The sequence below is a fragment of the Astyanax mexicanus genome, chromosome 3 (genome assembly GCF_023375975.1).
Source record: "Astyanax mexicanus isolate ESR-SI-001 chromosome 3, AstMex3_surface, whole genome shotgun sequence".
In the NCBI taxonomy this organism is placed as follows: Eukaryota; Metazoa; Chordata; class Actinopteri; order Characiformes; family Acestrorhamphidae; genus Astyanax; species Astyanax mexicanus.
The window spans coordinates 9570913-9711790 of NC_064410.1; the positions used below are offsets into that span (position 1 = coordinate 9570913).

Sequence of the window (140878 nt, forward strand, 5' to 3'; positions counted from 1 at the left end):
GAGCACAATTTTAAAAACTTTAGAAACATTTAATTCAATGGAAAAGTCTCTAAATCCAGAAGATCAGACATCAGTACGGGAGCTGATTTCTAAAGTCATCCAACACACAACAGAAAAAGTGGAATCATTTCCAGTCTCAGTGCAGGGATACAGCTCAGTCTACATCCAGGAGATTGTACGTGATGTTAAACAACTAGTGCAGGAGTTTAAACCAAGAGATGACTGCTTTGAGTTTAAGAAAGAGTTCTTTGTTGATCTCTCTCTTTATGTGTGTGAACAAGCTGAGAAACGCTTTGAGGAACTTCACAGGAAATACAGAGAAGCAAATGATCCAATTCTTCACTTCAAAAAGAAAAAAGCTGAGTACTTTAAAGTCTTCATGAACTACTATCGGGGAGCAACATCTGCAGCAGTGCTTGGAGACCAAATCTGTGTTAAACTGAAAGAAACAATCCTGCAGAGTGTGTACAACATGACCGCTATCTTCATATGTGTTCAGTTGGTAGGAAAACCTCCATTTAATGGGAACAGAGGAGATCTGGAGAAGCACATTCTGAAATATCTGGCGGAGCAGGAGGGAGATAAGGAGGAGAAGTTTAAAAACTTCTTAACATACATTTACCAGCCCAAGACATACTTTGAAAATTTCATCAGAGACAGAGTTAGACAGTACATGGCAGCAGAAAATCCTCAGACAGTTTCTGTAATAAAAGAACACATCGACCACAAACAGAGAATTATCATCAGTGCAGCAGAAATGGCCAGAGATGAAGTCAAACTCATCAGTGGAGATATCAACAAGTGGCTGGAGATTTTCTCTAACAGCCTTGTAGATGAGTTAGGAGAAACCAGAGTTTACCTGAGTGATAAAGTCACTAAGGATGTCACTGATTATGATGTTCTTGCAGATGTTATTAAAAAAGAGCTCTTGGTTGCTGTTGAAGAGCTGAAAAGAAGCTTCTGTACGTTTTCAGATCTGAGAAAGGAGATGTTCAGAGAAAAGCCTGAGGAGATTCTCATTAAACACTTCTGCAGGGGCTGCTGGAAGCAGTGTCCCTTCTGTGGAGCCATCTGTGCCAACAGTCTAGAAGATCATCTTGGAGATCACCACACTGAATTTCATCGCTCAGGTTGTATGACTGGAAAGAGTCGTATGTATACAGCTGAGTTTGATATAGGATTTTGTACAATATCAGTAGACAGTGACAGATCTTTTTACTCACAGCATAATGCTAGTGTGTCTGTCCCGTGCAGGCAGTACAGATCAGCAGGAGGAGATTATGCTGAATGGAGCATCTATCCTGATTTTTCTGAGCTGGTGTACTGGAAATGGTTTATTTGTGAATTTCAGAAAAACCTTGAAAAATACCACAACAAAACTTTCAGTGGAAGAGGAACAATTCCTACTGCATGGAGAAAATACACTCTGTCTAACGCTGTTGCAAGTTTAGGAATAATATAATAAATCTGAAGGATTCTGACACTGGGAAAATTGTTTTTTAGCAGATAGGATTATATACAATATCAAACAAGGACAAGACTAATCAGAGATGCAGCCAAGAGGCCCATGATCACTCTGGGTGAACTGCAGAGATAAAAGTTTAAAGATTGCCACAAGCCACCTGGGAGACTAAACATGTAAAACAAGGTGCTTGTCATCACGGTTTGGGCCTACTTTTCTTTAGCAGGGACAGGGAAGATGGTTAAAAATGATGGGAAGTTGGATGGAGCCAAATATAGGACTATTCTGTGAAGACAATCTGTAGGAGTCTGCAAAAGACCTGAGACTGGGATGGAGATTTATTTTCCAACAAGAAAATGATCCAAAACATAAATAAGTTAATAAGTAATAAACATAATAAACATAAATAAGTTCAAGAATACTTTTGCAAGGCACTGTGTGTGTGTGTGTATATATATATATATATATATATATATATATATATAGCTCTGGAAAAAAATAAGAGATCACTTATAAATATAATGAGTTTCTTTTATTTTATGAAATTGAAAACTTCTGGAATATAATCAAGTTATACAAAAGCACTGTGTAAGACTGGTGGAGGAGGACATGCCAACACGAAAAAAAAAACAGGGTTATTCTACCAAATATTGATTTCTGAACTTTTAATTTTACACTGAAAATCTATGAATATGAAGTGGTTTTCTTTGCATTATTTGTTCTGCATCTTTTTTTGTTATTTCAGCCATTTCTCATTGTCTGCAAATAAATGGTCTAAATGACAATACTTTTATTTGGTATTTGGGAGAAATGCCCGTAGTTTGTAGAATAAAACAACAGTGTTGATTTTACGCAAACATGAAGTGCTTTCTTATTTTTTCCAGAACCTTTGTTCCAAGGTATATCCCCAATATAGTTATTCTTGATTAAATAAATAATCAGTATTTAAACCTAATCAATATTTAGCATGATCAATATGTTATACAGTTTTACCAGACTCTGTATGTGTCTCTATATGTGTCTCTATGTAAACATGGGTAAACTTTATATGTGCTGTGTTTTACTTTTATCTGAGATAGGCTTCAAAGCTTCTTCTGGGATTATAAAAACTGCATTTAATCAGTATTTAGTGGACTATCTGAGATATGAGTGAGTTTTATCAGTGTTGTCTTTGTATGTATGGGAGGCTGAGATATACTGTCTGAGAGCTTCAGAGCACTTAGATCAGAATGAATCCTGTAACTGAATAGAAGGGCGGATAGCTTTCTGACCAAAATCAAGTCAGGAAGTTCAGTCTGGTTATCTTGCACAGTCAGAACTCAGAAGCTTGACTGTTTGGGTTTTGATTCATTTTTCTTTATTTTTCATTATACATTGCATTCCAATAAAAATCTGTATTGTCTGGAAGATTCTTTAAATAAACTGGAAAAGCTATTTTTGGTCTGGAACTGTTTTGTTTGCTTGTGTTGTATCACACCAGATACAACATAAATCAGGATCTCATTTGACTAAATCTTTCAATCCATGACATGTTTTAAACGAACATAGCTGTTCTGTGTGCATTAAACCACAGAAAGGTAATCTAGTTACAGCAAAATATTAATAACAAAAAAATATTTTGACATTCTTTTGATAGTTATCAAAGTTGAGGAAATATGAAAGACAAGATGCTGAACAGAATCTAAAGTGGAAACAGTTGAAAAAGAAGAGCTGATGAGAGAAGTAGATAAGGCCAAAAGAAAACTGGATGAGAACATCAAACAAAAAAAACATTCAGAAAATCTGAATGAGGAACTGAAAAATCATGAGAAAACCCCTTGTTGAAAAGAGTTAAGAACTCGCTCTGAAGCTTAAAGAAAACAGGAGCAACAACAGAGATTCAAAGGCAGAATTTGATTCAGTGTGGGGAAGGTTGGTCTCTGAATTAACTAAAGATGTTCCAGAAATCATATATATAAACATCTCAAATTATATTATTAACATTCTAGGAAAGTTTTATGAATATAGTCTTGCTCTTGATCAAAAGAAAAAAAAGTGCTGCTTACAGGATGATTGACACTGATAGTTACCAAAACTATGTCTCTATTAAAAAGAACATATTTGTAAAAGCTTTACATTTAATGGTCAAAAGGAGAGTGCAGAGCACTGAAAGATTCACATTGTTGCTGATAACAACGTATCTATGAAAAGGGTCAATTTGGGACCTTTAGGGGGAAAGTCATCCAACAAACAACGGAAAAAGTGAATTCATTTCCAGTCTCAGTGCAGGGAAACAGCTCACCCTACATCCAGGAGTTTTTACGTGATATTAAACAACTACTGCAGGAGTTTAAACCAAGTCGTGACTCCTTTAAGTTTAAAGTTGAGGGTCGCATGGATTCCAGTCCATATCAGCAGATTCTTGGGAACAATGTTCACACAATCTACTAAAGCATTCATGCAGAGGAACAAGTACAACGATCTGGAATGATCATCTCAGTCCCCAGAATATTATTGAAAATCTGTGGTGTGATTTAAAGCTGGCTGTTCATGCTCAGAAACCATCTAAACTGGAGATGCTTTGTAAGAATAGTGGTCCAAGAGACCAGACTCTAATTGGAAGCTATAGGAAGCGGTTAGAGGCTGTTATTTTTGCAAAATGAGGATCTACTAAGTATCAATGTTTTTCTGTATGGGTGTTCAAATGTATGCACCTGCCTAATTTTGTTTAAAGACTTATTGCTAATTATTACACTTCCTGTAAATCCTATTAACTTAATTTCATTTCTCAAATATCACTGTGTTTGTCTGCTATATTATATATTTAACTGAAACTGCTGATTCCAACAACCAATGATTTACAAAGAAAAATCATGAAAATTGTCAGGGGTTCCCACACTTTTTCATACCACTATATATGCTCTTAAACTGGTTCATTTTTCTAGAAACTGCTACTGTCACAAACATAATGCCAGTCCTTAGCCCTTATTTGTAGTGTTTGCTCCTTTTTTGGTCCTTTCTCTTCCTATCCTGTGTTTGACTTTTTTGTGTTCTTGTTTGTGTTCCTAGCCATGTGCTGTATTTACGTTTATGCTCTCATCCATCAATGTCTGTGACACATAACATGTCAACACTGTTAAATTTAAATAGATTAGATTATGATATAAATGTATGTAAATTTTAAGATGTCTGAATTAGATGCAGATCATGTAAAAGAAGAGGTTTCTATCACCAGCATCAGGGTTTTCTGTCTGAACCTCCAAATGCTCGTCAGCAGAGGCTAGAACACAATTACTGATCCCATTAAATACCAATAAGAACTATAACCTCTTTTATATTTGTATTTAAAGTATCCTATTATATTACATATTAGATGCACTACATCATTTGGGATGGTACTACAACCACCATGTTTTACAGATGGGTTTACATTAGTTTCTTATGCTGGAATGGAGTGTTCTTTGTGGAAAGCAGTGACTTTCTCCTTGAAACCCTGCCATGCACACCATTGTTGTTCAGTTTTCTCAGTGGACTCATGAACATCAACTGTAGCCAATGTGAGAGACCTGAAACAATGGTTTTGTACCTAATCTGTCTGATTTTGGATTAGTCCCATTAGAGATGGATTTGCATCAGCGACTCTTTTTCTGAGGTTTTGTGTAATATCCTTTGTTCACAAACGTGTTGTGAAGAGCAGTGATACACCCCTGTTCTTTAAATAAACCAGTAGCGTAAGTCTACAGAAGACCGGTACTCATTTTATTTCTTATATATTTATAAACAACTCTGAAATAAGAGACCACTTAAAAATTATGAGTTTTTTTGATTTTATGAAATTGAAAACCTCTGGAATATAATCAGGAGGAAGATGAATGATCACAAGCCATTCAACCAAACTATACTGCTTGAATTTTTGCACCAGGAGTGGCATAAATTTATCCAAAAGCAGTGGGTAAGACTGGGGGAGATGCCAAGATGGTCATTAAGTCATGACCCACTTTTATAGAATACAAACCAAACAAATTTATTTTTGAAAAAAAATTTCCTCAAAAACCCATTTAAACATACATATGCATGCAAAGTGAATTTAAGAGCTGTTAACCAATTAATAAGGATTATTAAAGATTAAGAAAAAAAACTAATAATAAAAAAACTCCACTTCCCAGCATGTACCCACAACGGCCAATCCCTGACTCCGCTGATCATGTGACATTATGGTGTTCCGCTCTCTAAGCTTCTGATTGTTCCCACCTGACCTCCTGTATATATACCCCTCTGTTTGCTCTACTTTCCGAGTATTGAATCTAGTTTATTGGCTCTTCTACAACAAGTGTTTTTTGTATTTCTGCCTTTTTGTTACCGACCTTTTTGTGTCTCAGACTATTGTGTTTTTGCCTTGCCCAGTTTATTGCATGTTTATTTGCCGACCTACTGCTTTATTACTCCTCGTTTGCCTTCCCCTTTGCTGCTTTAGATTTCGTAGTGTATCTGCATGTGTCTATCTTGCATCTAGCCTGCGTGACACTACCACAATACTTCAATCAATCACAGTCACCAAAACAGCTGATGAAATAATGTCAACATAAAAATATACACATAGAAATGCATATAAATAAATGCAATGTTAAAAAGAAAGCATTAGGCGGTTTGGGGGATTTTAATGTATAACAATGATCTGGGCTTTAACAGGGGTCCGCTGGAATTATTTAACCAGCAGGTTGGTGTAGAAATGATGTAGAAATTTCCTTAATGCCATTTTGCATTTTTATATTCACTTTCCTGTTTTTCTGTTTAAAAGCTTCACTCTGAAGATTATCTGCCAAACTGAATCATGGCAACAAAGAGAGCTCGACATGACACTTCTGTCAGTGATGACAGCATGGATGGAACACGTCCCACCTTCTCTACTGAGAAAAGAAAGATGACCTAGAGATTATTTTTTAGCAGGCACATCGAAATTTTCGAAACACAGAATACCTAAATTATTCTCGTGGAGGTTTGCTCTGCCTCTTGAGTTTAATCATTGTTTTTTTTTCTGAAAATTACAAAATATTGAGAGACTTTGATGACTTGAAAGATCACTCCAGAGTGCAGGGCAGTAATTTAAGAACAGAAGCAGGAAAAGTAGTCTTAGAGATTAGAGGAACACTTAAACATTTACTAAAGACCTTAAACGAAGTAATAGATTCAAAACCTGGCCTCATTCCCAAACTCAAACAGTACATTGAAAAAAGGAATGTGTGATTTTATGGACAGAAAGAACCTTTCAAATCTTTCTGTAGTGTGTAGAATCAAAAGAACCCTCCCTTTCCAGACCCTCTCCCAGACCAAACACCAGTAAACTGGATGGAATGGACTATACCAATTTCTATCAGAACAACATTATACTTAACAAGACTGTACATCTATTCTCCAACAACTAATCCTGGATTACTTTAGACATTAAGGCTCTCCTTAAGAGGAAAAGAGGGGTATTTATTTCTGGTAATCAGGTGGAGAATGTGCAGAGAGAAATGTGGAGGAGGATTAGGAAGAGGAGCTACAGACCAGTAGCACTGACATCGCACCTGAAGAAGAACCTGGACTGACTGCTGACCGGATTGTTTAACTCCTCTGCTCCCTGGTGTCAAGCAATCTGACATCCCCCTTATGCACAGATCTCTTTCTCATATGGAGAATTATGTGTTTTTTTCTGCAGTGCTTTAAATACCATCCAACCCATGTTCCCGAGAGAAACTGGAGCGCATGGGCTTGGAAAACTTAAACAACAAGCTGGACAGGACTGACAACACAGCTGCACTCTACAGGAAAAGGCAGGACAGGTTACATCTCCTGAGGAGACTCGGGTCCTTTGGTGCTTTTTGATTCCCCCCCCCTGGTGGTGAGAGACAGAAAAATGAGGACTAAGTTTAAACAAATGTTGGAAAACCTGCCCCACCCCCACCTCTCTGACAGCACTGGGCAGCTCCTGTAGTGCCCGACTGCTGCTGCTGTGCCCACGATGTGTGAAGGTGTGCAGGTCTATTCTTCCAGCTGCCGTAAACCACGCCCACTATAATCTGATAACTACACTCTTACAGGGCAATTATTTACAGTGGTCTACACCATATGTGCAGCAATTACTGCTTTACTGCTCTGTATGATATATGCCTGTTATTCGTATTTCACATCAACCTGCTTGGTAAATTTAAATGTATTATTAACTACAGTATATTGTGTTATATGTTATATTGTTACAACTGTGGGAAAAAGCTAAAAGCTCCTTTGTGTAAAGCTTAGAAGACATTAGTGTAGCTTTGTTTGTCTTTTTACTGTCATTTTACATTTTACACTAATTTTACATTTTACATTACTGTGATGTTCACACTGTCAGATTTTATATCTACTTAAACATGTAATTACATTGTACATAAATGATTACGTTTTATTTCATTACTGTTTAATGTAAGTATATTGTACTCATTTTAGAACAAGCATAATAATTGAAGAGTATACTTTGCTTATGTGAATTAATAAATATTATCTAATTGTGAGTTCAATACCCCACCTTGGTTAAATTAAAATTGTACTGATAGAACAACTCTGTTATGTAAAAAAAGATAAATCTAAACTGGCTGTGATGGCGAGGAATCGTTTAAGCCCTAAGACGCTTCAGTTTGTGTGCGGCTACCACTGGTGGAGTGTGACCTGATGTGAAGAATCTGTGTATCATTCGTTTATGTGATATTCAGTTAAAAACATTAGTTTTTTGTTTTTAAATATTTTACCAAGAAACAAATAACTGTTTTCCATTGAAAGCAAGAAAAAGTCCCTTTGTATCACAAACTTTTGCGCTGTAATGTATATATATATACGTATATATAAGCCACCATTAACCAAAAAAACAGCTGACCTTCAGTGGAAAGTCCTGCATTGTATTTTGTCTGTAAACTCATTTGTTTCTGTTGTCTCACATGAGTGTCCCTTTTGCATGCAGAGAGAAACGGTGTTTCATGCTTTTATGAGATGTTTTAGATTGCATCCACTGTTTGGAGTTTTACAGACTGTTTTTACACTTTTAAACCTTAGTTTTACAGCACAGAGTTTCATCCTTGGTTTTAAATACAGTCGATACCAGCGGTTTAAGTGCCAGTTGATAAATTTTATCCTTGGCCAAGCAAAACTGGCCATATACACCAGCAGAAAGAACAAGATAGTATCCAGCACAGATTATCATGCTGTGCAGATCTTCACTAGGCAGGTCAGGGCGAGGGTGAAGGTGAATTTTACTTGGACTCTTTTAAGCTGGTGTGGTGTTATGGGGATGTGGTTTGCTCTGTGGAAGAGGACGAGCTTTTCTTTGCTCCAGTGTTTATTTGAGTGTGTTTTTTCTAACTTTGTCTTGTTTTTATTTGTCTGGCTTTTTACACATATCTTTATTATTTAAACCTTGTAACATATTTATGATATTTGTTACTGTACAGTGTTAAACAAGAGATGAGTTTATAATAAAGGAGTGTTAAAAGTCAAAAAAGTATCTCTCTCTCGCTCTCTCTCTCTCTCTCTCTCTCTCTCTCTCTCTCTCTCTCTCTCTCTCTCTCTCTCCTCCTCTCTCTCTCTCTTTCTGGCTTGCTCTCTCTCATATTCTCCTTTTTACACTGTCCTCCCTTATTTTGTTGAGTTCCTAGGAGATTAATTTTAGTGTCAACTTGTACACATTTGCCCGCTGTGTTGATGTAACATCCAAGGCAACACCAACTTTTTTTATCTTTTTTGCTTCTTGGCGACCGCTGTAATTTTTAAAAGTAGCTCCCCAAAAAACACACCCAACCACTCCTGAATTTTCACCTGCAACTGGATTTTCAAACAAGCCAAATTTGGTGGGAAAATCGCAAACCTGGCACCTCTGGTGTGTATGTATTGGACATGTATAGAAATATGGAACAAATGGTTCAATTGGTTTCAAACTGATTCAATACAGGACACAACATTTAATTGCCAAATAAAGGATGCTTCTGGATTTTACCTGCCAGTTTATATGAAAACACACAGCTTTTCTAACTAATCTCTTTGCACACATACTTTTCAGGATCAGAAAGTAAAATCTTGTCCACATGGTTTGCCAGTTTGGATGTTGAGAGGGGGGGTGGGGACTTTGTGTAGTTTGTATAGGTTGTCTGGGTCGAGTGTGAACGGCAGTGATAGGCAGAGGGATGTGTGTGTGCGTGTGTGTGATAGTTGCAGGTTCTCACAGCTGGAGACGAGAGTTTGGAGTGTGTGTGAATTCTGCAGGAGAGAGAGAGGGAGATGGAGGTAAGACTGTTTATTCCACTTTTTATTTAAAAAGCACAGTTTACACTCTATTCAGAGTTTAAGTGGACGCTGATCTGGTCAGTGTGTGACTTCAGTTTCACACTGCTGTTACTGAATGCTGATCAACTGGTGTACAACAGTCTGGAGTGTTAACTAAGTTTTGTAGAAGTATAATCAATACAAAATATAACATTGTAAGTAGTTGAGTTGGAATGTAATGAATCTTTATATGTGTGAATGTAAGGATGATATACAGCTCTTGAAAAAAATAACTTAAAAACAAAAGCTTAAAAGCCATCAAACCAAGCTGAACTGCTTGAATTTTTGCACCAGGAGTAGCATAAAGATATCCAAAAGCAGTGTGTAAGACTGGTGGAGGAGAACATGATGCCAAGATGAATGAAAACTGTGATTAAAATCCAGCATGATTCCACCAAATATTGATTTCTGAACTCTTAAAACTTAAAAAAGTATATGAACTTGTTTTCTTTGCATTATTTAAGATCTGAGCTCTGCATCTTAAAGCTGGGTCTGTAGATCCTGTACACTTGTAGGTTGCCTCTGTTGCTCACTTGGGGTTTTATATTGTTTGTCCAAAGTTTTTAATTAAATTAAATTGAAAATCAATTAAATTGCTCTTTATTGCCGTGCAGCAGATGATGAGTCGCTGGCAATCTGTCATTAAACAAATCAGTACAAACAATATATAGGGCTTTTTTTTCTTGGTTCACAACCAGGTCAAAAGCTTTCAGACAATTTGAAATATATATATACAGATAACTGAATATATATATATATATATATATATATATATATATATATATATATTTCAGTCCTCAAATAATGCAAAAAAAACAAGTTCATATTTATAAATTAATATTTGGTGGAATAACCCTGGTTTTTAATCATGCATCTCCAGTCTTACACACTGCTTTTGGATAACTTTATGACACTCCTGTCATATACTCAGTTCAGTTTGGTTTGATGGCTTGTGATCATCCATCTTCCTCTTGATTACATTTCAGAGGTTTTCAATTTGGTAAAATCAAAGAAACTCATAATTTTTAAGGAACTCATTGTTTTCCAGAGCTGTAGCTACATGTAAATTTACTCAGAAACTGCTAATGTTTAACAAAAAGGAGTCGACTTGTAAAAATAAGATTAAACTATGGAACTGAATAAAAAGATTATTGAGAGAGATTGTGCTGGATGTTTGTGTGCCTTGCTGGCGGTGAACTCTGCCATGAAGTAAAGGGACCAAATCTTCCTACTTTATGATTGGTGGTCACTGTTCATTGATTGTGTCACTGAATTCGCTCATTTTGCCTCGTTCATGGTTGCGTCGCTGAACGTCGCTGGGTGTTGCTGCCTCTCATTGATAATGACTGACTTTTAGCCACTGTGTTGTTTTCATTGTGTGTGGTGTTCACGCAAGGTATCTCCTTCACTCCATAGTTAAAGCTCCACTAGGTAGGATTGAGATTTTGTGCTCGTGGGCTCACTCTACAGTTGTAGAGTGTAATAAATGTATGCAGCACTGTCGATATTTATATATAATTTTTTTAACATATATACAGTAGAATGTTATGTACTACATAAATAGTGGAAAATCCCCCTGCATGTAAGCTACGTTTTCCATCAGGAAGTAAAAAGCACACGAAAATAATTACTGCCATCTTCAATTTGTCTCTTTTAGCATGAATCGTTTACTTTATTGTAATCACGACTGAAACAAGACATTTCTTCTGTGTCTACTACTGATAAAACAGCGTATTTACAGAGTAGCACTGTTAGCCCTCACCACCAAAACTACAGTATCAGTAAAAGCTAAAATGTATATTTCAGTTTGGGGCAATTTACTGCAGGCTAAGCTTACATTTTTTACACTTAACATGATATATTTACACATTTAACACAATGGCTAATGCTAATCTCAAATGCTAATCGCAGCTAGCTTCCGTCTGCTAGCAAACACTTTAACTCAACTTATACATCACCAGTGTTGGGAGTAACGGCGTTAAAACTAACGGCGTTACTAACGCCGTTACTTTTTTCAGTAACGAGTAATCTAACTAATTACTCTGACTGTAACTATAACGCCGTTACCATTTCCGACACCCCGTTACTGCACGTTACTTTAGCCTTTATGAACTTTTTTTTTGTTGTAACTTTGGTTTGCCCTGGTTAACCCCTCTTCTTTTCGGTAAACTTGAGCTTCTGGCCGCTGTGCCTGTGGTTTGGCGTGGTGAAGTGAGGCACAATTGTGACGATTTGCTGCTCTAATCAATTCAGTGATTGCCCTGGACAGGCCAAGTTCCGAATTAAGGATGCTAAGCTCTTTTTAGCTGCTCCGGGTTTTTGTGGTGCTGCTGCTTTCTCTTTTAGAGCTTAGATTCTCTGCCCGAACCCGACCTGACCCAAAGACCGTCCCAAAATCGGGCTCCTATTTTTATTTTATATAAAGCTCTGGTGTGATAATCACAATGTTGCTAAGTAACCAATTATTATTGTTCACTAAAGCGAATGAAATAGCGAAAATTGAAAGTGAAAAAACATTTGTGTTAACTGAATCTAATAAAAACGGTAATTAAAAGGAAAAAACAGAACTATCTCGAACTGTATTTTGTGTTTATAAAACTAACTAAAATGAACTAAAATTACTGAATTTTCGTGTTTAATTTATTTATAAGAGCTGTTGTACAGCGGGCGGTGTAGCCGCAAAATACGACAGAAAACACTGAAAAACTGCAGAACTATGTATGGGATTACAATATGAGCGCAAGGCAGATGAAAGAGAAACAGGAGATTCAGTATGTGAGAACATTTACCTGTGAGTAACTCATACCAGAACAAGCAAATATCTCTCTCTCTCTCTCTCTCTCTCTCTCTCTCTCTCTCTCTCTCTCTCTCTCTCTTTCTCTCTCTCTCTTTCTCTCTCATGTTTATTAGATTGATCTCTCTGATGAGATGTGTGAAAACTAATAAAAACTAGCAAGCCCACTCTAAAAACAAATTAAAACTTACTGAATCAAACTATAATAATAATGAAAAATGTAATCACGTAGCTCTGGGGGCACGTGAACGCCTCCGCGTTTGACTTGCAGCGCTGTGTGTAGCTGTTCTTAAAAATCATTTTAATTAAATAATAGTTCTATGCTTCTATGTTTCAGTGTTAATTAACATAATTCTGGTTATATTTAACTCATTCAATCAGCCCGAAAACAGACAGTTTATGGTTTGGGTTGGCTCGGGCTGATAATGACAGTTCATGATTCGGGCTCGGGCAGAACGTGCACGGGCTCCGGCTGGGTCGGGTCGGATTTTTTGGGCCGATCTAAGCTCTATTCTCTTTTGGTGAAACTGTTATATTAATACCATTTTAACAGTCATTAGATTGTTGTTTTTGCCCATTATTTTGTTTTGTTTATATATACATATTTCCTTTGAGTGTGGCTTGGTTTGTTTAACTCCATCCCCAGACTCGTTTTTCCGTTTTTTTCAGTATTATATGTTTTAGTAATTTTCTTTGGTTCTGTGAAGAATTTCGTTTTTATTTTTTGTAATTCGTTAGATTATATTTTTGTCAACATTTTGGGTTTAATATCGTTTGGTATTTTTCTAATAATAGTAAATACATAATTCATTTCCTTTTTTTTGACGGGCGAATAATAAAAAGTAACGCTATAGTTACTTTTACTGGTAACTAGTTACTTTTATAGTGGAGTAACTCCGTTAGTAACTCAGTTACTTTTTTGGAGAAGTAACTAGTAACTATAACTAATTACTTTTTCAAAGTAACGTGCCCAACACTGTACATCACATATTTAAACTCTGGATGTTTTAATAAACTTTTAACTCTCTTATTAACATTTTAAGTCTTCACCTGGTACTATTTGATCCCACCGGACAGCACAGACGAACAGCACAAAAGATTCGTTCAAATGAACGAATCTTTTGAACGAATCTTTTTAGTGAACTGATTCTAACGATTCAGTTCATCTAAAAGAGCTGCTGTGCCCATCACTACTAGTTAGCTTCTGTAAAGAATTAACCAACTCCATATAGCGGGTTTTCGTAGTCCTTGTAGAACTGTTAGAACTACATACAGGTTGGAAAGCAGGTTGCAGTTTTCAAAAGAAGCGCAGTTGTCGCGAACATTGGTCGCGGCCGCCTAGGAAAACTTACAGAGTCTTGTTTGAGCTCAGAGGAGCTCCGGCACAGACACGAGAGCAGTATCCAGTAATCCAGTAATCCAGTAAATCCTGCCTAGTGTGCCTTGTCTCCAGTAATACTCCTGGGGTCATACTGTTTATTTATGTAATGTTTAATTTCTGTAAAAAAAACAGGTGAGTTATTGTTCTTATAGTTTTGGCATATTTCTTATAGTTATTTTAATGCTGGAAAAGCATTATACTGCAAAATATGAGTGTATATTCCTGTGGACATCATGGATTTTAGCTTGCTAATTGCATGTTTAAGTACTTGCTGACTTCATAGTGCAACATTTCGGATGAGGTGGCTAAGCACCATAAAAAAGAGATAATGAGTGTGAGAAACATCTCTCTCTCTCTTTCTCTCTCTCTCTTTCTCTGTGTAAGCATATTTAGAGATTAAGTTTCTCAGCACACACTCAGACGAGTGTGTACAGTGTGGGAATCAGGGTGTGTAATGTGTTGGTTTTATAGAGGACACGACTAAACCCCTGCTTTAAAAAAAACACACACAAACCGCTTCATTCAGGAGATATGGAACACACTCAAACTACACTACAGTAGCTCACAAAAGTGAGTACAGCACTCACATTTCCATAAATTATTATATCTTTTATATTATATATTATCAAGTCAAAGTCAAGTCAAAGTGGTTTTTATTGTCATTTCAGCTATATACAGAGTACACAGTGAAACGAAACAACGTTCCTCCAAGGACCATGGTGCACATAAACACAGTGTAGACAGAACAATAGTGCAACAGTACAAAAGTGCAGACAGACAATACAACACCATACAGACAAAGAATAATAAATAACAAGACAGTGTGCAAATTTTGCAGTGTGCAAAAAGGACCAGGTGAGGTAGTAATTACTCTATTACACAGTGTGCAATAGAGTCCAGTGAGGTAGTAGGGTTTTTAGTGCTTTCCATTTTCTGGGGTAAGTGGGGTAAGAGTGTGTGTGCATGTACAGAAAAACCATCAGTTCAGTCTCTGCAGTTAAGGAGTCTGATGGCTTGGGGGTAGAAGCTGTTGCAGAATCTGGTCGTGCTGGACCGGATGCTGCGGTACCTTCTTCCCGAAGGCAGGAGGGAGAACAGTTCGTGTGAGGGATGAGTGGGGTCATATATATATATATATATATATATATATATATATATATATATATATTATATATTTTAATGGAACAACACTGAAGATATGACACTTTGATACAATGTAAAGTATGCAGTGTACAGCTTGTAAAACAGTCTACATTTGCTGTGCCCTTAAAATAACTTAACACACAGCCATTAAGTTTCAATATTTTGTGTGACCACCATTATTATCTAGCACTGCCTTAACTCTCTTGGGCATGAAGTTCATTCGAGCTTCACAGGATGTCACTGGAATCCTTTTCCACTCCTCCGCAATAACGTTTTAGAGATGAGGAGGAGGTTAGAGACCTTTTCCTCTTCCACGTTCTGCTTGAGAATGCATTAGAGAATGAGTTTATGTCTGCAGTCATACTTGCCCAGTCCATCACTTTCAGCTTTAGCTTTCTCTGCAAGGCAGTTGTGTATTTGGGGTTGGTATTATGGTATTATGCAACTGCTATGCAGCCCAGTTCCTGTTCTCCAGTCTTGGAGTGGAGCAGAGCTACAGACCAGGACGAGGAGGAAGATGCAGATGATCCAGTTCTAAATTTAATGTGTGAATCAGATTGATTGTGATTTGTGTTTTGTATTGACAGGTTTGAGCTTCATCTTCAGCCTACATAGTGAGGTCAGGTCTCTAAAGGTCAGAAGTCATTGTCCTCTCTTTGTTTGACCCCGTGACCTCTTCTCTCATCTCTAAAATGTCCCTGTCAGTGAGGGATCCTCCCCAGAGGAGGCGCTCTCTCGGCCCTGTGTCCCCAAAACGGATTTACAGGAACCTGTCTGTCAGACTGAGAGGCAAAGACACGCCCACTGAGGGGGAGGGACCTGAGAGCACCAGTTACCACAACAAAGTTGCAGACAATGTAAGAACAATCTTAACACACTACACACACACACACACTACCATAATGATGTACATATACAGTACATCAATATCATTAGTACGTACATTTGTGTTGCAGCATAGTTTCAAGATTAAATTTTAATTATGATTTTTTTTTAAGAATGAGCACATTATTACACATATAAAAGAATGTTAATAGGCCAGCCTTTTTGTCAGGTTTCTGCCAGATATTACTCACATATATCTTGAGGATTTTTATTCAAGCATTTTAATATAAAGGTTTCTTTTGTAGAAGACAGTATTTAGGAAGTAAATCTGTCAAAAATGTCAAAATCTAATGAATAAAAATCCGAAAATTGGCACTTTAATTAACTTCTTTTTAAAATGGGAAAACAACAACAAAAAATCCCCATAAACATTTCTTTTGTCAAGTTTTTATGTCTATTTTCCAACGTGCAAAATTTGGGGTTGATTGTTGTTACTAAACTGAACCTATTAAAGCGGCAGTCCGTAGTATTTTGTTTCTAAACTGAAAGCAGATGTATTTCTGAGTAGAGAAGTCGCTGCGTGTCGGGTTGCTTTTCGCGGGTGTTCTTCTGCTCTCATCTCATGAAAGAGGGTCCGGCTCAGTTTTAAGGTACACTCAGACTGCAGCGATCCCACTGTTTTCTATGCAGAGCAGAGGCAGCGGCGCACAGAGGGCTCTTAAGGAGCGGTAGTGGCGCGAATGTGGTGAAGCGAGCAGCAAAAAGTTGAGAAATTTTCAACTTAATGCAAATGAGAAGCAAGCCGGTAGCCAATCAGCATCACGCAAACAGGGCTCTGTCACTACACAAACCACAGGCTGAACTACAGAGTGAGAAAACAATGAGAAACTAAGTACAGCTTTTTCACACTGTGCTTTACGTTATCTCCCTGTTTAATTATAGAGACGGAGGACCAGCTGGTACTGAGCTGGATATTTCAGCACGGTTTACCGTGTGATAAAAGTATAACAGCGTCTCTTTCGAACACAGCACTGAACTACAACTCTACACATTTTTGCTGGTGGCAGATAAACTTGCTTGAATGGTGGAGAAAGCGATTAGCAGCGATGCCGCGTCGCTGCAGTGTTCACGTACCGTTACTGAACGCGAGCGGCTGGTGGAGAAATGGAGATTTAAGTTGTGGAAACTCAGAACTCAGTAGCTCATTCACCCACAGTGAAAACAAAGAAGAGTCTGCGCTAAAACCTGGATTAATATTGGACCGGGGTTCTGTCGAGCTGTCCTACCTTGTCAAACCGTGCTGCCCTAATGTATATTTAACTGTAAAAATACAAAAGAAGCCTTATTTTAGGGCATGTACCCAGTGAAATTCCAGTAGATGTACGTTATTAGGTTTGAATTGCATAATTTTTTTTTTATTTTTGTGTTTATTTATGAAAATAATTGTAATTTTTGTTTCCATTTACACTTTTGTGCAATGACAGTGCGTCCAGGTTGTTTAATGCACATAACCCCCCTTAAACAGATTAATTATATATAAAAAACCCGAGAAATAATTAAATTATTATCATGTATCGATGGGTAGAACAATTCGACAGAACCGGCGCTTGAACGGTGGAGAGAGGTCTGTGACCAGAAAGGGTTTAAAAGGCAAGAGCTATTTCAGTTATTTGGCTTTTACTACTAGCTTGCATAACGCTGTGGATTTTGTTGCCTGTAGTAACATAGTGTAGCTGCCATACACTTAATGCTAGTGTTTAATCAGCTGCTTAGTAAAGGTGACTGTTTATTATTCTCACATGATTGCTCATCAAAGAATGCCTTCAAACTGCATTTCGACATATTTAGTTTTCGAGCTAACTGTTGGATGTAACTCCACTCTACTATACTGTGACAGTGATTCATCTAAAATGTACAAAATATGCTTTACAAGATAAAATAATATTTCACACTGCAATTTATTTACATTAACCTGCATTATAAACGCTTTTACCCTAAACTAAAAATCACAATGTCTCTGAATTAAAAATATTTTAAACTAATATGCAGTATTTGCACGGACAAAACTGAGAACCGTATATAATCACTCTCTTACATCCTCTGAGGACATTTCCCTCAGCTCAGTTTCTGACTGAGCGCGCTCTCTCTCTCTCTCTCTCTCTGACTGAACATAACCTGGAATCGGATTCATCCGCTCTGAAAAAAGACTGCATCACACTCGCCCATTTTAAAATATGTATCATATTGTCTCCATAATTAGCTGTTCACCCTGTCATAGTAAAATATCAGGGTAATTAAAATAAAAAAAATCTAAATGTATCTTTAAAACAGAACAGAACCATGTCACCATGAACAATTCAACAATTTCTCTCTCTCTCTCTTTCTGTCTCTCTCTCTCTCTCTCTCTCTCTCTCTTTTTCTCTCTGCAGTGCTGGTCTGTATGGGATGCAGTGGAGGATGGGGATGCTCTGGCGGTGCAGGCGTTGCTGTGTAGGGAGCGAGTGAGTGAGGGAGGAGGGCAGAGAGAGAGGGATGTAGTAAAGGAGAGAGAGCGAGTGGTGAACAGTATGAATGATCAGGGACTGGTTCCTCTGGATGTTGCCATCCTTACCCACAATTCCACACTGCTACAGGTGCTCGTTAAGGCTGGAGCAAGACCCAACCCCGTCTGTGAGTGACTAATTAAAAAAACAGTATTGCAAAACTATTTTTATACAACTCTAGGAGTGTGGGTCAGGCATTAGTTGTGCTATGCTACTTTACAACGTTGGTGATATACTGTTGTATTGGCACACTCTAGTTTACCACTGTACTACTTTTGTACATTGAGTAGTGCCAGAACTAACAGAGAATGTTATAAGAATGTTTATCCTTTAGCTTTTCATCTGTATGCTTCTGTTATATTAATGTGCTGCTACTGTACTGTGTATTATTACTATACTACACAGTATTCTGACTGTATCATACTATTTCCAACATATTTTAACCCCTCCCCCAGTGAAAAGGCCATCTGATTGGTCAGAGAAGTTGGACACACTTGTGTCCCTTGCTGGACAGAGGGTGGAGGAGAAAAGGACGGAGCTAAAGGCACAAAGGGCGGAGCTATCTACCCAGGTAGCTGATGCTCACAGAGAGCTGCGTCAGTGGAGTCTACGGCATGATCTGTACACACTCATGAGAGAAAAATTTCACCTGACAGGTATATACACACACACACACAAACACACACAAATCAATTTCAAGGGAGTACCCCTGGACCTGGACTTGCCCCCCCAATCCCCATGTTTTGTACTTTTTCCAGACATGGATATATTTGAGTAGTCAGCGTTTAAAATTAGTTTTGATGGGAGCCATGATGCTCTTGAACGCATGCCGTCCAGGAGAGAAAAAAACACTGCCGCCCACACTAAAAACTGACTGGCTGACTCGCAGACTCTGTTCAGAAAACAGGCCAATCAGAACCCTCTCTGTTTTGAATGCGCTTCATAATTATGCACAGAAAGGAGCACCTTTCTCTCCGTCTCTTTCACATGCACGATTGGGATAAAACATCTGTGTCCCCTGCGTGCGTGTGACAGATTTCGGGAGATTTTATCTGACTTGCGGGCATTAGGAAGCCGTTATTGAGATGCGGTAGACACCCGCGTCTTCCAGGAGACTTGGGACATCTGCACACACACAAAAATATTGTCAAAATGTTAACTAAACTTAAACCCTATAAATGATCATTTATATTTATTTATTCAATTTAATCTCTGTCCTTCAGAACCCCCAGATCCTCCCAGTGCTGCCGCCCTGCTGGTGCTGAGTGAAACTGCACTCAGCGTGTCCATCACCTCACAGAGAGAATACACAACTGGGCTCATCACCACCTACAGGGGTCAGTGTGTGTGTGCGTGTTTTCAGTGTCACTGCCAGGTTCTTGATAGGTAAGGTAAAACTGGCATTTTGATGAGGTCCAGAGGAGGCAGCACTTTTCACTTGTACTTCATTCATAAGTATAACCTTTACCTTATTTGTTTTTTACTGTAGCATGCTCAGCTAATCTGTGCGGCTGGAGGGGAGTGGGGTGGTATCATTGTTATTTTTAGGGCTTAGTTTTGGCAACGTATTATGATAAAGGGGTTACAATTCAATAAATCATATTATACTGCAATACTGTAAGTGAAGAGATACAGTGTGATTTTTTAAATACATTTTTAGAGAAACTGTCATAATACAAAACAGTGCTGTCAACATTAACCCAACATTACCGGATGCAATTAATCTGGAACCATTAATGCATGAATCTTTTTTGGGGGTGAATTAATCACGTGACGAAAATTACAGGACATGGTGATGAATGATCCCTTTTTTTTTACAATATAAAACAGGGTCTGTTACTGCTGAGTTCAGAAGGTAAATTTTTATTTATTCTAAAATTAGGCTCTCTTTCTTTCCCTTTCTCTCTCATAAACTCACTCACTCACACACACACACACAAAAGTGGACTAGGAGCTACAATAGTGTTTATTTCCTCAATTAAAGCTCTCCATTAAACCTTGTCACTGCAAATTCAAATATTCTAATAGAAACTACAGAAAAAGGCATACCAGACCTCTCTTTAAAAATATATATTGTTTTTTTAAGCATAACTATATATGATTATTTTTTAAGCAAATTACAAGCCGTCAACATGCAGCTTGATTTAGGGAATGTCAGTGAGTCTTTGCTATCGTAACAACAGGACAAGTACACCTTATGTGGCTTGAAACACACCAAAGGCATTTACTTATTCTCTTAAATTAATCATAGGTGTGTTTTGGATGTAACATGAAATAAGTCAGTCAGTATGTAACTTACCATTCCTTTTAAGAGCCAGGTGCACTGGTATGTGTCCAACACTACTCAACAGAGGAAACTGACCTGCTTGTTCATGCTGTGAAGGTGTGCCGGCAGATCATTTAACACTAACAAAAGTAATATGACAATGACCTATATTTTGTGTTGATGTGAAGTAATGTTATTTTATTTTCTATTTTATTTTGGCACACATATGGGTCTATTTATGCTGCGTCTGCACTGTTGCTATCAATGAGCATTAACATGTCTTTTGTAAGAGGGCCTTGTAAACATAACACTGATACTTTTATGTACATTTAAATACTCATTATTAAAAGCTTAGTTTTAAGGAAAAGAAAATATGTGATTAATCATGAGCAAAAATATGCTTTATCCAATCAGAACAGCAGGATTTGAAGACAAAATACAACATAACTGTCTAGCTAGTGGGGTTTAAACACGAAACATGAAATGATCCCCTTTCTCACACCAATGATTACCTTGTAAACAATTCATTAAAAATCCAATTTTTTATCATCGATAAAAACTTTGAAATATTTATATTCTCCTACACCCCTAGTATGTTCCAGCAGGGGTGGCGACAGATTTTATGTGGGCGGGGCCTTGCTGCGAGGCGATGCATCAAAACACTTTGGCATTCACACTAAAATAATAACGTGATCATATGTGTCTCTGATCACCTCTGAATGATAGTATTACCACTCATCCTCAAGACAAACTGTATCCTGTTCACACCTGTATGTTAAATCTGAATCTCTCTCTCTCTCTTTCTCTCGCTCTCTGTAGTGGAGTGGAGTTCCAGTGCGGATTTTACTCCTCTGACTGGATGTGGATTTGTTACTGATATTAAAATTCCTGTGTTCCACATCACTGGACTCAACACTGTAATAATAATAATAATAATAATAATAATAATAATAATAATAATATTAATAATAATAACAATTTAGTTGATGAGGATTTTGGAAGTGTGTTGTGAGAGTGTGTTTGTGTGTTGGTGGGTGTGCTGGTTGGGTGTGTAGGGAGAGCGGTATTACGTAAGAGTGAGCGCCTACAATGTAAAAGGATGGGGTCCACCACAGAACTGCAGCCCCCCCAGCGCCACCCCCTCCAGTAAGTACACAGAACAATATATATGATTTTTTATGCTATAGTACTAAGATTCAGAAAGCCTTTAATCCTTTAATAAAATGAAACATAAAAGAGTGATGTGCAAAAGCCCCCCATATCAACACTGTCCTGTGGACAGATTCTATTACCTGAGCTGTGGATTTCTGTAGCTCCTCTAGAGTGATCATGAGCCTCTTAATCAGCGTTCTCCTTGCAGTTGTAGAATACTTTTTTCCATTTTTGGAATATGGATTAAATATTTCTCCTAACCTAACCCTGCTTGAAACTTCTCCCCAACTTTATGTCTGCATGTCTGGTGAGTGCCTTGGTCTTCACGATGCTGTTTGTTTACTGGTGTTTTGTAAAAAACAGGACAGAAAAGGTGTATTTATTCTGAGACTAAATTACACACATCTTAACTAATTACGTGACCTCTGAAGGCAATTAATTTCACTGGATTTTATTCAGGGGTTTCAGAATAAAGTGGGCTGAATACTTTTTAACGTCACACTTCGATAAAAAGTTTTAAAGTGACAAAATGTAAGAAAGGTTAAGGGGTATGAATACTTGTGCAAGCCACTGTAGCTACCTTTAGTAAAACCCGAAAAAGTCTTCTGTGCTCTCTTGCCACCTACAGGCTGGAGGCAGTGCAGCGGCGTAAAAATCAGAGGGAGCAGTCAGGAGGCAGCATTAAGGAAATTACTGGATCAGATCAGAGAGCCCACCTACAGAGGATACTGCACAGGTAGCACACACACACACAGAATGACACAATTCAAATATTACATTACATTACAGTACATTTGTTGGATGCTTTTATCCAAAGCGACCTACAAATAACAGTGTCCTCTATTTGCAAAAGAGGACATGGAAGTTCAAGACAAGAACTTTTTTAGCAGGACCTAAAGAAGGCCAAAGGGGAAGAAGGAATTGAGGTTAGGAGTAGTTAGTTTGTTAGAGGTGTTAGGAGAGTAAGGGCTTTGAATTTAATATGAGCAGCAACCGGTAGCCAGAGGAGCTCAGTGAGCAGTGGGGTGACATGTGCCCATTTTGGTTTGGACCATCTGAAGTGGCTTACTAAACAGGCTGGGAGACCTGTTAGCATTGCATTGCAGTAGTTGAGGTGTGAGATAACCACTGCTTGTTTCAGGAGTTGGGTGGCCTGTTGCGTTAGGAATGGTTAAATCTGTCTGATATTGTACAGGGCAAAGTGACAGAATTAAGTAACTGATGCAACATGTTGTGTAAATGGGAAACATTGTGTTTGTGTGTGTGCGTGTGTGTGTGTGTGTGTGTGCTTGTAGAAAGCTTGAGGCAGCTGAGATCTGCTAAGCGTGTTTCCATGTCCCGGGGACTCAAACACTTCTTCCACTCTGCCAACAAGTTTGTGCGTCTGCTGCAGAGGTAAGCCCACATCATTTAAATATTTAGCTCCCCCACACTGTTTGACGTTATGTACATTAAAGCTCCACTAGGTAGGATTATGATTTTGTGCTCGTGGGCTCCCCCTACAGTTGTATAGTGTAATAAATGTTTCAGGCGGATTAGTTTCTCTTCCTCATTTTCTGGCTTTCACAGACATATTCGGTCTCTTTCCAGCTTCTGTCAGAGTGTCTGTATGTTAGTTTGTAAAGAATGAACCAGTTGTCCTTGTAGAACTGTTAGAACTAAACGTCGGAAAGCAGGTCGCAGTTCTTGCGAGTGTTGGTCGCGGCCGCCTCGTAAAACGTACAGAGTCTGGTTTGAGCTCAGAGGAGCTCCGGCACAGACACGAGAGCACCTCTATTCCTCCTATTACACATCAATGGAGCGCTGCAGTGAGTTTCAAGCTGTAATTTTACTTCTTTAAAAAGATCAAAAACCAAGGAAATCCTACCTAGTGCTGCTTTAAATTACGAATTAAAATTATTACATTAAAAAACGAATGCAGCATGAAGTTCATATTTGTAATGTAAAAAAGCTTTACATGTCTGAATGTAATTATGATATGTGTGCTAAAAGTTATAACAGCATTAAAGTGACAGTATAATTGTATTGGGGAAAACTGTACTGTAATTAAAAGGAGATCCTGTATTACGGTTGGGCATGATCCCAGCTGTTCCCAATAATGATTGATTGGTCATAAATCTGATAACTGGCAGGCCAAGGAAGTGTTTCAATTTGGCGGAGACGTTCTTGGGAAACCCCTGCTGTGTGTGGGTGTATGCAACTAATGACTATTTTATTCTGATGATTATTCGTTTGTTTAGTCGATTAGTCGCAATTATTTTTTGTGATACCCTCCATTTGTTCTTCCTAATGGTGAGGGCAGCTAAACATTTAGACCTCAAGACCATTTGTGCAGGACATTGGGATAGTTTGACATACCTAAATTAAACTAAAAATGGCAAAGTATATTATAGGAAACATTAACAGAGATTTCTAAGATACTTGTATCTATTTTTTTTTTCCTTTTTTCCTTACTTTTTTCAAAGAATATGCCTTCCTGAAATTATTGTTAGTCTGAGAAAATAAATAAAATTTAAATTAAAGTCTGTAGTTACTATGACATATAACTTAATTTTAATGGAGTGGACAAAGTACAGTATCTCCCTAACGCTTTGCCTGCTAAGGTTAGATTAACTAAAGTTATTAAAGGAGTGAAGCCTGTTTAACCCTTAGAACCGTCACCTTGTGTTCTCAGCCTAATTACTCAGGAATCCCTTCACACATAAACATAATCCATATATGGTTAGAAAATGGTATGGCACTACTTTATATAGTTTTCATTTTACTTGCACATTTTTACTAAGTAGTTATTTTGCAAATAACATTTTTATTTTGAGCAGCCATATGGCTTCTGGAGTAAAATAGATCAGGGCATGTGACTGTCTGATATAATTACTGTGTTATAAGACCTTAAAAGAGGAACTGACAAAAACGAAGAAAATACACACCAAAACAGCCTAAAGTTCAAAGGGTTAAACCCACCTCAGCAGCTCTCTGCAATAATTTAACTCACCACGGGTAATATAGTAGATATAGAAGTCATTGTTTAACCTGTATAGAACTAGCAAAGACAGACTGTAAAGTATTGTGAGTTAAATGTGTGTGTTTGTGTTTGTGTTTAATGGACACAGCGCTGCTCTCTCTCTTTCCTGCTCTCTCATGTGCTGCAAGTCCCACCCACACTGAAACCTAATTGGCTAAGTAAGCATAAGAATAGGCCAGTCAGATTGTTCATGAATTTTGTATGTATCTTTCTCTCTCATCCTTTTTTTTCCTCTTGCATGCTCTCTCTTTCTCTCACTCCATCATGTATTAGAAACGCGTTGACAATGAAATTGTCTATAGTCAAATCAAATTCCTATAGCTCACGTTGTTGATTACTCCGATTAATCGTTGCAGCCCTGTGTGGGTGAGCGTTATCTTACTGAACGTGGTCATATAATGTTTTGCACATATTGCTGAGCTGTTAGTGTCCCTCACACAGGGGTGGCTTTTTTATGGGGGAACTCCACGGAAGCACCTGTACACCCTCTTGTGGTGGTGCAGCAGTTCTGCATTATTCATTTGACATTGAGTGTAATTGTCAAATTGCCCACCATAGACCACTGAAGTCATGCGTCATTCTGTAGTCCTCATACGGCTTCCGTGTCTAAGCAGTTTTTCCTATGAGGAAAGTGAATGAGCTTTTTTTAAAAACACGTCTCTGTCACATTCTGTGGTAAATAAATCTGTTTAGACCCCTGTACGTTTTATTCTGTGTATATTTTACACCTGAACATCACTGGATCCTCTGAATCACGAGATCATTTAAGGGTCGTAATGAGAAAAATGCTAACTTAATTTTAAGCTAATGCTACAGCGCCGCTGCAGAGATTAGCAGGAGACTATTTTCGGCGCAACACCAGAGATCTCCGACCGTAAATTAGGAGCATTTTACACACAGCTAGGGTTGCAACGGTATGAGATTTTCACGGTATGATAACCGTCTCGGAAAATACCGCGGTATCACGGTTATCACGGTATCACAGTTTGTTACATATATTATTAAACTGACCCTTAAATAAATTACAACAAAGGTTTTTTGTTCAATTAACTATTTATTGTAGAAATTACATCATCAGGTGAAGGAAACCATGTTTTTCCACTACTCTTAAGGGCATTAAGAGTGTATATATATAAAAAAGTTGGTATATAACCAGATACTGCAGAAAGAGGGGATTTATTTCTGACATGATCCTCACAATAGAGATTTCTATTTTAAGGCTTTCACTACTTAAAACCTTCAACATATGAAAAACAGGCACGTCAGAATTAGAAAATGAACGCATGTAAATGAATGGCGTCTTTCACATCCAGTCCGGCCAGGACCTTTACACGGACACGTGAATCCATCGTAGCACGTAGCACCTGTACCTGCGTGCCCAAATTTCGGATAACTCAGCGCTTTTGCGGGCGCTTACCGCATGGGTTGTGCACGACTACAAAGAGGTTTTTATTTATGTTCAGATTAAAATTATAAACTGAACACATACTTTGCGCTGCACAGCGGGGTGGTGTTCTCGGAGATGGGAGAACAGGTTTGATGTATTTCCTCCTTTAGCTGTGACTTTACGGCCACATTGATTACAAGCTTGTTGATTACAAGATTACAAGTCTGTTTTCAGGCTGTTTGAATGAGCGAAATATGATCAGAATTATGTTAATTAACACTAACATAGAAGCATAGAACTATTATTTAAGAACAGCTAAACACAGTGCGGAGAAGTTCACGTGCGAGAGAGAGAGACAGAGAGAGAGAGAGATTTGCGTGTTCTGATGTGAGCTACTCACAGGTAAAGGTTCTCTTTTATCTCCTCGTGCTCATTTTAGTCCAATACATAATTCTGCAGTTTCTCAGTGTTTTCTGTCGTATTTTGCGGCTAGCGCGAGCGCTTACAACTAACACCGCGGGCCGCGAGGTGCTGCCGCGCTGCCGCTGTTGTGCCGAATCCGACTCCCTGCTCAATCCGACTCCCGCTTCGCGGACAGAATCAGCACAACACCTCCCGCTGTAGAACTGCGGGAGTGAAAACAGCGCTTATAAATAAGTTAGTTAAGTTTCACTTTCAGTTTTCGTTATTTGGTTCGTTTTCATTAACAATAATAATTGTTAATGAAGCTCTAGTCTGATGCACTTTCTGCCATTCTCACCGCTGTGTGCTGAGTAGCTGAAGCGGAGCAGAGTTGCGCATGCGCGGGTGACTTTCTCCGCTGGCTTGCGTTTTACCGGTAATAAGCAAACACACACGGTATGATAACCGTGCATTTTAATACCACGGTATACCGTGAAACCGGTTACCGCTGCAACCCTACACACAGCTGAGCCTAATAATGAACTAACTGCCCTCACTGAGGAGAGCTGAGAGTGATACAGCATAAAATCACTAAAAAAGGTCAGTGATACTCCAGAACCAGCTGTAACATGTTTTAACATTTATCGTCTTTATTATGCAGTGAAATAAATGGGTGTTTCTGGTTCGTTGTCGCCTCAGTGAGGGCAGGTAGTTAGTTGATTAGTTAGTTGTTAGTTGATTATTTGGGTCAGGTGTTGTAATTAGTATAAACTAATGAGCGTAATTAAATACTAAACCTTAAATACTAAGCGCTGCTGAACTGAGAGACACTTTCTCTTGTTATCTGCCTTTTAAAGCTCTAACACAGACTACACTGCTCAACATCACACTGCTCAACATTACTGAAAGAGTTTTTACCTATTTAAATGCTTTAATGATCCTCTGTGAAGAAGCATAATAATCCAAAACGTGATGATGTGAATGGAGTTCGCTGTTGTTATGCAGAATCCAATCCAGTTAAGCATTAGCTTAAAGTTAGCATTTTTCTGATTACTCCCCTTAAACGATCTCATAATTCTAAGGATCCAGTGATATTAAAGAGGTAAATGTACACAGAATTAAACGTACAGGGTTCTGAACATATTTATTTACCACAGAATGTGACAGAGGCCAGTTTTTGAAAAGCCCATTCAAATCCCGTATTGACTTAAACTGCTTAGACACGGAACCCCAAAGGAGCCCCAAATATGGGCATAAACAACATGGCGCCGACTACAAAATGACGACACGATTTCAGTGGTCTATTAGTATAAAAGCTGTGTGGTTCTGCTGGTTGTAGATATTTGCTCTTGTGTTTCAGAGGTGCATATTTGGCCACTGTGTTCTACCACAAAGACAACATCCTGGTTACAGCTGAAGATCAGCTCCCACTGGTGGAGATCCAGTGCTGCTCCACCTCCATCACTCAAGACTTTCTGTGGTTTGCCAAGGTCAGCTGTCAATCAAACATTAAAGCATTTATTATGATGCTGTTTTAATACTTTATAACACTTGTTGGGGGGAATACTGTTAATGATTTTGGAAAAGAGATGTTACTCTTCTCTTTGTCATTTATGTTGTCCAGTCAGGTGTTTCATTATTAGTATTTATCCCTGGCTAGGGGCAGAATTCTCAGTAAGCTTATTTGTCTCAATCAATGACTGTATTCCCTGGTGAAAGAAAAATATACTTAATTGAACTTAAAACATATTGAGAAAAATTGTATGTATGCTGTAAATATACTAACAGATTTATGTACTTGCTTAAAATGCTTTCATCTATTGTTTAAAAGTGAAATTTGATCATACTTTTTAAAAAGTACAATATAGTGTATAAAAAATAGACTAAAATAAAGTACTCTTTTAGTTTAATTGAATTCAATATATTTATTTACAAATATACTTTTGTTCATTTTTAGCAAAGTGTGTTCAAAACAACTGTTACAGTAGTTTAATTACAGTACAAAGCATCATGTAACTTTTTAGAAAGTAAATTAAATTTACTACATTTATAAAAGAAATGTATATTTATTACTTTATAAATAAAGTAAATTTTTAACATGCTAAAAATTGTAGTACAATATATTAAAATATATTTTTATACCCAACGAAGTATACTAGAAGTATACTACTTACAAGTATACTACTTACAAAAGACAAACATATAAGAAGCATACTTGTACTCTAATGTAAATATTTCTAACATCAATTCTTAGTACATTTCTAATATACCTGGTGTATAATAGTGATACAGTTGCAATACTTAAATGTATTATAATTTTACTGTAGGGGGGATAAATACATAAAGTAGTATGTTTAAATGTTACTTAAGTATTTTTAAAATAGTTCCATTTTAGTACAGTAAATACACTTTAAGCACAATTTAAGAAAGTATTGTACTTTTTGTAACTTTTGTACTATTTTACACAATTAAAGTATAATAAGTAAAAAAAAAATGTTTCATTTTTTTTTTTGAGAAGGCGGAGCTATGCTCAGGAAAGATGTTATTGACAGACAGCCATAGCTGAAACAGACATATCATCTGCAGTGCATAGAGAGTCTGAGATGTAGTTGAGCTGTCAGAAAACTAGCTAGTTTATTTATAATATTGTTGTTAACAGAAACTCTCTACAAGGTTTTTTTACAGTCTGATGTTAGCATAAAATGATCAGTGTGATCATAACTAGTTTTTATTATGTTAGCTAACTTTATCTGTGCCTTCTTGGTTTAGCGCTTTTGTCATATTTATTTTCTGGTCTGGAATGAGTCCAAATAGTGTTTAAAACATATTTTTTTCTTCTTATAACATTTACTGTTGAGACACTACATTTACTGGAAAAAACCTACTCTACATGTCACATGTCTGAGACATGTGCTTGGTCTGGGTAGAGGGTGTGGGTCTGCCAAATGAGTAGAAAAGTCTGGCTCCAACTCTGTTCTATACAGAGTGAACTTTGTTGCAAATATGTTTCATTTATATAAAAAAAGATAAAAGTTAATTGTGATATATTGTTGTATTGTTTTTTTGTATAGAGGGTTTGTTTTTTTGTGTTTTTTCTCCAGCTGTCGTGTGCATGGCAGCAAGTGCCGTGGCTGCAGCAGTCCATGTCTTCATCACTCTCCTCCTCATCCTCACTTTTACAGAACAGACACTGCATTCTCAGAGCCATCAGCCAGATACAGGTAGAGAGAGAGAGAGAGAGAAAGAAATACATAGAGAGATATAAAAAAGAGAAAACATTAGACAATAGTAGAAATTTTCATTTTTTCTCTTTATCTTTATGTCCCTCTCTTTGTCTCTCTCTCCAGGCCTCTCTGGGTTCTGTGGATTTGGGACAGGTGTATTTTGAGCCTCTGAAGGATCGTCATGGTAACGTGCTGCTGGTCACTCTAAAGGAGGTTGTGACCCCGCTGACTCCTGCTGACCCCCAACTGCACTGGAGTCCACTCAAACACCTGGAGACCCGATGGAGCAGAGCCCACTTACTGCCAGAACCAACGGCCATGGATACATTTACACAGCAGCTTAGGGTACACACATGCAAACACACAGACTCAATAGGGTCATTTGTTCCTCAGAATCAGTAGGGTCATTATTTTTTAAGGCTCGATAAGGTTAGTGGTTTCTCAGATGCAGTACAGTGAGTGTCTCCTAGTTCCTTAGACTTAGAAGGGTCATTTGTTTCTCAGACTCAGTAATGTCATTGGTTCCTTAGGCTTGGTAAGGTCAGTGGTTCTCAGACTAAGTTTGATAAATGTTTGGTTTCTCAGTTGCAGTATGGTAAGTGGCTCCTCAGATTCAGTAGTCATTCGTTTTCTCAGAATCAGTACAATCAGTGTTTCCTCAGATTCATTAGAGTAATTTGTTCCTCAGATTCAGAAGAGTCATTTGTCCCCCAGATTCCTCAGATTTAATAGAGTCAGTACTTCCTCAGATTAGAGTAATTGGTTACTCAGGTCACTGGGTCCTGACCTCTGTAAGGTCAGTAGTTTATGTGGAGTGGAGTCATTTGTTCCTCAGGCTCAGAGTTTTCTCAGATCATGTAGAGTCAGTGGTTCCTCAGATTCAGTAGAGTAATTTCTCCCCCATATTTCTTAGATTCAGTAGTTGTTCAGATTCAGTAATTGGTTACTCAGATTAAGTTGAGTCAGTGGTTCCTCAGATTCAGCAGTGTCGTTGGTTCCTTATGCTTGGTGAGGTCAGTAGTTTCTCAGATGCAGTACAGTAAGTGGCTCCTCAGACTCAGTAGAGTCATTTGTTTCTTCAGATTCAGAAGAGTCATTTGTCCCCCAGATTCCTCAGATTTAATAGAGTCAGTACTTCCTCAGATTTGAGTAATTGGTTACTCAGGTCATTGGGTCCTGACCACTGTAAGGTCAGTAGTTTATGTGGAGTGGAGTCATTTGTTCCTCAGGCTCAGAGTTTTCTCAGATCATGTAGAGTCAGTGGTTCCTCAGATTCAGTAGAGTAATTTCTCCCCCATATTTCTTAGATTCAGTAGTTGTTCAGATTCAGTAATTGGTTACTCAGATTAAGTTGAGTCAGTGGTTCCTCAGATTCAGCAGTGTCGTTGGTTCCTTATGCTTGGTGAGGTCAGTAGTTTCTCAGATGCAGTACAGTAAGTGGCTCCTCAGACTCAGTATAGTCATTTGTTTCTCAGATTCCTCAGATTTAACAGAGTCAGTACTTCCTCAGATTAGAGTAATTGGTTACTCAGGTCACTGGGTCCTGACCTCTGTAAGGTCAGTAGTTTATGTGGAGGGAAGTCATTTGTTCCTCAGGTTTAGAGTTGTTTCAGATCATGTAGAGTCAGTGGTTCCTCAGATTCAGTAGAGTAATTTCTTCCCCATATTTCTTAGATTCAGTAGTTGCTCAGATTCAGTACAGTAATTTCTCCCCCATATTTCTTAGATTCAGTAGTTACTCAGATTCAGTAGAGTAATTGGTTACTCAGGTTAAGTTGAGTCAGTGATTCCTCAGATTTAGTAGGGTCATTTGTTCCTCAGTTTCAGCAGTGTCATTGGTTCCTTATGCTTGGTGAGGTCAGTAGTTTCTCAGATGCAGTACAGTAAGTGGCTCCTCAGACTCAGTAAAGTCAGTGGTTCCTCAGATTCAGCAGCTTCATTTGTGCCTGAGATGTGCCTTCTGACCCATGTTTGTAATAATTTACACCAAATCTCTCTCTCTCTCTCTAAATAGAAGAAGCTTGAGTATCACAGGAACAGTGGGCAGAGAGCTCAGCCGGGTCTGTATGTTGGCATTGTGAAGCTGTGCAGTTCTGTGGAGCAGCTCAGGGTGGCAGTGCCCCAGCATCTACCCAACCTGCTGCTGCACAGTCGAATCCGCAACAACAATCATGTCTCACAGTAACAAAGCTTCTTATAACACACTATTTCACTCTCTTATAAATATGAAACGTATGGGCGTCAGTCTGAAAAAAATAAGTATATGGACAAAAATGTTGGGATACACCCCTCAGTCATTACATTCAGGGCTTTTATTCAGTCCTGATGCCACAGATGTATAAAATCCAGACTCTAGCCATGCAGTCTTCCTGTACAGACATTAGTGAAAAAATGGGTGGAGTTAAAGAGCTGACAGAACTCCAGCACGGATTACGGATTATTTATAAAGTGTTTAGGAACTAAAGCAACACAGCCTCAAAGTGTCCGACTATATAAAGTTACAAAATGGAGTGTCTGAGGGCTGAGGAGCATAGTGCAATTTGTAGGTGCAATTTGTAGGTGCAATGTGTAGGTGTCCCAATACTTTTGTCCTGTAAAGGTGCATATAAAAAAAATTAAATATCATTGAAAAGTTACTGAATTTCAGAAATTCAGTTCAAAATGTGAAATTCATATATTATATAAATGTATTACACACAGAGTGATCTATTTTAAGCGTTTATTATTTTTATTGTTTATGATTATGTCTTACAGCCAATCCAAACCCAAAAATCAGTATCTCAGGAAATTGAAATATCATATAAGACGAATTGGTACTTTTGGCAGTGTAGGCAGTGTGCCAAGTCCTGCTGGAAAATGAAATCCACATCTCCAGATTTTCCGGGAAACCATTGCACTGACTTGATAGACTTAATATAACACAGTGGACCAACACCAGCAGATGACATGAATCTCCAAACCATCATCGACCATTAGTAAATTTTGCATTTCATTTGTAAATCAAGCAGTCTGGAGGAAGAGTGGAGAGACTCTTCCAGCAGGACTTGGCACACTGCCCACAGTGCCAAAAGTACCAATTGGTTTTATCTAATATTCTATTTTTTTTTTTGAAATACTGACATTTGGGTGTTTATTAGCTGTTAGCCATAATCATCAACAATTAAAGAAATAAACGCTTAAAATAGATCACTCTGTGTGTAATACATCTATATAATATATAAGTTCCACAATTTGAACTAAATTACTGAAATAAAGTAACGTTTCATTTATATCATTTTTTGAGAGGCACCTGTGTATGAATAATATATGATATTGGTTGGAGTATGAAAGCCTGTTCCTTATACTGACTTGCTGTTTCTGAGCGCAGGGAGGAGTGGAGCTGGATACAGAAGCACTCAGTAGGCGGAGTCAGTGGGAGTGGCCAACTTGTGACTGATGGTGGGGCTGATTGTTTGATTGACAGTTCTGGAGTGGAGGAGTTTGTAAGAGATCTGAGGACTGCAGTTACACACCTGCTGACCAAACTCAACATTCCATTATTCAGGGTAAATGCACACACACACACACAAACAATTCTATTGGTCGCACTTCACTACAGGAACTATCATTATCATATCATTATATAACCTTACTGTTACTCCATCCCTGGGTTTATACCTAGAGCAAAGGGGAGATCTGAACCAATTGAGGTACACAATACAGGTTGCTTTGTTAGAAAAAATAGAAATTTCCTTTATTAATGTTTAGACTGACATACACTAATATATCATTTCCACGCTTGACTGACAATTAGACATTAAGAGTTTTATAATAATATAATCTAATTACAGAAATTATGAAAACAACAAAAAAATTCTTATAAAATAAATGATCAGAACCTGAGTAATCAGCAGCCAGAGTCAGAGAGAGGACAGTTGGCCATGCTCTCTCTGGGTGGGCGTACTGGCGGAGTCTGGTTTCCAGTGATGGTAGTAACGGCGTTGAAATAAACGGCGTTACTAACGCCGTTACTTTTTTCAGTAACGAGTAATCTAACTAATTACTGCACGTTACTTTAGCAGCTGAATGAGCGCATACAGACAAAGGGCCCTATCGTACACCCCGCGCAGGGCGTGTAGCGTGGCGCGTTGCCATCGTACACCCCGTCAACAGTCTATTTTTAAGCCTTGCGCACGCCTCCTTAAAATAGCACTAGACTTTTGGATTTTTTCTATTCTTATTTTTTTTTTATTCGTTTGATTATATTTAAGTCAACATTTTGGGTTTATTTTTGTTTGTTATTTTTCTAATAATAATACATTTTTACATACATAATTTATTTTCTTTTGTTCATTTTTTTTATGGGGCGTATAACAAAAGTAAGGCAATAGTTACTTTTACTGGTAACTAGTTACTTTTATAGTGGAGTAACTCAGTTAGTAACTCTTTTTTGGAGAAGTAACTAGTAACTATAACTAATTACTATTATCAGTTACTAGTCTAATAAGTGAATGGGGTAATTGGCCTTCAAAATTGGGGAGACAATATAAAATAAATTATTTAAATCAATCAATAATTCTGAACGGCGAATGAGCTAATGCTTAGAGCAGTTAGCCTCTAATTCTGCTCCAGCAGTGCTACCCGGGGTTAGCAGCAGACTACATGCCAATAATACTCAACTCTGAACAACGACAGAGCTAGCGCTTAGAGCGGTTTGCGGCTAATGCTAATACTACCAAAGAAACTTGTATAATGCTGTACTTCAGTGGAGTGGCTTTACTGCTTCTTACAACCTGACTGGTAAAATTCATACATAAGGCACACCGAATTATAAGGCACACTTATGTTAACTGCACCTGATAGTGAGAAAAATATGGTGCAAAAAATACTTTGTGTTGTACCATTAAATTTTCTCCCATTGTCCTGGCACTTATAGAGCTCCACATCACATTTAATCCACTAGTGGACAATTCTCCATTAAAGGGGCGTCTAACCGACCACTTTATCATGTTCTCTCACCTGTAAGAGAATTAGAAAAGAATAGAAAAGATAATCGTTTGTTAGATAATTTGACTCAACTTTTTTTTTTTTGCATTTTGATTGTGTCTTTTTAACACACTCTAGATCTCTAGAATTGTACCATCTCTCTCTCTCTCTCTCTCTCTCTCTCTCTCTCTGCAGGCGTATCAGTATCGTTTGTACACTCAGGAGTTGATACAGGTGGGTGATGAGGTGTCTTTCCTCCTGCTGCTTCCCCCCAGTGAGGAGTTCAGTTCCAGTTTATGGCCATTAGAGGGCGCTCAGGACGCCAGACTCACCATGCCGCTTCACATCTTTGAGCTGGGTGAGAGCAGCCGGGGTCAGAACCATAGAGAACAACCACACAGGGTTTCTTTCAGGAGTGCTTCCTGTTTATTTCTCATTTTCTAATCTGTGTTTTACAACGTTTTACAGTGTTTCTTGTGTTGCAGTATTTTACTTTAATTCAGTATTTTACAGTAGTTCAGTATTTTACAGTAGTTCAGTGTGTTACAGTGTGTTACAGTGTGTTACAGTGTTTTACAGTGTTTTACAGTAATTCAGTATTTTACAGTAGTTCAGTGTTACAGCGTTTCATAATGTTTCTTTGTTGCAGTGTTTTACAGTAGTTCAGTGTTACAGCGTTTTATAATGTTTCTGTGTTGCAGTGTTTTACAGTAATTCAGTGTTACAGCGTTTTATAATGTTTCTGTGTTGCAGTGTTTTACAGTAGTTCAGTATTTTACAGTAGTTCAGTGTGTTACAGTAGTTCAGTGTTACAGCATTTTACAATGTTTTTGTGTTACAGTGTTTTACAGTAGTTCAGTATTTTACAGTAGTTCAGTGTGTTACAGCATTTTACAATGTTTCTGTGTTGCAGTGTTTTACAGTAGTTCAGTATTTTACAGTAGTTCAGTGTGTTACAGTAGTTCAGTGTTACAGCGTTTTATAATGTTTCTGTGTTGCAGTGTTTTACAGTAATTCAGTATTTTACAGTAGTTCAGTGTTACAATGTTTTACAATGTTTCTGTGTTACAGTGTTTTACAGTAATTCAGTATTTTAGAGTAGTTCAGTGTTACAGCGTTTTACAATGTTTCTGTGTTGCAGTGTTTTACAGTAATTCAGTATTTTACAGTAGTTCAGTGTTACAATGTTTTACAATGTTTCTGTGTTACAGTGTTTTACAGTAATTCAGTATTTTACAGTAGTTCAGTGTAACAGCGTTTTATAATGTTTCTTTGTTGCAGTGTTTTACAGTAATTCAGTATTTTACAGTAGCTCAGTGTGTTACAGTGTTTTATAATGCTTCTGTGTTGCAGTGTTTTACAGTAATTCAGTATTTAACAGTAGTTCAGTGTGTTACAGCGTTTTACTGAGTTTGTGTTGCGGTGTTTTACAGTAACGTTAATTCAGTATTTAACAGTAGTTCAGTGTGTTGCAGTGTGTTACAGTGTTTCTGTGTTATATTGTGTTAGTGTGTTACAGTGTTTCTGTGTTATATTGTGTTAGTGTGTTACAGTGTTTCTGTGTTATATTGTGTTAGTGTGTTACAGTGTTTCTGTGTTGCAGTGAGTTACAGTATTTTACAGTGTGTTACAGTAGTTCAGTGTGTTAATGTGTTACAGTGTATTACAGTATTTTTGTGTCACATTGTACTACAGTGTGTTACAGTGTTTTACACTATTTTACAGTAGGTCAGTGTTTTATAGTAATTCAGTATTTTACAGTAGTTCAGTGTTTTATAGTAATTCAGTATTTTACAGTAGTTCAGTGTGTTACAGCATTTTACAGTGTTCCTGTGTTGCAGTATTTTAAAGTAATTCAGTATTTTACAGTGTTCTGTGTTACAATGTGTTACTGTGTTTTACAGAATTGTTAATATAATTAATTGTTTTACAGTAGTTCAGTGTTTTACAGTTATTCAGTATTTTATAGTAGTTGAGTGTGTTACAGGGTGTTGAAGTGTTTCTGTGAGTTACAGTGTTTGTGTGTGTTTGTGTGTTTCAGTGCATTTTTGGGTGTACAGTCGGGAGTTGCTGTGTCTGCACTGTGAGGCGTGGGTTAAGCTGGAGCTGGATGTGTATCTTTGCCAGCAGGCTTTACGAGAGGCACTGGACAGCAAGGAGGTCTCAGAGGCCAGAGACAGACTAGCACACATCACACAGCTCTCTCAGGTGAGTTTACCTGCTCACACACACACATCACACAGCTCTCTCAGGTGCGTTTACCTGCTCACACACACACATCACACAGCTCTCTCAGGTGAGTTTACCTGCTCACACACACACATCACACAGCTCTCTCAGGTGAGTTTACCTGCTCACACACACACATCACACAACTCTCTCAGGTGCGTTTACCTGCTCACACACACATCACACAGCTCTCTCAGGTGTGTTTACCTGCTCACACACACACATCACACAACTCTCTCAGGTGCGTTTACCTGCTCACACACACACATCACACAACTCTCTCAGGTGCGTTTACCTGCTCACACACACACATCACACAACTCTCTCAGGTGCGTTTACCTGCTCACACACACACATCACACAACTCTCTCAGGTGCGTTTACCTGCTCACACACACACATTACACAGCTCTCTCAGGTGCGTTTACCTGCTCACATATACACATCACACAGCTGCTCACATACAGTTATGCTCAAAAGTTTACATACCCCGGCAGAATTTTTGCCTTCTTGCCTTTTTTCAGAGAATATGAATAATAACACAAAAACTTTTTTTCTACATATGGTTAGTGGTTGGGTGAAGCCATTTACTGTCAAACGACAGTAAAGTTTTCTGTATTTAAATCATAATGACAACCCAAAATATCCAGATGACCCTGATAAAAAGCTCACATGCCCTGGTGATTTTGGCCTGACAGCATGCACAGAATTTGACACAAATGGGTTTGAATGGCTACTAAAGGTAACATTCTCACCTGTGACCTGTTTGCTTGTAATCAGTGTGTGGGAATAAAATCTGAGTGAGTTTCTGAGATCCAGACAGACTTTTGCATCTTTTATCCAGCCACTGAGGTTTCTGGATTGTGAGTAATGGGAAAAGCAAAAGAATTTTCAATGGATGTACAGGAAAAGTTATTTGAAATGTATAAAACAGGAAAAAGATACACAAGGGATATCCAAGGAATTGATATTGCCAGTCAGTGGTGTTTAAACAGTAATTAACAAATGGAAAATCAGGGGCTCTGTAAAAACCAACAAACATTCTGTCCACAACTGCCAAAAAGATTGTTTGGGATGCAAAAAATACAGGACTTGTAAATTGTGGTGTTGCTGTTTAAAAATGCCCAATAAGGTTGAGTCTCCAGACGAAAGCCATTACTGTGCAAATGCCACAAAGTATCTTGCCTACAATATGCCAAAAACAGCACAGAGGCAAGCGTCAAAACTTCTGGAACAGGGTCATTTGGAGTGAGGAGGCCAAAATCTGACTTTTTGGCCACAACCATAAATTTTACATTTGAAGAGGTGTTAACAAGACCTAGAATGAAAGGAACACCATTCCTACTGTAAAGCACAGAGGTGGATACTGATGTTTTGGGGATGTGTAAGCTACAAAGACACAGGATACTTGGTCAAAGTTATCATTAAATACTGGAGGTAAATCTTCCCCTCATCAGCCCAGAAGCTGCACATGGGACGTACTTGGACGTTTCAACATGACAACGATCCAAATCACAAGGCCAATCAACCTGTCATTGGATACAGCAGAACAAATTGAACAAAGGTTCTGGAGTGGCCATCTCAGTCTCCTGACCTCAATATTATTGAGCCAATCTGGAAAACAGCCCAGAAATTTACAGGAACCGAAGGCTTTGGGCAGCTTTACCTTTTGAGACAATAAAGAGCCTCATCAGCAACTACCACAAAAGATTCAAGCTGCCATTAATGTTAGAGGGGGTAATACACGATATTAAGAACTGGGGTATGTGAGCTTTTAATCAGGGTCATCTGGATTTTTTGGTTGTCATTATGATTTTAAAACACAGTCGTTTAAAAAAATGGCTTTACCTAACCACTAACCATGAGTGGAAAAAAGTTTTTGTGTTATTATTCATATTCTCTAAAAATATTCTCTTCTCACAGACACAACTCTCTTTAAGCAGTTTTCCTGCTTAAAATGTATTACCAGCTTAGAAGTGGGAGGGATATTTTGATTATTCATATTTTTATTGTGGATTAAGGCCATTTTAGATTAATAGGAAGCATTGCACTGTTTTCATAGTCCACAAGGTGGCACTAAAAGTGTTCTTATGTTGATCCCAATGCTTCCGACACTGATGAAAATAGATGAATAGTGTAGAGCAACACCTTATTCCTTTACTAACACTGGAAAGAGGTTTAATTCTCTGTTCAGACAGGAATTAGAACTCAGACAAGCGCAGATGTAAAATCTAAACTTTAATAACAAAAGGAGCAATACAAAGAGTAGTCAGAATAAACATGGTCAAGACCAGTGGATAGGAGCCAACAAGAAAACACATACCAGGGTCATAAAACCAGAGGCAAAGAGCAACGCGTTGTAATGCTGTACGAACCAAAACAATACTCAGCTCTGAAGTTGTGTTCTGAGCAGTCAGGTGTAGGGCTGTCCCTAACGATTATTTTTTAAACGATTATTCTAACGATTATTTTTTTCGATTAGTCGACTAATCTATTCATTGAGAAACATATTTAAATAATAATTATTTTACGTTTTAAAGCAAACGATAAATTACTATATTTATATATAATAACAACAACAACAACAACACAAGCCTACTAAACCAAACCCCACACTTATAATCACTTACATGTACAGCACGTTGTTTAGATCTATAACGCTAAAAATGATAAGCTCCCATACACCACAACCGTGTGTTGCACTGTTTTCTGTGACCGCTAGATTTTGTGACCACTGGCAAGTAGTTCTCAGCAGACCGGTGCACTGGCCGATTCGAAACGTGTTCGTTTCTAATGTTTACCCCGACTGGCCAAAACGGTTCAGTTTAGGGCTGAGGGTAAGGTGTAGGTATAGAAAGCTTCCGTTTTGCCAATGAACGCTCATAACCGTGAGCACTGGTCACAAAATTCCGACGGTGACAGAAAACGGTGTGACACCGCAGCGCCGACGGCGCTAGCTAAAATAACTTAAGGCAGCTAGCTTAGCTAAACACCTCAACTTATGAATAATGCTACTGTTTCTGGAAACTGCGAAATGCCATGCACAAATATAAACCAAAAATGTATAATTTCTGCCTGTGGCAGGTTTAAAACCTTTGGTAGACAGCCTTAAGTCTTTTTAAGGACACCCGCGGAGACCCTGATGTAAACGGTAACTTACTGTGTGACCCTGTTGACATAGTGCTCCTGGATGTTTGCGCTTCAAGTGCTCCTTTTGCACGTATGGCAGAGGACCACATTGTTGCCCTTTTGCGTGAAATGCTCCCAAACTTTAGATGCCCGCTGGCGTTTTTTTGTAGCTGGAGATTGCTCTCCGGAGTCCAAGCTCTCTAGAGCTTAGATTCTCTGCCCGAACCCGACATGACCCGAGGCCCGCCCGTAAATCCGACCCGGGCTCCAGAAAATAGTCCGAGATGTAGGCGTCTGTTTTTTAATTATATTTTTATTTAAAAAAAAAATAACGAAAACTGAAAGTGAAACTAAACTAATTTATTTATAAGCGCTGTTTTCACTACCGCAGTTCTACAGCGCAAACGCGGCGGCACCTCGCGGTCCGCGGTGTCAGTTGTAAGCGCTCGCGCTAGCCGCAAAATACGGCAGAAAACACTGAGGGAGCTGCAGAATTATGAATGGGACTAGAATATGAGCACGAGGAGATCAAAGAGAACCTTCACCTGTGAGTAGCTCACATCAGAACACGCAAATCTCTCTCTCTCTCACTCTCTCTCTCTCTGTGTCTCTCTCTCTCTCTCTCTCTCTCTGTGTCTCTCGCACGTGAACTCCTCCGCGTTTGACTTGCAGAACTGTGTTTAGCTGTTCTTAAAAATCATTTTAATTAAATAATAGTTCTATGCTTCTATGTTACCGTGTTAATTAACATAATTCTGATCATATTTCGCTCATTAAAACAGCCCGAAAACAGCCAGTTGGAATTTTTGGGCCCGATCTAACCTCTAATGCTCTCCACAGGCGCCGCCATGTTTACGACGTGCCGACGCACGTTATGCAAATCGATGTATTTTTGTAATCGATGACGTCGATTATGTCGACGCGTCGCCCCAGCCCTAGTCAGGTGTAAGTACTCAGGCGATTTTCCTCCTGAAGGTGTCACATACCATGTAACGTGATCGTGAGAGTCACTAAATGGTGCATTCTGGGTAGTGTGACTGGAAATCGAAGGTAGAGCTGAGTGTGGGGGAGACAGGTGCGTTTTTAGCAACAGGCGTGACATTTTCCTCTTCCTCTTATAAGTTTAATGTTTTTTCTCTTGTGTCTTTGTTTATATACATTTTATACATTTTATATATTTCTTTCCTAACACTATTCTATTCTGTCCTTTGTGCTGCTGCTGTAACTGTGCATATGATAAAAGATTTTTATCGTTTTGATGTGCAGGACTGAACATTTTAACTAGTAAATTCTGACATCCAAGTTCAAATATAACACAGCATTACTTTTTATATGCTGCTTTTTTTTAAAGTCTTGTTTATGTGTGTGTGTGTGTATGTCTGTGTGTTTGTATGTAAAGAGTGTGGAGGCTGTGTGGCGTGAGCGGAGGTGGATAATGGACGTGATGCAGTGTGTCCGCTCACGACAGCGTTTGGGGGCGGTGCCTCTACACCTCATCATGGGCTCACAGCCAATCAAAAAAGAAGAGGATGGAAGATTACCCATCTTCTTACAAACACATACTCACACACTTGGCACAGGTGAGAATACACTTACACCTACACACACACACACACACACACACACACACACATATGGATAAAACATATTGTTCTAGATAACAGTGAGTCACACAGTGTCAGAATCAGCATAGTAAAATCTGTTAGAGATTACTGAGCATCTCTACCTGGTCTGAAGAGACGCGTGTTTAAGTTAAACATTCTAACTGTGTGGCTATAAGCTTCCATTAGCATCCATTAGCTGCATTAGCCTTGTAGCTAAATCAAATCTATTATTTCTTCAAATCCAACATAAATACTGAAATAAACCAAATTTACCTCAGCACAGTGATGAACAAAATACCCACATTCTGTACTTGAGTTATAGTAGAAATAAAAGGTCAAATTCTACTCTAGTAAAAGTAAAGGTCCTCCTTTATGATTTCCTGTTGAGTAAAAGTACAAAAAGTATCAATGTATTCAAATTCAAGTGTTTTTTACTAGTAGCAGAAGTAGCCTAATTTATTATGGCTCTAATATCTTATTATAATTTTTAGACTCTGATTAATCAGCTAATTTAGGGGAAAATACTTTAGTGTTACTCCCACTTCACCAATCTTTAATAGAATGCAATTAATTATTCTGACACTGGTGTCTATTAAAATCTCTGTAAATAACTAGATTTGTTTTAATTTAATCAGTAAGATTTATTTGAAACCTATTTACGAGTTTGATTTTAATAAAAAGGTGCTTTAAACACAGGTTCACTACAGTTCACCAATCAAGCATTACAATATGACCATTTTTAATGTCACAAACATTTCTAATTCTACTGTCACAAACTGTAGTCCTGTATCTGTTTTTCTGTATTATATATTACTATCCTCTTTTTCACCCTGTTCTTCATTGCTCAGTACCCCACAGGATCAGCTATTATTATTTGGGCGGTGGGTCATTATCAGTGCTGTAGTGAGTAACACTGATTAGCATGGTGGTGGTGTATGAGGTGTTAATGTGTGTTGTGCTGGTACAGTGAGTGGATCAGATACTGCAGCAGTGCTGCTGGAGTTTTAAACACTGTGTTCTTCACTCAATGTTCTCCACTCTATTACACACTCCTACCTACAGCTGCTCCACCTTGTAGATAAACTAAAGTCAGAGACAGAAGCTCTGAATCTGTTGCTGCACAGTTTACAGTGTTGGTTATTCTCTTGTCCAACATCATTGGTCATAGGACGCCGCCCAAAGGACGCTATTGGTGAACTATTCTCAGTCCAGCAGAGATACTGGTGTGTCTGATCCACTTGCACCACAATGACCCACCACCCAAATAATAAAACATGCAGGAAAAAAGGAGGACTACAGTCTGTAATTCTAGAATTACAAATGTGTCCTGTATGATCAGTGGAGCTGATTATATAATGGCTGCTTTGTGCAATTTTTGTCAGCAGGGGGCACTGTTTGCTCTTCAGAGGCCTTTTCTCACACAGCCACGCCACCAGTGGACATCCCAGGGATCACTGCAAGGGAACAGTCACACCAGTGCCTGCCCCCTCTATCCTACTCAGACTGCACTGCCACCAGCCACAGCATCCCCGACACCCGGCACCAAGAAAACCAACCCTGCAGCCACAGCAGCACCACCTTCCACCACAGCGGCATCGGCATCCACCACATCCACTCCTGTCCAGAATTCCCCACTTTTCCCTCGTCCTCCCTGTCCATTTCAGTGGAGGAGGAGGAGGAGGAAAAGTGTGATGAAGAACAGAATCATGGAGACAGAGCTGGGGAGTTATTACAGGATCTGGACCTTCAGGAGGAACATATTGAGATAATGTATGATCTGGATTCAGCTGTAGTGAAAACAGACCACACCGAAACGTTTTAACAAACTTAGAAACGCACTTCTAGAGTTAGAGGCACTGATCTAGAGTGACTTTATAATTGTAAAACATGAAGAGACATTAATCTAGAGTCAGTTCACAATTCTAATCTAGTCAGACACTGATCTATTGTAATTTCTCCGTTATGATACAGTCAGAGACACTGATCTAGAGTCAGTTCACAGTTCTAATATAGTCAGAGAAACTGATCTAGAGTAGGTTTTTAGTTTTAATATATTAAGGGACACTGAACTAGCCTTTTATAGGGCAGCAGGGGAAGCATTTTTACAAGACCCAATGCCTGCATGTAGATAAAAAAGGAAAATACACAAAACATAAAACAACACAGCAAACACAATAAATACATTACATGTGTAAATATACAGCTGTACTGTGGATTAGAATGCAGAGGTGGGATTTCTGATTGCAGTCTATTTATTATAATTATAAATAAATAAACGATCCAGCTAAACACCTAAAACCTTATTCAGCTCTATTCAAAAAAGTTGTGGTTATTGTAAAAGGGCTGGTTATGGGCGGGACCAATAACAGACCGTCAGCTCCACTCCACTCCGCTCTGCAGCCCTCAGGGGCAGGGTTATTTAAATGGGTGGGCTGCCTCTCCACAGTCTTTTTCCTTCCTCTGGTCTCTACTGCGCAGACTCAGGTTTCAGGATCGCCAACATGGCGGAAGATTTTGGCTTCATTTTCACTGAATGAATGGAAACGGCAACACGGCGTCCATCTTTTTTTTACAGTCTCTGATTGTAAATAATCACAGCAGATTGTGTGATTAATTAGGTAATGTGTTAAACGGTGGACAGCCTTCCTGTATGTTACACTCTTTCTAGTATCTCTTTACATATTTAATATTGCATTCTACTTCTTGTTTTTTGATTAATAGTGTGCTTGTGTGTATCTGTATGTTAGCTGCTGGATCACTAATTTGTGTTCAGTAGTATAAAGCCTTAAAAATCTTAAGCTTTCGGCTCAACCAGAATTTAGTCATGTTTGGTAATATTGGTCATGCAGGTTAAACAAATAGGTCTTGCCGCTGATGTTGGTCAACCAAGTAAGTCATGAACATTTGAGTATATTCACCTTTCCTCTCGTACGTCTTCTCATTGAATGTGTTTTTTTTCTGTAAATTTAATACTGAAGACTATATTAAAGCTATACAGGAACACATGGGGTATGATTTTGTAAATAAAAAGTGTTAAACAAACCAGTATGTATTTTATACTTTAGATTCTTCTAAGCAGCACATTTATCTTTGAGGACAGATCTTCACACTCTTGGAATTTTAATCTCTTGGAACCTCTTGGAATTTCCTGGAGGTGCTGAACAATAGTTGCAGCTTTTTCTTTACACTGAGGCTCCGTTGATCTCAGTTGATCAGGTTTAAATCATGGAATTGTGGAGGATAAACACTTTTTTTTACTATTTACTACATAATAACATATGTCCCTTAATTATTTTCATATTTTCTTTCTTTTTCTATATTAATCTACAATGTAGATTATATGACAGAGAACAATGTTTAACCAGCTTAAGCACTGAGTCATGCAGTAATTGTATAGTAGTATACAGTGTGTGGAGGTACAGTATGGTAAGGTAAATATGTCTGTTGTGCAGATTAGTTGATCATTTATATTTATTAACAGTACACGTGGTGCAGGTACACCAGTTAAATGTTCAGTATTGGGTTGGTAAAAATAATAATTATGCAATGTAAATATATTTCTCTATAATAATCATATTTATTTACCACATTTTATGGTATTTATGTCATCTCAGTACATGTTTTATTGTACGTCTGTTGTTGTTATGAGGATTATTGTAAATATTATCATTGTTATTATTATGGGTGACTCCAAACGACGCGATGACGTCACTGTCTCGTGCATGGCTCGGGTGGGTGGTTGGAAAACATGGCGTCAGAGGAGCGCGCAGGTGAGCGAAGTCCTTCACTCTTCATCTTTGCATCCAGCATCATCATCACCGTTATTAAAGTCAGATTTAATGCGGTATGAATGTAAACCCGCTCTGACATAGACCACTGCAGAACACGCACACACACATACTGACACGTGCGCGAGCGCTCTGACTGTCCCATCTGCAGCACCAGGGAGCATCTCCTTTATCTCTTCACAGCACGCGCATCTCTAAAATATAAGTCCTTATATGCTGTATTTATAACATCTCTGTCTGAACGAGGTCTCTGCAGACCACGTAGGTCTATTCTCATTATATAACATACACGTAATATTATAATATATAATACATATATTTGTCTGTCACTGGAGTTATATGTTGATAGTGTTGTATTAGAGTGTGTTATCATTATAATCATTATTATTATGATGATTAAGAATAAAATATATGTGGCTAGCCAAACAGGAAATATTTAATAAACTTTAATACACTAGTATTAAAGTACAAATAAGCTTTAATATACATTACAAATTTTAGAACACCCCATTTTTTTTCTTTTATTTTTGCCATTTAAGCTCTTCAGGTACAAAATCCACGAAAAATTATCTGCAACCTGAACAAGTATAATGTAAACAAAAATATGTATTGTACAAATATATGTTTAAAAAAACCCTAAAAATTCATATATTGTTTAAAAAAAAGAGGACATTATTTTTTTCAGCAAGAAGTTTATAAGTTAACAGCTTACAGCTGGTCAATAGCAATAGACATAGATGAGCTTTGGAAATGGATTTAAACAATGCCAATTTTTAAAGCTTTTGTCTGTAGAAAAGCAGTGCTGGAACAGATAGTGTTACTGCACTCTCTACTGCAGCATTTACACACACACAGCACACTCACACTTTCATCATGATAACTAGAAATAGATACAGAGAACTCTGTAACTATTAAAACTAATAAGACTTTTCTTGGAGCCGTGAGTACTGTTTCCTATACCTTTAAAATACTGTTGAAAACTGGAGAAAACTGCTACAGGAAGAAGTCTGGCTGACCCACATGGCAACAACAGCTTTAGCTCAGTTTCAGCTGTGAGAAGAAGAATTAGAGGTCTGATAAGCTTGTCTGGGTCATTCAGCACTGCTACTGGACTAGTAAACAATAGGGGTGTTCTAAAATCTTATTGAGTGAACAGTTATATAAGTCCATTACATATATATAAATCAGCATTCATTCAACTTATACCAAAGTTTATTAAATCATTTCTGTTTGGCTTGCAATAATCAGTACATTAGAGTTTTATATAGATAAAATAAAAGAATAAATAGAAGCAGACAGGATTAAAAGCATCCTGATTACAGTAAAAAAAAAGAATCAGTTTGTATGATATTTTCTGCACTAACTAATAATATTAGATGGATGCATGATCATATATCAGATATTATAAAACATGCTTAGTTTAAAATTCAGGCATCTCCTGACAGCATCTGATCTTAAGTCAGTAATTCTTCTTTGAATTGTTTATTATGGTGTGGAAATCTCTTTGTGTTTTCCACCCACTGCACCGCCTGTTCCCTAATCCTTTTTCTAAATTCTGAGTTGCCAGGTATGGAGCGAGTAAAACAGCATGCTGCATCCTCAACATCCCTCTTAAAAGCTCCAAGTAAAATAGTATATCGTGGCAACGTGTTTAATAGGTAGAGACAGCTAATGTAAACTGTTATCATCACAGGATTGGACAGGCTACAGCTGTTTGCTACCTTGGCAGAGACCAGTGTGACATAAATATACTCCAGAAACCAAAAGTTTGTCTCGGTTTTCACTCAGTTTAGCAACCCTCAACCTGGCAACCCTCACTACCTTTGCATTTGGGGAGGAGGATGCGCACTAGAATACTCTCTCCAGTGTTTTAGGCACGATGCCAATGGATTTCTGTTTTTTTATCTGCTCTAAATGTGGTATTTTGTGTGAAAGTCATATGGAACAGTGTGCTTGTGTTGTGTTGTGTGGTGGTGTGTTCTCCTCAGCAGAGAGTGTGTGTGCTGCAGACTTGCGGGTGGTCCTGCTCGGCCGGACGGGTTGTGGTAAAAGCTCCACTGGGAACACTATCCTGGGGGTCTCTGCGTTTCAGACAGATGTCTCTCCACTATCGGTCACTCAGCAGTGTGAGACCGCCTGTGCCACAGTGGAGGGACGGACAGTGCAGGTACTGACCTAGAGAACCATGACCCAAGTATACCAGTCATTTCCTGTCTGAGCACAGGAGGACTTAAGGGGGGCAGGGGTGGCAACCGCCCTCCCTGGTGCCTCAGAGAATGCGACACTAAAGTGCCCTCTATAGTGGAAAAAAGAGACAAAGTGTCCTATTGGCTGCAAACTTTTGTACAAGTGCCTACTAGATCAAGAGTGCCTTCAACACCACTCCTACTAGACAGTAGTAGGAGTCCCAAAGGTGACCTTGCCAGCATTTTTCTCAATTTTCTACCTGATTTTACACACCTAAATCTTGAAGATTTCTATTCAAGCATTACATAAAAAGGTTTCATATTTGATAATAAATGTTACTACAAATTCTAATTGTGATTGTAATAGAATAAAATCTGCAACTTTAAAAATATAATGAACAAATAGTAACAATCATAAAATTGGTACTTTCCTATTTCCTATTTATTTTAAAATCAGTATTTTCCTGAATACAAATTAAACATTTCATGTCCTCCAAACCTTTTTTGTTTTCTTACAGTTGTCTAGTATTTATGTCTATTTCAAACCTGCAGAATTTGGGTTTAATTCCTGTTATTGATTGATCTGGAATTATTAAGTGGAATAGAGAGTGAACAGGCAGCGTCTTAAAGTAAGTCTCCCAAACCCTCAAAGATTCCAGAATGTTAATAACCTATTTTACAACAAAGAAAACAGGATTTGTATCATCTGTAGCCTGTATATGGGATAAGGCATTTTAAGGCGTTAGAGACAATTTGGTGGGATACAGCGCAGTTCATTGATTTGGATGGATGAGCGAATACTTTTGGCAATATTGTGTAAAAAATGACAATTTGAAGAAAAAAATAATGTGGAATGTGGTTGCTCCTTTTTGAAAACATTGTGACATATATTGTGTCTGATTTAGATAGCAATCCACGCTGAAATGCTCCTTGTAGCAGCATGAATAGGCAGGGCTAAACTTCTGCTAAACAGGAGAAAAGATATAAATGTTTTTTGTGACATCTTTAAACCACATGTGGAACTTTTCATAAATAAATACATTTTCAAATTAAATAAAACTTGGTATTCTATGGTAATGAACCCTATTAGCATGTTATGAACGGTACTCCTGTCATTAACAATTAGTTAAAGATAACCATAATGATTTTGTGCAGGTGATCGACACCCCAGGCTTCTTCGACACCAGTCTGTCTGCGCAGGAGGTGTGTGTGGAGGTGGGCCGCTGTGTGATTCTCTCCGCTCCCGGTCCTCACGCCTTCCTGTTGGTCCTGCAGCCAGGCAGGCTGACCTCAGAGCAGCGGGACGCTCTGGACTGGCTCAGCGCTGTGTTCGGCCCCCGGGCTCTAAAACACACACTCCTCATCCTCACCTGGGCCGACCAGCTGGGAGGAAAACCTGCCGAGACCTTCCTGCGCGAGAGCGAGGAACTCTGGGAGTTTACCATGAAGTGTGAGGGCGGCTTTCACGCACTGGACAACACCAAGAGCAGCCAGGAGCGCGAGCAGGTGAACACTAATCACCCTTATCCTAACAAGATACTGTTATATCAGTGTATACCACAATAAATACATTTAGAGTTGTATTAATATATATTCACCCTAATGAGATACTGTAGCTCCACCTCCTCAGTGTACAGGGCCATCTCAAAAAATAAGAATATCTTTGAAAAGTTACATTATTTCAGTAATTCAGTTCAAAATGTGGAACTCATATATTATATAGATGTATTACACACAGAGTGATCTATTTAAAGCGTTTATTTTTTTATTGTTGGTGATTTTGGCTTACAGACAATGAAAACCCAAAAATCACTGTCTCAGAAAATTAGAATATTATGTAAGACCAATTGATACTTTTGGCAGTGTGGGCAGTTTGCTTAGTCCTGCTGGAAAATGAAATCCGCATCTCCATAAAATTTGTCAGCAGAGGGAAGCATGAAGTGCTGTAAGATTTTCCAGGAAAACAAAACTGCACTGACTTTAGACATGATAAAACACAGTGAATCAACACCAGCAGATGACATGTCTCTCCAAACCATCACGGATTGTAACTTCACACTAGACCTTGAGCAGTTTGGACTGTGTGTCTCTCCACTATTCCTCCAGACTCTGCTCCCTTGATTTACAAATGAAATGTAAAATTTACTGATGATCAGTGACGGTTTAGAGAGACATGTCATCTGCTGCTGTTGATACACTGTGTTTTATTATCAAGTCTAAAGTCAGTGCAGTGTTTTCCCACAAAATCTTACAGCACTTCATGCTTCCCTCTGCTGACAACTTTTATGGAGATGCGGATTTCATTTTCCAGCAGGACATGGCACACTGCCCACACTGCAGAAAGTAGCAATTGGTCTTATATAATATTCTAATTTTCTGGTACACTCATTGGCTGTAAGCCATAATCATCAATAATAAAAATAAATAAACGCTTAAAATAGATCACTCTGTGTGTAGTACATCTATATAATATATGAGTTTCACATTTTGAACTGAATTACTGAAATAAAGTAACATTTCAAAAATATTAAAATTTATTTAGATGATCCCTGTATATCACAATACCTACATTTAGAGTTTTATTAATATATATTCACCCTAATGAGAGACTGTAGCTTTGCATTCTCAGTGTATATCACAATTCCTACATTTAGAGTTTTATTAATATATAGTCAAGCTACTGAGAGACTGTAGCTCCTCCTCCTCAGTGTATATCACAATACCTACATTTAGAGTGTTATTAATATATATTAATCCTAATGAAAGACTGTAGCTTTGGCTCCTCAGTGTATATCACAATACCTAACTTTAGAGTGTTATTAATATATATTTATTTAACCTAATGAGAGACTGTAGCTCCACCTCCTTAGTGTTTAATATCACCATACCTACATTTAGAGTGTTATTAATATATATTTATTTAACCTAATGAGAGACTGTAGCTCCACCTCCTCAGTGTTTAATATCACCATACCTACATTTAGTGTTATTAATATATATTTATTTAACCTAATGAGAGACTGTAGCTCCGCCTCATCAGTGTATATCATCACCATACCTACATTTAGAGTGTTATTAATATATTTTTATTTAACCTAATGAGAGACAGTAGCTCCGCCTCATCAGTGTATATCATCACAATACCTACATTTAGAGTGTTATTAATATATATTTTTTACCCTAATGAGAGACTGTAGCTCCACCTCCTCATTGTATAACATCACAATACCTATATTTAGAGTTTTATTAATATATATTAATCCTAATGAAAGACTGTAGCTTTGGCTCTTCAGTGTATATCATCACAATACCTACATTTAGAGTGTTATTAATATATATATTGACCCTAATTAGAGACTGTAGGTCCACCTCCTCAGTGTTTAATATCACAGTAAATACATTTAGAGTGTTATTAATATATATTCACCCTAATTAGAGACTGTAGCTTTGGCTCCTCAGTGTTTAATATCACAGTACCTACATTTAGAGTGTTATTAATATATATTAACCCTAATGAGAGACTGTAGCTTTGGCTCCTCAGTGTAAATCACAGTACCTACATTTGGAGTTTTATTAATATGTATTCATCCAAAAGAAAGACTGTAGCTCCTCCACCTCAGTGTATATTTAGTGGTCGTTATTTATTATATGCAACAGATTTATTTGAGTTGTATATCATTCATATACTGTATATCATGGTTATATAGTTTAATGTATGCATTAGAGTGATTTGAGTTATATAGTATGTATATATCTGAGTCAGTATATAGTTTAGTGTATGTATTACAGTAATCTGGGTTGGTGTTTGTTCTGTAGGTGGTGGAGCTGCTAATGAAGATAGATGAGATGGTGGAGAGAAATGGAGGAAGCTTCTACACCTGCGAGATGCTGCAGCATGCAGAAAGAGCCATCCACCTGGTGCAGCAGAGGATTCTGGGAGAGAAGAGGGCGGAGCTGAAGGAGGGAGAGGAAGAGGGGCCTGAGGATGAGCAGAAAAGGAAGAGAGAGGAGGAGGAGGCGAGGAAGAGGGCGGAGCGGGAGTTTTGGTGTGAGCTGGTGACGGCGATGGGGAAGGGGGCGCTGGAGAGCTCGGGGGTGATGGAGAAAGGGAAGGGGAAAGGAAAGAAAACGAAGGCGGTGCAGAGGGTGGCGGCTTTTGCTTCAACGCCGCTGTCAATCACGTCTGCAGCTAAAGTGGTGGGCGGGGCTGTAAGGGAGGGAAGCAAAGTGCTGTACAAACACAGGAAAACACTGCTGCACTGAACAGACAGAGAGAGAGAGAGAGAGATAAAGTTAAAGTTAAAAAGATTTTTTTTAAGTGGTTCAAAGGACGTTTATGTAGATGTCTTTTTAACCACTTCAAAAAGACTGTTTTATAAGTTCACAGTGCTGGGAAGAGGATGGAATTGTGTTTTACTGTTATTTTGCACAAAGTTATGCAGAACTCAACTTGCTTGCATTACTGAATTTGCCCACTGTGCGTCTCTCACTGTTGCTGATTCTTAGAGAAAATGAATAACTGTGTCACATTAATTGCTTGCACAAATACATGGTTAGATTTTACCCACAGGCTACAATCCAGCAGCTCATATAGCTCTGACCACACCTGCTCACCAAATTCCTATTCCACCAAATAATAGACACATAATTCTTATCTGGATCATTGAGAGAACTGCTACTGAACTATACAGCAAGATTAGACAGTGGCCCTGGATCTGTAATATGTATTCTATATTAAACAGAAACTCATTCTAAACAAGTACAGACTGTGTGACCACAGCCTGGCTGTAGAGTGATGCAGGCAGGGGAGATGGAGTGTGAGGCAGGGGAGGTGGAGTGTGAGGCAGGGGAGGCAAGGGAGGTGGAGTGTGAGGTAGGGGAGGTGGAGTGTGAGGCAGGGAAAGTGAAGTGTGAGGCAGGGAAAGCATAGGAGGTGGAGTGTCAGGTAGGGGAGGTGGAGTGTAAAGCAGGGAAAGCAGGAGAGGTGGAGTGTGAGGCAGGGGAAGCAAAGGAGGTGGAATGTGAGGTAGGGGAGGTGGAGTGTGAGGCAGGGAGAGCAGGGAAGGTGGAGTGTGAGGCAGGGAAAGTGAAGTGTGAGGCAGGGAAAGCATAGGAGGTGGAGTGTGAGGTAGGGGAGGTGGAGTGTAAAGCAGGGAAAGCAGGAGAGGTGGAGTGTGAGGCAGGGGAGGTGGAGTGTGAGGTAGGGAAAGCAGAGGAGGTGGAGTGTGAGGTAGGGGAGGTGGAGTGTGAGGCAGGGAGAGCATGGGAGGTGGAGTGTGAGGTAGGGAAAGCAGAGGAGGTGGAGTGTCAGGTAGGGGAGGTGGAGTGTGAGGTATGGAAAGCAGAGGAGATGGAGTGTGAGGTAGGGGAGGTGGAGTGTTAGGTAGGGAAGGCAGTTGGTTAGTGCAGTCATAACATTATGCCAGCACTAGGGATAGGAATTGCAAATCAATATTATTGCTTCACGTTACCCATGATTGAAACAATACGATATATCATGGTATTGATATACTGTCCCACCCCTAGTCAACAGTGTTTTTATTAATAAAACTACACAGGTACTCAGACAGCATAGATATAATGTATATAGATAATCAAACAGTAAAAATACAATCAAAATATATGCAGGACTGAATGTTACCCTAGTGAACTGTACAAATGTGTGTGTGTTAAATGATCAAATATTTATCCAATATTTATTTATTTAATTATTTATTTAAAATAAATTGTTTGGTGACACCGAAACACAATATGAGAATGCCAATAAATCAAATTGGAATTAAAAGTGAATTGAAGTAAATTGGATTGACTTGAGTAACGGAGTAAGAAACAGAGAAGCTGTTTAATATGTACAGGACTATATATTTTTAAGTGTGAATCCTGTACAACTAATACAATCCAGTAACACCCAGCACTAACTGCTCCTGTATTAATGTGCTGATCCTGACTGATATCTGTGTGTCTCTGTACTGGATCTGTGAAAATGTGTTCTATCTCAGAACGTACTCATAACTATGTGTTTAACTGATTAAAAGTGCCATTGTATTTAATTAGAATTTCTGTGTTGTGTGTGGTACTATATATATTTTTTTTTTCTTTATATATATATATATATATATATATATATATATATATATATATATATATATATATATATATATATATATATTAGTTTTAGTTCAGTTCTTAATTTGTTCTCAATGAACAGAATAAACAGAAACACTAAGCACAGACTGTATACATGGCAAACTGTGACACACCCAGACTACACACACACCCACACACAAACACACAATGATTAGATAAGATATAATTTTATCCTTTATTGACAAAACACTCATTTTACAAAACACTCAGTACAGAAGAGCAAATCAGAACTAATCCACTCCGAATTTCATCATTTTAATGAGTTAACACTGTCTACTCAGTGTGTGCATGTGTGTGTTGGAGGGGATGTGTAGTGTTTCATTTTGGCTTTTACACACTCCCACACAAACACACACTTTTCTGTTTTATCTGCTCCAACAAACACACATGCTGCCAACAAACAAAGTTCTTTATTACTATGTGGTTTTGGAGGTTATGGTAGTGCATAAATCGAGTAGCCACTCCCATCTCAGTCATTTAGTTTAATCGTCTTCCAACAGGGCTGTAGGTTTTTTCTCCAATTGTGTAAACGCTGGTTTATACCTCTGGGCTCAGCAGACCAATCACAGCTGTTGCTGTCTGTGTCACAGGACACATAGTTACATTTTTGGGTTGGCAAAAGTATAAACACAGAATAAAACTAAACTGTTCAGCTCAGAGATTTCAGGAGCGGTCGAGTCACTGATCAGACCAGACCCAGCCCTGGACACAATTACAGAAACATACATACCAAAGAAAGCTGCATAAAAATGATTTAAAAAAATTCTCCCTTTATTGTACCCACAGACGGCTTCTAAAGTACCTGTTCAAAACATCCCTTTGAAATGCATTTCACGTACATACACTCACTCACACTCTCTCTCTCTCTCTCTCTCTCTCTCTCTGTCTCACACACACACTTACACACACTCATGCTAAAGAAGACATGCACACTCATCTTTCTGAAATGTGGCGGAAGACAGTACTTGGTGTCGTGTACCTAAGGAGTAATAAAGCGTTTATAAATGCTATACAGTAAGGCACTTCATCACCCTCACCCCGAACGCCCAATAGGCTCTGACTAAAGGAACAGTGCAGCAACTGCTAACAGCGCTATAAAAGAAAGCTAATAGCCATGCCATAGCCAACTGTTGTCTACCAGCTTTCATTCAGTTAGCCACATTAGCAGTCTGTTGTTCCATTAGCTGGGGCAGCAGGGATTTGTAGTTCTTCTTTAAAAAGGAAATGTGATTGCTTTAGGCCAGAGGATGCAGAAATTGGGATTAGGAAAGTGGCTTGGAAAGGGAAAAGGGTGTGACCAGGAGTGTCATTCAAACTGGCATTGGCAGAGACATCTTCCCGCTTCCTCTGAGCACTGTGAAGAAAGGGAAAAAGAGAAAGAGAAAGAGAGATTCATTAAATCAGTTTTTACTGTGACACCTAGTCCTGCTTATTTATTTTAAACCAAGTTAGCAAATTAGTCATTTGGCCCCACCCCTTTAGCCTACAGTAATTTCGCCTCACCTATTCAGCCTATAGCCTTTGAGCAACATCCATTCAGCCTACAGCAGTTTACCCCGACCTATTTAGCCTACAGCTGTTTAGCCCCACCTACTTAGCTAACAGAAGTTTAGGCCCACCCCTTCAGCCTAAAGCAGTTAAGCCCCACCCCTTCAGTCTACAGCAGTTTAGCCCCACCCTTTCAGTCTACAGCAGTTAAGCCCCACCCCTTCAGCCTATGGAATTTAAGCTCCAGCCACTCAGCGTACAGCAGTTTAGACCCACCCCTTCAGTCTACAGTTGTTAAGCCAGACCCCAACAGCCTATAAAACTTAAGCTCCACCCCTTCAGTCTACAGCAGTTTAGCCCCACCCTTTCAGTCTACAGCAGTTAAGCCCCACCCCTTCAGCCTATGGAATTTAAGCTCCAGCCACTCAGCGTACAGCAGTGTAGCCCCACTTACTTAGCCTACAGCAGTTTAGACCCACCCCTTCAGTCTACAGTTGTTAAGCCAGACCCCAACAGCCTATAAAACTTAAGCTCCACCCCTTCGGTCTACAGCAGTTTAGCCCCACCCCTTCAGACTATATCATTTAAACTCCAGCCATTCAGCCTACAGCAATTAACACCATATCTATTTAGCCTACAGAGGTTTAGGCCCACCCCTTAGGTCAACAGGAGTTTAGCCCCACAGATTCATGTTACAGCAGTTTAGCTCCACCCCTTCAGCCTAAAGCAGTTAAGCCCCACCCCTTAAGTCTACAGCAGTTTAGAACCACCCCTTAAGTCTACTGCAGTTTAGCTCCACCTACTTATCCTACAGCAGTTTAGCTTCAACCCTTCATTCTACTGCATTTTAGTCCCACCCAATCAGAAGGTACCCTAAGCCTAAACGTGTGAGTGGCAGTGAGGGTCTGTGCGTGTCTGACTCACCTCTGGTGAAGTACAGGTAGAAGAAGTCGCAGTAGAAGATGGTCTGGACCACCCCGGAGACGACAGCAATCTGGTCGAAGAAGCTCTCGGTGTGGTAGCGCCACACCCAGTTGGCCAGGTAGAGGGCGCGGTAGAGCCCCAGGAAGAACAGATAGTGTGTGGTGATAGACTCCGCCTCCCCTGTCTTAGTGATCATAAACAACTGGGGCAGGATCGCCACTGACTCCAAGTAGATGGAGAAGGTCCAGAGAATCTACACACACACACACACACACACAGAAGAAGGAGTTTTAGCTTCAGCAGATCTGACAAACTACTAAACCTTTACCAATCAGTCAAGACCTGTGCAGTCTTTAGTTAACAGGGCTAAATCAGGCTAACACAGGCTAGTCTCAGCTAAAAGGGTTACGTTTTAATACACAGGCCAACCTTAATTAACAGGGCTAAATAAGGCTAACACAGGCCAAACTTTGCTAAAGCTAACATAGGCTAACCTCAGCTATCAAGATGAAATAAGGGCTAACACAGGCTAAACTCAGCTAACAGGATTAAAGCAGGCTAATATTGACTAGCATAAATTAACAGGGTTAATTCTGGTTAACCTTAGGTAACACAGTTAAATCAAGTTAATTAACACTGGATAACTTTAGCTAACAAGGTAAAATAAGGCTAATGCATAATAACCTCAGCTATTAGGGTTAAATAAGGCTAACACAGGCTAGCCATAGTGCAAACAATCACTTTATTAATGCTTTTTAATTTACTTTTTCAATTAGCTAGCTGACTCATTATTTGTGTAAAATACATTTATGCTAACACTAATCACTATAAAATCATCCACTTCATTAATGTTTTATTGTTACTTTTATTAAAATAATAATTACAGCATTGAAGGGTGTGATTGGAGATAACCACACCTTCACACTCTTATTCTTAATTGTTTTATACATGTATATACAGTTATTATTTTTACTGTTCACTTAATAATTAACTTAATAACCTTATGATTTTAGCTCTCTTTTTAACTGTCACAATGACCAAGGCTTTGGAGGTTGTTTGTACTTTTTCAGGAATCAGGAAGGTCAGAGTGTTTTCATCAACAATGAGAGCTGTGAGGAGATCGTGACCCTGAGCGGCAGAGAAGCTTCACTGCTGTTCTGCTGTTCTGGGACCAGGGCATATGAACTAGGAGACAACAAGCTATCTGAGTGAAGTGCTGGGAACCTCTCCTCAGATAGCCAGCGCATGCCTGTTCTACATGCCGTAAAGATGTACACAGGCCAGAAGACCTTTCCGTCCACTCTTTCCCTCTGTTTCCTCTTCTCACAGACTTTAGGACACTTAAGGACTGTCTGCTGTGTTCATGAAGGACACAGAGCTGAACAACACCATGATAAGAACCTGTTGCTCAGACAGGCTGGAGCTGATCACATCATTGGAACTCGACAACAAACTGTTAACTGACGTTACCACATTGATAAATTCTGTCCAATCACATGTAATTTGCGTAAATGTATAACTGCTTGGATGAAGTCTGAAGGGTCCTTTTTTTCCCTTGACTGGCTTTAGTTTCTTTCTCTCTCTCTCTCTTTCTCTATCCCTTTCTCTTAAATCTCTGTCAAGATTTTATTACACTATGTGTTGACTCGTTGATGTACTTTTACTCTTTTCTAATATATATTTAATAGATTTTGTTCCTTTTATATATATCTGTAATGCTGAAACTATTTTTCCAGTAAACTTTAATATATTGTAAATATTAAGCTCTGACTCATTGGTCAACTTTTCATGTTGTGGGATTTCTCACATCCGAGTTTTATCTAAGTCATGCTGTGGTAAATAACCCTACAACATTAACATACTATATTATTTACCGTATTTTATGGACTATAAGGCGCACCATATTATGAGGTGCACTATTTATGCACGTCTATTTTCTGGTTTACTTTCATGCACAAATAATTTTTTCGACTGTTTACTTACAACAACCTTAGATTTCCAATATTTTAGCACAGTTAGCATCAGCGCTAGATACGGTTAGCACCAGTTAGCACTTCTAAATACTGCCTGACAGCGCTACACTGAGAAACCCTGAGTGTTCCGGTAACCGAGCGTGCTATCAGCTAGCGGTTTGTGCCACATAACTTGTTTTAACACGGAAAACATGCAGACTACATTCCGATAATACTGAACTCTGACTGGCAAAAGAGCTAGCGCTTTGGTTAGCGGCTAATGCTAATACTACTGCACTCAGCCTCAGCACTGAAGAAGCTTAACTGAAACTTCTGTTTAACGCTGCACTTTAGTTAAATGGTTTTAAATTGCTCATTACAACCTGAATGGTAAAAATTATTCATAGGCACACCAGATTATACAGCGCACTGATGTTTTTTGGGGAAAAAAAATATTTTAATTATACTCCATTGTATAAATACTAAATTACACTCTATATAGCCAAACGTATACGGACACCTTCTCATTGGCTGTTTCTTCTGAAATCAGAAATATAAAAAAATAATGTATCCTAGATTTTGGATCACTGGTGTAAGAATTTAATTGCATTATGAGCTTTAGGAGGTTAGGATGTTACCACCCACCCCAGCTCATCCCCAACTCCCCCACCTCATCCCATTTAAAAGTATTGGGCAGAACTTAATGCTGGGAGCGTTATACCCCACTAACCCATGCCAAAATATCTTACTCTATTGGAAGTACAGCTCTTCAGGGTCTAGAAAATCTGTGTGTTTGTGTATATTTGCACATCTGTGTCAGTAAGGGGGGTGCTGTGTTTGTGTGGGTGTGTTACCTCCAGTGGGGTGAAGGCGTAGTTTTCCAGGAAGGACAGTCCAGCCACTGGAACTAGCAGGAACTCCACCCGAAATGAATCATTCTCTGAGTCGTATGAGTTTCTAAAGCGCAAGTAAATTAGATAAACTGTAGCGTATGCCAACACCAGGAAGACAACCTATGAGTGGGGAAAAAGAGAGATAGATGATCAACATATAGTATGAATATGCTTTAACAAACATAAATGCACTATATCTCCAAAAGTATCTGCTCGTCTGCATTGCGTTTGGTGATGTAAGGCCTGGATGCAGCTGCTCTGCCAGAGAAACCCATTCTATGAAGCTCTCAACACTTCATGGAATGTTCTTCTACATGGGTCTGAGTTAATCTAACCTACATTAAGTTTGGTGGTCTGTAGTGATAAAAGTTTGAAGTTGGAGACCACTTTGCACTATGCTCCTCAGCATCCGCTGACTCTGCTCTGACCTTCTTAGTCGGTTTCACTGTGTTATAACATCACTGACAGTTGACTGTGGAATAGTTAGTAGTGGGGAAGTTTCACTGAGCTCTTGAGAGCGACCCATTCTTTTTCTAATGTTTGCAGAAGCAGTCTGCATGCCTAGGTGCTTGGTCATGGAAGTGATTGGAGTTCAATGATTTGTATGGGTAATAGAATACTTCTGGCAATATAGTGTACACTGGCAATGCTCTAAAGGCCAGTGTATGCATCTGCATTGGAGTCTACATGAGCCGCATACTCTATGGCAGGGGCCACATCGGCATAATGGCCATCCTCAAAGGGCCAGATGTAACTTAAATGAAACAAAATGTAACCAAATGTAATATAAAATGAATGTAACTACTCCTTAATGTTAATAGCTGTGAATATATTACTTATTAAAATAAAATATTACAGTTGCATGGAAAAAAAATGATTTTCTTGTTGCTCTGTTATAAATCCTTTTAATTTGTCATATTATGAAATCTACAAACTCCATCAATCAAGGATTAAACTATTTAAGAATATAAAAATGTTAATATTAAAAAAGTTATAATATTAACTTTAATCAAAATGTTTGACATACTAATATAAGGCTTAATTAATATCAAATCAGATGTTAAAACAATGACGCTCTAAACTCCCTAAGGCTTGCCCCCAATTTTCCTTATTAAAGTTGCAGCTTCATTACTTTAGATAATCACGCTAATCAAATAATAATACTACACATGATCAGGATCGTGATATAATGCTTGATCGTGATCATAATAATACTCCACATGATCAGTCTTATCAAATTAATAGGCTAAACCTGTGGTGTTAAATCCTGTGAAACTGACACCAAAAGATCCATAATCTATATTTGCTTATTAAGGAGTATTTTGTCCTCTTCAGTATTTTGGGATATTATTGGGATATTATTAGTACAGTGGGCAACATATCATGATAATATTATATCATGAGATGCCCTGTGATTCCCATCCCTATTAAGGATGTCAGTGATGAGCCCCATCAGGATCAGTAATGAGACAGGAGTTTAAACATGGGCCCAATTTAGTTGTATGCTGCACATGGGAACTAGATAGGACCTGTGTGAGATTAAGGTGGGCTGTAGTGATGGAGTCCATTTGGAAGGGCAACTGGGTCCCAGCTAGAACTGATCTGACCTGGCTGTGTGTGTGTGTGTGTGTGTGTGTGTGTTTGTGTGTGTGTTTGCCTACCTTCATAACCGTGTTGTAGATGGAGATGAAGCCAGTGAACAGGTCAAGATACCGTGTGGTGAACACCACAGCAAACAGCACCTGAGATTTTCCTGAAATACCTGCACACACACACAAACACACACACAGACTTGTCAATCCATATGTAATCTAACCAAAGGTGTTATATAACAAATTCATTCTGGCTTTTCATTGCTCAATAAACGCTTATCCAGATAAATCTCTCCATCCAGATAGAGTTCATCGGATTGTGGTTGGATGAGAAGTAAAAACATATTTAATTCTGACTCCCTATTGGTTTATACAATCCATCACACCTGCACACATCACGCCCCCACTCCTGCAAGAACAAAGCAGACGTAGGTTGCCTAGTATAAAGATGATCCGGCCAGAGCCTCAAGAGAACTCCAGACAAACGTCCAACTAAGCTTCTTTTAATATATTTACATTCTACTAAAATACATTATTTTTTTATTGAGTATATGCAGCTGAAACAGGGAGCCTAGTGCATCCCAAAATTATCAACATTAACATTTTAATATAACTTTTAAGTCATTAAGGCATTTAGCAATATGTGCCTAAGCTTTTTTTCTTAATGGTATTTTCCTCTTGCATTACTTTTACTGTTTTGAAAACAGTACTTATACACTTTTTACTTGAGTAAAAAGCTTGAGTGGATACTTTAACCTCTATAGAAGTATTTTAAACCATAGTATATATTTTTTTTACCAACAGAGTAATAAATGTAATTACTTTTGACACATTTTAAAATCTATTTAATTCTATTTAATGCCCCTAGTGGCTCGCGCTGCAACTGCAGCACCTACTGCCACGTAATACCCACCCAAAACCTGCACAGCCAATAACACAGCAGCAGCTAACATCCAATAATAATGCACGTACAGCTGCCTCGCGCATCTGACCCATCTCTGCCTGTGCTTGAATGCGCAGGCATGCCAATTATGCAGAAAAAACTGAATTATTCCATTATTATTAACACTGTTATTGTTGTTCTTATTATTATAGTTGATGTTATTATTGTTGTTGCTGTTGACATCCATCAGTCTGAGCTCGAGACACCAGCCTAACTGATTTATCTATATTTAGGTACTGAAAAATAAGAGCATATTAGTAACACCACCGCAACTTCCCAAGGCTCGTGCGCGAGCACGAGGCTTACCTGCGCACGACTTGGACCTCCATATCTTCAAGAAGAGGAGGATAATCGCCACGAGATGCGACACGTCACCACACAGCCGAAACACGTTCATCCTGGCAAAAATTACTAAAGAAGCACGAGACGCGCTGAGACGCTTTGATGTTCTTCAGCTCCTCGAGCCGCGTTCAGCTTTTGATGATAGATAACTTCTCCCGCAGCTCGTGCCGTGTCCGGGTTCAGCTTTTCAGCTCTTCTCTGCAGCTCCTGTCCTGTCCCGTCCTGTTTCGCTCGAGCGCGCGCCCCCACCCGCAGGTCTCGCGCTGCTGCTTTTATTATTAGAAGCAACTAACTGTCTTTCCTCTTCGCTACAGTGCCGCGTCACCTGGGAAGCTGCGGGAACGCGCGCGCGCGTGCAGTGCGTGTCCACAATACCGGCCGTGCCCGTTCCGCTGCTGCACCGCGTTTGATCTCCGCGCTCGCGCACAGCTGTGCTGGTCTGAGGTCGGTGGGTGACGTGGCCGCCAGCAGCGTCATCGCGTGAGCCGACAGGAGATAACGGAGTATTTAAAGGGAAGGAGCGCGCGGAGCCTTAAAGGGGCAGATCATCAAATAAACACGGGCTGCGTCCCAATTCTGACTAACAGATATAAAGTACTAAAAAACCCAGACGTAAGTAAAAGTTCCCTATAAAAAAAAATGACTTCAGTAGAAGTTGAAGTGTTCTTTAAGGGCCATTCCAGCGAATGGGTGTAATTTCTGTCCCCAAGAAATTGCATGTATAAATGTGCACACAAAATAATTTAAAAATACATTTTATCATTAAAGCATAGTGTCTTGAACATCGACCTAATTGCTAAAGTAAGATAGGTAATTTAAAACACTAAAAACAACTACTTAGAACAAATAACTACTTAGAAAAAATAGCATTTGTCCCCACTCAACTTTAAACTTTACCATGAAATATAATTATTAAAATCCTTTAGAGATGTATTTTTCTGCATTGTTGTGTCAGTCCAAATCCCATATTTTTTATGTTATTATAAATATTATAAATCCATAATATTTAAGTTTCGGGTTTTGGGTTTTCACTCATTCCTGTTACCTGTTATCTAAAAAAACACATCTACAACAGGAAGTTACATCAGATGGTTCTTCTGAAGAACACAGGAAGAAAAAAAAAAAAAGTTCCCTCATTAGTTTTTCTGTGCTTACCACTTTTTTACGTAAAAATAAAGCATGTCCCATTAGGGGCTCCATAAAAAAACAACAAAACTTCCCTGAGATATAATAATACAACAATAAGGCTCTAGTCTGCCAGACCTGAACCCCACCACACTATTATTACTGAACCATCTAAAATATGCAGGAATATACAAACATTTAAAAGAAAATGTAAGATTTTATTATTGTGAATATTAATACAATTCATTGTAAGTGACTTACACCACTAATATAAATATAATGAAATTTTGCCAATCTAATTCTGATTAATTTATTTGCACTTACATACTTCTTATTAAAAGCTTAATGGTAGGCCACATGGTTTACACTTACAAAAGTAAAACGTTTGCACAACAGTAGGAGCGCAGTCATCTTATAAACAGGGTCGTTTCAAGGCCCCTAAGCAAAATGGACACAGCACTCCCACGATGTCATTAAATATGATAAACAGTGAATCTGAAACAGATCTGTGTTTTCTTTAATCCTGATAATATAACATATAACAGTGTGTGGTCATATTATCCGCCCTCAGAAAATTAGAATATTATAAGACCAATTGGTACAATTGTTACACACTGCCTGTGGGCAGAAATGAAATCCACATCAGTGCTGATTTCTTTGGAAAACACTGACTTGATACAGCACCAGCAGATGACATAACTCTCTAAACCAACACTGATCATCAGTTAATTTTGCATTTTATTTGAAAATCAAGGGACCAGAGTCTGGAGGAAGAGTGGAGAGACACACAGTCCAAACTGCTTGAGGTCTGATAATCACAAAAGTACAAAAAGTAACTATTTTTACTTTAAAAGTATTTATAAATCAGTGTAAATCAAGTATTTTCCACAATCAGTGATGGTTTGGAGAGACATGTCATCTGCTGGTGCTGGTCCACTGTGTTTTATTATCAAGTCTAAAGTCAGTGCCGTTTTGTTTTCCCACAAAATCTTACAGCACTTCATGCTTCCCTCTGCTAACAACTTTTATAGAGATGCAGATTTTTATTTTTTGTCATTGGGTGTAAGCCATAATCATCCACAATAAGATAAATAAACACTTAAAATAGATCACTCTGTGTGTAATATATCAAAATAATATATGAGTTTCACATTTTAAACTTTTCAATGACATTCTAACTCTTCCTTCAGACACTGATTGCTTGATTTACAAATGAAATGTAAATCTTACTGATGGTTAATGATGATTTAGAGAGTCATGTCATCTCCTGGTGTTGGTCCATTGTGTTATATTAAGTCCAAAGTCAGTGCAGTGTTTTTCCGGAAAATCTTACAGCACTTTATGCTTCCCTCTGAAGCAATAAATTACTAAAATAAAGTACATGTAATGATATTAAATGTTTTTGAGATGCACTAAATTAAAAGAATAAAATAAAAGGACAGCAGTAACTACAAAGGTTAATTTAATGAACTTTTGCTGTGTTCCGGACCTTTTTTTGCTTCTTTTTTTTATAACTTTTTATTTTTACTCTCTCTTTCTTTCTCTCTCTCTCTCTCTCTCTCTCTCTCTCTCTCTCTCTCTCTCTCTCTCAGTTTCTTTTTAGCTGGTCAGTTCCCATGTTAAACAGCAGATGGCGGCAGTGAGCTGTGTTTAATCTAGGCACGTTTCCTTCATCAGAGTAAAAACTAAAGAGAACTTTGTTGGTGATTCTTAAATAGACAACTAGATTTCTCCCCTTTTACCTGAACTTTATTGTGATTCGTATCTGAATCTTAGATAAAAGAGCACTGTTAAAAGTTGTGTAAACGTTCACATCTGCACATGTTAAGGCTTACACGTGATTCTCTGAAATGAGTGCGTTAGGGGAAAAGATATAAATAAAAAATTGGTGAAAAAACTGATGATTAGTTAATTAAGGCTTTGACAAAAAATACAATTTCCCATGTCAGAGAAATTCTGGTAAATTCATGTAGAATCTGAATAAACAGATGTCCTTTGTTTATGATTTATATTTCTTATTAAATCTTTAGAGAAAATTATTATTTAGTTAAAAAAGACAAACATATGATTACATTAGCAGCAACAATTAGGCATAATTTGCATTTTTTAATTGTCTGATGTGCACTGAAAGTGTAATAATGGTAATATTATGTATGCTGTATCCCAATGCACAACACATTTTAAAATTGTACACAGACACTGCAAAGCTCACTCACTCTTTAACTGCTAAACGGTACGCAAGTAGCACATAATTTACTGTGGGCTTTGCTTGTCTTCTTTGAAATATTAAAACATCCAAATAGTAAAACAGTTAGCCATATGGCTATTTATGTGCCAGAGCTACTGTGATTAGCATTGAGGGTTTCTTTACGGGTTGTGCAAAGTGCACTGCAAAACACACATTTCCCAAAACACAACGGCATTTGGGATTAAAAGATCTTGGTAAAAGCTTGAATTTTATACTGATTTAAGTTTTTTTTACTGCTGGAATGGGTGCTAATTTGCTAGCTGTGTAGCTAAGATAAATGTCTAGAAGAGATTGTAGTCGACCAAGGAGGAGCTCGGGATAAAAATCTGCAAGAGAAGTGAAGTGCATGTGTTTATCCACTAGGGGGAGTGTGTGCTTCAATTGCAGTTAAATTAACTCACTCCTGTTCAAGTTCTGGTGGAGGTGATACAGGTTTCTGACCGACCGACCAGTTAAGACCTTGGCTATTAGACATGTACACCTTGTATTATTGATATTTCTTTTTTATTTTACATTAATAATTTTTGAGGATTTTTTGTCGTGTCAGACTAGTTGTTATACACCAGCTCATTTGGTGATAAACAGAGCTGCCACTACAATCAATAAACGTCTACCCTATGTAATATTAGATTTGCAGATTTCCACAAATTTCCGACCGATAGCGCTACACTGAGGAACACTGAGAGTTCCAGTTTGACAGGGCAATATTAGCTGGTGGTTTGTCCCACATAACTTGTTTTAACACGGTTAACGTGCAGGCTACAGTCCGATATACTCACTTCTAAACGGCGAAAGTTATTGAAAATTATTGAATTCATGTCTAATATGTATTTTCTGAATTTCTCTGATATAACAGCTCACCTAAGGCGCTTCCTTCTTTACACAGCTATAACATGTTTTTGTATCAGGCTACAGACAGGGCTGCTTTATGAATTCATGCAACTATGTCTAAAAAGCATTTGACACTGTTTTACTCTTATTCAGTGTGGGCATACCTTTGCTAAGTATTACTTTTATATTTTTTACACTTACTTCTTAAGTTAACTTATCATTTATCAGTTTTAAAATCTGTTATTTCACTTGTTTTAGTGCTTTTTAAAACATGTTGATCCAAAGCATAGAGGCTACAAACCTCAAACTATGCAGCCTTTCAACACACCTTTAACCTAAATATCTAAAATAAAATGATTTAGCCTAAAATACACACTTACTGCTCATCCAGCACTTCTCAGTCTTCACCGTTTGCTATTTTTATCAGCCATTGCTCATCTTTCTCATGTAATACAGCTAACGTTACCTCCATCACCTCAAAGTCCCTGTGTTATCCTAACTTTACTAACGTTACCTCCATTACCTCAAAGTCCCTGTGTTATCCTAACTTTACTAACGTTACCTCCATTACCTCAAAGTCCCTGTGTTATCCTAACTTTACTAACGTTACTACCTGCTACACATTCCTGCTCAGTCTGTCCCTCGTTTCCTCCGTCAAAAGCCTGCTCTCCCGGTCTGAACGTTCCCCGCAGAGAAAAGGTGTAGAACTGGCGGACACACATGTGCTTTCGCTTGTAAACACTCGGGGGGAACACTGACAAGCCCACAATTTCTTCTTCACACACACGACGCAAAGTAGATAGATTTGAGGAGAAGGGCGTGATTAATTTTCGATACAGAGAAACCTGGAATGGAGTGGAATGGAACGGCGTGGCAATTCTAATCACAATGCACTGTACTTTGGGCAGTCAAACAAAATCCCGGACAATTTTGAAATTCCCCCCGGACATTTTTTTAGGTCTCAAAAGTAGGTCCGGGAAAAAGAGGACGTCTGGTCACCCTATGTTAGAGCTAAATATTGTCTACGTTATTCTGTAAAATCAAATCAGACATAAAATTAATCTTAAAATGACCGTCAAATGCCAAATACAGTCCAGCTAAGCATGCATGTGTGCACTCTTCTAAGACCAGGCTCCTCACAGTAGAATATTAATCAGATAGCTAGCAAAGCAGGCTACTCTAAAGAGCTGTGGCTTAACTTTCTTTACCCCTCACTTGTTTTGATGTTAAACTAAATATAAAAAAATAACCAGTTTAAGGTTAGTAAATCATAGCCAGAGAACCGGGTTTAGCTAACGTGCTGTCTCTCTGCAAACATTCATCTGGCTAGATTGTCTGGCTGGGTAATATGAATATGGCTAGCATTAGCACAGTATCAAAACATATTGGGTGGTGGTGGGGGGTAGCTAACAAAACTGTAATAAAAATTACTTTTTTTAAAGTCAAACAAGCGCTGGATGTAAATCTACACATATTTCTCTCATTAAAACTGTGTATTTGGGTGAGTAAAGCGCGAAATTTCGAATTTCTCCAGGCTGGAGCATTAGCATTAGCGGCTAACCACGCCAGCAGTGCTAGCCAGGGTTAGAAGCAGGCTACAGGCCGATAATACTCCCCTCTGAACAGGCAAATAGCGAGCACGGTAAGCAGTTAATAATAATGCTACTCCAAGCAGTTCTAGACAGGGTTAGCAGCAGGCTACAGGCTGATAATACTCCCCTCTGAGACCCAGAAATAGTGGTTAGCGGCTAATGGTAATGCTAATGACAGTGACGTAGGTTAATAAATCTTATAAAGCATTACAGGGTGTCCCCTGTGCTTCCTGTTGTGTATTTCACTATGTCAGAATAAGCGTTTGGATCATATGAACATTATAGAGATTTATAAATACTTTTAAAGTAAAAGTAGTTACTTTTTGTACTTTTGTGATTATCAGTAACTCATTTAAACTGCTGACTAATTGTTGTTCTCTTCTGATTATGGACTCCTGCAGTGTTGTCGCAGTGTGTGTGTGTGTGTGTGTGTGTGTGTTTGGTCTCCAGCGGTGGTGGAGTTTCATCCCTTTCTTGAAAGGACCTGTGACAGCTCACACCACACACACACAGTGGGACATCATCAGCAAAGAGAATACACTCTTATATAACTGTAAGAGTACAGCATCCTGGAAAACCTCACACACACACACACACACACACACACACACACACTGAGTAATGCTTCACTGACCTAGTGCTGAGAGTGTGTGTATGTCTTTAATATGAGTTAAGGTGAACAGTTTGAAAAGAAAAGAAAAGAAAAGAAAGAGAGAGAGAGAGAGACTAACTAGTGCAGTCTGCTAAAGGTGTGTCCACCAAAAGGTCATGGGAATTTATCAGGACACCCCGGGGCGATTACAGCCTATTAATACACACACACAGACACACACACACCTGGGTGAGTTACAAGGAGCAGTGCTGTGTTTTACAGTGAGACTTGCCGTTTTATAAAACAAAACTGTAAGAATGTATGCACTCAACACTCAAACAGTATCTTTACATTTCAAAAACAGTGTAAACTATATCTTTACAACTCAAACACAGTGTAAAAAGTATATTTACAGTTTAAACAGTGAAAACAGTATCTTTACAGCTTAAACAGAGTGCTAACAGCATATTTACAGCTCAAAAACAGTGTAAATAGTGTCATTAAAGTTCAAAAAAGAAAACTTTGTCTTTATAACCCAAATACAGTGCAGTATCTTTACAATTTAAACACATTGCAAACAGTATCTTTATAACCCAAATAAAGTGTAAACTGTATATTTACAACCCAAACACAGTGCAAACAGTGTCTTTACAACTCAAAAACAGTGTAAACAGTATATTTACAACCCAAACACAGTGCAAACACTATCTTTACAGCTCAAACACAGTGCAAACAGTATCTTTACATCTCAAACACAGTGTAAACTGTATCTTTTCAACTCAAAGACAGTGTAAACAGTACCTTTACAACTTAAATACAGTGTAAACAGTATCTTTACAGTCTAAGCAAAGTGTTTCTTTTTAGTAAAAACAGTGAATTGCAATCTGTGCCATCCTACTAGATTGTGTCTCAAAGGTGCTCTTTTCTATAGGCACAGGTTCTCCTATAGGGTTCTCCTACAAGTTAGAAAACATGATGAAGTGCACGGTTAAGTTCTCCTCTAATGGAGAAGTGTCCACCAGTGGACTAAATGTGATGTGGTGCTTTATAGGTGCCCTCACAGTGGAATAAACTGTATTTAATTGTAAGACCAGACTAAATTGTTGTCAGTAATAGAATGTTGACCCTTTAAACAGAATCTGCTACTGATCGACCAATCACTAGGAGCCACATCATACATGATGCACGCATCATCTGAACTGTTCTCATATGGACCTGGAGTTATGCCAATATTTTTCCTGATCCTATACTACAATATTAAATGGCTGACCTTTGACCTGTGGATCTGTGTGAGGCGTGCTCAGTTAATCTCTCAGTGATTACACTGCTGTAGGTCCTTAGTTCCTCTGAACCCTGCAGTGTACCTGCTCAACTACAACTCATGGACTATAGCCATGATACGAGCTAACAGTTCTAGCATCCAGGCTACATTTATCAGACTTAATAAATTCATAAACTATGTGTACAAAAGATTAGGAGCAGGACTAACCTTAGAACCTCTATCTATCTATCTGGATGGGTTTCTAATAGTTTTCTGCAGCATTCATCTTTTTTAAACTGTTAGAGTTAATGCAAACCTTTCTTTGAAATTAGTGGCCTATGCTGGCAGCTAACACAGCTAAGCTCCTAGCTCGAAAACTAAACTCTTCCCAGTGTTCAAGAAGTTCTCTAACATTATGGGACACAATCCAAATATGATTTTCTAACTTATTTATAAAGGACCATTGAGGAACCACTGCCTAAAATATCACTGAGAGATCTCCTAATGATCAACTCATTGTCCGTTCCTGGATGAAGTCCTGCAATTCAACAAAAAGAGTCAATTAGCTTGCTGTTTATATTGTGAATGGACAATCATGACAGAGGTGAGAATTAAATAAACTCAGGAGACATTTCATGCAGCCTTCACTGCAAGGGGTACTGCACATTTACAACATTCAGCCAGTTTACTTGTAAGTTAACATTATTTACCTCCAGCACAAGTGATTAATGGACCAGCTAGCAAACAGGAATACTCAAACTAAACTTTCAGCGTTTCTGACTTATAGCCCTGAAGACAGAATTCTCTAATGTGTTGTTAACTGTTTTTTTTTTATTGTTTTTAACATCTAGAGGGTTTGTTGTGCTGGATATTTTACAAAAGATTGTATAATTTGTGTAGTTACATACATATATTGATTTAGGGTCCTTTGGTATTGTGAGGGCACCAAAAATACGCCTTGGGTGTAACAAAAAAATAAACCAATCAGTGTGCCTGTTGTCAATATTTTTAAAAGGCAGGTGCACTCTGCCTTTGACGTGTTGATATCTGAACAGCACGACGCTTTTTGTGTCTCAGCAGAGGATACTGTCTAGAGTGTTTATGCTGTAAAGGTCAGCTTATTTAAGGGACAGCAATGTTATTTTATTGTTTTTATTAATTCAATTAATTTTAATTAATTCTGTTTATTATTGACTGCAGCGCATCCGCGTGTGTATAAGGAGCGGCTTAGTTTGCGTGCTGATCGCATGCACGGCGCTCCTGCATGGCTAACATAACCTGTTGTTAGGGTTTTAATCAGTCAGTGGAGCAGCTGTATTTCCCACCACCAAAATAAAAAATGTGGCCGAAATTTACCTAAACTCACCAATCAGTGTATAAGTGCCCATATATTCCTAAACTTCAACACTATTGTAACTACGTGTGCACAAGGTCTGGAAATAGACTGTTGACAGGGTGTAAGATAGCAACAAGCATCACAACACAACTTGCGCAAGCTGTACGATGGGGCCCATAGTTGTTAAGTAATGAATGTCTAGACTGCTTAAAGATAGTAATGTTAGTATAAATCTGTATTGATTTAACTTGCCCTGCATGTTTTAGAAATTTAATTGACTAAAACTAGACTAAAATGTTGTTTGTTTTTGTTGACTAAAACTAGACTAAAAATGATTATAAATTAGTGAGTATAATACATTTTCTCATTTAAAGACTAAGACATATTAAAATCACCTGTCAGAAGTAACATATTGTCAGTGAAAATATGTCAAATAGATCAAATGTTTTGATTCCCATTATTCTAATATAAATAAGATGCCAGTCTTGTATGAGTGGATATAATTTCTTAGAGGTGTTGAAAAGACAGCAGACCAGACCCTGCCCACCCACAGCTACGCCCCCTGTTGGTATCAGTCCAACATCAGTCAGACTTTATTAACTCTGGCCTTGTTGAGATCACTTTTGTTCCAATGATCTTCTCATAGCAGCAAAACCCGAAATAGTCCAGTGGACTGGGGATGATTTCAGCAAACCTGAACTAATACACGCCCTCTCTCCTTTAGTCTCTCTCTCTCTCTCTCTATCTCTCTCTCTTTCTCTCTCTCTCTCTCCACCCACACACACTCCTGCGGTGGCTCTGACTCTGTCATATGTGAAGACTGACTCCCACCTACCCACTGAGTACCAACTATAAGAGGCTCCACCATATAATTTACCCTCCAAACCACACACACACACACACACACACAGCATGTGTTTCCATAGCAACTATTTAGCTGCTTCTCTGAATCCTCTCAGACAATAGAGTCAGGAGGAGGACGTCTGTTGGACGGACAGCAATTACCTGTCAATCATCATTCCACTCGGAAATTAAACTTATAATATCATGCACGGCTCATACAGACTCGTCTCATTTACCTTCTTCACTACACACATTTTAGTTTTTTCTCAGATAATATTTCTGTTATCTAATGGGTAACAGGCAATTATATAAGCTGAAGGGGACAAAGCACTGCTAACTGAACCACCTTGTGGAGAACTGGGGCACCGAAGGACTTGGATAAGGGGCAACATGAATATTGTAAATTGCAGGGAACCAAAAAAAAACAACCCGTGAGAAACACCTTTGTGTAATCGAGGCACTACGTGAGTTAAATAAGGGGGGAAATGTATGTTGTAAGTAGTAGGAGGCCAATGACTAAGTTTACAGGTAATAAAACAGGATAGTCCATGACTCGCTTGTAAAAATGATTTATAATCTCTTTGTTAAATAGTTAAACAATGGTGCAGTTAAAAATGAGAAATCACATAGGTTTTAATAATTTATTTTCTTTTCTCAAAGCAGCAAAACCCATAAGAAACTAGTGGACATTAATGGTAGAGGACCAATGAATGATTCATTCTACAACTACTACTAATAGTACTGCTTGTTAAAGAAGGGTAAAACTTGTTAGAATCCTGGATCATACTGCTTTCCATCAGCATCCAGAGTCTCAGAGAGCACAGTTGGCCTTGCTCTCTCTCTTTGTGGTAGATGGCGCTCTTTTCCAACATCACACTCAAGGTAATGTCGGTCAGCACAGGCGTCTGTTAGCTGATTTGTCTGAGCTGGGTCACTGCGCTTTCCTTTGAGTGTGCTAGCTCTTTCGAGGTGAGTATTATCTGCTTGTAGCCTGCTGCTAACCCCAGCTAGCACTGCTGGAGCAGCATTAGCATTAGCCGCTAACTGCGCCAACCTCTAGCTCCTTTGCCGATCAGAGTTGAGTATTATCTGCTTGTAGCCTGCTGCTAACCCCGGCTAGCACTGCTGGAGCAGAATTAGCATTAGCCGCTAACCGCGCTAGCTCTTTCACTGTTTAAAGAGCCAAGGGGTTTAAAGAATAATAGAATTTAGATTTGCATGAAGGGTACCATGTAAATACTGACAGTGAAAGAGGACCAAGAATTGATCCCTGAGGAATCCCTTCAGGTAACAGGGCAGTGAATGGTTTGGGTAAGGGGTACAGTTAATCTGGGTCCTGATAAGATATAAATGGACATTTAGATGAAAGAAGATCTCAGCGGGGTGCAGTGTCACACAGAGCAGAGCTGTGTGATGCGCACACTGTACGGAGGGGAGAGTTATGTAAAAACCTTGGTCAGAGTTAGACCCTCAGGAGGGGAGAGCGAGAGGGAGGACAGGCTTTGATGTCTGTGTTTGGAAGCTAACACATTCTGACACAGAGACACACAGAGAGGGCAGCAATGACAGCCAGAAACTTTCACTTTAAAAATACATTTATTGGCACAACAACTTTTACACTCCTACAAAAATATGGGAGAAGTGGGTGAACTGGCTTAGGGCCAAAATGAATGCTTTAAATAGAATAAGACAAGAAAAGGATCTCAAGGGTACAATGTAGCAACATTCTGTAGATTTTACAGGATTACTGATGTATATTGAACAAATACTCTCTGTAGAACCTTCAAACAGCACGTTACTGTAAATCTGCAAAGCATCATTGCTGAATTGTAAGATAAATATATTTCTTTTGTGAATTACATTTTTAAACAGCAGTATGAAAATGAAATTATCTTTGTTAATGCCACATTTTTTCATTATTTCCAACTCAGATACAAGTTTTATTATAATACAGACAAATGCACATCTTTATATCCTCTATAACTGTACATAGGCATATAAAGCTACAACAGGTTAGATGATTTGTAACTGAAGTGTATAGAAACAGGCCAGATAATCTCTAGAGAGGAGAATACCCACTAAAGCCTAAACCACTTTTTTCTTAATAGCTGAAATGTGTTCCTTTGAAGTAATGAAACATACCAGTCCTGCTTTATTTTTTTATAAACTTTTCCTAATTTTCAAAAAACACTTTTATTTTGGTCATTTCCACCTCTGCGGCGCCCTCTCACGTTCAATTGTGCTATAGGCATGGATGATGTGTCCATGTACTTCACACATCACAGACACATCACAATATGTAGATCAGATAATCAATAATAACGTCCAACCATCTGGGTATCATCGTTATCAGAGGCACACTGCAGCTGCTGCAGCTCAGCCAATCAGCTCTTCATACTGCCCCGCCCGGCCCTCTAAACCCATACATCACCCAGTGCCCCTCCCAAACTACCCCTCCCATTTTTTTAGCCTGTTTCAAATTGTATCTGAGACTGAAGTCAGCAAAAATCAGGGGGTTAAGTGCCACTTTAAGAATCTTTTCCGGGTTTGTTGGATCACCAGAGGGCGCTTCTAAGTACATATGAATTTTAACAATTTTCCCAATACAGAACAACATCAAATGTTTCAGCACGGCAAATGTAATTTTTAAAAGTTTTTAAACTACAGGTAAAAGCCTTTTAAACATGCTATGACCATAATTCACCAACCAGTCAGCACACAGTAGCAGTAATGCTAGTCTTTGTTGTCCTAAACCGTAAAAAAGGGTAGGTTTTCTTTGCATTTTTAGTGAAATACATCATTCTGCTTTCAATAATTGAATGAATATTCTGGCCTAGTGGATAGTAACTATTTTTTTATTTGTATTTTAAGCTATTTAGCTTCATTAATTCAATTTTATTAAAGACTCATTTGTGGGCTTCTTCTTGTAATTTGCAGTTGTTTGTGGGAACAATAGGTGGCACTCACTCCAAATCAGCTATGGAAGGCTGCAAGTCTTTAAGCTTAGATGTATGCTAGTGGTCAGTCAAGTGGTAATCAGTCAGTTTGTGTCTGTAGAGCTGTAATAATTGACAGTAAGTGTGAACTTCATTTTCACTACACTTGCCGTTTATTGGCTCCTTGTCACCATTCTGTGGTACTGCTTTGCTAGCTACATAGCTAATGCTAGCTACTCCACACTGAAAAAGAGAAATGCTGGAGAGGAGTTTTTTTCTTAGCTAGTAAAATACCAAAATAAAATATGTATAGAATATTTTTTTATAGATTTTGTTAACTTGTGACATTTAGTTGATAGTGTTATCAGTTTGGTGTAAGAATAACATTACTGGATATGTGTGCGACTAGCAATGTGTGTTGTGGTGCTAGCTAGCTTTATTTTTCTCTTGCCAGCTAAGCTAGTTTATGCACCTTATTCACTCCACGCTCATGTTAAAATGAAAGCGAGGCTAAGGGTACACTCCTAAACCGTAAATTCCAAGGCAGCAAGGCAGCGTTTAAATGGCAGCGCCTGTGTGAACAACTAACCTTGCACACATTCCTGAATTAATGGTGAAAGTAGTAATAAGTGCAAGATTCCCTGAGCTGTTTTACTAAAAGGCTAAAAGTTTGTTGTATTAGAAAATCATGTGTTAGCTTGCTAGCTAGTTAATTACTTACTAACTTAGTGACTGTAGAAAAAAAAGCTTGTAGTTCGTCTAACTTATAGTCCTCCTTACAGACTTCACTAAACTATCTGTCTGGGTAAATAACATTAGCACAGCATCCTTCTTCAACTTTCTCATGCCAGCCAGTGTCTTACAGAAACACTATTTCGTAAAATGTTCTGAACTTACTTTTGTTTTCATGTTAATCTGTAACATTAAATCAGACATAAAATTAATGTTAACATGACTGTTAAATGCCAAATAAAGTCCAGCTAAGCATGCAAGTATTGTAAGACTGGAGCAGCATTAGCATTAGCCGCTAACGACACTAAACACTAGCTCTTTCCCCTTTCAGAGGTGAGTATTATTGGCCTGTAGCCTGCTGCTAACTCTGGCTAGCACTGCTGGAGCAGCATTAACATTAGCTGCTAACTGTGCTAAGCGCTAGCTCTTTCGCCATTCAGAGGTGAGTATATTGGACTGTAGCCTGCGTGTTTACGGTGTTAAAACAAGCTATGTGAAAAGAACCTCTAACTGATATCGCCCAGGCTTACCAGAACACTAAGGGTTCCTCAGTGTAAAGCTGTCGGGCGGAATTTACTACTTACTACTTACTGACTGCGGCTTGCTCTAGCGGTAAGTCGCTTAGTGGAAATCTAGAAATCTGGAAATCTATGCTTTCTGTAAATAAACGTAAGTGCTTTACTCACCCAAATAAAGAGTTTGTTTTCAGTAGGGAAATCTGTGTAGATTAACATCCATTGCTTGTTTGACTTTAAAATATATTTTTTAGGAATTACTGTTTTGTTTACTTAGCATAGCTTTACTTAAATTAGTTTTAAGTAACTAATTCAGCAGGTGAGACCTTATGTATAGAAATAGACCAAAAATTAAACATTCATTGATAGGGCGCCTTATAATCTGGTGCGCCTTATAGTGCGAAAAATAATAATTTAGCCCTACAGTGGAAATAGCGGCCCCTGACTAACAGGGGCAGTGATTTATTTTTTTTTTTAAGGTAATAAACGTACGTATTGTCTAGATCTCAGTAGAGCTACTGTAATTTCAATAGAGAAAATATATAAAAGCAGTAGATCATGGTTTACAGTATGTGTGTGTGTAAAAACTGTGTATATAACTCAGACAGAAGTCACACAGGAGCCGAGGCTGTCTCCACCAAGCGGTAATCAGAGTGACAAGCATTTCCCTCTCTCTCTCTCACTCTCTCTCTCCTTTCTCTCTCTCTCTCACTCTCTCTCTCCTTTCTCTCTCTCTCTCTCTCTCTCTCTCGGTAGAGCAGCGTGTGGAGATTAGCGTGGGGCAGGAGCGTGGACACACACACAGCGAGTGAGCGCTTCAGGAGAGTGTGTGATGTGCTGGAGATGGAATCCTGAGCTGAAGCACCTGAACTGGATACCTGCTCATTGAACCTCACCTGAGTGGACAGGTAAGCTGGAGCAGTTTGTTTGTCTGTTTGATTGTTTGTCTGTTTGTTTTCTTGTTGTTTGTTTGTTCACAGTGAATCTGCTGAAGTGAATGAGAACTACAGTGAACTGCAGATTTGGTGTGGAAGCTTGTGTAAATATAAGTTATACAGACCAGCTCAGATTAGAGTTTACGTTTCACTCCGCGAGAACCTTCTGCCTCCTCTATAGAACTTCCGATTAAAAAGTCACTTTAACTGTATTTAAATAAAAAAAAAATGTATCAGTCCATACAGCATGAAATGTACAGTCTTTTAATGGGTTATTTATAGTTTTTATATATATAAAAAAAACAAAGGTTCTTTGTATAACCATGAATACTCTGAACTGTATAAATGGTCATTCACATTGGTGGACAACTTTAAAATGTGTTTAATATATTATCATAAAGTAAGCATCCACTATGAATGATTTCTTTTCCACTGCAAATGCAGTATTGACTATCGATTTTTCAGTATTCACAATTAATTATTCAGTAACTGCTATGCGTTATTTAGTAACTACTATGAATTTATTAACATCCATTATAAATACTCATTAGGTTCTATAAATATTCAGAATTCACTATGAATTAGTTCAGTATCCACTATACCTTATTGACTGTCCACTATAAATTAGTAAGTATCTACTATAAAAAAAAAGCATAAAGCAATATTATGGTAAGAATTGTGCTAATCATTTGTCATTTTCATTTTTATCACTTTAATCATGGAAATCCTAAGCTCCATTGTTTTATTAAAATAAAAAATGCAAGTACTTGAATAAATAAAGTCAGGCTTTATTGTGGTACTGCAGTGTTTGTTTTGTTAGATGTTTCTGAAAGTTTTAGTCTGTTAATTTCTTAATAGGTTGGGATGCTGTATGAAATATGAATTATTTGTAAATCTTATAGACCATCATTTTATTAAAGCTCACCTTCCGTCGTTTTTTCTTTCATTTTAAAATGTCTAGTTGTGGTCTCTAGTATGAATGAATGACATGTGAGCCGTTTTTGTAAAAAAAAAGTGCTCAGGTGTCTCTGTATAGCTCTTTTTTAATGGACTGTTTTAGGGGTGTGTCCAAAATGACCGGATTCCAGCTTTGCTCATGAATATTCATACATGCAAACAGCATGCAAATATCTCTCCTCTGATTGGCTAGGAGCACTGCGACGCCCCTCCACCGCTCTGCCGCTCACTGCCTCCCACCTCCTAACTGATGAGCGGTGATGTTGCGTCGCTTCAGCTCCGCCTCTGGGAGTTTCTCGAGCCAAGGTGGGCTGGTCTGTGAGTTTCTGCCTACGTAGGCAGAAAGATAATTCAAAATTCACCCCTTTTTCGGAGGGGGGGAGGGGGGATTTCTTTGCTTAGCTCCTGCAGACAATGGGGGCTGCAAAACAGTTTAATGTGCAGGTGTACACATTCAACTCGGAGAGACCTACTGTATTCCACAAAAAACAAGAAAAATCGGATTTTCGCGGAAGGTGAGCTTTAACAATAGAATGCAGAACACATATCAGATGCTGAAAGTGAGACATTTCACCATTTCATGAAAAAAAACTTTAACTCATTTAGAACTTATTATAGCAACACATCTAAAAACAGTTGAGACAAGGCAACAAAAGTCTGAAAAAGTAAGTGGTACTGCAATAGAAGCAATTTACAACCAACTCTGGAATGGATATAAAGAGAGTCTTATAGAGAGACAGATTCTCCCAGAAGCAAAAATGGGCAGAGATTCATCAATCTGCACAAATAATGTATCCAAAATTTGTGAAACAGTTTTAGAAAAATGTTCCTCAATATAAATTTGTAAAGACTTTGGATATCCCACCATCTACAGCTCATTTGAATATTATCAAAAGATTCAGAGAATATGGAGAAATCCTTGTTTAAAAGGTACATAGGCAATGGTCAGTATTGCATGCTGGTGATCTTTGGGCCCTCAGCCAGCACTGCATTAAGGAAAGCCATGGTGTTGACATTTGGCTACTTCTCTGCTGTACAGCTATAACCTGCATATATATGAATTGTATGGTGAACAGTAATTTCTGGAAGTGTTCTAAAACCCAGTTCTTAATTTCGATACATATTCAGTACAGCCTGTTTTTAACGAAGTACTGCCTGAGAGCCTAAAGATCACGAGCATCAAGTACTGACTGCTAGCCTTTTTCATTCTGATGGGTTTCATTGTGAATAAAATATAGGTTTATGAGATTTGTGTTTATATTTTAATCCGTGTCCCAGCTATTTCTGAAACTGGGCTTGAATAATATTGGCAGTAAAATGCATAATGTATATTAATAAAAGAATCTAAATATAATATAAGTAGAGCAGGTCAGTATTTAGCTGTGGTTATTTAATTAGAGGAGTATTACTTAGTGATGCAGTGTTTTTTTTAGGGATACATCTTTATTTATGAACCCTTTTCATTTGAGTTGAAAGTCACAGAGATAATAAACACCCAGCTTGACAGTGTAACTCACAGTTATACCTGACTGCTGGTTCTGGTGTTTTGGTTCCAGCTGAACAGTACCGGTCAGCACCACCTTCACCTACGGTTTACATCCAGACTGCTCTCAGTGCGGACGCACCACTGCAGCCTTATTATAGAGCATTTAGCCTTATTCACACACACACACACACACACACACACACACACACACACACACAGTTCTCAAGGTGCTGTGGACTGCTGCAGAGTGTGACACGTGCGTTTGTGGAGAAAAACAGAAGACAGAAAGTTAGTGTCGTAATAACAGGAGGATTATCCCTCCCTACAGACACACACATTACTGCCTGTGATGTTATTCTTCAGCATCTGGCGGATTTGCAAGATTTGCACACACACACACACACACACACACTACAGGACCACCTGTAAGACCACTGTCATAGTTTCAGTTTATTCCAGTACCCAACACACACACAATCAGCTGTACAGTACAGATGGAGTGGTCAGTCAGTGGTGTAATACAGGTCACCTCAGTGCAACAGAGAGTAAACTGATATAAATATTAAAACAGTTTAATTATAGATTTATTCTAATGCTTTTCAACAATGCCCACCCATCTAACTTCACTAACTTACATTATTCACCATCTGTATTCACCATGATTTATTCAGCATTTAATACAAATGATTCAGTAACTACTACAAAATATTTAATATTCTCTATGGATTATTCAGCACATAATATAAATTATTCACTATATACTATGAATTATTGTGCATCCACTATGGATGTTTCCAGTATCTAATATTAATTATTTAGTATCTACTTAAATATTCAGTATGCTTAAATAATTATTAATTATCTATTATAATTAATAATTATTTAAGAATACTGAATATTTAATTAGATATTAAATAATTCATAGTGGGTACTGTCTCAGTCAAATTCCTTGGGTGAAATAAAGATTCTAATTCTGAGAGTAATGCATAATTTATAGTTGATCCTGAATAATTATAATGTCTTATTCAGGATCAACTATAAATTATGCATTACTCTCAGAATTAGAATCTTTATTTCACCCAAGGAATTTGACTGAGACAGTACCCACTATGAATTATTTAGTAACTACTTTAAATTACTCAGTATCCACTATACAGTATTAAGGAGCTACTTCCTTAAATGTCTTAATATCCATTATGAATTATTAAGTAACTATTTTAAATGACGTAGTGTCCATTCTGAATTATTTAGCAACGACTTTAAATTACTCAGTATCCGATAAAGAATTATTTAATAACTACTTTAAATAACTCAGTATCCATTATGGATTATTTAGTAATTATCTTAAATTACTCAGTATCCACTAATAATTATTTAGTAGCTACTATAAATTACTCAGTATGCATTATGGATTATTTAGTCACTACTTTAAATTACTCAGTATCCACTATGAATTGTTTAGTAACTACTTTAAATTACTCAGTATCCATTATGACTTATGTAGTAACTACTTTAAATTATTCAGTATCGACTAATAATTATTTAGTAACTACTTTAATTCACTCAGTATCTACTATGAATAATTCAGTAATGGTATTTTGAAAGGGCTGTATAAAGATGTGTAGTTATGAGAGTGTTAAGTGTTGAATAACAGGTTAATGAGTTTAAGAGGTTAATAGTGCGTGTTTGTTTTGGGTCAGGGGAAAGTGGGCTAAACAGAATGAATCAGCACCAGGACACTTTATCCATCTAATCAATAGTCTGCCTGTCACGTGTATGTGTGTGTGTGTGTGTGTGTGTGTGTGTGTGTGTACATGTGTGTTTGTGGGTTGTATGTACACAACTCATCACAGTTCATTACCTTATTTTAACCCTAATGTTATTGAACGTCTATTTAATGGGGTCAGGTCACTATAAAGCTACGTGTGCCCAAACTTTAGACTTTAAGTGTATGTGTGAATTTGTAGTTTTAATTGATGCAATTATGCATTAACATCTCCTCCAGTATTGTGTTTATTGAGAGTTCTTATGGACTAATGTATACTATTTTAGTGAAGAGCATTTTTTGAGGGTGTTTTTGCATTATACAGGTCATTTTCTACTATACCTACAGTGGTGTTAAAACGTTTGTCAACTTTGTTATATATTTATTTTGTTTAGGCATAAATATGACCCAAAACATCAGCAAATTCTCCTAAAAAGTAGACAAAAAGAACCAGGTTAAACAAATGAGACAAAAATATTATACTTGTTCATTTATTTATTGGGGAAAATGATTGAGTGGCCAAAGTATGTGAACCTCTTAGATTAGCAGTTAGTTTAGAGGTGAAATTAAAGTTAGTTAATGGAATGACTATCAGGTGTGAGTGGGCGAAGGCTGATTTATTTAAATAACAGATATCTATCAAAGTCTGCTCATGTTCCACATGTTTGTGGAAGTGTATCATTGCATGAACAAGGACCTCAGAAAATGAGTTGTTGGTGCTCATCAGGCAATAGAGGGTTGCAAATCCATTTCTTTAGAGTTTGGACTCCACCAATCCACAGTTAGACAGATTGTGTACAAATGGAGAAAACTCAAGACCATTGTTACACTCCCCAGGAGTCGCTGACCAACAAAGTTCACTCCAAGAACAAGGCAATAATTTGTATAATAATGTAATTGTCAATGAGGTCACAACGGACCCTAGGGTAATTTCTAAGCAACTGAAGGCCTCTCCCTCATTTTCAAATATTTATGTTCATGACTTCATCTGCAGTTTTCTAAAAATCACATGGACATGCCACAAACTACTGGAGGTAGGTTTTGAAGATGGATGAGACCAAAACAGAACTTTTTGGTTTATATGAAAAGCGTTATGAATGGAAAAAAGGAAAAAATTGCATTCTAGCATAAGAACCTTATCCCATCTGTGAAACATGATGGTGGTAGTATTATGGTTTGGACCTGTTTTGCTGCATCTAGGCCAAGATGGCTTGCGATCAATGATAAAACCATGAATTCTGAATTATATCAGAGAATTCCACAGAGAAATGTCAAGCCATCTGTCCATAAACTGAGTCTTTGAGAAGGTGGGTCATGCAACAAGACAATGAACCTAAGCACACAGGTCTTTCTACCAAAGAATAAAGTTAATGTTTTGGAATGGCCAAGTCAAAGTCATGACCTTAATCCAATGGAAATGTTGTGGATGGTTGTGAAGTGAGCAGTTAATGTGAGGAAACCCTCCAACATCCCTAAGTTGAAGCTGTTCTATATGGAGGAATGGGCTAAAGTTTCTCCAAGCCGATGTGCGGGACTGATCTACAGTTACCAGATATTATTAAATCCAGTTATTGCTGCAAAGGAAGGTCACGCCAGATATGGAAAGCAAAGGTTCACATACTCTTGCCACTCAGAGATATGCATAATTTTCATCAATAAATAAATTCCCAACAAATTTCCTGGTTCTATCTATTGCAGCACGTTGTCCAGGCCCTAAAGCAGAAAAGCAGACCCAAATCACCATGTTTTACGCCCAGTATAATGTTCTTTTTGTGAAATTATGTGTTAGTTTTTAATGGGACCTTCCAAAAAGTTCCACTTTTGTCTAATCAGTCTAAAGAATATTTACCTAAAGTCCAGGGAATCATTAAGATGTTTTTTGCCTTGGAACTCTTCCGTGGATTCCATTTTCGACCAGCTTCTTTTTTTTTTATTATTGAATCATTAACACTGACCTTAACTGAGGCAAGTGAGATCTGCAGTTCTTTAGTTCTTTGTTGTTCTGGGTTCTTTTGTGACCTCCTGGATGAGTTGTCCATGCCCTTTTGAAATAAATTCAGTCAGCCGGCCATTCCTGGGAAGGTTTACCAGTGTTCCATGTTTTCTCCATTTGTGAATAATAGCTCTTACTGTGGTTCTCTGGAGTCCCAAAACTTTAGAAGTTATCTTTTCCAGATTAATAGATGATCAATGACTGTTTTTGAATTTCTTCAGGTTGCAGCATAATGTGTTGCTTTGTGAGATCTTTTATCTGCTTCATGTTGTCAGAAAGGTGTGTCAGAAAGTGATTTCTTGATTCTACAGGTCTGGCAGTAATCAGGCCTTGTTATGGTTAGTGAAATTAAAAGTAAATTTCCAAAAAGTGTGATTAATCACAATTAAGGAATCACAGTTCATTTTCCCCTCAGCTAATGTTATTTAAAACGTGCTTTTTATATTTACTCAGGTTATCTTAGTTTGATGATAAAGTTTGTTTGAAAATCTGAGAAATGTAAGTATGATAAAAATGCAAAAACAACAGAAATCTGTAAGGGGAAGTACTTTTTTTACACCACTGTATAACATATAAAGACTGGTATTTCCCTGAAATTCTGGGCGAGAGACATTAACAGTAGTGTGGGGTGTGTTTGGCTAACAGGCTAGAGTGTGTGTGAGCAACTGCGTGAGATACAGAGAGGTGAAGGAAGTAAATAAAGATTTGTTATTAGTATTTCAACTTAACAATTTTACATTCTGAACATGAAAGCATGTTTACCTTGTTAAATAAAACTGCTAGTACGTCGCCAGACACTGTAAAAAGAGTAAATTATGGGAGAAATCTGGACCCAAACCTAACCTATAAAAATACTGGGACCAAAAAATTCACATGACTTAACTTTTCAGATTAATCACATATGTTAACAAGTTAATGTTAACAACACTACTATTGTATAAAGCACTTTACTGATTGTTTATTTAGCCCAAGATCCTGACTTTTACACGTTACAATAGTGTGTGTGTGTGTGTGTGTGTGTGTGTGTGTGTGTGTGCAAATGATGTAAGAAGTACGACTTTTCAGCATCTTAATCTTTCTTGTTACTTCTGCCTTCTGCTCTGCCTGTCACGCACGCGCACACACACACACACACACACACAGGCTCTATGATTACTCAGAGTGGACCTGTATTTGATATCACTGTTAGGAGATTAAGAGACGCTTAATCTGTGATTTAAGAAGAGTTAAAGATGACCCTTTAAAACACACACACACACAACCATACACTCACACCCACACACACGCGCATACACCATCCTCCTGTTGAGGATTAAGTGTGTGTCTGTTATTGAGTAGATTGCTCCTGCGGAATGAGCTCTGTGAGTGAATGTGTGTGTGTGTGTATGACACAAACACAGACATCACCTCTACCTCTATCATCATCATCATCATCATTATTACCATCAACATTACTTATCATGACTACATCACCATAAAACCATCACTATCACATTTATCATCACAACAATAATCACTACTATTACCCTCACAGTTATCACCAGTACTATTACCTTAATCACCAAAACAATCACCATCACATTCATCATTAAAAACTGTCACTATCACATTTATCATCACTGCCATCACCAACACATTCATCTCTACAATCACCATCACCTCCAAACCCCCAACATTTACCATCATCATCACATTCATCATCACCAAAACCATCACCATCACATCACAATTATTACCAAAACCATTACCCTCACATTTATCATCACTGCTATAATCACCATAACATTTATCATCACTACAATCACATCATCACCAAACCATCACTACTACATTCATCACCAAAACCATTACCATCACATTTGTCATCACCATCACATTTATTATCACTACAATCACCATCATCACCAAACCATCACCATCACATTCATCACCACAACCATCACTATTACATTCATAAAAAACCCATTACCATCACATTTGTCATCACAACAATAATTACTACTATTACCCTCACAGTTATCACCACTACACCACATTAATCACCAAAAAAATCACCATCACATTCATCATTAAAAAACATCACTAACACACTGCCATCACCAACACATTCATCATCTCTACAATCACTATCACCTCCAAACCACAACATTTACCATCATCATCACATTCATCATCACCAAAACTATCACCATCACATTCATTACCAAAACCATTATCCTCACATTTAACAACACTGCTATAATCACCATCACATTTACCATCACTACAATCACCATCATCACCAAACCATCACCATCACATTCATCACCACAACCATTACCATCACATTTATCATCACTACTATCACCATCACATTTATTATCACTAACAACAGCATCATCACCAAACCAATCAATGCAACATTTATCATTTCTACCATCATCACCATCACATTTATCATCACTTCCATCCCAATTACCACAAAACCATCACTTATCATTTATAATTACCTCCATCACCAAATCATCATTATCATATTCATCATCACTATCACAAAACTATCACTATCACATTTACCATCATCATTTTATCATCATCTCACCATCAAAAGCCTCGCGTTAGCATAATATTAAAAACAGTAATATAATCAACAATATGAATGTGATTAAATGCTCCAATTTCTGGGAAGCAAAGCTCAGATTCCAATAATTCCAAGTCTTTCTGAATGCGGGGGTCCAGGGTGGAACGGGGGGCTGAGTTCATCTCGCCTGTTCATCTACAGCGGTGCTGGACATCAGCTGGATCTACAAAGACAACAGAGAGATACAGGAGTAAAACATCTGATTATTTACACACACACACACTGACAGTGACATACAGTGAGCACAGATGCCCTGAAGCAGTGGGCAGCTATCCCTGGGATGGGTATTTACTTTCTGGACTTGAATTACCCACCACTGCCCCATCAGTAAACACCACTCAGAGCAGCACAGCGGGATTTACCACTTCATCATACATTACACATTTTAATAAAACAAAATGCACTATATTAGTAAAGAATATGAGATATATATATTAAATAAACAAGTTTACTGGCTCAGCTGTCAAACTGGGTACGGCACTGCAGGAATAATACCTCACAAATGAGCACAGTGCTAACTGCTCCCATACTCAAACCATGTGGAGGAGTTTAATAATCTCTAATAGGCTTGATTATGTGGGTTCCCACACTGTATGACTAGTTTTTACACTTTTATCTACTGTATGAACATAGACTCAAGAACAGAGCAGATTCAGCATTTTACCATTTAAATTCTAAACAAAAGTCTAGGATCTAAGACAGCTACTAGCATTAGTTCAGGCATCACACAGACTTTGCTCAGTCTGTTTGAAGGGCAGGAGCAAAAAAATAAAAAGGACACCTACTGCACAACATGAGGCGTGTGTTGAAAAAATTGTCAATAATTTACTTTTTCAGATAATCTTATACAATTCATTCCATTGTGATGGCACCTATAGGGCACCACCTTACTTTATTCTAATGGTGGGCACTGTCCTAACTGGACACTTCCTAATGTTCTCTTACCTGTAGAAAAACCCTGTACAGGATTACATTTTATCACATTTACTCTAATGGAAAGGGCACAATTTTGAACAATGTTTAATAGAAGGTGGCATAAAATACACTTCATAACAGCACCCTTTACTACTGAAAGGGCAGAAGGACACCCATAGATGGGCACTTATTGTGGCACATTATCAAAATTTCCTGATCATCATTATTGTAGAAAGGGGCACCCAAGTGGGCACTCTGTCACACAGTAGTTCACTTTTTCTGCTACTCACAAGGGCATTTAAGTGACACTTTTTTAACAACGAGGCTCCGGGCAAGTCCACCAGTGCCACATTTATTTTAAATTAGGCTATTCAGGGGTTTGTAAAACATGCACACTGTTTTAAAAGCATAAAAGCAATTTTCTTCACCATATAGTTGATGGTAAAATACACTGCCAGATCCCCAAAAAAGTAACAAACTCTAATATTTAATTAGACCACCTTTAGCTTTGATTGCAGCACCCATTTACTGTGGCAATGTTTCAATAAGCTTCTGCATTGTCACAAGATGTATTTCAATCCAGTGTTACATTAATTTTTCACCATGATCTTGCAGCAGCATTGATGATGTAAGAGTCTGACCACTGCACAAAGCAGTGCTTCTCCAACACATCCCAGAGACTCTCAATGAGGTTAAGATCTGGAGTTTGTGGTGAACAATGATGATCTCATGCTCCCTGAATCACTCTTACACAATTCCAGCCCCATTAATCCTGACATTGTCATCTTGGAATATGCTCTTGCCATCAGGGAAGGGAAAATCTATTAATGGAATAACCTGGTCTATATTCAGTATATTCAGGTAGTCAGCTGACCTCATTCTTTCAGCACATACTGTTGCTGAACCTAGACCTCACCAACTGCAGGAACCCCAGATCATTTGCTCAGTAAAATCCAGGTGGCTACTTTTTTTTTTGACAAGCAGTGTAACAGAATCACTCTGTGATCATTAAAAAAAGGGCACAAGTTAGAATGTTATATCAGGCAGCTCCTGTGTTCTTAAATAACAGGCATATGCTTCTTCTGTGCTGCACTGCTAACATTATTCTGAACAGATTTGACTCAATTAAACAACTCGAGATTGTAGTTAAGATAAAGTTTTAACGCTCTACTTACTAAAGGGCTCATAATGGGTCAGGTTGGGCTTGGACAGAGCGTGCACAAGCTATGGATGGGTCAAATTGGATTTTTTGGGCCCAATCTAAGTTGTAACACACACCTATCCTAAACCGTACGCACGTAACCCTCACCGCAGCCGTTAGTGACGCTCCAAAGGACAGAAAACAGCAAAACAGTCACGTAAAGGTCAAACGGCCAGAATCCGACAGGGTGCAATCCTCCCTCTCCACACGTAATACCACCTCGGCCCCCTCCCAGGCCTCCGCACGCCCATCTGCAGGTTGGTGGGTATTATTATTATGGTGAGGGATTATTAGAGGGATTTCTGTTTTTGGGCAGATGATTGCGCAATGGGCGAAACACAACCTGGAGTCTGACCGGCTACTTGGAAATTTGATGCTAAACATGGAAAAGCTTTGGAGTTAAAGACGTGACGCACACACTCTGTGAACATGTGGGTGTTTGGGTGTGTGTGTGTGGGGAGGTGGGTGTCCTAAACAATGCTAAATTTTTGTTATGTGTGCTGGAATAACTCCTCTAGCTGTGAAACACCAGTGCAGAAACACATTCAGTGTTTTGCAGTGGTGTGCACAATTCTGGATTATGCAGAGACTAGGGAAGCTGTGTGTGTGTGTGTGTGTTTCAGCAGTGGATGCAACTTTTAAAGTAGCTAAAGGTATTCAATAAAGGGGGTGAACATAAACATTTGCACACATAGAGTGAAGTTACTGATTTGCATCCATCTGTAGATGGTGATACATATTCATTTTTTTTAATTAAACCTGTATTTAAAATTATACAAAAATAAATCAATGACAGACTAAATGAAAGTGAGCATGTGAAAATGTATACTGTGGTCCAGTTTCACAACACTGGAGTAAGTTGTCTACCTCAAACCTATTGAGTCTAATGTGGGTTGCCAGGTTAAAAACAAGGTTAAGAACTGAACAATTTACAGTTAAATCTTTGGTTTCTGATGTATAACAGTGCTAGTCTGGATCACTTAACCTCACTCAAATAAAATTCAGAAAAAAACATACGGGCTGAAGCTCACCTTAAAGTTAGCATTTTCCCTAATATCTGATCATACATCTGTATCATCTGATCAGTTTATTTTTTAATACGTTTTTTTTAAATAACAACATCTGAAAGACAAAGCAAAATTAATGAGGCAAAACAATAAAACAGACTAACAGCTAACACACACAACAGCCCCCCACAACAGCCCTGAGAAAAAAAAAAACATCTTACAACCAGTCTAAAGTTCTATATTATATTATAAATCATAAGGGTTCCCCAAATTCTGTTAAAAAGCAGTTAATTCTTAATAGTATACATATTTTTTTTCTATTGGGAGTCTCTGCAACATTTGACTTCTCCAGTGTGACATATTAGGTCTAATAGTTTGTTACAATACAATGCTATTAGTTTTTTTACATTTGTGAATGAAAGATCCATTAGAATCACCTCATATTTATAGTAATTGTGATTTTATTGTAATTGTGACAGCTATATACCTAATAAAAACAACTTAGAATCTAATATAAAAGCTTTTGATATAATGAGCTCACTTGCCTCTCTTATTTATTCCCAAACAACTTTAATTTTGTACATTGCCAGACACAGTTAAACAAGGTTCCTTTAGACTCTGTGCATTTAGTGCAGGTATCTGGTCCCTTTTTATTATACAAACTTATTATAGTTATATAAGTTATATAAGCATGAACCATTTATACTGTGTTAAGGCATTTGTGTCATACATCTATTTCCAGTCTGCTATTGATCTCCGTTCTAAGCATTAAGCTTTTTCAGTGAGTTTAATCAGTTAGTGCAGAACATATCAAACGTACTGATCCTGAATATGTGTATATGTGTCAGTAAAACTTTTACTAAATGTTCTGAATGTTCTGCTCTTGTGGAGATCAGTAAACACAACACGGTCATATCATTCACAGTAATAATAGCTGAAAGGATGGTTTATGAGAAAGGCTAAATCAGACTAGCCTGAATCTGACACTCTTTATCTGGTGTTCCTGTGCTCAGACTGGTTCTGGCACTGGGTGAATAGGGAACAGAGCTGGCTGGTAAGCAGAGCCCTTGCTGGATTTATCTGGAAGAAGAGCCGAGAATAGATCTGAGAGCAGATCGCCTGGTGTCTGCTGTTCTCTGCAGTTATGCCTTCCAGTTCTTTCAAAAGTGATAATGTGGGAGCTTCAGTGTCAGTCTCAAGAGTTCTGTGAATTGTTTTGGTGTGTTCTGTAGTTTCTGTACACTCTGCTTCACAACCAGGACAGAACACAGTGAACACACGGCCAAACTGAATCTCAATCTGTGAAGACATTCATATAAGAAAAATACATATTTCAAACATATTTTATCAAATGTATATTTTGCAATGTAGGAAAATTGGCAAAAATGTATTAAATCTTATGTTAATGTTTAACACTATAAAACTTGGATTTTATTATATATATATATATATATATATATATATATATATATATATATATATATATATATATATATATATACAAATATATAATACTGTCACCATATGTTTGGTAAGTTTCTTTGCACTTCCTATGTCCATATATTCTGTAAAATAAGTTAATATGTTTTTACCAAACATACAATGCTGTGAAAAAGTATATTATGTTAAATATTTTAGAATAAACACTTTAAAACTTGGATTTTAAATTTATATATATATATATATATATATATAAAATAAATAACATTTTTTTGCCATCAAATTTTTTGGTAAGTTTCTTTGTGGTTCCTATGTCCATATATTGTGTAAAATAAGTAAATACATTTTTATTAAACATACAATGCCATGAAAAATAAGTATTAAATATTATGTTTTTGTAATATTATGTAATATTTTAGAATAAACACTATAAAATTTGGATTTTATTGAGTTTTTTTATATATATAAATATTTAATACTGTCAGCATCTTAAAATAAATACCAAATTTGTGGCCTAAATCATCACAAATTTTTGGTAAGTTTCTTTGTGCTTCCTATGTCCATATATTGTATAAAATTAGTAAATTTATTTTTATTAAACATACAATGCCGTGAAAAATATAAACTTACCAATATCATTTGTTTTTGTTTTTTTGTCATACTTACATTCTTCAGATTAACAAACAAACTTTAATATCAAAGAGAAATAAGTAAATATGAGTAAATATAAAAAGTACTTTTTAAATGATGATATAATTTATTAAAGGAAAAAAGCTATCAATACAATGTCTCTATGTGAAAAAGTGCCACCCCAATGAATTAACTCTGATTAACTACATTTTTGGAAAGCTGATTCAATTTTACTAGCCACAAAACAATGTCACTGACATCTATCAGAATACATCACAAAGACTTGCTGTCTTGGTCACAGATGCGCCAGCAAGACGTGCACCAACAATTTGTCCTCTTTTGAACTCTGGTATGTCACCTATAATATTGTGTACAGAGCAAAACTGTGCTCTTACCCTGCTAATTGAACCTTCACACTCTGCTCTTACTGGTGCAATGTGTAATTAATGAAGATTGGCCACCAGGCTGCTCCAATTTAGCCATGATGAAACCTCCCACACTAAAATGACAGGTGTTTCAGTTTCATTGTCCAACCCCTGTATACAACTCAGAGAGACCTACAGTATTTCACAAAGAACAAGAAAAAGTGGATTTTGGCAGAATAAGACCTTTAAACACTGTGTTCTTCGCTCACTGTACACTTTATTAGACACTCCTACATACAGCTGCTCCTCCTTGTAGATGTAATATTTTTGCTCTGATCTGTTGCTGCACAGTTTGTGTTGGTCATCCTCTAGTCTTTCATCAGTGGTCACAGGATGCTGGCCACAGGGCGCTGCTTACAGGATGCTGTTGGTGCACTATTCTCAGTCCAGCGGTGCCACTGAGGTGTTTAAAAACTCCAGCAGCACTGCTGTATCTGGTCCACTCATACCAGCAGAATACACACTAACACCTCACTCACTGCAGTGCTGAGAATAAATGACCCACCACACAAATAATAATAATAGCTGCTCTATGGTGGTTTTCTCTCCTGTGGTGGTCCTGACCATTAAATAACAGAGAGAAAGGAGGATAATAAAGTATGCAGAGAAACAGATACAGCACTACAGTCTGTAATTATAATACTACAATATGTTCTATATGATAAATGGAGCTAAAAATGGATAATTAATGTAGAAACAAGGAAGCAGTGATACATTTTTATTTGTTTTTTGTCTGTAAAGTGACCTTGGGATTGTTAAAGGCATTTTATTAATAGAAATTAGCATTGTTATTATTATAATTATTATTATTATTAATAGTAGTAGTATTGCACCAAAGTCATCACGCTGCGTACAATAAGAGTAATCTGCTGTTCATGTTTTTGTATTGCACTTTATGGTTGGAATGCCAACTGCAGTAAAATTGAGAATATTTTCTTTCAGAATGTGAATGTGTGGTTAAGTGTGTGTGTGTGAATGTGTGGTAAGTGTGTGTGTGTGTGTGTGTGTATGTGTGTGTGTGTGTGTGAGTGAGAGAATGTTTACGTTGTTAGGTGCTGATTAAGTGACACACGCACCCATTCACCCGAGGGGAAGTGCTGGCGTAGGCTAACGGTCTGTGTAGGAAGTTGCCGTTAGCAGCTGAGAAACAATCAGCAGAAAGACACAAAAACCTTCACAACTTAATTCACACTTCCACCACTTCCAGCAGCTTCCAAGAACCACACACAACATCAAGCTTATCGCTAACCGTTTCAGTGTTTTTCTCATTAGTTTCCATTAGAGCAAACAGACAGAGCTAACACTAAACCATGTGACTAGCTGGTTAGCAGAGTCATCATCTGTTCCTCAAATTCAGCCCTGTCCTTTCATCCTACATCAAGTTTAGCCCTGTGTCTTTATCCTACATCAGATTTAGCCCTGTCTCCTCATCCTACATCAAGTTTAGCCCTGTCTCTTCATCCTACAGCAAATTTCGTCCTGTCCTTTCATCCTATACACCAAGTTTAGCCCTGTCCCTTCATCCTACACCAAGTTTAGCTCTGTCCCTTCATCCTACATCAAGTTTAGCCCTGTCCCTTCATCCTACACCAAGTTTAGCCCTGTCCCTTCATCCTACACCAAGTTTAGCCCTGTCCCTTCATCCTACACCAAGTTTAGCTCTGTCCCTTCATCCTACATCAAGTTTAGCCCTGTCCATTCACCCTGCACCAAATTTAGCCCTATCCTGCTATCCTACAACAAGTTTATCCCTGTCCTATCATCCTACACCAAGTTTAGTCCTGTCCTTTCATCCTACACACCAAGTTTAGCCCTGTTTCTTCATCCTACACCAAGTTTAGCTCTGTCTCTTCATCCTACATCAAGTTTAGGTCTTTCTCTTCATCCTACACCAAGTTTAGCTCTGTCCCTTCATCCTACATCAAGTTTAGCTCTGTCCCTTCATCCTACATCAAGTTTAGCCCTGTCCCTTCACCCTGCACCAAATTTAGCCCTATCCTGCTATCCTACACCAAGTTTAGCCCTGTCCTATCATCCGACACCAAGTTTAGCCCTACCATTTCATCCTTCAGCACTTTAGCCCTGTCCCTTCATCCTACTATACAAAGGTTAGCTCTGTCATTTCATCCTACAGCAGTCTAGCTCAGTTTAGACTCATTGCTAATTGCTAACTGATTCAGTGTTATTCTCATTAGAGCAAACAGACAGAGCTAACAGTAAACCATGTGACTAGACAGTTAAAAGAGTCATCATCTGTGCCTCAAATTCAGCCCTGTCCTTTCATCCTATACACAAAGTTTAGCCCTGTGTCTTTATCCTACACCAAGTTTAGCCCTGTCTCTTCATCCTACACCAAGTTCGGCCCTGTCCCTTCATCCAACAGCAGTTTAGCCCTGTCCCTTCATCCAACAGCAGTTTAGCCCCACCCATTTAGCCTACAAGAGTTTAGTCACACCTATTCACCCTACACCAAGTGTAGCCATACCCAGTTATCCTACAGTAGTTTTATCTCACCCACGGGCATTGGCTATGTATTTATTGATCCAGAACTCATCCCAGTTATATATATATATATACATAGCGCAGTCCATACTGCTTTCGGTGTAAAAGGAACGATTATAGCCCCTGGCGCCACCCATTCAGCCTACAGCAGTTTATCCCTGCCCCATCACCATATACCCATTTAGCCCACTGCAATTTAGCTCCACCAATTAGTTTTTGGGATACAAACCCATATAATCGCAGTAAGTGGAGCTGAGGGAGAGTGCTGAAATAGAGGGGAATGTGGGATACGGGTTAAAGAGAGCGAGGGTCCGATGAGAGGGGGGGTGGGGCGGGGCAGTGACGATCACATTAGCCCACATTTAACTGTGTCCTTCTGCTCCCAGCAAATTTCCACCAGTCTGCGGCTATTTTTAACTCTCGCTTTGACCCAAATCACCACGATCTGGACCAGCACTGCGCCGACATATCGGACAACGTGTACACACAATCACACTCACACACACACACACAAAGCTAGTGTTAAAAGAGAAAAAAAATAGAGTGAACTTCTCTAATAATTTTCATTTGTGTTTCCTATCTCTCTGCAGAGTGTGTGAGTGTGTGTGTTAGCACGAGTGTGTGTGTGTGTGTCTGTGTAAGTGTGACAGAGCTGCAGGGTGTCAGGATGCCGATTCCGAATCTCTGGGTGTAGACGAAGAGCTTGGCTCTTTCTTGACCCCTCTGACTTCCGGACTCTCAGGACCTCTTGATCAGCGCCATGGGCACCAACAGAGCCAACAGGTACAGTCCTTCTGAGGCCACATAAACTGTTTCTACCTTTTAAAAAGTTTAAAACAAAACAAAAAAATTAAGTGAAATTAACAATATTTTTTTTCACAATCAGCCATCAATTTTATGCCTAACAATTGAAACGACACTTATTAAATATATGTGACAAAACTATCCACTCCCAGTGCCTCGTGTGGGGTCATGTGATTGCTATTTGGTAACACAACTCCTTTGACTTATGGCAGTTACTCCCCTTTCCATAGTTTTCCATAACTTAGTTTATACTAATAAACCAACACTGTGATAGGACAGGAATTTAAAGTGCGGGTACTGACAGCATTGTGATAAGCACTTGTCTTTTTCTGCCCTGCATAGAGAATTGTTGTGTGAAATTCTGTGTTTTGAGTATATTGATTTGTTAATTTTGTTAATTTATGAAATACTGTAAAATGCAGAGATCAATCTCATCCAATAAACTTATTAGACTGCTCTTTTTTTTTTTTTTAGAAATAATATATAAGTTGTTGCTGGGATACTAGTGCTAGTCAAACTTAAAAGAAGGCTGTACTGTATTTTAACCTGGCTAACTCACTGTGGAAAAACATGTTGTTGTGCTGGTATTCTCTCATAGCTTTTCAACTATAGGGTCACATGATTATTATGGCCATACCATACTGCTCAGTGCCAGCGTGGAGCCGCTAGCCTATTGATTAATCTGGACCAGGAAGTCATCAGATGTGTCCGGACACATTCCTGCATATTAACTAACCAAATGCAAACTAAATACAGAGCCAGCTACCAGCCTCATCCCACTAATGTGGCGTTAGCATGAGCTAACACTGTGCTAGCATGCTGCCGTCCAGTCCCAATCACCATTGATCCCACAGTCTTTAAGCCCCTCCCACTGAACGGTTCTGTTGCCCCAGGCATGCTAAGCTAACAGTGTTGAAAAAGCCGGGTCCAGCCTGGTTTGCACGTGTTCAGAATTGTTCATCCCTGCAGTGGAAACGCAGCTAAAGTGTTATATTTTCCCCTGTGTAAGTTTGTGTTTATATAAATATAATCATTGAAATGATAAGAGACCAGTTGTAGAGATGTGGCAATTTAAGAATCTTTATATAGTCCAGTTATAGAAACAAAAAGGACTTTGTGTTGAGGCGTGTGTGTAGTGGGCTGAGTGGGCGGGGACAGGCATGTACACTCTGGTCTATCTGAACCCGCCCCCTCCGGGAAAAAATCCTCTCTATTCCAAGAGCCAGAACCGTGACGGATCCATGTACCCACGGATACTGGTTTGGAGCAGATAATACAACAGTTCCACGTCCCAACTGTTGCTAAGATACCCTCACAAACCACAATCATCATTATCATCTTAATCGTCTCTGAAACAGGACACAGAGATTATTTAAATATATTTTAAAAAAGGACTATAGGAGTTTTAAAAGGATTGTATATGAATAATATTTGTTATAAATATTTTATGTACACTGCCTGGCCAAAAAAACACTCTCTGATATTTTGCTGGGTCACCATTAGCTTTGATTATGGCACACATTTGCTGTGGCATATTTTGTACAAGCTTCTGCAGTATCACAACATTTATTTCTGTCCACAATTGCATACATTTTCACCCAGTAACTTTAATTGGTGATGGGAGGTTTGAAGAACTACTCAGAGTCTACTCCAGCACATCCCAAAGATTCTCAAAGGGGTCCATGTGTGAAAATGATGATCTCATGCTCCCTAAACCCTGCACTCTTTACAACTTGAGCCCCATGAATCCGGGCATCAGGGTTATTCCATTAAAGGTCTATATTCAGTATATTTAGGGATTTGGCCACCTTAAATACCTTTCTCATGATTGGAGACACCTGCCTATGAAGTTCAAAGCTCAATGAGGTTACCACACCAATTTTGTGCTTCAGTAAGTCAGTAAAAAGTAGTTAGGAGTATTCAAATCAATAAAATGATAAGGGTGCCCATACTTTTGCACTGGTCAAATTTTGGTTTAATGCAAATTGCACATTTTCTGTTAGTACAATAAACCTCATTTCAATCCTGAAATATTACTGTGTTCATCAGTTATTAAATATATCTAACTGAAATGGCTGTTGCAAACACCCAAATATTTAGAACTAAAAATGATTAAGATTTATAGGGGTGCCCAAACATTTTCACATGACTGTAGAACCATTTAACTTAACTAAAGATCTAGTGTCTTAACTAAAGAACTCTTAAACAATCTCTTTATAATAAAAACATAGATTTAATGTATAGCTTTATAATGTTTAAAATGGTTTCTTTATTCATTTCCATGCTTAGACATTTGATCATAGTTGATAAAGACATTATATGAACATTAAAAACAAACAGTTTGTAGCATATTACAAAGGTTTTATACATTAATCTGCCCCACCATATGTTTTAACATTTTTGTACACGTTATTTTTAGCATAGTAGTATCATATGTTCATACTGAATGTTTTTTATTCTCATCACATCCTGTATTGTCACTGCAGCTCATTAATACACATCATTAGTACACATCCCCCGTTAGAAGTCTTAAACTGCCCCCCAAAACACCTACATTCCCTCATAACCTGACCCCTCTGGCCCTTCAGCAGCAGCAGAGAGCAGTGCACTGCGATGCTAATATGCTGCTCAGATTATAATCCCCATAATCTGCCCTGACCGCAATCCCCCTCATATGGCTAAACACAACTCACCTTCTAAGGTAATCCCTCCTGGAGGAGAGGGCCAGGTAACACATACCTGGTCCTAATAGCTATTTATAGCCAACAGTGGAGGGAGACAATTGGATAAGGGTACGCAGCGGATTGGGAGGGGTTAGGGGTCAGATGACTTTTGACTCCCTGTTAGGGGAATGTTTAGTACAGGTGGGAACTGAACAGCAGTGGAAAGAATTTTACAGTGTGCAGATTCCGTTAGCAGTGCGGCAGGTTAACATGACTCATGGTTTAGCCGCTAGCGTCCGCGGAGTCTATGCTTAGTCATGAGGTGTCCTTTTAGAGGGACACTGGAAAGAACAAGCAAGACGCGATGAGATTATGGCTGGTCTTAAGGCTCGTCCTCTTCCTGTCTAAATGCCAAGCTGCATCTCAATCCCCTCCCTTCTCGCTCCGTTTTCTGACCCTGAACTCTCTGCTCCTTCATTCCGCAGGTACAGCATCGTTTCTCCCGATGAGGAAGGCCTGAAGATCTCCACGTTGGGCCTTCACAACGGCCACGGATCACCAAGCCGCCTGCCCTCTCCCGGCAGCGCCCTCAGCGGCACCGGGTTGGGTGGGGCTATGGAGAACACCTACAATGGAAAGATCTCCACCACAGGCCGGGGGCAGCTGCGAAGCCGGTTCGTGAAGAAGAATGGCCAGTGTAATGTGGTCTTCTCCAACTTGGAGGACAAGCCTCAGCGTTACCTAGCTGACATCTTCACCACCTGTGTGGATATCCGCTGGCGATACTTGCTGATGATATTCTGCTCTGTCTTCCTGGCATCGTGGCTAATCTTTGGAGTCATCTTCTACAGTGTTTCCTTGGCACATGGAGACTTTGACCCAAACAGGGGCTTGCAAAGCCCAGGGGTGGGCCAACAGAAGCCATGGAAGCCGTGTTTGCTTCACGTTGAGGGATTTGTGGGGGCCTTCCTATTCTCCATTGAGACCCAGACCACCATAGGCTACGGCTGGCGCTGTGTCACTGAAGAGTGCCCAGTGGCCGTGGTAACAGTGGTGATACAGTCCATCGTTGGATGCATTATTGACTCTTTCATGATTGGCACCATCATGGCCAAAATGGCACGACCTAAAAAGCGGAATCAAACACTTCTATTTTCGCAGAATGCAGTCATTGCTCTGCGGGATGGAAAGCTCTGCCTCATGTGGCGTGTCGGGAACCTTCGGAAGAGCCACATTGTGGAAGCTCACGTACGGGCACAGATGATTCGTCCATATGTCACTGCAGAGGGAGAGTTCATTCCGCTGGAGCAGACAGACTTGAATGTTGGCTACGATGAAGGAATCGACCGTCTCTTCTTGGTGTCTCCACTGGTGATCATCCATGAGATTGATGAAGATTCACCACTGTGGGGGATGAGCCGGGCGGACTTGGAAACAGATGACTTTGAGATTGTGGTCATCTTGGAGGGAATGGTGGAGGCTACTGCCATGACCACACAGGCGAGGAGCTCATACCTTTCAAGGGAGATCCTCTGGGGACAGCGCTTTGAGCCAGTCATCTTCGAAGACTGCGATCGTTACAAAGTGGACTATGCTCGTTTCCACAAGACCTATGAGGTTCCATCTACACCTGCCTGCAGTGCCAAGGAGCTCAGTGAGCTGGCAAGTCACCGTTCTTCTGCCTCATCACGTTCCGGGACACCTGTCAGCCGCAGGATGCAGTGCCTGCGACCGCCCCTCTCCCCCAGCGCCTTCTGCTATGAGAACGAGGTGGCTCTCTGCTCCGGGGAGGAAGAAGAGGAGGAGAGACAGAATGAGAATGTAGAGGAGGAACTAGCTACGCTGGAAATGGATATGACATCAATGACTACAGCAGGGGTTCCCAAAGACTTCCAGAAAATGTTCCAGGAAACGGCGAGCATGACGCCCAGCAACAATGTCCTCTGCATGCTGGACATGGACAGCCAGATAGAGTTTGACATTTTGCAGACAACTCTACCGCTTGATCCTCTGTCATACAAGAGCGAGTCGGAGATATGATGTGGAGATATGGGTATGGAAGTGTTTCTATACAAAACCCCTGATCCCATCCCTTTGTTTTTTCTTTTTAGAGTAAGTCAGGTGTAGTCACTAAAGGAAAAAGGGATGAATATAATGGTATTTTGCACATGTCAGAAATCCAAAAATACTGTCGCCTTTCCTGCTCCAGCTGTTCCTGTTCTCTCCAAAGAGGTGGCTAGACATAAGGAACAAGACTTACTGTTGACCCAACTGATGATTCTCGTGACTAAGGGGTCATCTGACCTATGAGATCAGACAACCATTTGGTTGGTTTTGATCTTTGTACTTACTTTGATTATGGAAACTTTTACAAGGTACCAAAAAAAGGCCTGTGATGTTGCTTAAAATGGATGTTTTGGAAAATATGGGACTATAGATCATTGCTTTAAGCTGCAAAGCACAAATTACTAAATGTTGACATCACCAAAGGAGAAAAATTGCACTTAAAAATTCTAGAAAAAAAGCTAAAGCACAGGACAGACATTCAGAACCCAAGCTTAACGCAAACAGTACTGTATATAATCAACTGTAAGAGTCAGTTTCTGCTTTTCATTTATGAATTTTCACATTTCCTGTTGTTATCGTGAGAGCATGATGAATGAAAAGGATTCAGAAACCTAGGAATTCTTTGACAAAAGTATGAAATATTTGGTGAAAGAACAAAAAACTTTGTGTGAAGTCTACAAATGTTAATGAAGTTGATTCAACAACTGAACCAATCAGCCGTGCTCATAGACACTAGGTTGCCATCTCTAAACCAATTATAATGCTCAATGTAGCCACAGAGCAATATCTCATTTCCATTATGTTGATGGTGAATGGTAAGTAGAGTAGAGTAGTATCTGTATCCCCACAAACATTTACCAACCACCCCACCTTAGATGGGTTTCCTCAGGTCTGAGAAATAAACAGACATTCAGGATATTCTATAAACGACTGCACGGGTTCAAAAGGTTTAATTTCACACTGCAGGTACAAATCTGGATTTCTGACTCACAAGCCACCAAATTGTTACTGCTTACATGTCTGCATCGGTTTTTTATAGTAATAACACACGTACTAGTATGCACACCAGTGACGAGTGTAACTTAGCTAAGATAAGCTAAGCTAATGGCGTGAGCTAAGATATACCGTGTAGCTTTACTTAACCAGCCAACAGAGCGATGCTGCTCTATTTTACACCAGCGCTGCACTTTATATACACCACAACACCAACAGAACAGAACAGAACATTCGTGTAGCTGACCTGGGGTGGGTTTCCCGAAAGCTTCGTAATGCTAAGAACTTCGTTAACTCGTACTTAAGATTGATCGTTAATTAAAGAGTGTTTCCCAAACCCGTGCGTAACTAAAGTACTGCGTAAACTCGCTCGCAGATTAACGAGTGCCCTCACCCAGTCGTTATTTTTAGAGAGCTTCTTTAGGGGATCTCTACTTGCAGTTCAGCACCTTAAACACCAGGGACCGCCAATTTTAAGGGAGAAAAATGTTCATTTCCGTGGTTGAAGCAATTATATTATATTACTATTAATTATATTATATTATATTATATTATATTATATTGCCATATAATGCCATATATAATGCCAATTTGTCTGTGGCTTGTAGTCTAACTGGGCAAACCCATTATTAAAATCCAGATTCCTGCAGATGATGCTCACGGTCTAAGCAAAGCTGCAAAGTCACCAAGTCCGTGGATTCTGTAATCAGGCTGTTACTGTGGAATACACGCAAATATACACAATTCCCACCAGACCGGGAATTACAGCACAACATTATATATTTCCATGCTATTGGGAAAATTCCTGGTACTGTAGGTCCGGTGCAGGGGACGCCTGCGGTGTCTTTAATCACACCTACACGTATTGTAAAGGGTATCAGTGAATGTGCAGGTAATATTTAATATTATTCCTTAATCAGGTGCTTCTAACCAACATTGTGGCCGTTCATCTGGGCAAACTCTGGGGTGTGTCAGCTCACAAATATATAAATACCAGTCAAAAGTTGGACACGTCTCATTCAATGTTTTTTTTTTTTTTACATTGTGGATTAATATTAAAACCATGAAAACTATTAATTGACGCATATGGAATTATCTAGTAAACAAAAAGGTGCATGGCCTTAACAATCCCCTGACCTAAACCCAACTGAGATGGTGATTTGGATGAGCATACTCATGTTGGTATAATATATATAACATACGTATATGTATTATTATATTATTTTAATATTTTTTATATATTATATTTTTTATATTATTATTAATAATTATAATAATAAATTAATATTACTCGCCAAATTACTATTAATAATATTAGTATAATATATATTAATATAATATATATATATATGTATATATATTAACAATAATAGTTTTAAAAAAGTAAAAACGTTTATTTTTTTTAATAGATTAGATTTTCGAGTATTTATTTAGTCATATGTATCTTTAGGAGTATTTTATTAATGCCAAAGTACATCCTTTTGTAATTTAAATTTCAGAATATGTATAATATTGATGATTACAACACATTTCTACGTTTTTAGGGTGTAATAGTGAATAAATACTGCATATTGGCAATGTTGAATCGATATTTGTGGATCGATTGAGTGCGCTGTTTTTGGGGAGGAGTCAACAAAGACGTTCTTTAACCTCGTTCGTTAATTTTCGCGTTGCGAAGCTCTTTGGGAAACACTCGCAGAACTGGCTCGTTCTTTACTCACGTCATTCGTTAGTTCGTTCGTTATTCGCTAAGATTGATCGTTTTCGGGAAACCCACCCCTGGTCAGTAGATGGCATTAGCTAACATGCTAACAGGCTCTTCCAGTGATACTCAGAGACTTAGGCTTTGCGGAAGCCTTTTTACAGAAGGGGACACTCTTCTAAAAACTACAAAACACATACTGTAAACACAGCTCCTAAATTTATTTAAAGCTTCGGTTCACAGTGTTTAAGACTTTCAAACTACGTGTCGAATCCAGAAAGATGTGAAAACTAAGTTATGTTGTTAAAGCTTGAATTTAATTGGATAAATGTTATTGTGTTCCTTTTGTATCTGGCCTGTACTGGATCTGAACTGGCCGAGGATCTCTGGTTTGAGTTGTGTGTTTGTCGTGAATGTTGTGCTTTTATGGTGATGGGAATGACATGAACTGAGCTGTGTTTGAGGGGAATGTTTGATGTGAATTTTGGTGTGTGTGTATTAATTTGAGATGTGACTGGTACAGTTTGAAGCTCAGGGAATATAACGCACATGGAGAAATTCCTGGAAGCAGTGTGTGAAAAACACATTTTCTTTTGTATTTGCGAGTTCGAAGCACTTTAAAATATTGATTCAACCCAGGAAGCTGCTGAGGGGATCCTACCTTGCTGGATCTGCTGTCTTGTTGTTGTTCTTTGGGTTTGTAATCATGACCTTAAGGGGTATTCTGGCTTAAACTACAGGGTGAATCAAAAGTCACAGGACACCCCATTTATTTTAGAAATGAAATATGGGGGTATTCAAGATGGCAGCCATGTTCTAGATGAGCCCCATCACCCATCACTTGCTGGGTATTGAGATATATCATTTTCGCTTTCCTATCATTTCTGAAATAAAAGGGTGTCCTGTGGGTTTTGAGACATATTGTACACTCTAAAAAAAGTTGAATCAATTAAGCCTCTAAATTACTTTAAGTTCCTTGAAGGTTTATCGGCACTTGGCTTGGCTGCACTCAATTTCCCAGCTTAAGAAGTAGTTTCATGAGTGGGCTCACTGCGGACCTCTACCTCACTCTGTCTCCCACCTCGTTATTTCACATGAGCACAGTGTGCAGTATTAAGAGCTCCCTCATTTGTTGCAAATGGATATTACAGTTTCAGTTTGCTGTATTGTTTGTGAAAACTTGCATTGTGATAATGATAAAAGTATGATTAATCATACAGTAAGCTTAGCTGCTGCATTAGACATGCTTTAACATAATGTTGCTACAGAAGGTTCATTATGAGACGCCAAAGAAAAACTGTTCTTGGTTCCAGAAAGAACCTTTAGTCTAGTTCTGACTAAGGGTGTTTTTTACACCAGCACTATTTGTTCCGGTTAAAACAGATTCTGGTTCATTTGTACTCTCGGAGTGGTTTGATTGAGCAAGTGTGAAAAGAGTAATCGCATTGGGGTGCGGATCAAAACAACCGGAACGAGACCATCTCCACTACCAAATAAACTAACTCTGGAGCGGTTCAGATGTGGTGAGAGCGTGATCCGGTCTCCATCTGACCCAACTATCAAATATGCTCCTTTTATTAAGCTGAACTGCTGATAAGGCGCAGTTTAATCTAATATATGAGCCAGATAACGCTAATTAGTTACCATAATTATGAAAAAACGCTGTCTCTGTTCCATGCACGTGGTCTGTGCTGCATTCACTACTAGCAGCCGTGCAACTTCGTTTACTGCTTATTGAAAACACTGTTTGAATGCGCAGTGTTTCAGCATTTTGTATTAAAGCAGCTTCACACTGCACAGATATACGCACTGAAAAACAGAATCTTCTCACTATATCTACTTTCTTGCTCACATGCCAGACAGCTCTGAACAATCAGAGGAGACAATGTGCTCGCGTAATTTATTGCTGCGTATTTTGGTGCGTTTAGGTTTGTGCTTGTGTGTAAACCAAACAGGGGAAGAAAACGCTCCAAGTAGACCAACTCAACTGATCATAGAAACCAACTACAGGTGTGAAAATGGCCTAAGCCAATAATAATATGACGATTTGGGTGGAGATGAGAGATAATGAGAGGGAAGTGAACTCAGAGAGAACTTTGGGCTGAAGTTCTGGTGGTTTCTGCTGGTTTTAGAAAGTCAAGTGGAGTCGGGAATGATATAGAAGAGGGTTAAAGATAGCAGATGTGGTGGACAATTGCGAAGACATATCTTGAACAAGTGAAAAAGGAAAAGATTGTATTTATAGGATATTAGATGGATAGACAGGCCCTGAGGCCCTCCTCCCTCCATTTTGTTACATTTGTAAAAAAAAAAAAGTGTAAAAAGCATTTAAATAGTTAAAGAACCTTTATACTGTTTAAACATTTAAACAGTTCTTCACATATTTTCTGTACAAACAGGGTTCTTTATGGAATCAAAATGGTCTTTCTACTGCATCCAAACACCATTATCAAGGAATGGCTGAGGTTAGTGATAATGGTATCATTAATAAATATTTATACTATAGTTTTAATACATTCTCCTTCAAGATATTTCATCAGATTGGGGTTTTATAGTGTTTCTACACCTGTAAGTCTTACTAAGGTTGAACTAAGGTTGATGTGTTTGTTACATTGTATACATCTGTTTAATTTTGGTTTCAGGCTGCAGTTCCCCTATGCTCTACATTGAGGTTTTGAAATGTGCATCAAACATTGGCATATTGTCAAGTCGGTGGGTTACCTTTCTATGCTGAATCCTAAATAAGGGTTAATCTACAGTTACAGCAGATATAGTTCTTGATACAGTTTTTTTCTTATCCTATTGTTTAATTGTTTATGAAAGCCTGCCTCAGCTTCATGTCATTTGTCTAAAAATCCAAACTATTGAAAAAAAAAAAATCTCTTTTGGTCAGATCCAGTTTTTTTCCTTTGAGATCTTTCACACCTGCTATGCTGGTGTCAAATCTTGCTATAGGTTCTTCTAGGGTTCACAGCTGGCAGAGAGTGGGCGTGGGTTCTAGAGATATAATGACAAGTATGTTTTAGTCTTTGGTCGGATTGCCCCTTTTACTGCAAATAGATGTTTTGATGATCTGTATTACTGTCAGTGTGTGTATCTTCATAGAGGATATTAAATATGAAGATATGTCTTTGTCTGTTTGTTTGTTGTAGAGCTGTATCATGTCTCTCCTCGTTTTACCTGTTGAGTTAGAGGCTGAAACTCAGGCTGCTTGTTTTATAAGATGTAAGTTTGCATATGAGTGCTATAAACCAGCAAATCCTGTAATTATTACACTCACACACACTTATACACACACATAAACACACAGCATGTGATATGAAGACTCTTCCTGTGTTCTGGATCTTTTCTCTCGTTATATTCGGACTCCTGACTCTCTGTCTTCCTGCTCGAGACCTCAGCATGATGGAACCCCTACTCAGACGGACCCACCCAGATCAGACTGGACCGGAACAGAAGGAACTTTTACTTGAACGCTCAGAACTCCTGAAATGCACTTTATTTCCTTCTGTCCTCCTTCTGATGTAAAACACAAAATAAATATTTATACTGTACACTGTTCTGCATTGTTCTGTAGTTCTGACCCTATGGATTGACTATATTTTCCTTTCATAGGCTCAGTTTCCTGGACAGGGTTTAAGCCAAGCTATAGACAATATATGTTCATTTCAAAGAAGAATGTCCATTCAAAATACCAAGTATATTTACAAGTCCCTGTCTAGAAAACGGCCCCTATAAGGAGATTCTTTAAGCATGCCTAATCTATAAATATGGTTTTGTAATGAGCTAATCTCAGAGATGTACACAGATCACTGCAGCAAAACCAGCTCTGGCCAAAAAAGCTCAGGCCAACAACACCCCCATGCGGTCAAAGTGTGTTACTGCACCTGCAACCTGTTTATGCAACACTGTCCCTGACGTCACTGTGCCTGCACCAGAACACACAAACACACACTCACAACTAAAGCAGTACCCCACTCTAAACAGAGACACAACGGTATAAAGGAAATAATTAAAAACGTCATCATTAAAAATAAACACTCTTCCTATAGAAATCCTGTAAATAACATGTATATTACTTTCTAAATATGTATTTGTTTGTTTGTGTGTTTGATTGTTTGGCACTGTTAACATCAGCCCTGTTACTTTTCATATAAGCATCACATCTATTACCATCAGACATGTTACTGTTTCCATAAACATCAGCTCTGTTACTTTTAATATAACCATCACATTTATTACCATCAGCCCTGTTACTGTTACTATAACATCACAACTTTTACCACCAGCCCTGTAACTGTTACTATAACCATCAGCTCTTTCATCATCAGCCCTGTTACTGTTACTATAACCATCACATGTTTTACATAAGCCCTGTTACTGTTACTATAACCATCACATCTTTTACTATCAGCCCTGTTATTGATACAATCACCATCAGCTCTGTTACAGTCAGCTCTGGTATTGTTTCTGTAAGTGCTGCTAGCGCTCGGTTACAGTCAGCCTTGTTACCCCCCCTCTCTTACACACACACACACACACACACACACACAGTGAAGTGAAAAGGGATGCTGTTTTCTCTTTTAACCAGTAGATGACTCTACTGACTAACATTCCCGAGTGGCACACGCGCACACACACCCACACACACCCACACACACACCATTAACTTGCGCTCTGTTATGTGAATATCACTAAATTATAAAATTCAGTGTAATACTGCACAACAGCAACACTATCAAAACCAACAACCCCAACAATACCACCAATACTAACAAAAACACTAGCAACACCAACCACCGCCACCAACCATAAACACCAGTAACATCAACCACCACCACCAAACACTGCCATCAACAACCATAAACACCAGCAACACCAACCACTGCCACCAACAACCATAAACACCAACAACATCAACCACCACCACCACTAAACACTGCCATCAACAACCATAATTACTACCAACACCAACCACCAACACCATAACCACCACCACCAACATCAACCACCACCACCAAACACTGCCATCAACAACCATAAACACCAGCAACACCAACCACCGCCACCAACAACCATAAACACCATCAACATCAACCACCACCACCAAACACTGCCATCAACAACCATAAACACCAGCAACACCAACCACCGACACCAACAACATCAACCACCACCACCACCAAACACTAACAACAACAACCATAAAAACTGCCAACACCAACCACCAACACCAACCACCACCAAACACTGCAATCAACAACCATAAACACTACCAACACCAACCATTGCCACGAAAACCCATAAACACCACTAACCACCAAACACTGCCATCAACAACCATAAACACCACCAACAACCATAAACACTACCAACACCTACCATTGCCACCAACACCAACAACCATAAACACCACCAACACCAACCACCAATACCAAACATTGCCATCAAGAACCATAAACACCACCAACAACCACAAAAACAAAAACACCAACCACCACCAACATCAACCACCACCACCAAACACTGTAATCAACAACCACAAACACTACCAACACCAACCATTGCCACTAACAACCATAAACACCACCAACACCAATCACCACCACCAAACACTGCCACCAACAACCATAACCACCGCCACCAATAACCATAAACACCACCAAGACCACAAATACTACCAACAAAACCATCAAAAAACAGAAACAGTCACAACAGCAACACCACCACCAACAAACTCCGCAAATAACACAAAAATTAGCAACAGCAACATCACAGACATCAGCATTCTTAACAAACAAAAACACCACAGAGACCACAAACACCACCATTACCACCAATACCAACAAAAATACACCAACACCCCCACAAACCACTAGAACCACCAACAGAAACACCACAAATAATATCAAGACCACCACCACTAACACTACCACCAACAATACCACCTATACCATCAAAAACACCACCATTAACGCAAACACCACCAACATCACCAACTAAATCCAGACCACCACCACCAACAACATGATCAATGCCAACAAAAACGCCAACAACAACGACACCAACAGCAACAACACCACCATAAACACAAGCACCACCAACAACACCACCAACAGCAAAAAAACAAAAACCACCACAAACAGAATCATCAGCCCCAATAACAGCAGTAGCTGGGAGCAGGGTGGTGCAGTGGATCTGCTGACTGAACAGGCTGAGTGTTATCTGATCTGTGGAGGTATCCCCCCACTGCCGGCCCTCCAGGCTGAAACCCCCTTGTTAAGAGCAGTGTCTGCCCCCGTGTTATAATTTAATCACTTAGACTAATCAGGTTAAAATCATCCTCTAGTTCCCACCATAATGAGCCCCCATCCCTCCACCCCCCTGTAATTCATACCGCTACCCTTCACTTCTCTCAGCTCTTCTTCAATTTAAACTATAATACATACTGATTAAAACACTCAAACGTGCGCACACACACACACACATTTTAATTGTATTAAAACATTTTTGATATGTTTATTGGCTGATATCTAATATACCGTATTGCACTGTGAGGTCAGGCTGTATTATATATATATATATATATATATATATATATATATTACTAAAACAGATTCATCGGAGATTAGATGTTATATACAAAATCAATAACAGCAGAGTATTATAGTAGGTTTTGAATTAAGATTTTGAAGTCAAGCGCAGGAAAGGTCAAATCAGTATCACTATTATTTTATAAATTACTGATTCTTGCCACTCTGTATTAAATCACTTGTTATAATATTTGTAATTTAAACTATATTAATTTAGTAATGTAACATTTTTTGATAATTTAGCTTTTAATTAATTTTATTTTGTAATCATGACAGATCTATGTAAATATGTTTAAATTATGTATTACTACTTTTTTAAAGCTTGAAAATGTTATTTTAAGGTTTTGTAGTAAAGATAGTGGTTCTATAGAGAAACGGGACAACCGACAGAAACACATCAGTTTAATTTAATAATTGGCTAAATTTGAAAATAGAAAATTAGATACATAACTTCATTATTTATTTTTTTCTATTCTTATTTTTTTTCTCAAAATTTTACAAAAAATAAAAACAGTATAATTCAACCTACTTTTGTTACAAATCAGAAACAAAATAAAAACAGACAGTTAGGAAATTAGGTAAGATTCCTTCTTTTATTTAGGATAAAAAAAAAACACACATTTCTTCTATACTACACTAAATGGAAAAAAATATAAAGAGGTAACAGTTTTGACCAGAACAATGGGACGGGCAAAACATATATTTTTAATAATTCCAGACATATTCTACAGAAAATAAATATTCTATGCAGAGATTTTATAACATAAACGGAATTATTTAATATAAATCCCAGGTTAAATGTATGAATCAGGAGGCCTAGACATTTAGTAATTTGTGCATTTTCAAAACTCTTGTCGTGGAGTCGTGTAGCTGAGTCGTGTGAGCAGACATAACTGAGACATACTATAGCGATTTTTTAATGCTTAGAAATGGCCATAAAAATAGATAATCTTCGTTGGAGGGGGTAATGTAGCCCTAACACTTCCCCCTACCTCCTCCAGCCTAACAAGAACGGAAGGAAAACCTTACCCCAGCAGTAAATGTGCAAATAAATTCAGTCAGCATGATAAAATTAACACATCTGGAACTGAACACCTCCACCTGCTGGCTGTGGACGTCCAGGAGAAATCTAAGACCGAGCTTTGTTCTTCAGTCTAGCTTTAAAGATATAAATTACTTTACTCAGAACCTCCAGTGTTGCACAATAATTCAGTCAATGTAATTAGTCACTGTACTTAAGCATTTTTGTGTGTCTATACCTAGTAGATTTTTATTTTATTTTTTAATTTTGAGTGACTTTTTCTTCACTACATTTCCAACTTAAATACTTATTCTTTACTCTACTACATTATGTACAGTATAAAAGAGAAAAAATCATTCGTTTTTTACTTATATTTGCATAAAAATGTAACATACACAGCAAAAACACTGGTGTTAAATATTAAGAGTTACCTACTTCAGAGTTGTATAGAGTTGATTTCAGTACATGTTCTCTGCACTGGCAGTGTTAAAATCATACTGAAGTGTATGTTGATGGTTAGTGTTGTAAGTAAATCACTTTCTCTCAGAGTTTAATTAGTTTAAGCCCCTCCTCCCAGAGGGAAGCCATTTTATTGAGAGGTTTAAAGGCCAATAAGGTAATAAAATCAATGTAAATAATTTCTCAGAATATTCTGTTGTTAATATATATTTTAGCAAGTGTACAGTAGCAAAACAAGAACTAGACATAACTAGCTTTAGATAGCTTAGCATTTCTGTCAGTTGCCATTAAGCTGGCTTTTTAAGTATTGTGGTAAACATTTTTTTATAATTGTTTTTAATTTAATAACAAATGTAGCTGTGAGACTAAAACTGGTTTGTCAAATTTTCCATTCCACCTTAAATGTAATTTGGCTAACTACTTAGCTAGCTAGTTTGCTTAACTTTTCTGTCAGGTGCCATTTTAAAGTATGTTACTTTATAATACATTAAGCTGGCTTTTTAAGTTAACTAACTAGCAATATTGAGGTAAACCACTTCATTTTTATAACTGTTCTTAATTCATTAACAAATAATATGGAGACGTGACACTAAAACTGGTTTGTCTAATTTCCCATTCCACCTTAAATGTAGTTTGGCTAGCTCGCTAGCTAGCTACTTAGCTTAGCTTTTCTGTCAGGTGCCATTTTAAAGTATATGAATTTATTACACATTAAGCTGTTTTTTTTTTAAGTTAACTAACTAGCAGTATTGGGGTAAACCACTTTATGTTTATAATTGTTCTTAATTCATTAACAAATAAAATGTAGCTGTGAGAATAAAACTGGTTTGTCAGATTTCCTAGTCCATATTAAATGTAACTTGGCTAGCTAACTAGCTAGCTGTTGACTGTGTTAATTAGCTTAGCTTTTCTGTCAGACGCCATTTTAAAGTATATCAAATTATAATACATTAAGCTGTCTTTTTAAGTTAACTAGAAATATTGTCTTAAACCACTCTTTTAAATTTTGTTTTTAATTTAACTCTAGAGAAGATAGAACCAACACTGAGGCAGTGTAAAAACTCTGATCGGAGTTTATCTTTTAAGACTATGAGAGTTAATAGATCAACACTGAAATTGATTACATTTTTAACACTGTTGACTGTGCTGAATTAACTCTAGCCCAGTAATAATTATTTAAACACTTGAGAAGATAAAATTAAAACTTACAGATTTGATATAACACTGGTGTTTTTGCTAAGTATTAAAATTAAAAAAGCATGAAGCAGCCGACCAATCAGGGAACAGTGTCCAATCAGTTTTTAACTACAGTAGCTCCCAGTACAGTTCAGGTCAGTACAGCAGTGTTAAACTGGGAGGGTCTATTCTGCATAAATGATAGATTATATGGAATATATAGATGCAATAACAGTAAAACAGTAAAATTTTAATAGACATATTTTTTTCATAATTTAGCTATTTATTTAATTTTGTGTTTAAATTATTTATTTCTATTGTTTTTAAGTGTAAAATGTTATTTTTATGTTTTTTTAGTAAAGATAGTGGTTCTATACAGTACAGCAGTGTCTATTCTGCACAAATGATGATGTAGAATATATAGAAGCAGTAACAGTAAAATTTGTTAGTAAACCTCATTAGAGTTTTACAAATTTGTTATACAAGTTTAACAATTATTTTTATACTAAAATATTATTAATTTTTATTATGTTATTCATAAGACTTTTTTGACCCTCTAGTGTTTTGTGTTTATGAATTATTGATAAAATTCTATTTTAAAAAAGTCTTTCCCATAATATGAGCAGTCATACAAAAATCTTATGTGTTGTCATAAAAATGATAATAAAACATATATCTATCTATCTATAAACTCTTTTTCTGCTGAGAGAAATCATTGATCAAACAAGATTAGGGGCCAAAAAACTCTGATTTACAGTTTTATTATTATCTGACACTGTGAGGGAATCAAGTCGAGGAAATAAGAATAATTTAATTTGTTTGAAATTATTAATATTAATTAATATGATTTTTTAAATATTATTTTGATTTATTTCTAATATAACTGGATTAACAGTGTTGATGGCACTGAATGCGGCCTGCTGAAGACTGGTGTGAAAATGCGAGAAGTTTACTGGAGAGTTTGACCTGGATAAAAGCTGATACAGCTCTCTCTCTATCGCTCTCTCTCTCTCTCTTTCTCTCTCTCTCTATCGCTCTCTTTCGCTCTCTCTCTCTCTCTCTCTCTCTCTCTCTCTCTCTCACACACGCACACTTCTCTTGTCTTTCTCATTTTGTCTTCTCTCTCTTATTGATGAACTGTGTAAAGGAATGTTCGTACATTTAATTGTCAAATTTGTACTGAAAAAAAAAGTTCAAAAATAAGAGCAATAGCAATAAAAAAGAAAAATCACATTAAATATATGTTTTATAATTTTGTTCATGAATTATTTTACATTATATGTAAAATGCAGTTCAGGTAATGAATGTAAATTTAAGGATTTTATAAATATAAGGCTTTTTTAACTTGTTTACAGTCAGGACATCAACATCACATCTATCTGAATAATTTCTAAAATAGTGAAACTAAATATGCTCAGTAATGTTTACTCTCAGATCAGAGTCATTAGTAACACTAATCAGATGTTTCTAAATTGAATTTTTTAAAGTCTTATAATTTTAATGCTTTATAATGTTGTAGATACTGATTATATTAAAAAAATAGTTATTATTAATAATGTCTTGTAAATTAAACTATAAATTATTGTAAATTTATAAAATATGTAAATGATTGTAAATTAATAATTAGTTGAGGTATCCTGTCTTAAGTATGGTTAATTATTGTAAAGTGTTATATAATCTTTTTATTTATTTATATATATTTTAGATTTATTTCTATTTGTACTGCTTTGACAGTGTTGATGGCACTGCCTGCACAATGCTTGAACACTGTTTCTCTCTTTAATTAATGAACTGAAAGTTCATAAACACTTGCTTGTCAAATTTGTACTGGAAAAAATCACATTATACATTTTATATATTTTTATTGATGTATTTATTTATTTTTTTATTTAGATTGTCTGTAAAATTTGAAATTCTATTTTAAATAAGCAGATTGACAATCTATCCTGTTTATGGAGTGCCTAAAAATATTTATGCAGTTTAATAAGTTCTGATGATCTAAACAAAACTAAAACCCATTAGCATATTCTCAGAAGATCTAAAAAGCATGATCATTGAACTACTATGCTCCCATCAGAAGTGTAGGTAGGATATTTGGATGGCCTAAATCACTGTATCACTATATAAGGCAATAGTGAGGTCATTAGAAACAGTTTTAAGTAGTTTTAAATTGTAAAGGAAATACTTTTATTATTAATTGCCATTTTCACAATTTGTAATACAACTTGAGAAAACAGAATTATTATGAAAAACACATAAAAACACTAAAAACTGCACAGTTATGGAAAGAAGTACATATATTGATGGACAGACAGCACAACTTGTCAGAACACCAGCACTAACAATACCAAAATAGCAAAAGCATGTTGAATCACTGTTCATTTTTCAATACCTAATGCATCTGAGTTGATCTGATTGATTTATTTGTGCACATAAATGTTACATTTATTCAATGTTATGGTTTTATTTTGTGGTATTGTTTTAATTGTATTCTTATAGCTTTCTTATGTTCTTATATAGTACAAAGGGACAGATAACAGTTTTTTTCCGATTGCTAAAACATAATATTGTAATCCAGACTGGTTTTATCAAAATACAAAACACAATTTACACACATCCAAACTGCACAATACCTGAAATATGCTGCAAATTCAAGCACTGCTGCTTTTTAAATTATTTTTCAGCAATATATACAAATCAGATATATTTCTAGACTAAATTTTTGGATGACAAAGTCAGCAGTAAAACGGCTGCACTCTCTGTCCAACCTCTCGCATTGGCAGCACATGGTTGATGACAAGATCAACTAAGGCTGCTCTAATTTCATTTAAAAGCCTAAAACCAGTTCTACCACCCCTCCTACTCTTCCTCTCCCTCTTATTCTGACTCTGCCACTGTTGTTGTACAAAAAGTTGCTCACCTGTGCTCTTTTTATACTGCTTAATTCCTGATTAAAGTGCTAAACAGTTAACGACCAAGGTGTTTGGCCAGTTGCCACATACAGCTCTGGAAAAAAATTAAGAGACCACTTTAGTTTCTGAATCAGTTTCTCTTGTTTAGTTATGTATAGGTATATGTTTGAGTAAAATGAACATTGTTGTTTTATTCTATAAACTACTGACAACATTTCTCCCAAATTCCAAATAAAACTATTGTCATTTACAGCATTTAGATAGATAGATAGATAGATAGATAGATAGATAGATAGATAGATAGATAGATAGATAGATAGATAGATAGATAGATAGATAGATAGATAGATAGATAGATAGATAGATAGATACTTTATTTATCCCGAAGGAAATTTAGGCATTTATTTGCAGAAAATATGAAACGGCTGAAATAACAAAAAAGCAGAGCTTTCAGACCGCAAATAATGCAAGGAAAACAAGTTCATATTCATAAAGAGTTCAGAAATCAATATTTGGAGCAATAACCTTCAAAGTTTTCATGCATTATGGCATGTTTTCCTCCACCAGTCTTACACACTGCTTTTGGATAACTTAATACCCCTCCCGGTGCAAAATTTTAAGCAGTTCAGTTTGGTTTGATGGCTTGTGATCATCCATCTTCCTCTTGATTATATAGAGGTTTTCAATTTGGTAAAATCAAAGAAACTTTTCAGGTGGTCTTTTATTTTTCCAGAGCAGTAAGTAACGTAAAGCTATAAGGAGTGCTGATCACTGGTGTGTGAATATAAAAACTTTATTGGTTTGAAGTTTGACTTGGGTAATAGCAGTTACAGTCTCTCTCTCCCTCTCTCTCTTTCTCTCTCTCTCTCTCTCTCTCTCTCGCTTCACTCGTCTTTCTCCATCCTGCCTTCTCTTTCTCTCTTCCTGACCCCCCCACTCGCCCCACCCTGCTGGGACCTACAAAGCAGATCTCCAGACAGACTGGTAACCCCTGAAGCCCGAGTGTCAAGGCATTTCTGATGAAAAGGACTGTGGGATAGACAGAGCTGGAGTGGGCCCGAGGGCTTCGGGGTGGGCGAGAGAGAAAGAGAGATGGAAGGAAAGAAGGAGTGAAGCAGAGAGAGAGAGAGAGATGGAGAGAGAAATAGAAGGGGGGGTAGGCTGGTTAATGGTCAGCCGGGCGGTCGGGGTCAGTCTGAGCTGATTGTGCATTGTCCCGCAGTCGTAAAGCTCTGGGTGTAAACACTGCCCTCATTGTCCACCATCGCTGCCCACTGAGCTGCTAATTACAGGATGAGTTTGACCCCCTCACTCTCTCCTCTCCTCTCTTCTCCTCTCTTCCTTCTCTCTTCCTGCTTTCCGAGCATGCTTCCTGTGTCCTGATATCTCTCACTGTTACACTCTTACCACCCTCCCCCAGATAATCATCAACACTGCAAATTACACACTAGAGCTGCCACAAAATAACAATATCATCATAGATTGCATTGTTTTGTTTGTGCTGTATCCTATAGATAATTAGCATCAAATATCAATATTTTATTAAGACTTGCCCCCAAATTTGGCTTACTAAAGTTGCTATTTTACTACTTCACATGGAGGCGCTAATCAAATGAATAGGGTTCTCAAATTAAGAATACTGGTTGTTAAATTCTGTGAAACTGAAACCAATAAATCCATAATTCCTGATATTTGCTTATTTAGGAGTATTTTATTCTCTTCAGTAACACAGATAGCATCAATATATCATGATATCATCAATATAGTGGGCCATTTATCATGATATCGCATTGTGATATGTCCAATAAATTCCACACATTTCCAGACATATCTTATATTCAAAGAGATGAACAGATCCACAAAACATATATTTGTTTGTTGTTCTGTTCTCTCATTTCCACTTGGCTTCCTGTAATATCTGTTTCCTTAACATTTCATTCATTATTTTAGTTCCAGTCTTCAGGCTGTTTGTGTTCATCAGAGCCTCTATGTGACTCAACTATAAACTTACCAGGCAATCAAGTTTTTAGTCTTTCATACCACTTCAAAACTCAATACTCAGTTTTCGAGTAGTCCATGATGTTTTTGTTTATTGATTAATTGTCCCTTTCAGGTTTGATTAATCATTATTTTCTATCACAATGGACTGAAATCTAAACCTCAAATCACAAAACTCCAAATCTTAATGTCAAAACTCAAATCCTAAAGGCCAAACTTCATAATCAAAAGTTTAAACCTCAGACGCCAAAGCCTATACCTTGAACTCAAAGCCCAAACCTCAAATCCCACAGCTTAAACTTTTGAAAGAAAATCCCAATCATCAAACCCAAAACCTCTAAGCTTAAAGCTTACATCACAAAGCCCAAACTGAAATCAAGTCCAAAGCTTAAACTGCAGACATCACATCCCAAACCCCAAACATGAGAAACAAATGCCCAAACCTTGAAATCAAAACCCAATCCTCAAATCATAAAGGCCGAAACGTAAAACTCAAGTCCTAACTTCAGAGCTCAAAGCCCAAACCTCAGAACAGACTTATTATAACTATCAGGATCAAAATCATCTTCAGTGATAGACACAGACTGGTCAGAAATCCCAGGATTAGACCTATCATCACTGTGGGAATCAGACTCAGCATTACTCTCAGCATTAGTCATATCACTGTCGAGATCTGACTTATCATCATCCCAGGATCAGACTCATCATCACTGTTCACTGTTCACTGATCAGGCTGATTATGACTGTTCAGATCAGACTCTGTTAGCACCAGTCATCATCACTGTGGATATCAGGATCAGACTCATCATTAGTGTCAGACTCAAGGTTTGTCATCAGTGCCAGGATCAGAATAATTTTTAGTGTCAGACCTTGGACTCATCATCAGTGTCACAATCAGACTCATCCTCAGTGTCACAATCAGACTCGTCATTAGTGTCACAATCAGACTCGTCATCAGTTTCAGAATCAGCCTTATCCTCACTGTATGACAAGACTCGTCATCAGTGTCAGGAACAGACTCTTCATTAGTGTCAGACTCAAGATTCATAATCAGTGTCAGGATCAGACTCCTCAAAAGTGTCAGACTCAAGACTCATCATCAGTGTCAGACTTAAGACTTGTCATCAGTGTCAGACTTAAGACTCTTCATCAACGTCAGGATCAGACTTTTTTTTTTAGTTTATTTAGGTTATTTTTTATTATTAGTTTTGTTTTTTGCAAAACATATACACCCATAAAAAATAGATAATAAAAAAAGAGAAAAAAAAATCACAAAATCAATAAAAAAACGAAAAGGTATAGGCTGAAGCTTTAGATTTTTAATTTGCCTACCCTTTTGTGTCACAAATCAGAAACAAACAAAAAGTTCATTGTTGTTCTCTTTAGTTTAAAATTTCCCCTGAACACAATTTAGGAGTAATTATTTTGTGCTTTATACATTATCTGTGCAATATTAAGGTCAACTAAATCACAGAATTTTAAAGCATGTCTTTTAATAAATAATTTGTTGGTTGGTTCGTTGAAATTTGCTTGGTTAATAAGTCTTATAGCTTTCTTCTGTAATATGGTTCTTGGATTTGGATATTGGTTTTATATGTTTTTCCTCATATTTCCACACAATAGGTCATATACGGCACTATGAAGGAACAGTACAGTAAATATATTGACTTCTGATTCAAAATATGTTTAGTTGTAAATAGTATTGCAATGGTTTTGGCCAGTTTTGTTTTTACATGGTTTATGTGCTGTTTCCAACATAATTTGTGATCACACCCAGAAATGTATTTTTATACTCTCTTTCAATTTCAGTATCATTGATCATAATTTTTACTTCCTTTTTTATTTGTCAATTACCAAAAATCATCTTTGTTTTCCTTCAATTTAATGATAGCTTATTAACATCAAACCGTTTCTTTAAAATGTTTAATTCTCTTTCCACTGCATTTAGAAGCCATTCCAAGTTTTCCCAAGAGCAATATAAATTGGTATCATCAGCAAATAAGACAAATTTTAACAATTTAGAAGCCTTACAAATATCGTTTATGTACAGATTAACTGGTGGCACCCCACATGTAACCTTGATATTATTTATTTGAACACATTGGTGTCTATTATTAAGGTAACTTTTGAGCCATGAGTATGCTATTCCCCTAATACCATCTCTATATAACTTTTTCATTAATAAATTGTGATCAATAGTGTCAAATGCTTTTTTTTATAAACACCCCCACTGTATTTTTCTTCTTGTATATTACTGTAGCTATCTCTTCTACTAGTTGCATAATTGCCATCAAGGTGGACCTATTTGCTCTGAAACCAAACCGGTGATCACTCAATAAATTGTTTTCTCCTATAAAATGCTCAACTCTATGAGCAAATACTTTTTCTAGTATTTTTGAGAACTGGGAAAGCAGAGGAACTGGTCTGTAATTAGAGAATGTGTGTCTGTCTCCACTTTTATATATTCCAATATTTTATTTTCCTCAGTCCTCCTTATAAAGATGGAGTGAGAGTTTTGCTGAATAATATTTGTATCTATTCCATGCGTATTTCTAGGCTCTACAATCTCTTTAGTTAAGTTATGTCCTACATTCACAAAATAATCATTCAATTATTTGGCAATTTTTTTCATTTGGTGTAAAATTGTATAATTTTCTTTTACAAAATAATTTGGATTATCTGCTTTTCTCAAACGCTTTTAACTATGTTATTTAGCTCTTTCCATGTTCCTTGAGTATTATTACTGTGATGCTCCAATAATTTCCATTTAATAATAATATTCCTTTTTGCTATCTCTCCTAATACTTGTTAATTTACTTTTATAGGTCTTATACTTGTTTTCTGCTTCTTTTGTTCTTTGTTTTAAAAATATCTTATAAAGTACATTTTGCTTTTTGCATACATTTGAAATTCCTCTAGTAATCCATGGTTTATCCACTGTTTTGTGCCTTCTTGTACATTTTCTTAAAGGATAGGTTTTTTTCATATAACCCAGTTACTATAGTCAAAAAACTATTATATGCCTTATTTGGATCATTATTTTCATATACTTCTCTCCAGTTTTGTTTCATTAGGTCAATCTCGAGAGCAGCGACAGCTTCTGGAGTTCTGTTTCAAATAAATTTGAATAAATTGGAAGATGATCACTTATGTCGTTTATGAGCAATCCAGCCACGATTTTGCTCTTTTTTTTATTTGTGAATATGTTATCAATCAGTGTAGCAGTGTCATTTGTTATTCTGCTTGGTTTTATGATCATAGGTAATAGGCTGTTGTACGCTGTATCAATAAATTCTGTTGTCCTTTTGTGTCGATTTGGATTTAATAAATCAATATTGAAATCCCCACATACAATGTGAACCTTATTATAACTTAATTTATCAAACATATCACCTAATTTATTATTAAATGTATTGAGGCAGGTTCCTGGGGTTCAATATACACAACTTATTATAATATTTTAAGATCGCTCTACATCAATTTCTACAGTTATGCATTCCATTTTCCTCTGACATACACGTTACCACCCTGCATCTTAATGCTGTATCAACATGTATAGTGACTCCTCCTCCTATTTTATTCCTTCCATTAACTGTAAGAAGCTCGTATCCATCTAACCTACCTCATATCCTGTCAAGCCTCAGATACTGCAATGACATTAAACTTTTTGAATTTACTTAAGTAATCCTTAATTTTGGAAAGGTTTCTGTACAGGCTTCTACAATTAAAATGTGTTATTGAAAAATAATACTTATCTTTAGTATCAGGATCAGACTTCATCAGAATTTATCAGAATTAGTGTCAGACTCAAGAGTCGTCCTCAGTGTCAGGATCAGACTCCTCTTTATAGTGTCAGGATCAGACTTCTCTTTATAGTGTCAGACTCAAGACTCATCTTTAGTGTCAGACTCAAGACTCGTCCTCAGTGTCAGGATCAGACTTCTCTTTATAGTGTCAGAGACATGACTCGTCCTCAGTGTCAGGATTAGACTCCTCTTTATAGTGTCAGACTCAAGACTTGACATCAGTGTCAGGATCAGACTCCTCTTTATAGCGTCAGACTCAAGACTTTTCATCAGTGTCAGGATCAGACTCATCATCGGGATTAGATTCATTTTCAGTGTCCGGAGCAGACTCATGTTTAGTGTTAGACTCAAGACTTCAGTGTCAGGATCAGACTCATCCTCGGGATCAGTATCAGACTCTGCATTAGTGTTAGGTTCAGACTCTACATTAGTGTTAGGTTTAGACTCTACATTAGTGTCAGGATTAGACTCTTTATTAGTGTCAGAATCTTCATTAGTGTCAGGATCAGACTCTTCATTAGTGTCAGAATCAGACTCTTCATTAGTGTCAGGATTAGACTCTTCATTAGTGTCAGGATCAGACTCTTCATCAGTGTCAGGATCAGACTCTTCATTAGTGCCAGGATCAGACTTGTCATCAGTGTCAGGATCAGTCTCATCCTCAGTGTCAGCATAAGACTCGTCATTAGTGACAGGATCAGACTCGTCATCAGGGTCAGGTTTAGACTCGTCATCAGTGTCAGGATGAGACTCACTGAAATACACCAATTTAATCTAACGACACTAATCTAATGACCCGGGCTGGAGTGGATTAGACCAGTGCTAAAGGCCAGATTCATTAATACTGGAGTAAATATTGCTGTCAGAACCAGAACAATCTAACTCCAGCATACTTTCAGCCCACTCTGTTCTTATCTTTCTCTCCCTCTCCGTCTTTCTCTCTCTCTCTATCCTTCAGAGGAACATAGGGCTCTTTGTGCGTCTGGTTGTCTGTGCTGATGTCACTGCAGTGCAATAACAGACATTCCATCAATCCAGAGACATCGCTACACTACACACACACACACACACACACACACAAAAGAATGTATGCACTGTTGCATTCTGACACAATCGCACACACCCACACAGTCACAGACACAGGTCATAGAGTTAGCATTAATTAGCATTGTGCTAACCGCATCTCCCCTGGCCATGTGGAGGTGCTCAGTGATCTCTATTAGACTGGATTGTGTTTTCTTACAGTATGTTATCTAGAACATAGACTAAAGTACCAAACACAGGACAGTAACACCTGTCACTCAAACAGCTCTCATCTTCAAAATTAAAAAAACACCTGCTCTCTCTCTCACCACCTCACTCTCTCTATCTCTCTGTACCTCTCTTCTTTACCACTCTCTCTCTCTACCTTACTCTCTGTACCTCTCTTTTTTACCACTCTTTCTCTCCACCTCACTCTCTCTATCTCTCTGTACTTCTCTCTATTTACCACTCTCTCTCTGCCTCTCTCTTTACTTTTCTCTCTACCTCACCCTCTCTATATGTCTGTACCTCTTTTTTACTGCTCTCTCTTTACCTCACTCTCTCTGCCTCCCTCTCCACCTCTCTCACTACCACTCTCTCTTTACCTCTCTCTTATTCTTTTTACCTTTCGCTCTCTCAACCTTTCTCTGCCCCTCTCTCCTTTCACCTCTCTCACTACCACTCTCTCTAAGTCTCTTTACCCCTCTCTCACCCTCTTTCTCTGACCCCTCTTTCTCTTTACCTCTCTCCTTATCTCTCTCTCTTTTCCTCTCTCTCTAACTCTCTTAACCTCTTCTCTGCCCCCTCTCTCACTTTACATTTACCTCTCTCCACGTCTCTTTCTATCCCTCTCTCTGTATGTGTGTATATTATATATATATATATATATATATATATATATATATATATATATATATATATACCTATCTCATTTTTTTACCTTCCTTGACATCTCTCAACCTCGATCTCTTTACAGTTCTCTCTTTTCATATAAATCAGAACTGAACGAATTAACTTATATCAGATACATTCTTAATGAGAAGACCAGCCACTGATTGCAATGTTAATATGATTGTTTTGTTAAGCTAGTCCTGTTCATGGATAAAATCTCATTCTTTAGCAAAAAGAACCAATGAGCTTATTGATTGTTCTGAGCAGCAAAGGATTAGCATGCTAGTAACCAGGGTAAAAAAATGCCTACTTTTTACACCACATAATTTTTTGTTTATATCATTTGGTTTGGTGTTACACCCACCAGTGTGAACACAAAAAGAATCAGTACTTTTGCTTAGTTCCATTTACAAGAAAAGACAGATATCAGAGCTGGAAATGACATCATATCCGAGTTTAAAACAATTCCTAAAAATAGTCAGAGTTATAGCTGAAGATTTTGGAGTTTCACACCTATCTATTTGGTCCTGACATTTCAGTTTGGGTCCAAACCAAAGTAGCAGGTGTGCAAATGTCACAATCCAATTTTCGGACCAATGGGCCAGAGTTAAGTCCAACTAAACTGGATCTACTGATCCATGGTCTGATTAGTCTTTAGTGTAAAAACACTTTTCTAGATGATTCAGACTTTCAGACCAATTAGAGGAAGTTGAGAAAAAAAAAGTAGTGTTGTGCTGAAATCTGACTTCCATTGTCGTGCAGGCGCTTTACGCAACAGTATGAACACAAATGCTCAGACTGGTAATTCATTTATTTACTGTAACAGTACATTAATAAACTCTTATTAATAAACAGAAATAAAAGGAATCTGAGGAGAATCTTTTACGCTCATTCTGCTGTGGGGCAAGTGTAAGCAAAGGGAAGACAGATTCTGACAGAGAACTAGAATTTATCACCTGGCAAAGCAACTTGCCAAACTTTTGCATAACATTTTACAAACCAATTAAAATGAAGTATTGAGAGACTCCGCCCACATAGCTCATGACAAATAGACTAGGATGTAGTAAATTTCTTTAGTCTGCTTATAAACTGCAGTGTGAAACAATAATAAGCTGTATAACACTACTGCTGTTTACTGCTGTTGATGTGTGGGGTTAGTAAGTCTGATTGGTAAAATTATTCCAAAACGTGCCCCATCACTTAATAAAAAGCGACTTTGACATTAGTGACATCACAACCTTCACACTTTTTTATGTGAAAACACTTGACGCTGCATTTTCAGCAATTAGATAATTTTATAAATATATTTTTGATACGGAACAGAAGGTCATCATTAATAATTCAACAATTCAGTGTCTGCAACCCTAGAACAACCATGTTACCATCAAATGCCAATTTTCAGTAAAGTTATCCACCCTGTTATGCAGCTTGCTGTGACATTGTGGGCAAACGCATCACAGGGAATTAAAAGTGCAAAAATAAAATGATAAAGCTGGAAAATATGATCTCTGTGTAGTCTTTAGTCTTATAAATATGAATATAATATAAATATAATAAACAAAGTACCAAAGTACTCTTTTCAGTACTAATGTGTGGTGCTGTAAACACACCTGTTACACACCACAACTATGTGTGTGTGTGTGAGGGTGAGGACGCGATGGGGTCTGAACTCTCCATCTTCCCCTCTCTCTCTCTTTCTCTCCCTCTCTCCTCTTTCATCTCTCCATCCTGGCCCCCAACAAGGGCTCCTTTCATTCCCCCCACCCTACCCTTCCACTCCCCCACACCCCCAACACACACCCGCACGGCTGTAATTCAATGTTCCGAGAAAAACTCATGATTGGAAAGTGACTCGCCTGTGTGTGTGTGTGTGTGTGTGTGTGGGTGTGGGGGGGGTTCTGCTCCTTACAGAATATTATGCCCGTTCTCCACACTGCCCAACCATGACAACAACATGACACACACACACACACAGACCAGCTGCATTGCTTGTTTGTCCGTCACTGTCAGCCTCGAGTGCAGGAATGTAGCAGAGAAAGAGACAGAGGGAGAGAGGGAGAGTCCAGTAGAGAAAGATAAAAAGAAAGTCAGGTAAGAGAGAGAGTCAGGTAAAGAAAGAGAGAGAGAGGGAGAGGGAGTGAGAGAGTCAGGTAGAGCAAGAGTAGAGAGAGAGAGGCAGAAAGAAAGCGATAGAGTCAGTTAGAAAGGAAAAGAGAGGGAGTAAGAGAGACAGAGAGAGATAATCAGGTAGACAAGGGCAGAGAGAGAAAGGCAGAGAAAGAGAGGGAACGACAGTAGGAGAAAAAGAGAGAGTCAGGTTGAGAAAGAAAGACAAAGGGAGAGGGAGAGTGTGAGAGAGAGTCAGAGAAAGAGAAGCAGAGAGTGAGGGTCAGTCAGGTAAAAGGGGAGAGAGAGCAAAAGAGGGAGAATGAGAGTCAGTGAGAGAGAGATAAAGTCAGGTAGAGAGGGAGAGAGAGGGAGAGAGAGAGTAAGGGAGAGAGGGAGAGAGACAGAGAGATTATCAGGTAGAGAAAGAGAGGAGACCTCAGCACAGAGGGCTGTTGATGAGCGTGAGATATTCTATTCAGACTTTCATACAGTGTGTGGTAATTTTACATAGAATCCAGAGAAACTCAAAGAAAAACAGAGGAGCCCAGAGAAACACTGAAGAACCAAGAGCAACACAGAGAAACCCAGAGGAACACAGAGAAATCCAGAGGAACAAAAAGAAACACAGAATAACACAGAGAAACCCAGAGGAACGCAGTGAAACACAAAGCAACCCAGAGGAACACTGAGAAACCCAGAGGAACACATAGGAACACAGAAACACAGAGAAACACTGAAGAACCAAGAGAAACACAGAGGAACACAGAGAAAAACAGAGAACCTAAAGGAACACATAGTAACTCAGTGAAGCATATAAACATTAATCTATTTTCACTTTTACAATTTTTTACTAAAACCAACAAAATCAAAATCCAATCTCTGAAAGAGCCACTTTACAGAACAAGTAACTTTAAAGCACAGATATTTAACTCCAGATAATTTCCGAGTATTTCTATTGGTCCATTCATCCTGAATCTCTCAGCTCCAGTCTTTCATCTCCAAGCTCTTTACAAATGGCAAAGACGTCATGACTGACCCCAAAGTGCACAGCACTGAATTCACTCTCTCAAATCTCTCTCTCTATCTTTCTCACATCTCTATCTTTTTTGATTGGTCAGAGCTGTTTGGGACAGAGTAAGAAAGAAAAAACGGCAAGAGGGTTCTGTGTTCCAGACCAGCGTGTATTTTACTGCAGTTTAGCATGATGCAGTAGCAGAAATGGCATTAGTTGACAGCTGTAGTAATAATCTGAGTAATACATCAGATTAAACTGTACCTGAACAGCTGTTTAGCTCAAATATAAGGAGTTTGGGTCAGATTGAAGGCAGATCACATTCTCACCACAAACAAACAGCTTCAGAGTCGGTTTCAGACCAGGCTGAGACCACTGGTTGGTTTAGTCCATGATTACTCTATTCACAGTCCAAAACGAATCAGAAGTGCAAACAAACCATGTGGACTGAATGAACTGAGGAAGACTATATCTAAATCTGAAGGGGTGTTTATTAGATATTTGTCTTCTGCACAGGGGTCTAAAGCTGCATTAGTCCTGAGCAGAGAGAAGACTGAACCCTACAGCAGCTCTCTGTTCAATGTGTGGCTTTTACAGCCTCATTAAAGCAGAAGATCCAGAGCACAGCGTGACCCACACTGCAGATCACACGGCCCTCTGTTCCCCCGCCTCAGGCTAGAGAGAGAAAAAGAGAGATTTCCAACCCGCTGAGAACTCGACCCAGGAGTTCAATGAGGGGAACCAACCCAGAGCAATCAGAGAACACATGAGGAACAGTAGCTGTGTTCCAGTCTGGGCTGCAATAGGTAGAACAGCTCCTCAGTAGGACTGTCCTATGAAGTAATCTTCTCATTAGCCTACAGGTAACATACAGTGATATGAAAACTTTTGGGCACCCCTGACAATATTCATGATTTTCCTTTATAAATCATTGGTTGTTCGGATCAGCATTTTCACTTAAAAATATCATATAGCAGATGAACACAGTGATATTTGAGAGGTGAAATGAAGTTTATAGAATTTACAGAAAGTGTTCAATAATTCTTTAAACTAAGATAGGCAGGTGAATAAACTTGAGCACCCTTAATGCTTTATTAATTTTAATGTCTTTAGCACTAATTATTGGAACACAAAAAAGCTCATTGACCCTTGACCTATATACACAGGTGAATCCGATTATGAGAAAGGGTTAAGGTGGCCAATTGCAAGTTTTTCTCCTCTTTGCACCTTCTCTGAAGAGGGGCAACATGGGAGCATCAAAACAACTCTCCAAATGACCTCAAAACAAAGATTGTTCAAAATTATGGTTTAGGGAAAGAATACAAAAATATCTACCAGAGATTCAGCTGTCAGTTTCCACTGTGAGGAACATAATGAGGAAACAGAAGACCAGAGGAACAGTTCTAGTTAAGGCACGAAGTGAAGGCCAAGAAAAATCTCAGATAAGCAGAGGACAAGGATGGTGAGAACAGCCATAGTCAACCACAGACCAGCTCCAAAAACGTACAACATCATCTTGCTGCAGATGAAATCACTGTGCATTGTTAAATTATTCAGCACACTTTACACTGGGAGAGTAATGCAGAAGAATGATCTGGAATGATCATCTCAGTCCCCATAACTGAAAATTATTAACAAATCTGTGGTGTGATTTAAAGCAGGCTGTTCATGCTTGGAAACCATCTAACCTGACTGAACTAAAGATGTTTTGTAAATAAGAATTTTGTAAAGAAGAATGGTTTGGAGAGCCATGTCATCTGCTGGTGTTGGTCCACTGTGTTATATCAAGTCCAAAGTCAGTGCAGTGTTGTCCCAGAAAACTCAGCAACTTTTATGGCGATGTGGATTTCATTTTCCAGCAGGACTTGGCTTTTCATTGGCTGTAAGCCATATTCATCCACAATAAAATAAATAAAGAATTGTATTCAGAACTGTAGAGCTGGTTTATGAAACAAAACCACATGAAAAAAAAAACATCTGATTGGTTTCTATATGGAACAGATGATTAAAAAAATGAACAAAGAAGAGTTTCATGGTAATGTGCCTTTAAACCACTATAAACCACAATACATAAATGACCTAAAATATATAAAACTATATATTTCTCTGTCTCAGAGAGAGGGAACAGGGAGAAACATACTGAAACAGAATAGAGAGAAAGTAGACTCTAGTCTGTGTGTATGTGTGTTGTGGTCATAAAGCCAGTTCTGTGTGACTGTGAATTCCTCATCATCATTTTCTGCATTTCATTTCCAATGACTCACACTCCATCCATCTCTCTCTCTCTCTCTCTCTCTCTCTGTCTTTCTTTCCATCCGCCTGCATCCAGTATACAGGACAATAAACACACACACAGAGACACACACACTTTTCTAACAGACATTTATCGCTATGCTCATACTTCATACTTTATTAGTTTACATTAAGTCAAGGAATGTAAGAACCTACTCAACCTGGCATTAATGTTTACTCACATTTGTGTTGATGTTGAATTATATTTTGATTTTGAACGATGAATCACTGTTGATATTGCAGTGTTGTTTCAATGTTTCGCTTTCCCAGTTGAAAATAATTAATGTTTAAACTCACTTAATATTGATTGTACAGCTCTGAAAAAAAATTAAGAGACCACTTCAGTTTCTGAATCAGTTTCTCTGGTTTTGCTATTCATAGGTGTATGTTTGAGTAAAATAAACATAGTTGTTTTATTATATAAACTACAAACAACATTTCTTCCAAATTCCAAATAACATACAGTTATTTAGAGCATTTATATGCAGAAAATGAGAAGTGGCTGAAATAGCAAAAAAGATGCAGAGCTCATATTCATACAGTTTCAGAGTTCATGCATCTTGGCATGTTCTCCTCCACCAGTCTTACACACTGCTTTTGGATAACTTTATGCCACTCCTGGTGCAAAACTTCACACCTGTGCAGTTCAGCTTGATTTGATGGTTTGTGATCATTTATCTTCTTCTTAATTATATAAGATTGTAATAATCATCACATTTATAAGGGCAACATTACATTATAACCAAGTTTTTTTGTTCATCGTTTCACCACTGGAACTGACTGGGATAATCCAGTTAATTTGAGAGCATTTTAATTATCACTGACCTGCTTCTGTTACTGTGACTTTTAAACTCACACATATAAAGAAGAACCTGTCTAAGGTTCTTAAGCCACAAGGAAAAGCCACTGAAAAAGAATCAAGACTCAAAGCAAACACTAATAGAGCTTTACCCAGTGCTTTACCTAAGTCTGTTTGGATTAATTGTGATGTATTTTATCAGTTACTGTTACTATTACTGCGGTCCAAAGAGCTGCCACTATGATCGACTGGTTTGAATCCTGATCATGTAGCTAGCCATCAGCTGCCGGAGCCCGAGAGAGCACAATTGGCCTTGCTCTCTCTGGGTGGGTAGATGGCGCTCTTTCCCCTCATCACTCCTAGAGTGATGTCTGTGAGCTAGTGTATTTGAACAATTTATGTTATTTCTACTGTAGTTTTTAAAAAGTTTAAAGTAACTAGGAACCATTAATTAGTAATTCATCACTTCCTGTTTCCCTGGGCTATAAATATGTAATATGTACTCATTCTTAAACATGGGAAAGACAAGAGAACACACTGTTCAAGTAAGACTGATGTGTGTCGACCTTTATGAATCAGGCAATGGCTACAAGAAAATAGCCACTCACCTGCAGATGCCCTTATCTACAGTGAGAGCTATCTTTAAAAAGTTTAAAACATCTGGAACAGTGACAAACAAGCCTGGAAGAGGATGCAAGTGTATCTTACACCGCACACAGTGAAAAGGATGGTAAGAGACGCAAAAAGTTCTCCAAATCTAACTGTAAGAGAATTGAATCAAATGGTAGCATCTTGGGGTTACAAGGTCTTCCAAACAACCATCAGGCTCTATCTTCATGCCAACAAGCTGTCTGGGAGGCATGCACAGAGAAAGGCTGAACTGAGTTATAATCATGAGCGTAAACGGGTGGAATTTGCCAAGCAGTACTGAGATTTTAGCTGGGACCGTGTGCTTTGGCAACAAAAAAAAGTGCTGGTGCTGGAGCCGGTTCCTGCAAACCTTTTAAGAACCGGCCTGTGTTTTCACTGCTCTAAGGAGTCACTCACTACTTATGTGAAAGTGGGCGTAAACAGAAGTCGGGAGACGATTTGAAAACAACATGGCGGAACCCGAGCTCCTCTTAAAACTTGTCCTGCTGTCCTCGCTGGACCACTGTTGATTAATTTTCATTCATTTAGCCGCTTTTGCTAATTACAGCTGTGAATTAAGGTGAGGTTTGTAAAAGCTTTGCTCCAGTGATGCTTCAGTGCCCCGCCCTTTGGCCGCTCACGTCACAGGTTTGCTGGTTCCAGACCAGCAAGATTGTGGGGCCAGAACAGAACCGGCTTTTTGGCCGAGAACCTGTGATTTTGTGGTGGAAACGCAAAAAAAAAGTTCGGGAAACTGTCACCATCACCGGCACCATGCCGGTGGAAAAGCGCCTTAAGTGGTTCTGGCATAACACTCAGGACGAGTACACAAAAAACACCTCCTGCCCACTGTTAAGTATGGGGGATGATCAGTGATGCTGTGGGTCTGTTTCTCCTCTAAAGGACCTGGGAACCTTGTAAGGATACATGGGATCATGGACTCTTTGAAATATCAGGACATTTTGTATCATGATCTGGTGGCCTCTGCCCTAAAGCTGAAGATGGGTCATCACTGGGTCTTTCAGCAAGATAATGATCCTAAACATGTGGCCAAATCTACTCAAAAATGGTTCAAATGGCACAAAATCATCTCATATCAAATCATAATTTTTATTATATATTATTTTTTTAAAGAATTTATTAGAAGCCAAACAATACTTCTTAAACAGGGGTGCCAATACATATGGAGGATGCTGTATCTGTTTCCCTATGCTCTTTAAACAGCATGCACTCGCCACGGCTATACGCGCACAGAGAGGAACCACTAAGAAGAACCAAAACTAAAAAACAGAGGACTTCTATAAGTGTGGTAGGACCTGAGCTTCAAAAGGAGTTTGAAAACATTCTTCCCAATCCTTCATACTGGTTCTAGTTTTGGATGTTGTTTCCAATATGAGGTTCCTCCGCAGGTTATTTGAAAGGAACCACTGAGAGGATGACACAATAGGAGACCCTCTGGAAGAGCATGGAGAAGAACTACAAAAAAGGAATCAAAACGGAAAAGAAAAAGCTCTATACGTGCATGAGGAAGAAACACTGAGAGAACCTGAGACCTAAAAGAAAGATGGAGTATGTGAAGAGGAACCACTAAGCAGATCTGGCTGGTCTCTTCGTTGTTGTGTAGATGTTTCCTTCACCTGCATTCTAATTTGGGTGCAATGAGACCTGATTGGGGGGTCGCGGAAGGGGAATAGGCCCCGGGGTTGCCGTGGCAACGGCACCTGCAGCATTCAGAGGGAAATGAGAGGAGGGGGGAGGGACTAGAAATACCTGCAGAGAGAGAGAGAGAGTCTTGCTTTACTTCCATCACTCTTTTTCTCTCTCCCTCTCTTTCTCTCTTTTTCACCCTGCCCCCTGCTTTTTGCCCTTACCCCCCAGAGTACCCCCCCCCCCTTCATGGGCTCCCCTATCAGTTTCCTTTAGATGTCCCCCTCTCTCGCTCTTGCTCTCTCTCTCTCTCTATTTCACAATTGGAGTAACTGGACTCTCTCTCGCTCAGCCGCTCAGCGCAGATACGCAGCAGCAGCACAATGAGCCATTCATCCATTCACTCTGCTCACATCTCTCTCTCTCTCCCGCCCTCCCTCTCTCTCTTTCTGCCTCTATTCTTCCCCAGCTGCAGAGGACCCCAGTCCAAGTTTTCACCCCCCTCACCACTGCCACCACCACAGTACCCAGTACAGAGAGAGAGAGAGAGAGAGAGAGAACGAGAGAGAGAGAGAGATCAGTGGAGAATGGGAAACTCAGCACCACTCACAAAGGCCAGATTCATGGCAGGCCTCAGAGAGGGAGGGGGGCCTATTTAAGCGACGCGCAGCTGCATCGATTTATTAAAAAGATGGCCGGACAGAAGCACAGGGGTCAGGAGGGGTCACAGGATGCTGAATTATTTTTATTAACCCTTTGATGATGGTCTGACATGTTAATGAGGGTAATCATTAATATTCAGATATTCGGTCCAGATAAAGAGCTGACTCTCTCGTTCACTCTGACCTACACTCACTACTGTACTGCAGCCTTAGCCAATCATAGTGCAGCACAGCGCAGCACTGTTCTGGACAAGACCACCTGGGCTAGTAGCATTAATCATACGATGCACATGATTTTCGATCGAGTAAAGTTTATACAAACTGATATAAATTGCGTAATTAGAACAAAATGACTCAACAACAGTCAATTAAATCTAAAATCATCCACCCATGAAGGGCTAAACTCAAATTTGAAAATTTATGTAAATCTAAGATGACTGCCTGGCCAAAAAAGTCATCACCTGGATTTAACTGAGCAAATGATCTAGAGTTGCTGCAGTCTAGGTTCAGCAACAGTATGTGCTCAAAAAATATGGTCAGCTGACCACTTGAATATACTGAATATAGACCAGGTTATTCCATCAATGGCATTCCAGTTTCTTACCTGGTGGCATGAGCATATTCCAAGATAACAATGGCAGGATTCATGAGGCTGGAATTGTGGAAGAGTGGTTAAGGGATCATGAGATCATCATTTTCACACGTGGATTGGCCACCACAGAGTCCAGACCTTAACCCCATTAAGAATATTTGGGGTCATCAAGTTACTCAGGAGTGTGTATGTATGCCCTCTATGTGCCTGTATGCACTCCCAGTTATGTCTGTGTATGCTCCTAATGAGAGGGTGGATGGTGTTCTGGAGAATGTCCTACCAGTCCTGGATTAGGGCATTGGTGACTGACTGGACAGTCTGTAGTGTGGCAGCTAATACACTACATAAAATACGAAAAGACCCAGAGGTTTTCAATTGGATTTAGGTAATGTAAGACTTAGGTAGAGTAACGTGAGGGCCTGTTAATAGCATCAATCCCTTCATCATCCAGGAAGTACCTTCACACTTTGTACACATGGGGCAAGGCATTGTTCTTTACCAGGAGGAACCAAGGGCCTACTGCCTGTAAATACATATAAGAGGTTAACCTCAGAATATAACAGCATTCAGGGTACCACTGGCTATCACATGGAGTTTCTGCGACCCTCCAAGGATATGCCTCTCCAGACCATCTCTGACCTACCTCCAAACCCATCATTTTGAATGATATGTGAAGTGTGTGAAGATAACAGGGTGCCAGTGGTGGACCTGCCAGTTCTGGTGTTCTCGGTTTTCTGGCAAATTTTGAAACATGTTTAAAAACAATGTCCCTGAGTGTTCCAGCAGACTAAGGCGCTGCCACTACGATCGTGAGATCGCTGGTATGAATCTTGTAAGAATGTACAATTGTCCTTGCTTTCTCTGGGTGGGTAGATGGCGCTCTTTCCCCACATTAGTCCAAGGGGTGATTGATCAGCACAAGGTGTCTGTGAGCTGAAGTATTGTAACTGAGTTGCTGCGCTTTACTCTGAGCACTCTGTAATGCTACTTTTTTGGACAAAATGATCAACATGAGCTCAAAAACAAAGACTAAAAGGACCATCCAGAATTTTATGAGCAACAAGTCCAAAAGAAGGGTTCTGTCCTGGTTTGGGGGTGTGTCCGTACACTTCTGTAATGCAGCCTTAATGCAGTAAAGTACACTGAGATCTTAGAGTAACATATTCTGCCTTTAAGACCGCATTTTTTCAGAGATGCCCATGCAGATTGCAATTACTGTTGTAAAGATGTGTTTTTTTTAGGATGACTAGGACAAAATAACAACTGAAACTTTTTATTGTTTGGTGTCCTTGGTGCCTAAACATCTTTTAGGTGTTGTGAGAAAAAAAATTCAACATCTCAACTGTCCCAACTTTGCTTGGAATGTGTTGCAGATGTGAAATGAAGTTGGGCAAAAAAAATAATGTTTATAAAGTCTGTAATAAAATAAAAGTCTACAACACTATGCTGGTTTAATTAGCATTTACATACTGTCCCAACTTTTTCAGATTTAGGGTTGCAACCTTAAAATTGACATTTATAATGATGATAACAGAACATTAGGTTGAACAACAGGGCAGAACTAAAACGTGAGATCAGAACTTCTCAAAGAGCATGGAGAACACCAATCCAGTGACAGTTTGTTAACATTTTCTGGTTGTTAGGTGGTTGCCATGGTATATTAGGTGGTTGCAAGGTAGTTAGTTTGGTACCTATTATGTTTGAAAAGGTGTCACCAGTGAAGAAGAAAATCAGAAGAACAAGGTGAAATCAATGCTGTTTATCCACTTAATGTAATGCCATATTTATTTATGTATTTATTTATTTATTTATTTATTTATTCATTTAGGGGAAATAATAAAACAGTATATTGAGATGACACTTTGTGGCCAAAACAAAAAACACAAAAAACAATTAAGTTTCAATTGCATAAAGTTGCAAAATTCTATTAATCAAATAGTATCCTAATTCTAATACTATAATATGCTTTAAAATGCATGTATGTATGTATATATATATATATATATATATATATATATATATATATATATATATATATATATATATATATATATATATAATGGCACTAAAAACAACAGTTGTGTAGTGATTTTGAGATGATTAAAGTGAAAAGGATCTTGACCTGAAATCACACACACACACACAGACACACACACGGCCTATAGGAGCTTAGTGGGAAAATGTTCTCATGCCTGCAGAGAAAAGAGATACAGGGAGACTCTATGCAGTGTTTTATTGCCATCTTCTCAAAAATTGCTGGTTGATTTTAGTTATTGGTCTGCTTTTATTCAGTTCTAAGCCAATCAGTATTTCAGTAGTTTTGAATCAGTTGAATTTAGTTCTAAGTTTCTTAGTACTTCAGTAGTTCTGGGTCTGCTTGGGTATAGTTTGAAAGTTTCCAGTATTTCAGTAGTCATTGGTCTGTTTGGATTAAAGTCTTAATTTCTCAATACTTCAGATGATTTGGATCTGCTTGGATGCAGTTCCAATTTTCCTAGAACTTCACTGGTTTTGATCTGTTTGGATTGATTTTTAGATTTCAGAATACTTCAGGACTTCTGGATATGTTTGGATTCAGTTCTAGGTTTATCAGTACTTCAGTAGTTCTGGATCTGTTTGGATTCATTTTTGGATTTCAGAATATCTTAGTACTTCTGGATATGTTTGGATTCTGTTCTAGGTTTATCAGTATTTCAGTAGTTCTGGATCTGTTTGGATTAAGTTTTAGATTTCAGAGTACCTCAGTAGTTCTGGATATGTTTTGATTCAGTTATATGTTTCTCAGTACTTTAGTAGTTCTGGATCCTTTTGGATACATTTTTAGATTTCAGAATACTTCAGTACTTTTTGATATGTTTGGATTCAGGTATATGTTTCTTAGTACTTCAGTAGTTCTGGATCTGTGTGGATTAATTTTTAGATTGCAGAGTATCTCAGTAGTTCTGGATCTGTTTGTATTAATTTTTAGATTTCAGAATACTTCAGTACTTCTTGATATGTTTGGATTCAGGTATATGTTTCTTAGTACTTCAGTAGTTGTAGGTCTGTTTGGATTCAGTTTTAAGTGACTTAGTACTTCAGTTTTTGCCTTTCTATATCTGTTTGGATTCAGTGCCTCAATAGTATGAAATCTGTTGGATGTTTCTAAGTACCAAAGTAATATTTTGTTTGTTGTAATTTAATTCTAAGCTACTACTAGTTCTGGGTATGCTTGGGTATAGTTCTAACCTACATTTCACTAGTTCTGGAGCTGCTTTGATTTGATTATACATTTCTTAGTATTTTTGTAGTTCTGGATCTAATTATCAGTTCTATTTTCATAGTACTTCAGTGGTTCTTGGTCTGTTTGGATTTTCTTTGAAATTACTTGGTACATCATTATTTCTGTTTCTGCTTGGGTCCTGTTTATAAGATACTCAGTAGTTTGGTAGTTTTAGATCTGTTTGGATTCAATTCAAAGTCCCTCAGTATTTTAGTGGTTCTGGGTCTGTTTAAATTTTCTTTAAAGCTATTTCGTACCTCAGTAGTTCTGTGTCTATTTGGGTCCTTTTCTTAGATATTCAGTAGTTTGGTAGTTCTAGATCTGTTTGAATTAAATTCTAAGTTCCTCATTACTTCTGGTGGTTCTGGGTCTATTGGATTCAGTTTTGAGTCACTCAGTATTTCTAAATCTGTTTGAAATCTGTCATTTTTCAGTACTACAGTTGTTCTGAAAATGTTGGGATTCAGTTTTAAGTACCTCAATAGAATTAGATCTATCAGGAAGTTCTTTAGAAGTGTAGTCTGATTATATTTAGTTCTAAGCTACTCAGTACCTTAGTAGTTCTGGGTCTGTTCGGAATCTCAACACTAGATTGGTTAAGATTTCTCAACACTACATGAGATTGCACCTGTTTGGCTTCAGTTCTATGTTCTGGATCTGCTTGGTTGATGTCTGCTCCATCTGACGTTTATGAGCAGAGATGAAATCACCCTCATCTACATGCACTTCTCATTTCTGACCTTTTCTCTCTCACCCAGGCGCACTTACTCCTCATCTGAATTCAGGAATTCCCCAAGGAATTTTCTCCACCATTTATGGACGGACAAAAGGGCAACCTTTCGTTCTCAGGAAAAAATGATAAACACCCCAAAGATCTCTCTCTCTTTCTCTCTCTCTGTCTCTGTGTGTCTCTGTTTTTATCTCTCTCACTACAGGGAAGTGTGTATACAAATGTGTGTGTGTGTGTGTGTGTGTGTGTATTTGTGATAACTGTACCTTAGAGAGAGCACCCTGTCATGAGATCCACATGGTTCTGGGTTGAGCTTGACCTTTTGACCCTCGTGAGCACGAGGGTCTCTTCCTAACAACATTCACCCTGACAAATGTCTCCCACGGCAACCGGCAGCATCACCACAGTCACATGTTGCTGACAGCACAGCAGTGGTACACACACACACACCGCGCACACACACTTTAAACAGTGTCAGGCTATAACGTTCAAATTATATAAGTTTGTAAAGCATTGAGATAAAACTGCTACTTGGAGATGTTCAACATTTAACAGAATCAGGATTATTTTTGGTGGTTCGGTTTTTCTCTGGTTTTAAACACCAGACCTTAAAAATTACTGATGAATAATAGAGGAGTAATATAATTTTTATAGCAATTCATACTGGATGCGAAAAACGCAGATCATCAGTTTCAGCTCCGATTATGAATAGATTATTGTCATCACCATCATCACTATCAGCATCAGCAGAAAATCACACTTCCCTTCCTGCAGACTAATGCACAACACACACACACAGCGCGTGCTCTCGCTGTTGTCCTTGTTTATTTGAATAATCGCCATTACCCTTAACACACACACACACTGCGCATGTACATCTCTCACAACTATATATGTGAAAAATCTGTTTTATATTGCGCGTTTAAAATATATATATATATATATATATATATATATATATATATATATATATATATATATATATATATATATATGAATATTACGCGCCATATAAAACAGATTATTTTTCTTTTATAGCATCAGTATTAAAATAATTCGTCGTCCTATTATTTGATCATTTAATCAATATTTTTTTATTATTCATATAATATGTGTAAGAATTGTTATACATACGTGAATCATATACTAAAATAATATTACGTTCTTCTTCTTTACTCTTCATCGTTATCATTATCTTCTTCTTCCTTTTATTATTATTATTATTTTTTATTATTATTATGAATATTTTTATAGTTTTGGTTTCTGCTACTACTACTAATAATAATAACAATAATAATAACAATAATAACAATTATTATTGTTATTATTATTACAATTTACAGTTGTTTAGAAATGTAATACTAAACATATCAATAAAAATATATTAAAGCTCGTATTGTTTGTCTTCTTCTTATTACTATCGTTGTTGTTATTATTATCAGTATTGTTTCTAATTTTTAAAGTTAATTAAAAATGATTTATTTGAGCCTTAATTTATTAATAAAAATGTTTAATATTAATTATTATTGTACCATGAACCGTTCTATATCTGTTTACCGTTAGATGTTTAATTTAATTGTTTTCGTTGCGCCTTTAATAACCGCGCGCTGTAATACTTTACTTTTAACGAATTAATACTCTAATTGCTATAAATTCTTATCTCTCACGCGATTCACTAATTTCCGCTATAAAAGGCCAGTTACTACAGTTTTCCCGAAGTTTTTTTTCCAAAGCAATTAATTAATTACATATGCAGTAATTAAATGATTATATTATCTGTGAGTAACTGTAATTACATTGACTGTAATTAATTGATCATATTAGCTGTAATTAACCAATTGCTGCTAGTTAGAACTGTGGAAGTGACACTGCGTACGTTCGCGCGGACTATTAGCAAATAAACAAACAGACATTTACCAAAAAAATTAAGTAGGTATTTTTTTATAATATTAACGATTTTTCAACCAATCAGAATTAGGGCATGAGTATTAAACCTCAGTAATGACCAATGCGCCGACCCTGACATTGACACCTTTGCCTGACATTGTCACGTCATTTAAATATTCATGAGCTTCGCACTGCATAAATTATAATAAATAACACACTTAATAACATATATAATGTATAACACATATTTATACATTTAACAATTTTTACTCAAGTTCAACACGCCCCCCAACCCACACTCAGGCACGAGCACACGCACACACACATGCACAGCTTCCCTGCGCACGCTGATTTTCACCACAGCGCCTGAGCTCACCTGAACAGCCGCACAAACACAATACCAGTATAAACGCACGCACGCGCGGGCGCTTACACTCTCCCATCTTATTCTGTCTGTGCGCGAGCTCTCAACTGAGCTCTTACCTTGGATCATGAGAACCCATAATAGAAAACATTTTCGTACACACACTCACACACACTTCCACACTCACTGAGAGGTGCGCGAGGCCGCAGATCCTGGGATGAGTCCGCGCGCGCCAACAGGCCAGGAAAGGTGCGCTAGCATCGGCGGTAGCTGCATTTTACTGCAAATGTGCGTTTGGAAGGACACGAGGAAGAAAGGACCATCACATACACACACACGCGCGCGCCGAATAGAGAGAGAGAGTCTTTTCTCTTTTCTTTCTCTTTTTTTTCTTTATAAACACAGAACTGCTTTCTGTTCTCATTTCTTCATTTAAAGAGGGGGGGCGCGCGCGTTTGATCACATGATTACAATTCACCTGAGATAAAACAAAGGACGCACAGAGAGGGAGAGAGAGAGAGAGGGAGAGAGATGCTCTCGTGCATCTCCTTATCACACTCCACATTCATGCCTGATGAAAAAGTCAGTGATTTTTTGGAGGTGGAGGAGGGGTGGGGTGTGGGGAGCGCGAGACACACAAACACAGGGCCTTATTGTTAAGCAGAACAGCGTGCGCGTTTGTGTGCGCGTGAGCCCCCCCACCACCATCTCCATCTCTCCTTTCACTATAGACTCTCTCTCTCCATTCTGTAGGTTGTTCTGCTGCTTCTACACATCCATCGCGCGCTCTGCCTCATCGATAAACCCTGATGTACGCGGTTACGCCACACACCAACCTTACAGGCGCGCGATGGATGCCCACCGTTCAACAGTGGCCGAACGACAGCCGCAGTAGCGGCGACGGTGGTGCGCTGCAGGAACTGCGTGCGCGCGCACGCGACAAGAATTTCAAAAGAAAAGGATGTAGATTTATACACTGTTCAGAATAATTTAAACTATTGTAAAATAATTCCATCCGCGCACAACAATTTTCGTTCGTGCAAATGGTACAAAAATCGTATTCATAATAAAAACAAACGTTACATGTAAAATCTAAAGCTTGTAGGCCCACTAATACAATCGCAGTTGAAAAAAATCGTAATATACATCGTAAAAATCGTACAAATACTTTAAATAACTTCAAATCCGTTCACACTTTTCAGAATGTTTTTTTTTTTACTTTTTTTAGTTTCTGTTTTTGCTTTTACAAGAGGGAAAACACCCGCATCAAAAGTGGTGTTGATGGCGATTGTGTGGCACTGGGAGCCCTGCCTGTGCGCGCGCACGGCAAAAAAAAAATCCATACACGAATATTGGAGAATCCCAAACTGTTTTAATCGTTTAAAAAACCCAAAAACGAATTCCAAATGAAACAGAATGAACGAACTTAGATTTCAAAGATAATTGTAAAACTCTTCTACAACGTGCAGCAGCATCTAGTACGTGAGAGGTTGGTGTAAACGTCATCTCCCAGATATCAAAATTACGTTGAATCAATTTATACATATTATTCATATTTCTACACCTAATGCATTGAAACAACGTGGATCAGGGTTGGTTCATTTGTGTCCATCGATTTTACACTTTTACGATTCAACGTTCGTATAAGTTGTACTGTCATTGCAGTGTAAAAATAAATATTTAAATTCGAATATTAATTCATTGTGGAGAGCAGTTTCCACCTAAAATCATTGTTATTTTAAAGCGTCCCAAACATTCAAAGCATTTTAAATGAACTTTGATTTAATGTCGGATTTCAACACTTTCAACACTTAACAATTAAAGGTCGTTTAAAGGTTGTTTTTTTTTCATTAATAATAAAAAAACACATTAATTCAGCGTTCTTGGCTATCAGGACTTCAAACGAATAAAAGTCGACCACACATTAATTTCTCTCTCTGTCTCTCACGTTTTCAAATTTTTTAATGGCATTGATAAAGACAAACAGGCACATAGACATTTAGTCTTTGTAAAGAACACATAACACGAGTCATGGACATTTGCACGTTAAAATATATTATTTTACATAATTACAGCGTGTAACAACTTGTTTTGCTTTGTTTCATTGATTTGAGTTAAATGGAATTGACTGCTACTACTACTACTACTACTACTAATAATAATAATCATAATACTAATACTACTAATAATAATAATAATAGTAATGGCGCTTTAATAGCTATAATTTAACCGTTCGCAGCAGGTGCTGGCTCGGGACTCGGCTGCTCCTGTGTGGGTAACAGAGCCCGTGGGTATCTGCCCCTCTGTGACCCCGCGGGAGAGCGATTTAGAGCGCGCGGGACAGATGAAAGAAGCCGCGCGGAAACATTCAGACGTTCAAACGCAAAACCCGACCACGTGAAGAACGGTCATCTATGCACACACACACACACACACACACACACACACACACACACACACACACACACACACATTTACACATATACACACAGCCACACCGTTTATGTGATTTATGAATAAGATCCAGTTTACACTTTAAATAATTACGACACGTCATTGTTAAAAATAATATATTTTGCCTCAAACAATTCTTAAAGATGCACACGACCAAACAAACAGTCAATAAGTGTGTGCTGAAATTCCACAGTAGCATTGTTGTTTTGGTTCTGTGGTTGTGTGGAAGTTTTTAATAAAATATGTCTCTATATTTAATGTTAATGTTTTTTATTCCTTATAAAAATAGCTCTATAAAGTGATAATAAATGTTATTAAGTTGCAATAACAAATGAAAAGAAATGTAATAAA

The 140878-nt window shown here is 38.1% G+C and overlaps 6 protein-coding genes across 7 annotated transcripts in view; 4 read left to right on the plus strand and 2 right to left on the minus strand.

Annotated features, from left to right (window-relative positions):
- Positions 1–1704, plus strand: part of LOC103037794 (interferon-induced very large GTPase 1-like) — a 151607-nt gene extending 149903 nt beyond the window's left edge. The window contains exon 5 of the mRNA XM_049475880.1: positions 219–1704. Coding sequence (XP_049331837.1) covers positions 219–1462 — 1244 coding nt within the window. The 3' untranslated portion in view covers positions 1463–1704. The remainder of the gene's footprint in view (positions 1–218) is intronic.
- Positions 1705–23109: 21405 nt separating this feature from the next.
- On the plus strand, positions 23110–43659 carry LOC111189848 (ankyrin repeat and fibronectin type-III domain-containing protein 1). Its single transcript, XM_049475678.1, has 10 exons — positions 23110–23271; positions 28048–28177; positions 29789–29908; positions 30035–30256; positions 31926–32092; positions 33279–33456; positions 35072–35234; positions 36918–37084; positions 41633–41813; positions 43223–43659. Exons 1-10 carry the CDS (start codon positions 23210–23212, stop codon positions 43657–43659), a joined length of 1827 nt encoding a protein of 608 aa, XP_049331635.1. The 5' UTR covers positions 23110–23209.
- Positions 43660–45439: 1780 nt separating this feature from the next.
- LOC111188184 (GTPase IMAP family member 7-like) lies at positions 45440–52615 on the plus strand. 2 transcript variants are annotated; one of them, XM_049475839.1, is made up of 4 exons: positions 45440–45607; positions 47614–47792; positions 48967–49317; positions 51628–52615. In XM_049475839.1, exons 1-4 carry the CDS (start codon positions 45586–45588, stop codon positions 52072–52074), a joined length of 999 nt encoding a protein of 332 aa, XP_049331796.1. In that variant the 5' UTR covers positions 45440–45585; the 3' UTR covers positions 52075–52615. The 2 variants fall into 2 exon arrangements, with proteins under 2 accessions (XP_049331796.1, XP_049331797.1); XM_049475840.1 differs by having other exon boundaries at positions 47617–47792.
- LOC111189847 (uncharacterized) lies at positions 52516–53176 on the minus strand. The gene has a single exon (XM_022663541.2). The coding sequence runs from the start codon at positions 53073–53075 to the stop codon at positions 52563–52565; it is 513 nt and encodes a 170-aa protein (XP_022519262.2). The 5' UTR covers positions 53076–53176; the 3' UTR covers positions 52516–52562.
- Positions 53177–54114: 938 nt separating this feature from the next.
- Positions 54115–62557, minus strand: kdelr3 (KDEL endoplasmic reticulum protein retention receptor 3). The gene is made up of 5 exons (XM_007238877.4): positions 62057–62557; positions 60877–60977; positions 59177–59335; positions 56371–56623; positions 54115–55312 (listed from the first exon to the last, which is right to left on the minus strand). Exons 1-5 carry the CDS (start codon positions 62145–62147, stop codon positions 55269–55271), a joined length of 648 nt encoding a protein of 215 aa, XP_007238939.1. The 5' UTR covers positions 62148–62557; the 3' UTR covers positions 54115–55268.
- Positions 62558–76686: 14129 nt separating this feature from the next.
- kcnj4 (potassium inwardly rectifying channel subfamily J member 4) lies at positions 76687–100752 on the plus strand. The gene is made up of 3 exons (XM_049475810.1): positions 76687–77011; positions 94570–94762; positions 97932–100752. Exons 2-3 carry the CDS (start codon positions 94740–94742, stop codon positions 99484–99486), a joined length of 1578 nt encoding a protein of 525 aa, XP_049331767.1. The 5' UTR covers positions 76687–77011; positions 94570–94739; the 3' UTR covers positions 99487–100752.
- Positions 100753–140878: the final 40126 nt, after the last annotated feature.

What these genes read in the sequence shown, in the direction of transcription:
- LOC111189848 (XM_049475678.1), top strand. Translation starts at nt 23,210, where the DNA reads ATGTCCCGGGGACTCAAACACTTCTTCCACTCTGCCAACAAGTTTGTG. An exon ending in GAGCCATCAGCCAGATACAG is followed by an intron (nt 29,909 to 30,034) that starts GTAGAGAGAGAG and finishes CTCTCTCTCCAG; the next exon opens with GCCTCTCTGGGTTCTGTGGA. An exon ending in CATTTACACAGCAGCTTAGG is followed by an intron (nt 30,257 to 31,925) that starts GTACACACATGC and finishes CTCTCTAAATAG; the next exon opens with AAGAAGCTTGAGTATCACAG.
- LOC111188184 (XM_049475839.1), top strand. Translation starts at nt 45,586, where the DNA reads ATGGCGTCAGAGGAGCGCGCAG. An exon ending in TGGAGGGACGGACAGTGCAG is followed by an intron (nt 47,793 to 48,966) that starts GTACTGACCTAG and finishes GATTTTGTGCAG; the next exon opens with GTGATCGACACCCCAGGCTT. An exon ending in GCAGCCAGGAGCGCGAGCAG is followed by an intron (nt 49,318 to 51,627) that starts GTGAACACTAAT and finishes TTTGTTCTGTAG; the next exon opens with GTGGTGGAGCTGCTAATGAA.
- LOC111189847 (XM_022663541.2), bottom strand. Translation starts at nt 53,075, where the DNA reads ATGCTCTCCCTGCCTCACACTCCACCTCCCCTACCTCACACTCCACCT.
- kdelr3 (XM_007238877.4), bottom strand. Translation starts at nt 62,147, where the DNA reads ATGAACGTGTTTCGGCTGTGTGGTGACGTGTCGCATCTCGTGGCGATT. An exon ending in GAGGTCCAAGTCGTGCGCAG is followed by an intron (nt 60,978 to 62,056) that starts GTAAGCCTCGTG and finishes GTGTGTGTGCAG; the next exon opens with GTATTTCAGGAAAATCTCAG. An exon ending in ACGCCTTCACCCCACTGGAG is followed by an intron (nt 56,624 to 59,176) that starts GTAACACACCCA and finishes GTGTGTGTGTAG; the next exon opens with ATTCTCTGGACCTTCTCCAT.
- kcnj4 (XM_049475810.1), top strand. Translation starts at nt 94,740, where the DNA reads ATGGGCACCAACAGAGCCAACAG. An exon ending in GGCACCAACAGAGCCAACAG is followed by an intron (nt 94,763 to 97,931) that starts GTACAGTCCTTC and finishes TTCATTCCGCAG; the next exon opens with GTACAGCATCGTTTCTCCCG.